The sequence below is a fragment of the Polypterus senegalus genome, chromosome 10, assembly GCF_016835505.1.
Source record: "Polypterus senegalus isolate Bchr_013 chromosome 10, ASM1683550v1, whole genome shotgun sequence".
Classification (NCBI taxonomy): Eukaryota; Metazoa; Chordata; class Cladistia; order Polypteriformes; family Polypteridae; genus Polypterus; species Polypterus senegalus.
In genome coordinates this window covers 162,616,409-162,744,931 of record NC_053163.1, presented here as the reverse complement: position 1 = coordinate 162,744,931, position 128,523 = coordinate 162,616,409, and the positions used below count along the sequence as shown (strand labels likewise).

General features: G+C 47.3%; 1 protein-coding gene across 1 annotated transcript; it reads left to right on the top strand.

Annotated features, from left to right (window-relative positions):
- Positions 1–14,296: 14,296 nt before the first annotated feature.
- LOC120538293 (zinc finger protein 208-like) lies at positions 14,297–115,349 on the top strand. Its single transcript, XM_039767755.1, has 9 exons — positions 14,297–14,363; positions 29,103–30,027; positions 30,986–32,204; positions 55,962–56,359; positions 60,686–61,905; positions 69,622–69,763; positions 77,554–77,931; positions 88,381–89,474; positions 111,669–115,349. Exons 2-9 carry the CDS (start codon positions 29,694–29,696, stop codon positions 112,812–112,814), a joined length of 5,931 nt encoding a protein of 1,976 aa, XP_039623689.1. The 5' UTR covers positions 14,297–14,363; positions 29,103–29,693; the 3' UTR covers positions 112,815–115,349.
- Positions 115,350–128,523: the final 13,174 nt, after the last annotated feature.

Genomic DNA, 128,523 nt, shown 5'->3' with positions numbered 1-128,523 from the left:
TCGATTCTTTAGTGGTTTATTTTTGTAGTTCATGGAGACCACTTGGCTGAGATCAGTTTTCACTTTTTCTGTTGATCCGTCTCAAAAAAGTCAAATGAAATGTGCGGTGTCTCGATGTTGTGTTGCAATAAAAATGTGAAGACTTCCAAGGGGAGGAAGACGTCTTTGATCGCATCTTACTGCCACCAACAAGCCTCTTTGTGATGAGATTGTCACTGTGCTGCGTATGTGACAATGAAACTCTGGTGCCACAGTTGTTGGGCAGGGATGTGTATACGGGCAATAAGACAATACGATGAAGAGGTGCCAATGAATAAAACAGAGAAGAGGAACAGAAGGGGCCATTCAGAGCGCAAGACAGACCATAATAAACAGTAGTGGGGGAAAAAAAGGAGATGGCCGTCCACATACAACAGAATTAGAGATAAACCAGCAGGTGGGCACAGGACAGGGCAGGTCAGTTCAGGTCACTGAGTCCCTTCTGGCCTGCAGAGGACGCTGTCCCTGAAGCAGGTGGCACGAGGGGATGAGCTGGCTGTCTGTCACCAGAGGTGACATCTGCTGGAGTAGACGGTGTGAAGCTGTGGAAGATCAGGAGCAGCACAGACAGACCACCGCAGCTCTCATATTGTCCATGCCAGAGGGTCTTTTGTGAGTCTGGAGGTTTGCCCTTTGGGTTTTTATTTCGTTTTCTTTATCTTGAGCGTCTGAGACTCTAAGCATTTCACTACGACTTGCACTGTGCTTGTAACTGTAAGTGATGACAAATAAAAGGTGATTTAATTAAAGTGAACGCAGGATAAACGTGGAATATCCACAACTACCATGTGCTGGAGCTGAGCCTACTCACACCACAAACAGAAAAGGGAATCCCCCCGACGCTGTGAAGAAGAGCAGAGCCCACCCTGTCAGGTTTCAAATCAAGGTGGATTTCATGCGTTTGTGAGATAACTGGATAAAGACGACTAACCAGCACAGAGATAAGTAACCAAAAACAAACTTCATTATTTATGTGACACGATTGTGTTGTTACGTGTTTACTGTCACATTTTATTATTCACGTTCAGAATTTTGTCCAAAATATCCCACCATTAAGTAAAAGGAAGAGAAACCAATTAAAGGAACTGCAATACCACACAAGTCCACCAGATGGCAGGTGAACGTCACTAACACGCCCGCCGGGTTGATGCCACGGGGTGCGCTCAGCGTGTAGGCTGCAGTTCAATGAGCCCACCAGGGGGATTCGGGTGAGTCGTGCTGGCAGCCATGCCATGTAAGCGCCAGCCCTGAGCTGAGCCATGCCAGGCAGGCAGATGAGTTTGGACAAAGTTAGTGGGCACATCTAAGGTTTTGGAAATCTCGTTTCAATTAATCTTACAGGTTCATTACGAAATGGTAAAACATCGAGCTAAGTGATTGACTGAATGTGGACCCCCTGACTTAGAGGATGTCATTCATGTAGTCAGTGACAGGATGATTTTGGCAGATCTAACGTTGCTGCATTCTTGGCTTATCGTAAATGAATGTGATGTTCATTACAAAGTGGAAAAACATTAAAAGCTCTTTACTGAAAACCAAGCAGAATGAATAATTAAAGCCATTTCAGTGATGACGCCACTCAACCCCATCGCCCTTTAGAGTCCAAAGGCAAAGATACAAAGTTTCAAAAGTCGTATTCCACATTCAGGTCATCAGCTGTAAAAGAGGAGCAACTCAAAGTCAGAAAAGCTCTCAGTGTAACGGAGTTCAGAAATGAAACGTACACTTGAAGACCACCGGGGCCACTCCTGGTGGGCTTCTGTCATCGCGTGCCTTTAAAGCAGCAGCCCACTAAATGGGATTGTGAAGAGAGCAGACCGCCATGTTTGATATGATCTTTGTAAGATAATAAAGAGCAAATTCATTGCTAGACTCACTCCTCCCCGTGTTTCTAGAATTGTCCACATTGTGTTTTGCTGCAGAAGTAAAACATTAAAGACACTAAACCTCCTGTAACTGAGAACAAGCCAGTAGAAGAGAAACGCTGAAAACTCGCCAGGTCCGCTCTGGTCCTCGTCATGCTGATCGTCACGCCGATGTCTGAGCAGGGCTGTGGAGTCGGTAGATAAATCCTCCGACTCCCCGACTCCTCTGTATTTAATCTGCTAATGTGTTTTCAGTGAATTCTCAATTCTGTTCTTGTATGTCATGTCATGTTGCTACTACATAGATACTTTATGAATTCACATAATCCAGCAGCAGCATACTGATAAAGAACAATATTAAATTAAAGAGTGATAACAAAGCAGGTATAACAGACAAGAACTTTAAATAATGTTAACGTGTGGGGTCTCCTCAGTCTGTCAGTGGAGCAGGATGGTGACAGCAGTCTGTCTGTCTCTGAAGCTGCTCCACTGTCTGGAGATGATCTGTTCAGTGGATTCTCCATGATTGGCAGGAGTCTGTCTGCTCAGCGCCCGTCGCTCTGCCACGGATGTCAGACTGTCCAGCTCCGTGCCCACAATAGAGCCTGCCTTCCTCACCAGTTTGTCCCTCTTCTTTATGCTGCCTCCCCAGCACACCACCGCGTAGAAGAGGGCGCTCATCACAACCGTCTGATAGAACATCTGCAGCATCTTATTGCAGATGTTGAAGGACGCCAGCCTTCTAATGAAGTCTAGTCATCTCTGTCCTCTCTGGCACAGAGCTTCAGTATTGACAGTCCAGTCCAGTTTATCATCCATACTGAATACTTGTGTCCTGTAATCCACCACGAATCACCACAGTTTCAGTTGTTTACTCGGTTGGCTGATTTCGCACCTTCCTCTGTGCTGTTTGACCTCCGACTGACGTTACTGATGATCTGTTCTCAGGGTCCGCCAAAGCCCACTTTGAGTGAACGACAAGTGTAGCGGCTTTAGAATGGTTGCTGATGCTTTAAGGGAAGAGAGACACACTGATATTCGGACTCTGCCATTTATTCTACGAAACAAGCAGTAAGGGGCACAGTCAGCACACGTCGTGTCAGGCGCTCTATCTCTCAGTCTCCTAAAGCAAGCCAAACAATATACTAATGAGGCTGGATCTCCGTTAAACCAAACACTTTTAAAATCCATTTCTACTGACCAAAAATGATGCAGAACCTCAAAATACATTAATAACTACATGTCGTGATGTTTCAATGCAGTTTCAGACAGAAAACGCTATTTCAAAACTTGTCGGCTTACACGAGAGACGGAGAGCATTGAGACGCGCCTTACCTGCAAAAGCGTCGTCAAACGTTTGCCAGGAGTCTGCTGTACACTGCATGTGCGTCCTATGGGTGTAACATTAATTAAAGCCCCCCCTGCTACAACAGGCAAACAGGAACTATATACAAAAGATACAATGATAGCATTCACAATTAACAAAATTCACAATACAGTAGAGTCTCGCTTATCCGCCATAAACGGGCCGGCAGAACGTCAGATAAGCGAAAATGTCGGATAATGGGAGGTGTTAAGAAAAAGCCTATTAAAGGTCAAACTATGTTATAATTTTACACATTACCTTGGAACCTCGGTTCATGAACGTCTCTGAATACGGCAAACTTCACGACCACACACTAGGTATACGAACGAGCCAGTTTCCCTTTTGGTTTGTGCGCACCAATGGTTTGCGCACGGGTTCAGTCTCTCCCTGTGCATTCCCTGTGCAGCAAGAGAGAAAGAGCGCGAGAGACAGACACAGACAGACAGACAGACAGACACACACGCACGCGTGTCGCATCAGGTAATACAGAATGTTGGATAAGAAAGACTCCACTGTATATAAAACAGAAGAATTTCAGTATAAAAAAATCATTTTGAGAATGTTCACAAAAATATAAAACATAATAAACTAACTCAGCCACATACTCCCCTGAACTTCTCCAAACACTGAGGGTCGTGTAATGGCAGAGTTCTGAATAACAGTAGCATAGCATGTCATTATTTTCTCACGGTACATCACAGAACTCTTATGTTCTCTCAACCAAAGGGACAGTGTCAAAAGGAAGCTGGCCAGACTTCTAATGAAGGTGCCTTATACACAATCTCATTCTATTGAATACTCAACATTGAACTTACTTAAAAGGATCACACATACTATACACCTCGCTAATTAACTATTCCAATAGCATAACTGACGGTTGTTTACAGAAATAAAGTCTTGGCTCACCCACTGACACCTCCATTAGCTTGTTTGTTTCTCTGCGTCATGTTCTGAATCAATCTGTTAACTGGTTTTGCTATCCTTCCTACTCTTGTTCAGATGTGCCCCACTGTGTTACTTGGTGCTCTATCGTGTCGTGAAGTGATCTCAGACATTGTTCCTCTAGCTACTTGGTCCTCAGGATGACTGTGGTTCAGTTCTGGCACTTCTGCACCATGCATACTATCTGTTTCACTGTTGTTGGTCATGTATGTCTCGACCCCAACACTGTGAATCTCAGCATATGGTCCATCATGACTGCTTACATCACTACTGTCTGCTTGCAGGTTGTTAGCCACTGGCACAGTATTGGCAGGGGATACTTCAGAAGGTTCAGATGATGCAAATCCTCTTTCTGGAGGAACCACTGAAGGGGTTGTCTGTGCTACCCAACTGGCGGTACGCTCTGTAGGGTCAAACTCTGATCCAGTCACAGAGGCAGTTCTATCCACATCACACTGGTCCCAGCTTGGTTCAGAGTCACTGTCAAAGGAAGGCTCCACTTTTTGTTCAATTACCACTGGCAAGAAGCTAGTTTGCAAGATCAAGTTCCTATGAACAATCTTCTCCTGTCCATTGATGGTGTTTTTGATGTGGTATGTATGGCACTTTGAATCTTTAGAGACCACAGTGTACAGCGTAGATTCCCATCTGTCAGCCGACTTCCTGTGACTACGTTCACCTCTGTTTGCCAAGAGAACTCGATCTCCTTCCTCAATGTCTGCACCTTTTGTCCTCATGTTGTACAAGTCTGCCTGGCGCCGCTGGCTGGAATCAGCATTGACTTGGGCCAAGATGAGAGCTTCCTTGAGGTCATCCCTCATTCTCCTGACATAGCTATCATAGTCAGTGATATCACTGTTCCTCTCCACATTGTGGAACATAACATCTACCGGCAGTCTAGGCACCCGCCCATACATCAGGTAGAAGGGAGCGTACCCAGTTGACTCATGAGCTGTACAGTTATATGCAAAAGTCAGTGTCTGCAGCCTCTGCGGCCATTTAATCTTATCCCTGGGCAGTAAAGCTCTGAGCATGTTCCCTAAGGTTCTGTTGAACCTCTCAGTGTGGCCATTCCCCATTGGGTGATAAGGTGTTGTTCTTGACTTCTTCACACCTGCACCTGCAATGACACTGGTTACCTGTGTCATTCAGAATTGACTTTAAAATTCTGCTTATGGTTTATAAAGCCTTGAATAATCTCGCCCCATCTTATATATCGGAATGTCTGACACCTTATATTCCAAATCGTAACCTGAGATCCTCAAATGAGTGTCTTCTTAGAATTCCAAGAACAAAACTTAAAAGAAGTGGTGAGGCGGCCTTCTGCTGTTATGCACCTAAAATCTGGAATAGCCTGCCAATAGGAATTCGCCAGGCTGATACAGTAGAGCACTTTAAAACACTGCTGAAAACACATTACTTTAACATGGCCTTTTTATAACTTCATTTTAATCGTAATTTAACTTAATCCTGATACTCTGTATGTTCAATTCATCATAACAACTATTCATGGTGGCTCTAAAATCGGTACTGACCCCTACTCTCTTTTCTGTTTCTTTTTCCGGTTTCTTTGTGGTGGTGGCCTGCGCCACCTCCACCTACTCAAAGCTTCATGATGCTCCAACAATGATGGACGGATTAAAAGGAAGAAGTCTACGTGACCATCATCATCATCAAGCCCTTCCGTGAGAACCCTAAATCCAAAGAGGACTGTTTCATTTATGTTAGGTAGAATGCCCAGAGGGGACTGGGCGGTCTCATGGTCTGGAATCCCTACAGATTTTATTTTTTCTCCAGCCGTCTGGAGTTTTTTGTTTTTCTGTCCCCTGGCCATTGAACCTTACTCTTATTCGATGTTAATGTTGATTTATTTTTTTATAATTATGTCTTTCATTTTTCTATTCTTTAATATGTAAAGCACTTTGAGCTACTGTTTGTATGAAAATGTGCTATATAAATAAAAATGTTGCTGCAATCTGTAACAGCTCCTGGATCAGCTGGCTCTCGAAACTTGCCCCTTGGTCTGATTGTATCCTCTGGGGGAATCCATAGACACAAAAATATCTACCCCAGAGTTGGCGCACAACTTGTTTTGCTGACTGGTCTGAGCAGCAGAAAGCATGGGCCACCTTGGTGAAGTGGTCTGTCACCACCAATACATCCACACTCCTTCCTCTGGAGTCCTCTGCAGATCAAAAGTCCAGACAAACCAGCTCAAGGGGGTACGTGGTCTTGATACTTTCGAGTGGGGCTCTTCCCTCTGGCTCCAGTGTCTTGCTGACTACACAGCGCTTGCAACATTTGACATACTCTTGGACGTCGTGCTCCATGGTAATCTCTGCCTTGCCAGGTACAGTGTTCTACTCTGGCCCTGATGACTGGCATCATCATGGACACCACGAAGAACATGTGACTAGGGAGGAAGGTGTCATGTACTGGTGGCGCTTCTTCCCAGTCAGTGAGTCTTTACATACTCTGTACAGGATACCATCAAGCATTTTCAGTTTCTCCCATTGTTTCAGGGTCTTAAGAATCTTCAGTGACAGTACAGCTCTTTCCCTACTTGATGGCCACCTCCCTCTGGTAACAAATGGGATGACCTGGGACAATGTAGCATCTCTCGTTTGCTCATCCTGGAGCTCTTGGAGTGAGAAGACAGGCAAGGCACCTTGGCCAGGTGAGACTAGCTGTTCCAGGTCTTGAGCCAATTGGTTGGATCCTTGGTCCCACTCCATATGACCTGCCAGGACCGGAGACACCTCACCGCTTGTCATAGAGGAGTGCCTAAGGCTCTCCTGGACCATGCTCTCTCTAACCTGCTCTGACTCCTCTAACAGTGCTTTGTACGGCTCTTTAATGAGTCTCTGGCAAACACGCAGGGTGTGCTTAGGGCGTCTGCAACAATGTTCTTACTGCCAGAGATGTACTTGATGCTGAAGTTGTATGGGGACAGTTTGGCTACCCATCTCTGCTCGCCTGCGTCGAGTTTGGGCTTTGTGAGAATGTAGGTTAGCAGATTGTTGTCTGTCCAGACGGCGAAGTTGTGTCCCTTTAGCCAATGGCTAAATTTGTCACAAATAGACCATTTCAGTGCCAGAAACTCTAGACGGTATGCTGGATAGTTGCCCTGAGCACGGGTGAGAGCTTTGCTGGCAAAGGCAATAGGGCGTGCCTTACTCTCACCCTCTTGGACCTGAGATAGCACAGCACCTAATCCATCCTGTGAGGCATCTGTGGACAAGATGAATGGTCGACTGAAATCAGGGTGTGCGAGGACAACAGAGTCTAAGAGAGCAGATTTGAACTGTTCAAACGAGTCACGCTGCTCCTGTCCCCAGTCACTTGGATGTAGTTTCCTGAATGAAGCAGCACCTCGTGCATTCCCTTTCCTCCCCTTAGGTGCACAGTCAGGGCGAACAAGGGCTTAGCTATACTGGAACAATCTTGGATGAACTGCTGAAAGTACATGACCATGTCCAAGAATGACCTGATCTTCTTCTGTGATGGTGTTAAGCCATCGTCCATCATAAGGTCAGTCTCTGTCATAGCAGCGATAGCTTTGACCTGGTCAGGGTCAGTTGAGACACCATTTTCATCCACAACATGCCTCAAGAACCTCACAGTTCTTCTGAGTAGTTGGCATTTTTTGGGGGCCAGTTTCAGTCCATGAGCATGCAGCCTGCTGAAGACAATGTCCAGCCTTTTGAGGGCTTCAGCTTTATTGGGTGCATACACCAGCACATAATGCAAGTAACAGAGCAGCGTCAGGAAGTTCTGGTCACCAAAAATACCCATCATGAGGCGCATGAAGCTTGCAGGGCTATTACAGAGGCCCATAGGCGTGGTGAAAGCAGTGCGTTTTTTGTGTTCCTCTGCCATAGCGATGTTATAAAAGCCAGAGGTAAGGTCCATGGTACTAAAGATGGCACTCCCTCCCAGAGCTGCAAGACAGTCAGACTGGTGTGGCAAGGGATGTGCGTCTTTGACTGTGCGCGTGTTCAACCAGCGATAATCCACACATATCCTGAGATCACCATTCTTGTTCCAAACAAGCACTAGTGGGGAGGCCCACTCACTGTTAGACTTGCGGATGATCTCAAGCTCTTCCATCTCTGTGAGCACTTGACGAAACTTATGATTTTGCCCTGGTGGGACACGTCGATATGGAAGTCTGAAGGGTCGATCATCAGACAGATGGATGTGGTGAACAAAGTCTTTAGCCATCCCACAGTCGAGCTTATTCTTTGAGAAGACATCCTCATACTTCTGCACCAGCTGCAGCAACTGAGATTTCCAGGTGTCTCACCTCTCCACCTGCTAATGCCAGACAGCATATTAAGAAACTGCACTATTTCAGGAGCTTTAGTGGACTCAGGTTTGCTTACAACATGCCACAACTGGGAAGACTGCTTGAACTGCTTTAGAAGGTGCTTTATAACATTTGTGCCCAGGGACCACCAAGGCAGGCACAATGAATGCACATCCATACCCCTCCATCCTTAAATTGTAAATGCTTTTGTGCCTAACCTGAACTCCACCACAGCCAATGAGCACAACATCAGTCTGGATATTGTCAGTCTCCAGAGCCAGTCCAGCACTCTTTAGCACCTGCTCAGCTTCTTCATTAATGGTGCAAGCCATAGAGCCGGTGTGAAGCAACGCTTGTAGTGAGACTTTATCACCCACCTGTGCACTGGTATAAAACAGACTGTCCGCTTTGTCAAGTCTAATCATGTTCTGAAACAGTACAGTACTCCCAGGTGGGGCAGATTTCAGGCACTTCGTATACACAAACTGCACATCTTCATCAAGGTTGAGGGCTTCAACATTGTTACTCGCACTGTCCCCTCCTGAGTGTGAGCAAATTAGTTTCCCTGATCAGATGAGCTGACATTCTGTGCAATAACGGCTTCGGGGCAGTCTCTCTGCTGATGCCCTATTTCTAGACAGGTTAGACATCTCCTCTCCCGCATACAATGTGTTCGTGTTGAGTGAGAGGCGTCTGCACAGACTTGGCATGGAGGGAAACGTGCTGGGGTTGAAGCCTGTGGTCTAGCTGTATCATGAACAGGCTGGCTGGTGCGCTCTAACACTCTCTCCAGCATACTCAGCACACGCTCCTGAGCATTTGGCTCTGAAATGACTGCCTCACCTGACTTGGTTGGATTAGGCGGGCTGCGCCTGGCTGTGTTCACATGAGCACATGTAACTCTGGCACACTGCTACTTGTTACAGCAGTGGCCATTTGTATAAGATGTGCCTTGATCATGTCTGCACTTGATCTTTTAGCTCGGCATTCTCGCTGATGCTCATCAATAGCCTCTTGCACCTCTGTGATTGACCACTTGCTTGTAGGCTTACATTTGAACACACATGCGAGACTACGGTCAGGACAGTTTCGGATAAACATCATGGCTATTTCGGCATCCATATTCTCTAATTTACTACCCTGACATCCCAAGTGCCTATTGGCCACTTTGTAACGGCCGCCCCTTACCCAGCTGGCAGCTACACCTCCAAGACCTGCGGCCTGGATTAATTGCTGAGGTTAAATCTTAATCAAGCCGTACCTTTAACAAATTAAACCTTTCCCCCACAATCGACGGTGTAAAAAAGCACAAACGAAAAGCAGATATGTAAACTTAAACTGATAAATTGTATTAAATGAAACAGATAAGCTAAACAAATTATAAATATCCCTCCACCAAAGCAACACCGTGACAAATCCCTAGATGAATACGACTACCCCTCTCTTGCCCTTGTAACGTATAACAAACAACACAAATACCAAAAAAGAATGAATGAAATACGGAAATGAACGGTCGTGAACTTGAGTCCGAGTAACAATTGTCCTGAATGCAGATGACTGGTTAACCGATATATGGAGTGTTTGTAATTCCCGGAAACAAAAATGGAACAGCCTCACCGTGTATCCTCGGCGGTGGTGGAAAATGATCCGACCCTGGGGTCTCTCGATGATGAGGGTGTTAAAGTGAGTCCGGCGGAATGAAAAACAAACTGGATGGAAATGCGCGATGTGCAATACAGCAGGTACAGGTGGTTCGTGGTCGTATATCGAAAATCTCCTTCTCTCCTTCCTCTTCCTCTTCTCTTGATTGTTTTTATAATCCTGTGGCGAATGTAATTGATTAATTGAAAACCGGTGTTTTCTAGGTTTGGGGCTGCAATCTCCTTTCATCATCGGGGACGGCATTCACTGACACACACAAACAGTAAACGGGACGATGGAAACAAGACGCACGTGGTACAAACACAAACACTATTACTACTATGTAGCCCCGCTACAACTTCAGCAGCTGTGTTCAACCTGACCCAGTAATCTATTGGCGTTTCTGTTGCTGTTGGTTGGGTGGCATAGAAATCGGCCAGTGGCAGGCATGAAGCAGGGCTCTCGCTAAAGCAGCATCTCAATATTGCATAGATTGTCGCGAGGCTAACAGTAACACCAGGTGAGGGTAGGCCGGATTGGATAATTAATTTTGTCACTGGGCAGACAATTGAGCAATGTATGGGCTGGGTAAAGCGTTCAAAAGAGGTGACAGCCGAGGTGGTAGTGGCCTTTTTAGGCCTAAACCACATTGTCCGAGGCTCCACCTCTGAGTTTGATAAAATCGTTTACCAGCTTATTTCCAACATGGAGCATTGTTTCCCGGTGGCAGATCATTATCTTTCCCTGCTTCCGCCAGTATATGATGGGCACGTGGGAGAAAAGATAGAACAATTTAATTTGGCCATTCAAAAACATCGCAAATTAGTTGATGGCATTTTCCCATGTGCCCATCTAAATTTAAAAAGAACATCTTTGGCCAAGGCTGTATTAACTAAGGAATCGGCGGTGAGGTTGGTTGACTCCTGGGGGTCTCGGGTGTAGGTGGGCCTACCCTCCCCCAGGACTAATCTTAAAGTCAGTGGGGGGGGGTGCTAGTCTACATCCCGATACCTAATCTTAAGATCGTGGACCGGGCCTACCCTACTGCAAATTCTAAACTTAAAGTCAGTGGGGGGGTCCATTTTGTAGCTAGAGCCCTAATGTTAAGACAGTGGGGAGGGCAGTAAGATTAGATTTTAAAATGTCCTCTCCGCTGTTGGCCTAGTTATTTTATCTAGATCTGTGTATTTCTTTTAGCCCTGATGAATTCCTGGTTTTAAATTTGTTCCTTTAACCCGAGTTTTATCTAAATTTATAACCCTTTGTATTATTTTAGAGACAGTTTTTAGTATTGATTTTTAACCCTCTTAGATGTTTTTAGGGACTGTTTTTATAAATTATTTTTAGACTAGTAATGAGGTTGTTTTAAAATTTATAAAAATTAATTTATACACTTCCTAATGGTCTTTTTATAGTTTTAGAGAATGGTCTATTTTAACTATTTATGGGGGGTATTTAAATACTATATGGCTTTTATAGGGATAAGTGAAGTGCCGGGGAAATATGATGGAGATATTATACGTCAGAAGTGTACCAGTGCTTTTGGTGTACCCCAGATTTGGGGTACATTAAATCTCCATTAACCCTAACCAGGTGAGGGGTTGCTTTTCAGTCCCACTTTGACTAGACTCTTTGCCTTGCCTAGGGTGCCTAGGGCCTGACTTGGAAGGCCCTTTGTATGCAGGTACACCTCCATCAGCTCGATCCACTCCTGAATGGAGTATCTGTCTGCACCATCGCCACGATACATCGGGGGCTCTTTGATATGCGGCCTCACTACTAAGCTTGTAGCGGGGCCACATAGTTAGTGTTCAAATGTCAGTTCTGTGTGTGTCTCGTTTCATTGTCCCATTGGCTGTTTGTATGTGTATCAGTTAATGCCGTCCCCGTAAAGGAGGATGGATGATGGAAGGAGACCGCAGCCACAAACCTGGAAAACACCTGTGCTTAATCAATCAATTACTGCCGTCATAGACTATTTAAGAGGAAGGAGAGAGAAGAGAGGGAGAACCGTGTTTTGTGTCAACTACTTCAACTTGCTTGCTGTCTCATCTCATTGTGCTTTGTTCCAGTTTGTTTTTCATTAATCCGGACTATCTTTCAACCTGCATCTGCTGAGACCCCGGGGTCGATTCATCATCCACCATACGCAGAGGAATCACGGTGAGGTTGCTCCAAACGCCGGGAAAATCAAACATCACAATTGCCGCTAGTTCAGTCATCCGTATTCAGGACATTTTTACTTTCGGACTCAAGTTCACAACCATTCTGTTTATTAGTCATTTTGTTGCTTGTAAGGTGTGTGTTATATGTTACAGGGACAAGGGAGGGGTTTTTGTATGTATATTTTTTGGTGCTGTCTTGAGGTTGCTGGGGTGGAGGAATATTTATATGTGCATTTGTTTTGTGGCATGTCTTGTTTCATTGAATACATTTACTCCGTTAAATTTTACATTCTGTTTTTGTGGACTTGCATTTATACCGTCGATTGTGGGGAAAAGTTTACTTGTGTAGAAGTACGGCTTGATAGTTAGATTTCTCAGCAAATTATCCAGGCCACAGGTCTTGGAGGTGTAGCTGCCGGCTGGGTAAAGGGGTCGGCCGTTACATGCTCACTTTGGACAAGTTTAGGGTTGTGTCAGGTGGTTCAACCCTAGCTGACTCAGCTGGTGGCGGCTGACATGGCGTCATTGGACGCTGACTAGCAAGCAAACAGCTGGCCATGGATTCACCTATCTGGCTCCCCAACTCACCAATTGCCACACGTAACTGTTGAACAGAGTTGTCATTTGTAACAGGAGTGGAGAATTGAGGTTCAAGAACAGGTATATCATTTAGGATTTCTGATTCAAATGGTTCATTTAAACCATGGGTTAGCACTGGGGTCCCACCAACTGCTCCATCTATATTAAACAAACTTTAAAGGTATGTTGACCACTGCCTGCCATATCTCACACAGGAACAAAACAGTTGCAGTAACAGTGAGCAAGAAATATTAAGCAGTTTACATGAAATATTACAACTTATGTGACTGTAACTCTTAACATGAACTTCTATGAAACACATTTGCGCTGATGCAAAACACCAAAAACCACTTCAGCATCTACAAAAGATCCACACTTCCACCAACTTGATATCCCACGATGTCACAAGCACACAGCTTGACCTCGGCGATCGGCGGTGGCTGATCAGTGGGTCCGGGTCACGGCACCAGTTTTATGTAGCGGCTTTAGAATGGCCGCTGATGCTACAAAACAAGCAGTAAAGGGCAGAGTCAGCACACGCAGCGTCAGGCCCTCTCTGAGTCTCCTGCAAAAGTGCCATCGAACTTTCACCAGGAGTCTGCTGTGCACTGCATGCCCGTCCTGTGGGTGTTACATTAATTAAAGCCCCCCCCCGCTACAACAGGCAAACAGGAACTATATACAAAAGATACAATGATAGCATTCACATTAAACAAAATTCACAATATATAAAACAGATAAAAATAGTTTTGAGAATGTTCACAAAAATAAAAAACATAATCAACCAACTCAGCCACACAAGCACCTGCCATTTGTGGACTTGACAGTCTCGAAAGGAACAAAGTGGCTAATAAAGCGAGACGCACTCAGTTAAGTCTCATAAATGCACTTCGCTGGATACCCGCAGGTGTTGCCCACACGGTGCCCCAAACCCTCAACGACTGAGCGCTGCTCCTACTCCACGAGTGGCTACCAGCATCCATGGCTTTATGTCCTTCTCACAATTATAAAAGTGACTCGACCGTTAACACAATAGTGCCGTGCTGACAAAGTACTGTAGGTTTTTGCATTTGACCCCCTTTTCTGTTAGATATTTTTGTATAGCTTGTGTACTTCACGTGAATATATACAAATACACACAGGTACTTTGATAAAACCTGATGGTGAGAAGATTCAGGACTTCAACAAAAGCTAAACTGTTTGAGTTTTGTACACCAAAGCCTGCTATTTTATTAAAGGTCGCACTATTTGGGGTGTCCCCTTTTAAAAAGAAACTTGCAACTGAGGAAACAATTACAGGCTTCAGTTTAAAGGGCTTTTATTTTGACACAATCTCGACGATGTCGCGAGCGGAAGTACTTGTGTTCAGGTCAGAAAAACAACGACGTCACCGGATGTTTGGCGCGCTGCACCGGTTAAATGGAGTGGCGGGCTGATGACGCCTAGAAAACAAAACGGTACGTAATCATAAAGTATGTGGGCGAGAAACATCGAAAAATAATAAAAGAATCACAACGGCCAACAGTCCGCTGATTGAGGTGACACGGAGCGCTGTAATCGAGCCCTGCGTGAAGACCTTCTCATCCCTGCTGTTTCCTGTGCTCTGATAGTTCAAGGGAAGGTGGCCGCTCTGCCGGTAAAGGATGCAGTGAGGACGCGAGTTGAGTGCTGTTTATGTGAGAGTCACGTTACATGACAGCCGTATTCGGTGACTGAGGGCTGACTCCATGTCTCCCTAGTCCTTCTACCGAGTGCCGGTGTGGACCCGCATGTCTTGTCCGTTGCTCGGTTCTCTTCACGTTTATTGCTTTTTTTTTTAATCTCCCAGGTATACAACCGGCGAAGCCGCCTCTTCTTGTTCGTTCACCCCTTTGGCACACGTCGGTTTTTGAATGAATTTCCGCGGCCCGAGTGTTCGCGCACGTGTGCACGCCGCTGCTCTTTTTCATTTCACGCATACTCGATAAAACGTGCACGCGCCGCCGCTCGCTTCAGGGCTACGCAGTCGTCCAGTTATAGGAGGTTGGGGGTCTTTTTTGTTTTAGGGGGTGCTTTGTCCATTAAAGGTGACAGCGAACTTTGTCTAAAGAAGTTCAAAAAGGTGCCTTGTGGGAAATCGTCACCATAACCGTGCTGTCCCGCAGTTAGCCATCCGGGTGCTTATGTTTAGTAATTAAGGCCGCCCTGGCGAGTCGGCATCTGCGAGTTTTAATGTGGTCTGACAATGCCGGGGTCCCCCACAATGTCTCCTCACCTGCTGAGGGCCCCGAGGCTGTGACGCTGGGCATGTTCCTTGGTATCTGCTAACAGCTGGCATACAGCACGACAGTAGCAGACCGAATATTCAATGTAAATGCAGACATCAGATGACAATTTGATCAGAAGGCACCTAAAGATCCAGCTGGGGATCTCAGCCTTGTTTCTTGGAGTTTCGTCTCCTGGAATTGAAATGTTTTGTGAGATTTACTTTTTCAGTCATAATTTGTTATGTTTTAAACTCTTACTAGTCTTGACGTTTCTTTAATTTCTCCTCAAAACTGCATTTACGAATTTTAACTAAAGGGACCATTGAGAGTTTTTGGTGCACGTCTATGCTTTTTAATTCTCTATAGAAACGCCAAAATATTTTTTTAACAAAGAATTTTTAGTGTAAACACAGCAGTGTTTTTTTGGCATGGCATAGAAGAGACTTTCAGTGCTTTACATTTATAAAAAGTATCCAATTACATAGAATGGCAGGTCAAAATAACATACAAGTTACGTTTAAAAGCTCACAAATGTTGATGTGATGGCCGAGCCTCTTCCTGGATTTATTTTTAAAGGGAGGACGAGGAGGCTCACCGAAAATTGGCAGCTCTGTCTCAATCAAGAGCTTTCTGCCCATGCATTTTATTATTAACTAGCCACCGCATAATCAGTACGATTTTTAAATGATTTTTAAGCACAGGGAGAAAATTAACATTTGAAAAATCGGTAATGTAATAAATCAGCAAGAAAAGCAACATTGTAACAATGCACGGAACGAACCAACACAGAATCGTCTGTGACTGAAAACTGGCGGAGCCCCATTGCGCCTTCTCCTGCCAGACGGAGGGATGCGAGTGCACTGCGTGAGTAAGTGAATGGAAAGATGGAACTCTGGAGAGCGCAAAATACAAGACAATAGTGAAGCCGCGGCATAACAAACGCCACATAATTATGTATTGATGGTTGAACACTTCTGGAAAGACACAGCTGTGTAAAAAGGGAGGGTTTGAGGATACAACAGAAAGTGAATGAAAAGATGGAACTCTGGAGAGAGCAAGTCCGTGAGTGAAGAAGACGCATGTTTGTCGCGGATGCGAATTGCTGTATGTAGGATGTAAGAGAAACAGACCTCTTTGAACTGTCAACGTGGCTCGGAGGTGCCAGGAGTTGGTGGGCGTGGCTCCTTCCTGTGTGCGCCATTGGTGTCTTACTTGTCGGCGGCTCAGTGAGTCCACGCCTCTTCGGCGTGCTTTCCATGGTTGTCTTGCCTTAGTGAATTATAGATATAGATCATTATTAGCAGCTCCTTCTTTTTCTTTACTGGGGGCTTCGACTCACCCACCCCCAGGTTTGGTTAAACAGACATATAATTTAAAGAGATTATTTTCATGGGAATTGTTACATACTCTTTCGACTCTTTGTTGCATCGCCTCTCCGTGATCATAAATATAAACCTGACCGAATTGTGGTTTCTTTGAATTTAAACTTGTCGTAGCTTTAATTGTTGAGGACCACAGAGTCTCTTAGCGTGTGGTCAATTATTGTGTAAATCTACGATTTGAGCATTGAATGATGTAAACGTCATCAGATTATTGTAGACTAGCAAAATACCTGCACTTCACAGTGGAGAAGTAGTGTGTTAAAGAAGTAATGAAAAAGAAAAGGAAACATTTTGAAAATAACGTAACATGACTGTCAACGGAATTGTTTTGTCACAGTTATGAGTGTTGCTGTTGTGTGTGTGTGTGTGTATATATATATATATATATATACATATATACACAGTGGTGTGAAAAACTATTTGCCCCCTTCCTGACTTCTTATTCTTTTGCGTGTTTGTCACACAAAATGTTTCTGATCATCAAACACATTTAACCATTAGTCAAATATAACACAAGTAAACACAAAATGCAGTTTTTAAATGATGGTTTTATTATTTAGGGAGAAAAAAATCCAAACCTGTGTGAAAAGTAATTGCCCCTTGTTCAAAAATCACCTAACTGTGGTGTATCACACCTGAGTTCAATTTCCTGATTACTGCCACACCTGTTTCAATCAAGAAATCACTTCAATAGGAGCTGCCTGACACAGAGAAGTAGACCAAAAGCACATCAAAAGCTAGACATCATGCCAAGATCCAAAGAAATTCAGGAACAAATGAGAACAGAAGTCATTGAGATCTATCAGTCTGGTAAAGGTTATAAAGCCATTTCTAAAGCCTTGGGACTCCAGCGAACCACAGTGAGAGCCATTATCCACAAATGGCAAAAACATGGAACAGTGGTGAACCTTCCCATCAGTGGCCGGCCGACCAAAATGACCCCAAGAGCGCAGAGACGACTCATCCGAGAGGTCACAAAGACCCCAGGACAACGTCTAAAGAACTGCAGGCCTCACTTGCCTCAATTAAGGTCAGTGTTCACGACTCCACCATAAGAAAGAGACTGGGCAAAAACGGCTTGCATGGCAGATTTCCAAGACGCAAACCACTGTTAAGCAAAAAGAACATTAGGGCTCGTCTCAATTTTGCTAAGAAACATCTCAATGATTGCCAAGACTTTTGGGAAAATACCTTGTGGACTTATGAGACAAAAGTTGAACTTTTGGAAGGCAAATGTCCGTTACATCTGGCGTAAAAGGAACACAGCATTTCAGAAAAAGAACATCATACCAACAGTAAAATATGGTGGTGGTAGTGTGATGGTCTGGGGTTGTTTTGCTGCTTCAGGACCTGGAAGGCTTGCTGTGATAGATGGAACCATGAATTCTACTGTCTACCAAAAAATCCTGAAGGAGAATGTCCGGCCATCTGTTGGTCAACTCAAGCTGAAGCGATCTTGGGTGCTGCAACAGGACAATGACCCAAAACACACCAGCAAATCCACCTCTGAATGGCTGAAGAAAAACAAAATGAAGACTTTGGAGTGGCCTAGTCAAAGTCCTGACCTGAATCCAATTGAGATGCTATGGCATGACCTTAAAAAGGCGCTTCATGCTAGAAAACCCTCAAATAAAGCTGAATTACAACAATTCTGCAAAGATGAGTGGGCCAAAATTCCTCCAGAGCCTGTAAAAGACTCATTGCAAGTTATCGCAAACGCTTGATTGCAGTTATTGCTGCTAAGGGTGGCCCAACCAGTTATTAGGTTCAGGGGGCAATTACTTTTTCACACAGGGCCATGTAGGTTTGGATTTTTTTTCTCCCTAAATAATAAAACCATCATTTAAAAACTGCATTTTGTGTTTACTTGTGTTATATTTGACTAATGGTTCAATGTGTTTGATGATCAGAAACATTTTGTGTGACAAACATGCAAAAGAATAAGAAATCAGGAAGGGGGCAAATAGTTTTTCACACCACTGTGTATATATATACACACACACAGTGCAACCGGAGAGTATTCACAGTGCATCACTTTGTCCACATTTTGTTATGTCACAGTCTTATTCCAAAATGGATTCAATTCATTTTTTTCCTCAGAATTCTACACACAACACCCCATAATGACGTGAAAAAAGTTTAGTTGAGGTTTTTGCAGATTTATTAAAAATAAAAAAACTGAGACATCACATGTAACAACAACAACAACAACATTTATTTATATAGCACATTTTCATACAAACAGTAGCTCAAAGTGCTTTACATATTAAAGAATAGAAAAATGAAAGACATAATTATAAAAAATAAATCAACATTAACATCGAATAAGAGTAAGGTTCAATGGCCAGGGGACAGAAAAACAAAAACTCCAGACGGCTGGAGAAAAATAAAATCTGTAGGGATTCCAGACCATGAGACCGCCCAGTCCCCTCTGGGCATTCTACCTAACATAAATGAAACAGTCCTCTTTGGATTTAGGATTCTCACGGAAGGGCTTGATGATGATGATGGTCACGTAGACTTCTTCCTTTTAATCCGTCCATCATTGTTGGAGCATCATGAAGCTTTGAGTAGGTGGAGGTGGCGCAGGCACCGGAAAAAGAAACAGAAAAGAGAGTAGGGGTCAGTACTGATTTTAGAGCCACCATGAGTAGTTATTATGAGGAAATTGAACATAGAGTATCAGGATTAAGTTAAATTACGATTTAAATGAAGTTATAAAAAGGCCATGTTAAAGTAATGTGTTTTCAGCAGTGTTTTAAAGTGCTCTACTGTATCAGCCTGGTGAATTCCTATTGGCAGGCTATTCCAGATTTTAGGTGCATAACAGCAGAAGGCCCTGCCTCACCACTTCTTTTAAGTTTTGTTCTTGGAATTCTAAGGAGACACTCATTTGAGGATCTGAGGTTACGATTTGGAATATAAGGTGTCAGACATTCCGATATATAAGATGGGGCGAGATTATTTAAGGCTTTATAAACCATAAGCAGAATTTTAAAGTCAATCCTGAATGACACAGGTAACCAGTGTAGTGACATCAAAACTGGAGAGATGTGTTCTGATTTTCTTTTCCTAGTTAGGATTCTAGCAGCTGCATTCTGCACTAGTTGCAAACGATTTATATCTTTTTTGGGTAGTCCTGAGAGGAGTGCGTTACAGTAATCTAGTCGACTGAAAACAAACGCGTGAATTAATTTCTCAGCATCTTTCAGTGATATAAGAGGTCTAACTTTACTTATGTTTCTTAAGTGAAAAATGCTGTCCTAATGATCTGATTAATATGTGATTTAAAATTCAGATTACAGTCAACAATCACCCCTAAGCTTTTTACCTCCGTCTTGACTTTTAATCCTAATGTATCCAGTTTATTTCTAATAGCCTCATTGTATCCATTATTGCTGATCACTAAAATTTCAGTTTTCTCTTTATTTAACTTGAGAAAATTACTATTCATCCATTCTGAGATACTAGTCAGACATTGTGTTAGTGAATCAATAGAATCGGGGTCATCAGGTGCTATTGATAAGTACAGCTGTGTGTCATCAGCATAGCTGTGGTAGCTCATGTTGTGCCCTGAGATAATCTGACCTAACGGAAGCATATAGATTGAGAATAACAGCGGACCCAGGATAGAGCCTTGTGGAACACCATATTGGATATCATGTGTCTTGAGTTGTAATTCCCACAACTAACAAAATATTTTCTCCCTGTCAGGTAGGATTCAAACCAATTTAAGACACTGCCAGAGAGGCCCACCCATTGACTAAGGCGATTTCTAAGAATATTGTGATCAATGGTGTCAAATGCAGCACTCAGATCTAAGAGGATGAGAACAGATAAATGGCCTCTGTCTGCATTTACCCGCAAGTCATTTACTACTTTAACGAGTGCAGTTTCTGTGCTGTGATTTGTTCTAAAACCTGACTGAAATTTATCAAGAATAGCATGTTTATTTAGGTGGTCATTTAACTGCATAATGACTGCCTTCTCTAGAACTTTACTTAAGAAGGGCAGGTTAGAGATGGGTCTAAAATTTTCAAGAGCTGAGGGTCAAGATTATGTTTCTTAAGTAGGGGTTTAACTACAGCAGTCTTAAGACAGTCTGGGAAGACCCCAGTATCTAGTGACGAATTTACTATGTCAAGAACATTATCAATTAGCACGCCTGATACTTCTTTGAAAAACCTTGTTGGTATCGGGTCAAGGACGCAGGTGGAGGGTTTTAATTGAGATATTATTTTTTGTAAATCAGGTAAATCTATCCTAGTGAAAGAGTTTAATTTGTTTATAACAGGATGTTGGGGTTTAGGGGGATCCTTAGTGTTGGGGAGATATACTATGTTATTTCTAATATCATTAATTTTTTGATTGAAGAATACAGCGACAGCCTCACAGGTTTCACTGGAAGCACTTAGGAGGCATTCCTTTGAGCTACCTGGGTTTAGTAGGCGATCAATTGTTGAAAACAATGTCCATAAGTATTCACAGCCTGTGCTCAATACTTTGTCGATGCACCTTTGGCAGCAATTCCAGCCTCAAGTCTTTCTGAATATGATGCCACAAGCTTGGCACACCTATCCTTGGCCAGTTTCGCCCATTCCTCTTTGCAGCACCTCTCAAGCTCCATCATGTTGGATGGGAAGCGTCGGTGCACAGCCATTTTAAGATCTCTCCAGAGACGTTCAATCAGATTCAAGTCTGGGCCACTCAAGGACATTCACAGAGTTGTCCTGAAGCCACTCCTTTGACATCTTGGCTGTGTCCTTAGGGTCATCATCCTGCTGCAAGATGAACCGTCGCCCCAGTCTGAGGTCAAGAGCGCTCTGGAGCAGGTTTTCATCCAGGATGTCTCTGTACATTGCTGCAGTCATCTTTCCCTTTACCCTGACTAGTCTCCCAGTTCCTGATGCTGCCACCACCATGCTTCACTGTAGAGATGGTCTTGGCCTGGTGATGAGCGGTGCCTGGTTTCTTCCAAATGTGACGCCTGGCATTCACACCAAAGAGTTCAATCTTTGTCTCATCAGACCAGAGGATTTTGTTTCTCATGGTCTGAGAGTCCTTCAGGTGCCTTTTGGTAAACTCCAGGTTTGCTGCCATTTGCCTTTTACTAAGGAGTGACTTCCGTCTGGCCACTCTACCATACAGGCCTGATTGGTGGATTGCTGCAGAGATGGTTGTCCTTCTGGAAGGTTCTCCTCTCTCCACAGAGGACCTCTGGATCTCTGACAGAGTGACCAACAGGTTCTTGGTCACCTCCCTGACTAAGGCCCTTCTCCCCAGATCACTCAGTTTAGATGGCCGGCCAGCTCTAGGAAGAGTCCTGGTGGTTTTGAACTTCTTCCACTTATGGATGATGGAAGCTACTGAGCTCATTGGGACCTTCAAAGCAGCAGAAATTTTTCTGTAACCTTCCCCGGATTTGTGCCTCGAGACAATTCTGTCTCGGAGGTCTACAGACAATTCCTTTGACTTCATGCTTGGTTTGTGCTCTGACATGAACTGTCAACTGTGGGACCTTCTATAGACAGGTGTGTGCCTTTCCAAATCATGTCCAGTCAACTGAATTGACCACAGGTGGACTCCAGTTAAACATCTCAAGGATGATCAGGGGACACAGGATGGACCTGAGCTCAATTTGGAGCTTCATGGCAAAGGCTGGGAATACTTATGGACATTGGATTTCTCAATTTTATTATTTTTAACAAATTTGCAAAAACCTCAAGTAAACTTTTTTCACGTTGTCATTATGGGTTGTTGTGTGTAGAATTCTGAGAAAAAAATTAATTTATTCCATTTTGGAATAAGGCTGTAACATTTGTTGTGAAGGACCGGATGCGGGTCTGTGCCTACCCTGGGTCACGTGGGGGCTGCCACCCTGGTTGCTTTGGGGGCCATGGGCTGAGGGCATGGAAGCCCCACCCTGCAGGGGCCCGCGGTCACCGCCAGGAGGCGCCCCAATGCCTTGGGGACCTGCTACCTCAGCACTTCACCACACCCGGAAGTGCTGGGGGGAAGATTAAAGAGGACACCCGGTGAGCTGCCAGGATAACAGCGGGCATTTCTGCCACGCTGGGGCGTGGCCAACGGGGGAGTGTCAGAAACACCTGGAGCTCATCCGGGACATGTATAAAAGGGGCCGTCTCCCTTCATTCAGGGCTGGAGTCGGGTGGAAGAAGGACGAGGCACGAGAGGAGTGTGGAGGCGGCCCGAAGAAAAGGCATTTGTGTGGCGAGGACTGTGTGTTGGGGTTTGTGGTGCACGGGACTGAGTCTAAGTAACAATTAACATTATAAATAGTGTGAAAAATAAACGTATGGTGGTGATTAAGAACATGTCCGCCTGTCTGTGTCCGGGCCCCGTCCACTATATATATATATATATATATATATATATATATATATATCTATATATATAGTGGAACCTTGGTTTACAAGTGTTTTGCAAGACGAGCAACATTTTTGATAAACGAGCGATGTCTTGCAATACGAGTAGTATGGATACACTTTGTCTGCTGAGCGTCATGTGATCACAACTGAGCTGATGGTTCTTTTCTCTCTCTTCTGTTGAGGGCAGTCGTCTCCTATTCTCTGTCTGAGTCTGTGTGCCTCACTCATTTAGTCAACATCCGTACAAGTGTATACTGTGTACTACAGCATTGTGACTGTGCTGTGAAGTGCGAGTCCCTGTCTTGCGCCCCAAAACACGAAGCTGAGTCTCAGTACTTTAACAACACCAGCTTTATTCAGCTTGAAACAGCAACAGCGCTGTTATTTATTGTAGCAGGATCTTTATAATGTTCCTTGTATGACCCACTGACGGCAGATGCTTGTAGCATGTCTGCGATCTTTTTGGATGTGCTTAAACGGCGAACTGCTACAGCACTGGGAGACTGCGGTCGCTTTTGGACGCTCTTCCACGTGTCGTCCCGTTGGGTGGAATCCCACATGAGTTTAGAAACTCACTCACACCAGCCATGATTCTTTTTTAAAGGTAAAGTGCAGGTTAATTTGCATTATGTATTTTACTTTATATTTTGTATTAATCATTTTTATATGAATAGTTTTGGGTTGTGGAACGAATCATCCGAGTTTCCATTATTTCTTATGGGGAAATTCGCTTTGATATACGAGTGCTTTGGATTGTGAGCACGTTTCCAGAATGAATTATGCTCGCAAACCGAGGGTCCACTGTATGTATTGTGGTAGAGCGGGGGCGCTCTCGTTCCCTTGAACCCCTGTCCACGACTCCAGACACCAGATAAAAGTTCAAATGTCGACTTTATTTAATCTCCACTGTGCACAAAGCACACTCTCCACCACTACAGGGAGTGCAGAATTATTAGGCAAGTTGTATTTTTGAGGATTAATTTTAATATGGAACAAACACAGTGCTATCAGTCAATCCAAAATGTTAATAAACCTGAAACCTGAATGTTTCACAACAGAAATGTGAGTGTGAACATCATCAGGGGAATACATATGTGCGCACAATTATTAGGCAGCTATTAGTGTGCAGATTTATTATGCAACTAAAGGAAAAATGAAAATGTTCCCATCTCACTTGTTTATTTTCATCTGTTATAGTGAGAATAATAAACAAACACCTCAAAATTTACAAATAAACATCTCTGACATTTCAAAACAAATCAATCAATCAATCAATGACCAATATAGCCCCCCTTCTTTCCAATAACAGTCATAAGCCTTTCCATTCATGGAGTCTGTCAGTTTCTTGATCTGTTGACGATCAGCTTTTTGTGGAGCAGTGACTACAGCCTCCCAGACACTCTTCAGAGAGGTGGATTGTTTTTCTCCCCCGTAAATCTAGCGTTTAAGAAGTGCCCACAAGTTCTCGATAGGGTTTAGGTCAGATGAGGAAGGGGGCCATGTCATTATTCCTTCATCTTTAAGGCCTTTACTGGCTGGCCACGCAGTGGAGAACTTCGATGCAAGTGATGGAGCATTGGCCTGCATAAAAATCATGGTCTTTTCCTGTATCACTGTTTGAAGAAAGTGTCTTGAAAAACTGGCAGTAGGCTTGGGAGTTGATTTTGAGTTCATCTTCAATGCAAAAGGTCCAACTAGCTCATCTTTAAAATACCAGCTCATACCAGTACCCCACCTCCACGTTGGAGTGGAGCTCTGTGCCCATTACTGATCCACAGGTCCATCCATCTGGTCCACTCTCAAGAGTCACTCTCATCTCATCGGTCCATAAAACCTTTGAAAAAAATCTGTCTTCAGATATTTCTTGGCCCAGTTTTGACGTTTCAACTTATGTTTCTTGTTCAGTGGTGGTTGGGTTTCAGCCCTCCTTACCTTGGCCATGTCTTTGAGCACTGAACACCTTGTACTTCTGGGCACTCCAGGTAGGTTGCAGCTCTGGAATATGAAAGTACTGGAGGATAATGGGTTCCTGGTAGCTTCACGTTTGATTCTTCTCAAATCTTTGGCAGCTAATTTGCGTCTTTTGTTCTCAACACGCTTCTTGCGACCCTGTTGACTATTTGCAACAAAATGTTTGATGGTTCTGTGATCACACACCAATATCTTAGCAATTCCAAAAGTGCTGCATCCCTCTGAAAGACTTTTTACAATTTTTGACTTTTCAGAGTCAGTTAAATCTCTTTTTTGGCCCATTTTGCCCGAGGAAAACTAGCTGCCTAATAATTGTGCACACCTTGATATAGGGTGTTAATCTCCTTAGGCCACACCCTCCCTCATTACACAAATACACATCACCTGACGTGCTGAAATCCAATAAGCATTCAAGTTAATACAGCTTGGAGTTGGAATATACGCATTAAAAATGATGATATGGTCAAAATACTCACTTGCCTAATAATTGTGCACACAGTGTATACTCCTAAATCACAATAATCACTAACAATAAAAATCCTCCACTCCCAGACGCGTTGCCACCCAGCTCAGCTCGCCGTCTGGGAGCTCTCATAGTCCTTTTATATTCCCTGACCCGGAAGTGATCCCAATCCCCAGTCCATGTGATCCTCAATCACTTCCGGGTCAGGTAAAAGTTCTTTTCTTCAACCCGGAAGCCCGTCGCTCTTCCTATGCCGAACTTCCGGGTCATAGGGCACAAATGAGTCTTCGGTCCTCTCTGCAGCTCCCTCTTGTGGCCCCTGAGGTATCCAGCAGGGCTGAGGATAAAAACTACATCGTCCATGATTCCCTGCTGGTCTTCGGGGCATCTCCATACTGCAGGGAGGGCTCCATCTGGCTGGCCTGGGGGTATACATAACATAACATATGTAACATATATATATTTGCCTACGAGTATTTGGCGGCAGCGTCACAAAGTTGTTTTCGTCTCGCTGCATCAGAAAATGTACCTCGACGTCTGACGCGCCTCCTTTTTACTGTTTTCTCACAGCCTGGATTGCTGCTATCATAATCGGTTTGAGTTTCATGGTTTGTTTAGGCTACAGTTATCAGTACAATAAAACAGCGGAGAAGCCGTGGATTAAATAAAAAGGCTGCAATTATCAGCAAGGAGACATGAATACCGCGGCGAAGCAAAGAAGGGAATGAAGAGACCTGAGTGACGGACAACCTTATATCGGCAGGCGGCCAACTATGTGGGAGACATGGGGATGGGGGACGCAACTCCGCCTCATATAGCGACTGAGCTGCAGGTTATGGCCGTATATATGTACGTAAGTAGGATTCAGTTATGACCGTTACACGTAGAATTTCAAAATGAAACCTGCTTAACTTTTGTAAGTAAGCTGTAAGGAATGAGCTGCCAAATGTCAGCCTTCTACCTACACGGGAAGTTGGAGAATCAGTGACGAGTCAGTCAGTCAGTGAGTCTGTCCGTCGGTCAGTCAGTGAGTTATGGCTTTGCCTTTTATTAGTAGAGATTTGGATATTTTGCCTGAAGTGTTTGTGGATTTCACTTTCACCAAACAACAAATCTTTTAATTCTCATGAATTCACCTCTTCATTGGCAGGCAATGCTACTTTTCTCTGATGACAACACCAGTTAAATGATCTACGAGTCTCCGACTTCAAGTTTAAAGCCAAGCAGTATCTACATACTTGTGACATATCGCCTATGTCCTTATATTCAATCTCTTTTTGCTGTTCCATTATTTCACAAGATAATAATTTCTGTTTGTAATAATGCGATCTTTACTTTGTTTTTTTTTTGATACTTTCAAATTTTACTACTTTCATATTCTTTAACCTACACTGCATGCGTATTGTGCCATCGTTTTTGAACGTCTTTATAAAGTCTTTTATTTCTGACCCCGATTGGACCTTTTGAGGTTTTCAGTTCCACTTGGTCCGGGCTGATTGTTACTTTCTGTATTTTCAGAATTTGCACAAAGATGATTATTGTTCTTTTTTTGCCTTCTTTTACCTCCGGTGCTTTCATGTCACTTTTCAATGCGCTGCTCTTTCTTCTTCGTTTAGTCGCTGACGTGCCATCAACAACTTGGGACATTTTTAAGAGCTGAGAGCACATGAAGTGTGTCTGCCAAAAGCAGTCCAACGTCTGCGAGGTCACATGTGCGTGATCTTGTATTAAGTTGCTTGTTCTTGTGGGACGTCAAAGTGTCTTTCTGAGATGATCACGTCTCAATTTTTTTTTTATATAAAATAGAGGGATGTATTCTTCTGCATTATTCTGGAAATTTCTAAAATGATTCTTAAACAGTTGATACAATACACGAGGTCAGCAGAAGTAAACTCCTTATAACTTTGCTGGTCCGGAGTGGAGAGCGTGAGAGGCAGAGAGACGCTGGGCTGCTTGTGTCAGGATGAGTAAAGCAGCCCTGGCATCTTATGACGCACTCATTCACAAGAATCAGTTTGCCTTGGCACAGAGCTGATAAGCCTGGCATTGATTAGTTCTGAGAGCCCCACAGACATGAGTTGGGGTGGGCACTGGATGTGAAATGGAAGACGAGGTCGGGTGAGTGAGACGGCGGGTGACTCGGTAGAACTGAAATGCAGACTGGCACGGCGACTCGCTTTCTCCACTGTGCCCCCTTTCCTCTCCTCTGCTCCTCCTTTTTGTTTCCTCGCACACCAGCTGCCTGTGGACTTCGGCTCTCATCTCTGAATACAAATACTCGATGCAGGACGACTTTCATTCAACAAGTGCAGATCTTGTTCAGTTATGTTCGTTTCAAAGCTGCGTAAAGTCATTTAAAGACACTTTTTAGACCATCAGCCTCGTGACGAGTGCCGCGGCCCTCAGTTTGAACAGCACTGCTCTAACGTATGCTGCAGCTTCTTCTTCTGTTCTTGTGAAGGACATTGTGGTGTGGCGGGCACACTGTGCAGTGCCATTCATGTCCTACCTCGACATCTTCATAAGTCACAGCAACATCAACATTTCTTTCTGTCGCGCAGGATTTGCTTTACGTGATGAAAAGAGAAGGCAAACAAACAAGTTAAGAGTAATAAAGTGTTGTGCACAATCGCCTGAGGACGAGCTCAGCTCCTCTCCATCCCATCCACGGGTGTCACACAGTGGCATATCAGCCTGACCCCGAGCTCGGTGCCCACCAGGCTGCTTGAATGCACCGATCAAGAGTGACGTCCGTTCAAGCGCCGGTCACGAGATGATCAGAGTTGTCTTGAAGTGATTCGGTGGACGTTGTGTTGTGTGTTGAGTTCAGGTCAGAATCTTTAGATAGATAAATCTTTATTGTCATTGTCACTTTCACAACAGAATTGAAGGTGCTGTCGACTCCGCTTGAGGCGTAAAAGAGTTGAAAGACAAGAAAAGGAATAGCAATAAAAGTACACTACAGATATACACAAATTACACTTGTCGTGTACAAATTGCACGGGTTGACTTAATGTCTCCTGCGCATTTAGAAAATGACATGGCGCCGTTTTATTTGAGTTCAGGGCCGTGACTGCTTTTGAACACGAAGGTCTCGTCTGCACAGAGGCCTGTAAAGTGTAACGTGAGCCTGCCTGGTAAAACGCCAGTGCTGATGATGCGGGTACCGATGGCGTATTCTTCAGTGTGTTATGTGACAAATGTGACCGCTGTGTCACTCGGCCTCGCCCAGGACAGTGGGCCTCATTTACAGTGCCATCGCTTATTGGGGTGTATCAGTAGTAATAATAAGGGCCGTATTTGTCAGTCGGGCAGTGTGGCAGAATCATGAAGGCTTTGGGTTTCAATCACTGGGAGTGTGGCTTCAAATCTGTGAGACCTGAACAAGTGACTTCACCAGTCGGTGCTTCAACTGGGGACAAAATAAAAGAAATGCCACCAATTGTGTCTATCAAGTATTGCAAGTCGCTTTGGATAAAGACGTCGGTCACAGAGTAAGTAATAATATTACGAGGTCACTCGATGGCGGACGTGCCGTTTACAGCTGCACACGTCTTCCTGCTTTTTCTAGCGACTTTTCTTGACGGTCATCACAAAACACAATTCTACAGGACTGTGTGTTCGTTTGAATGAAAATTGTATTCTTATTCCTACTTCTGATGACAAAGTTTCTTAGTATGAACTCAAATCTTGGAAGACATCTTGTTTGCTAACTGGGGTTTTATTCTGCTGTTTCTGCCTACAGAGAAGAAGAGAAGCTGCCATTTCCAGTGAGCTGTGTAAAATGGAGGAGAAGTGTCTGGGTGTCCACGAGGCCCCAACTGATGGCCTAGAATGTCAGGAAGTGACCTCAGAAGAGAGGAGTGATGACATGTGCTGTGGGCGCTCAGCTTGTGATGCACAGCAAGAACCAACACGAGAGCAGCAGCTTTCAAAGATTGGACCAACCAGCAAACCAAGTAGACAGCTAGTAAACAACTCTATTAGCCAATGAAGATAAAGAAAGCACGCTGGCTCACTTCTAGATGACTGGAGAGATGGCATGGACCCTTAAGTGACCCACTGGGGCAAAATCCTCCAGCATTCTGATGGGCAAAGTCAACAACTTAAAGCCAAGCGGTCAGACTCGCCATCACTTGCCATGCGGCTCCTTGTGTTGGTGACCGCTGGATGTATTGGCTGCTGTCAGTAAAGCCCCCTACTTGCTTGGTATCCTTTGGCTGACATCCTTATTGTGGGGGACCTGGGCAGGTTGTCTGCTAAGGACATTTGAACATTCAGGTGTAAACAGCCACTAAACAGTTCAACAAGCAAGGACAGAAACTCTGCGTCTACCATGGAGAACATTAAAGAAGAAGACGACTATGAGTGGCAGTCTGGGCAACGTCAGACAAAACAGGAGGATTGTGGATGGGGACAAGTTGTCATTAAAGAGGAGTCTGAGCCACCGGCCGATAGCAGTGACTTAAAAAAACCTGAAATGTTAAATCGCATCAAGGCAGAAGACGTTAAATCAGAGACAGTCTGTGAGCTGGTGTGTCCAAATGACGAGGTGACTGGAGCGGACCTTACAGGGAGTGGACCTCAGTGTGTCCAGGTGAAGGCCGAGGCTCTGGACTGTGACGTGAAGATGCCAGAGAAAGCGTCATGTTCAAGGCATTGTGATGAAGGTAAGAGCTGAAGTGAGGCGTCTGAGTGAAGCTCCATGTGATTGAGTGAGGAATGTGCTCTATCATTGTCACACTCGCACAATCTGAAAATGAATTGTTATCCTGCATATTTATGCTGCTCTGCTGCCACCTTTACTCTTTAGTGCTGGATAAACATTACGTTTGACGGGGATGAGAACAGCGGTGGTCTTCTGTCCTAGTCTGTGGAGTCCTTCGTTCAGCTGTTGTGTTTCCCCATTCTGTGTGTTTAAAGCTGCAAAGCTTAACTGAGATTTGACAAAGTTTGGTCCAGGATTTGAAGGGACACAGTGAATGTTAGAGGATTTGCCATACAGAGCAAAACATGGAGGACACGGAGAGCAAAACCATTTCGGATAAGACAATCAGCAGTTTGTTTGCTTTTTCTGTTATGGCTGCTAAAACTGCTGCCCCTTCAGACAGCGGAGCGTTCAGCTTTGGAAGTCACGTCAGAGAAAAGCCGAAGGGGGTTTGATATTCCCTGTCCTGGGTAATGAACTCCTTAGAATAAGCTGCTGCTTCTGCACTTGGATATTCATTTTGAGCCGGTACTCTGTGATTTATTGTGTCCCAGGCCAGCTAGTTTGTATAATAATAATAATAAGTTTTATTTATGTAGCGCCTTTCATACACTCGGACACTTTACAATTCAATAAACACGTAAGACATTCAGCAGTTCATTTGCTCCTTCTGTACCACGTGGCAGATCTTTGTCTCCACATTTCAGGTTCAGTTTTTTATGACATTTAAGATGTTAATTAGTCAACTCGTTTGTTTTTACTCCTTTCAATTATAAAGTTTCACCATTTCAATGACAACACCTGGTGCCTCACATTGTGAGTTGTCTGGAATTGAGTAATAAGCCTTCTGTACTTCTTGTCATTCCTCTTCCTGAATGTCTTGTGTTTACATGAATGTATGCATTTCTGTCTTACTGCAGATCAACCAGAAAGTGGAACATCCTCTCCATCTTTACTTCCTCAGACTTCTATTCAACATCGAGCACAGCAGAATGAACTTGTGAAAGAACTGTCTTCTGGATCAGCCTCGTGGCCGCACAGTTCACAGCCTCCTGTGAAATCAACAGCAGTACACGCAGTCAACACTCAACAACAGGTTTGTGATTCAACTTCAGCAAGTGAGCAGGTCTACCAAGACTGGGAGAAAACCTTGAAACAAACATCTAAAAGCAAACATAAGTTGAGTCATACAAGACAAAAGCCATGTTCTTGTTCTGAATGTGGCAAAGCGTTCACTGACATGAGCAGTCTTGCCAATCATATGAGAACTCACACTGGGGAGAAGCCGTATTGTTGTTCAGAATGTGGTAAACGGTTTTCACAAATGAGCAATCTTCAGAACCACAAAGTAGTTCACACTGGAGAGAAGCCATACTGCTGTACCCAGTGTGGGAAACAATTTTCACGAATGTGTAGCCTACATAAACACTCAAGAATCCACACTGGAGAGAAGCCCTATCGTTGTTCTGAATGTGGCAAACGATATGCCAGCAGGACCAATCTTCAGATCCACACACAATTTCACACTGGTAAAATGCCATATTCCTGTTCTGAATGTGGGAAACGATTCTCCAGTAGCAACAATCTTAAGATCCACAGCAGAGTTCACACTGGGGAAAAGCCTTATTTCTGTCCTGAATGTGGGAAACAATTCTCCAGGCGTAGCAGTTTTCACACACATAAAAGAATTCACACTGGTGAGAAACCTTACTGTTGTTCTGAATGTGGCAAAAGATTTTGTTTGAGGAGTGGCCTAAAACTTCATGTGAGAAATCACACGGGAGAGAAACCTCATTGCTGCTCAGAATGTGATAAACGATTTTTGCATAGGAGCTGCCTACGTAAACACTCGAGAGTCCATACTGGAGAAAAACCATACGGCTGTTTGAAATGTGGCAAAAGATTTTCACAAACAAGTAGTTTACAGAAACACTCCACCATCCACACTGGAGAGAAGCCTTACTGCTGTTCAGAATGTGGCAAACGATTTTCACAAACAAGTAATCTAAATCAGCACCTAAGAATTCACACTGGAGAAAAGCCGTTTTCCTGTTCTGAATGTGAGAAGCAATTCTCCAACAGCAGTAACCTTCGGGTCCACTCAAAAATTCACACTAGAGAGGAAAAATGTGAAAGCAGGTAGTTGTTGATTCTGCCTGACAGAGCAGGAAAGAGTAACTCATTAAGCAGTCGGTGACACGGTGTTGAAGACCAAAGGTTCCTACATGCAGACATAAAGTTGTCAGAGCACTTGACTGACAAATCAGCAAAAAAATACAATTTGCCAACTCTCAGAAGACACAGGGACCTCACTATTGATAGAATAACAAGAAACCAGGAGATGTGAGTCATTTGGGACGTCATAATATACGACCAGAGAGAGAAAAAGACCCTAAGCAAAAACCGTTATTGAAGAGAAACATCTAACAAAGCTTAGGATAGTTGGTGTTTTAATCCTAAGTGATTACTCAGTTTTAAAAATGAAGAGGCGAATAGAATATTATACATAAACACCATCTGAGACAAGAGAGATGTGGAATAAAACACCTGAAAGTGTACGCTGATCAGCAGGCCTAACCCAAACTTTCAGGACCTTCTTATCTCCACCAAGTGTTCCAGGAAGTGAAGCAAAATCTCCTGGACGTCCTAAAGACAGACACCATTTAGAACTTTGAAATAAGGCAAAGCAGACTACCTACAAAAAAAAGAGGATATCCCATAATGTGCAACTCCTCTCTCAGCCCTAGGACTACAACCATTAGAGGAAACTGAGCCCACGTAAATCTCTGTGAGGTGAGCTGATGGGTGAAGGTGTCCGGCAGATCTACAGAAGTAATGTCATACGTGGGGAGAAGGACAACACGATGGATTTGTGCAAACAACTGCAGTGTGACCAGGGCACTGGGAGCAGATGGCAGAAAGTAGAATGGAGAATGAATTCACAGAATGGAGGAACTGGACATCAGGCTGATGGAAGTCACAGTCCCAAGTGACTAATCAGTCCACTGACTAAAACAAAAAGAAAATTGTAAAGTCGCACGCGATGCTGCCCACAACGCCAACCTGTGCCATTAATGACGTGTCCCCTTTGTGTTTGGTCCTTTTGAGTTTATAATCAAAATGTTTCCACCATCTCGCTGTCTTTGCTGGGAACAACGCCGAGCCCGTGCTGTGTGACCGTAGGGGATGAGAGCCACTTGTGACATGCAGAGCACAGACTCGGCCATATGGAGGCAGCGCCGGCGTTTTAAACGTCGTTTGAGTTCACGTGGCAGGATTCTCACAGTGCAGGCGTCCTGTTACTCCTAAGTGAACTCGGGCACTGGTGGTCTTAAGATGCACATAAGAATCCACTGCAGTTCTCAGCGCAGCAAACGCCGTTTTGGGAGACACCTGAGAGCTGATGTTGTGTGGAGACCTAAAACATAAACGGTTTAGATGATGAGACAAGAAAGGGGAAACAGTCTTTGCCTTATGAATAAAACAAGAAGTCTTCAAGAATAAACAGATTTACTGGACCAAGTCATTTGACTAAACGTGTTGTTGGTGGCAGGTTTCTGGGGTGCGACCCTCAGGCCGATGCGTTACCTGGTGACCCTCACCTTACGTGTTACCCAACTATCGGAGTCAAATCTCAGTTTCTCATCCAGAAATCTCGAGCAGTTCTCACAGCGGTCAGCCGATTGTAAGAGTTGAATTTGAACCCTGGTCCTGTCTGAGTCTCGTATTCTTAAAAGCTGATGCTGTTATTTTATTATTCACTATGATAAATGTATTTTTTGTTTTATTTTTATATTACCCATAAGAGAAATGTTATTTTATGGCATAATCATTTTTCTATATTCTTCTAAGTACTAAGTTTCCTGTTTTGATAATGTGATATGAAAGAATGTAAAGTAAAACAATGGCGGACGCCTGAGAGTTCGTACGAGAGTGGTAACAGGACTGTCCATACTGAGGTGTATGATGTGTGAACGCTGAGGGTCATCAGGTGGAGACGTGTGACTGGCCTGACAGCCAAGATCAGTGCTGGATATGCGCCGTGTGCTCCGGTGACAGTGACTCGGTGGCCATTGGAGGAGACACGACTGATCACGGGCTTCGGGACCACTGCAGTATACCAGGACAATGAATTGCTGCCAGTGGGCAGAACTCTGTCGTTTGGGGTTACTGCTGAGGTCTTCAAATGGACTGTGCCTGTCCTCCCCATTCACAATTTGCTTTATTCCTCAGCCCTCCCTGCCTTAATGTTCTTTTTTACAATACAAAATGATTTATTTGTGTGTAGCCCAAAATCACGCAAGTGGTGCCGCAGTGGGCTTTAACAGCCCTGCCTCTTGACAGCCCCCCAGCCGCGACTCTCTAAGAAGACGAGGAAAAACTCCCCAAAAAAACGGAAGAAACCCCAGGAAAGGGAATTCAAAGAGAGACCCCTTACTGGGTAGGCCGGGCGCGCAGTGGGTGTCAAAAAGAGGAAGGGGGGTCAATACACAGAACAGAACAAATCCTCAATACAATACAATACACGTACGGAGCCGAATTGAACAGCAGATGACATCCCCTCCATTAAACCTCTAATGAAAAATAAAAACTGTGGACGACGTTTTCCCTTGCCGGGCGGGTCACGGGGCCCCCTCTGGAGCCAGGCCTGGAGGTGGGGCTCGATGGCGCCCTGGTGGCGGGCCTGCACCCATGGGGCTCGGCGGGCACAGCCAGAAGAGGTAGCGTGGGTCCTCCTCCCCATGGGCTCACCACCTATGGGAGGGGTCAAGGAGGTTGGGTGCAGTGTGAGTTGGGTGGTGGCTGAAGGCGGGGACCTTGGCGGTCTGATCCTCGGCTACAGAAACTGGCTCTTGGGGCGTGGAATGTCACCTCTCTGAAGGGAAGGAGCCTGAGCTGTGCGCGAGGTCGAGAGGTTCGGCTAGATATAGTCGGACTCACCTCGGCCACAGCTTGGATTCTGGAACCAATCTCCTTGAGAGGGGCTGGACTCTCTACCACTCTGGAGTTGCCCCCGGTGAGAGGCGCCGAGCAGGTGTGGGCATACTTATTGCCCCCCGACTTGGAGCCTGTGCATTGGGGTTTACCCCGGTGGGCGAGAGGGTGGCCTCCCTCCGCCTTCGGTCCTGACTGTTGTTTGTGCGTATGCCGAACAGCAGTTTGGAGTATCCACCCTTTTGGAGTCTCTGGAGGGTTGCTAGAGGGCATACCTTCTGGGGATTCCCTCGTTTTGCTGGGAGACTTCAATGCTCCGTGGGCAATGACAGTGAGACCTGGAAGGGCGTGATTGGGAGGAATGGCCCCGATCTGAACCCGGCGGTGTTTTGTTATTGGACTTCTGTGCTCGTCATGGATTGTCCATACGAACACCATGTTCAAGCATAAGGGTGTTCATATGTGCACTTGGCACCAGGACACCCTAGGCCTCAGGTCGATGATCGACTTTGTGGTGTGTCGTGGACTTGCGGCCATATGTCTTGGACACTTTCGGGTGAAGAGAGGGGCGAGCTGTCAACTGATCACCACCTGGTGGTGAGTTGGCCGATGGTGGGGAAGATGCGGTCAGACCTGGTAGGCCCAAGCGTGTTGTGAGGGTCTGCTGGGAGCGGCTGGCAGAGTCCCCTGTCAGAAGTAGCTTCAACTCCCACCTCCGGCAGAACTTCAACCCGTCCGAGGGAGGTGGGGACATTGAGTCGAATGGGCCATGTTCCGTGCCTCTATTGTTGAGGCGGCTGACGGAGCTGTGGCAAAGGTGGTGGTGCCTGTCGTGGCGGCAATCCCGAACCCGTTGGTGGACACGGCGGTGAGGGATGCCGTCAAGCTGAAGAAGAGTCCTATAGGACTTTTTGTCCTGTGGGTCTCTGGAGGCAGCTGATAGGTACCGGCAGGCCAAGCGGAGCGGCCGGTTGTTGCTGAGGCAAAACTTCGGGCATGGGAGGAGTTTGGAGGCCATGGAGAGCGACTTTGGACGGCCGAGGAGATTCTGGTCCACCGTCCGGCGTCTCAGGAGGGAAGCAGTGCAGTGTCAACACCGTATATGGTGGGGATGGTGCGCTGCTGACCTCGACTTCGGGCGTTGTGGGTGGTGGGAGGAGTACTTGAAGACCTCCTCAATCCCACTAACATGCCTTCCAATGAGGAAGCAGAGCCTGGGGACTCTGAGGTGGGCTCTCCCATCTCTGGGACTGAAGTCACCGAGGTGGTCAAAAACTCCTTGGTGGCAGGGCCCGGGGTGGATGAGATCGCCGGAGTTCCTTAAGGCTCTGGATGTTGTAGGACTGTCTTGGTTGACACGTCTCTGCAACATCGCATGGACATCGAGGGACAGTGCCTCTGGATTGGCAGACCGGGGTGGTGGTCCCCTCTTTAAAAGGGGACGGAGGGTGTGTTCCAACTATAGAGGGATCACACTCCTCAGCCTCCCTGGAAAAGTCTATTGGGGTTCTGGAGAGGAGGGTCCGTCGGATAGTGAACCTCGGATTCAGGAGGAACAGTGTGGTTTTATCCTGGTCGTGGAACAGTGGACCAGCTCTTCACCCTTAGCAGAGTCCTGGAGGGTGCATGGGAGTTTGCCCGACCGGTCTACATGTGTTTTGTGGACTTGGAAAGGCATTCGACCGTGTCCCTCGGGGAATCCTGTGGGGGTGCTCGGGAGTATGGGGTACGGACCCCTGATAAGAGCTGTTGGTCTCTGTACAACGGTGTCAGAGCTTGGTCCGCATTGCGGCAGTAAGTCGAGCCCGTTTCCAGTGAGAGTTGGACTCCGCCAGGGCTGCCCTTTGTCACCGATTCTGTTCATAACTTTTATGGACAGAATTTCTAGGCGCAGCCAGGGTGTTGAAGGGGTCGGTTTGGTGGACTCAGGATTGGGTCACTGCTTTTGCAGATGATGTTGTCCTGTTTGCTTCATCAGGCCGTGATCTTCAGCTCTCTCTGGATCGGTTCGCAGCTGAGTGTGAAGCGGCTGGGATGAGAATCAGCACCTCCAAATCCGAGACATGGTCCTCAGCCGGAAAAGGGTGGAGTGCCCTCTCGAGATCCTGCGCCAAGTGGAGGAGTGTAAGTATCTCGGGGTCTTGTTCACGAGTGAGGGAAGAATGGGCGTGAGATCGACAGGAAGATGGTGCGGTGTCCAGTGATGAGCTCTGCATCGGTCTGTCGTGGTGAAAAGGAGCTGAGCCGTAAGGCAAAGCTCTCAATTTACCAGTCGATCTACGCTCCTACCCTCACCTATGGTCATGAGCTATGGGTAGTGACGAAAGAGCGAGATCGCTAATACAAGCGGCTGAAATGAGTTTCCTCCGCAGGGTGTCTGGGCTTTCCCTTAAAGATAGGGTGAGGAGCTCAGAGTAGAGCCGCTGCTCCTCCGCATCAAGAGGAGTCAGATGAGGTGGCTCAGGCATCTGATCAGGATGCCTCCTGGATGCCTCCCTGGTGAGGTGTTCGGGCACGTCCAACGGGAGGAGGCCCCGGGGAAGACCCAGGACACGCTGGAGGGACTATGTCTCCCGGCTGGCCTGGGAGCATGGGATTCTCCCAGAAGAGCTGGAAGAAGTGGCGGGGAGAAGGAAGTCTGGGCCTCTCTGCTTAAGCTGCTTTCCCCGCGACCCGACCTCGGATAAGCGGAAGAGGATGGATGGATGGATGGATGACATCCCATAATAGGATTTGGATTTTTAGACTTGTCGGCGATTGTTTTAGCTGCAATGTAAAAACTGCTGAGTTAAAAAACTGAAATGGTTTGAGAAAACTGATGGCTTTAAACCGTTTCAGTTTAATGCGTCGCTCATTTGAGCCGCACTAATTCTCTGACCTGTGGATGAACAACTCGAACGTTTAAAGTCATTTGAACTTCAACTTGAATTTCTTGAAAGTATGGACTTCTTCAACTTAAGTTATTGTGATGAATGATGTTGGAATCCCTTAAATGTACTGTTTTTACACAAATCCAACAATTTAAGTTGAACTAACTCGCTTCTTTCTATTCAGGTTAGACAAATGTTGTAATGAAATATTGAATAGTTGCTACTCACTTCAAATAAGGAAACTGATTGCCTTAAGCCATTTAAATTGTATTCCCTCAATATAAACTACTCAAAGTCAAGTGAACTTTATTGTCGTCTCAACCACATACAAGTATACAGACAGACGAAACGGTCAAGCTGAGGGTCACAGAGTAACAACACGACGTGCAAATTAAAATTAAAATGAAAACACAAACAAGACAAGACAAAGAAGTAGCAGCAGTACTGACGTGTAGTAAGCAATATGAACGTTGATGCAATGTGTGGTGTGTGTAATCTAGATACATACATATAATATAATATAATATATAGATATGTAATATAATAAATAAATCATACATCTAGAGAAGTGATCAGCGTACGATCAGAGTTGTTTAAGACACTGACAGGTCAGAGAAGCATATCGAGTGTCAAATCCTTACAGGTCACTATGAGATCTTCAGTTCTTCTCTCCCTGCACACTCGTCTTCACAGGACAGCGACTCGCACGTATAAAAGTTGTGTTTAATGAGGTGGTTGAGGCCTTGAGGAAGATCTCAGGGGCAGCCTGGCGTTACCGAGTCTGAAAGCTTGGGGGTAAAAACTCTCCTGCAGCCTGGCAGGTCCGGCTCTGATGCTGCAGTGTCTTCTGTTGGATGGCAGAAGTGTGAAAAGTCCACGTGAAGTTTGTAAGGGGGTCCCGCTCAATGCTGCAGGCCTTGCGGACACTGCATTGGTAAAATATGTCCTGTAGTGAAGGGAGCGGCACCCCAGTAATGTTCTCTGCTGTCCTCACTATCCTTTGCAGGCACTTGCGGTCGGACATGTTGCAGTTGCCATACCAGAGCGTGATGCAGCTGGTCAGGACGGGGAAGACTTGCTCGCCTCAGGAAGTGTCGTCTCCACTGGGCGTTCTTGATTAGTGACGAGGTGTTATGCGAGCACACCAAGTAACTTGGTACTCCTAAGAGTCTCCACGTCTAAAGCGTTGATGCTGAGTGGGATGTGGGCAGGATGTCCACGATGGTCTCTTTTGTCGAGATTGAGAGAGAGTTTGTTGTCTTCACACCATGCGGACAGCCGTTCCACCACATCTCACCTCATACTCCACAGGAGAACCAGATTGATGCAAACAATTCATTAAAACGCCAGTTACATTTTGTACCCAATGACACGCTGAATCAATAAGAATCGCGTAGCTCTCGATTTTTCTCAAAGCAAGCTGATTTATATGACAGCATGTTAAATTTACTTACAGCACCGACGTTTTGCTACATTTCTTGAAAATGAGCTGATGCGACTCAAAGCAAGTCAAACTATGATAGAAATTATTATGCAGAATGCAGAACACAAAATGAAATGTTAATAAATATTTTGGCTCCTTGTTGAAATGGTTTAACCAGAAAACCAAAAAACTAAAGGCTGACAATGTTCAGAGCAAAATGGACATGCGTTTGTGGCAAGACACCTACTAAGGACTTTAGTTGAGCTCGTTTCCCAAGGCCTGTAAGTTTGGTTTGAGTTTCAGGAGGGCATGTTGGCGCAGTGGGTAGCGCTGCTGCCTCGCAGTTAGGAGACCCTTAAGGGTTCGCTTCCCGGGTCCTCCCTGCTGGCGTGGAGTTTGCATGTTCTCCCCGTGTCTCCGGTTTCCTCCCACAGTCCAAAGACATGCTGGTGAGGTGCATTGGTGAGCCTAAATTGTCCCGTGTGTGCCCTGTGGTGTGCTGGCACCCTGCCCGGATTTGTTCCTGCCTTGCGCCCCGTGTTGCCTGTGACCCTCTATTAGGATATAGCGGGTTGGATGATGTATGGATGGATGGATGTTTCCTTCCATCATCAAGATTTAAGAGGATGATCTCCAAGGAGCCACTCGGCCTCTCTGGGCAGCTCAGATGAAGAGCACATGTTAAGTGAAATAAAATCGGCAGCGCATCTGCCCAAGAGCTGAGATGAATGAGTGCCACACAGAGTGGCTGAAGAGGATCGAGGGCAGGCAGACATGTTGTCTTCATCGTCCACGGCCGCCTTCTGAAATTCAAGTAAGGAGACACACTGGTTATTTCTTCTGCTTGTACAAGTTACAGTCTGCTAGGTAGCTGGTCTGCTGCAGCATCTTGTTTGTTATCCCAGCTAGTCGTAGACGTTGTGGTCTCGTATACAGCGAGCATTACGTATTGTGATGGCAAACACCTCTGTAACGTACCGACGTGCACAGGCGCATTAAGGCTGCTCTTTGGGTGGGCGCCCTGTTATAGACAATAAAATGATTTAATGCCACGTGTAATAGTGGGCCGGGAATTGTACAGAGCCGAAATTCACCGACTCGGGCGCAGTAGCAGACGCAAACATCGCAGAAAGACCCTGAGAGCCTTTACTGTAAATGGCGACTCCGTGGGTGAAAGGCAATAATGGTGGATCTGCAGGTTAATAAGCGACGGCCACGCTGTATTACTGAGGCCAAATCTCACATCTAATAAAATAAAAATACGATACAGTAACACGGGGTGCCCAGTACGTCGGAAAGGTAGTGCAGGTGGATCGCGTTGCATTCAAAAAACTGTTTTTTAAACGTTAGTCTATCATACCCTTGCCGTGGCATTTGCCACTTGATTGGCATACAGGGCGGCCAGTCTGTGATCTCTTCTAACGCACTGCAGGCCTCCAGACAGAAACAAAACTTGGGAGCCGTTGGCTCCTAAACCCAAAATATTTTGGAGCCAAATGCTTTTTTTGGGAGCTGTGATCTCTACCGCATGCCAAATGTGAAATAAACAGATGATCTATTTCCTTGTACTGTTCGTGTGTTTCTTCGGTTTACCTCACACTGCCTTGCCTTTGTCCTCTCTGAGCTCTTTGACCGGCCTACTAGTGTCCTCTGCAAAGTCTTATAGATGAAAATAACAGAAGAGTAAATGACACGTAAATGGGAATCCTCTACACAACGTGTGTAATGAACAGTACAAATACAAACTCTGAAAACGTCTTCCACAGAATAACACAAGAATTAGCACAATAGCAAACATTCGAAACAATCGTTTCACGATGAGGGTACGAATATAAAGACTTACTCTTCAGGTTCACGGTCACTAACCGTTACAATGTCCGCCTCATTAGGCCGGCCAGTATACTTTGGTCTGCTCTCCTTTATTTGCTGGCGGACCACCAGCGCTTTACACTGAGCTCTCGGTCTAAACGTTCGAGTGCAGGACCCTCTGTGCTGACCTTACCAAGTCTTCCAGTGTTTCTACACTTTTGATTTTATTCTGTTTTGTGCTGAAAATCTTCACTCGCACTGAGCTGCAGATATCAGAAGCACCAGCACTATTTCGATTTTTAAAATCTGTACAGAACGGCTGGCTCGTTGCTCAGCATCACTGTCCATAGTTCACCGTAAGTCTTCTCCATGAACTGACCCTTCACTAATATTGTCAGCATTAGCCATTCCTTCTGCACAGCTCTGACATCCCAGCCGTTGTTTGAGACGCGCTCCCTGTACCATTTAACAGGTGGGTATCTCACACTTGCCATAGCTATCAATGTCCTCTGGCCGTGCATCGTGACAAACACTGAAAACGACTCGATGATTTCTGATCCCTTTGAATGTCCCTGCTGTGTGACACTTGGCATCATTTTTACAAACCTGATCTCCAATTCTTTAACAGTAATGTCAACTGATTTTTCAATCGTGGCCTTTAGATCACTTCTGAATGTGGCCTGATTTCGGGGGCCTTCAATGTAACATTTTGGAAGGTTGTGACTGTGTGGTCACTTGCAGCCCCCTCACTCCTGCTCGTTGACGGCCCTTCCTGTTGCACTGAACCTCCAGGCTGAGAACCTGCAGTCTGTGCTCTAAGAATTCCTGCAGCTTCCCTTCTCTCAAAGCATTTCCCTTCAATCCTTTAATTGTTACCACACAGCCCACGACTGCAGCAACTGCCCGAGGACGTACATGAGAATTTGTTTGAAGTGTGAGGCTCAGCTCTGAGACCTGAAAAAGTGACAAAAGGCAGCGAAAGACAGGCTTCCCACTTGCTGACCAATGTGTGTGGCTCTTCCCTTTATGTCTGTGTTTGTGGACATGACTGCAAGGTGCTGCATATGGTGATGATGACCAGCCGTGTGCTGCCCTGACCTGCTGCAGAGTTTGAATGGAGTGCCCGATAAATGTGTGCCAACCAGCGCGGAGTTTTTACTGCTGGTGGGTTTCTTACTGTGCATCCTAACTCTGCTCCTCTAGCCTTCAGCTCCCGCTTGCTTTTGGGACTGAAATGATAACGTTTTTCACACTAGTTGTAGAAGGTCATAAACTTTTTCAATCATTGGCACTGACCTTTGTGTGTTTATGTAGCGGCTTTAGAATGGCTACTGGTGATTTGGAAGACGACAGACACAGCAATACCCGAATTCTGCCGTTTATTCTACAAAAGCGTCATCCAGCTTTTTTCTACAAGACAAGCAGTAAAGGGCACAGTCAGCACATGCAACGTCAGGCGCTCTCGGTCTCCTGTAGCAAGCCAAACAATATACCAATGAGGTTGAATCTCCGCTAAACCAAACACTTTTAAAACCCATTTCTGCCGACCAAAAGGTACAACAGAACCTTAAAGCACATCGACAACCACATGGCGTGATGGTTCCATTCAGTTTCATACAGAAAACACTTATTTAAAACTTGTCAACTTATACAAGAGACGGAGAGCGTTGAGAAGCGCCTTACTTGCAAAAGTGTCATCCAGCTTTTGCCAGGAGTCTGCTGTACGCTACATGCGCGTCCCATGGGTGTTGCATCAATTAAAGTGACCCCCCCGCTACAACAGACAAATAGGAACTATATACAACAGATACAATGATTACATTCAAAAATAAACAAAATTTACAATATATATAAAACAAAAGAAGTTCAGTATATATAAAAAAAAGTTTTGAGAATGTTCACAATAAAACAAACTAACTCAGCCACATTTAGCATTGCCAGTTCCAGCCGATGGGGTAGACAGTGGAAAGGCAGAGCATGTCCACCTCTCTCTTTTCTGAGAAGTGCCCGTATTCCCCCTGTTGCACCCGTGTTCACGCTTGTACCATCTGCTCCAAAAGCACTCATTTTATGTACCCACCAATTGGGGTCGTCATTCTGAAGCAGTGATTTAATGGGGTTTTGAATCCCTTCTGCATGACCAGAATCAATCTGAGCCAAACCTACTAGATGAGTCTTAGGTGGTCCATCAGAGACAACATGCCTGCAGTATGTGATGACCTTGTCTTCACTGAGACGTCTGTTCCACAATCAGTTATAACTGAGATGTAGTTTACCTTTAAAGCACATTACTTTTTAATTCATCTGCAATGCAGCCTACCAACTCTGCACATGCTGTATCATTAGCATGTTTTTGACACATCCATGCCATTCTTCTCCATCAGCACAATTTGAGATTACACTTTGTGAACGGTATTTCTTCCAGCACAATCATATGCTGCATTGAGTTTTATTTGTAATTCTTTCATCTCATTTTCTGTCACTTTCTCACAAGTACGTCGCACTGCCTTTGCTATGGGGGTGTCACGAGGAGCAGACCTGGCGATCACACAGTCGCTGGCATTCTTGTGTTTCCTACTCTCACCATGCTTGTTCACAGCTTCCTTTTTAAAATGGCTCGTACCACAAACGAATTCTCTTTTAACAGCAATTTCTTGTCCGGCTGGTGCACAAAGGCTGCGGTGAATCTTTCCTTTGTCATACCAAGCGAACTCCTGTAACCAAGCCGCTTTAAACCGTCTTGCAGGCGTCGGAGCCGCGGGCGCAGGAGACGTTGCTAACGGGACGCAGTTGTCATCCTTTAATAACTGTACATTTCTGGACGCCGGTGGCTGCACCTCAGATAACCCACTGACTGAATTATCTTCGGTTCGTTCAGAAGTAGACAAGGCAGGATTTGGACGAGTGGGCATTGAGAAAAAGTCGGAAAGTTAGGACGGAATTCGAGGATCAGTCGTGGCCCGATTCTCTTCTATTTCAGATGACGTTTCGCGAGATGACGTGTGAAGCCGAGTGGGCGTGTCAGATGATGGCTCGCTTCGGTTTGGCTTTAATCACGTGATAGTGGAATACGAAAGGCAGACGCGGCCTGAGAGTGTCCGCACATAAAAGACGTTTCTGCTGCTTTTCTTAGATTGAGAGAGAGAGTCGCCACCAGTGACTGGAATGAAAAAACTAGTTTAAAAATAGAAAACCAAGTCGCATTGGCGACCATTTTAGTTCAGTCATCCCGCACACACGATCAAACGCGTGAGCTACTGCAAAACTCCGGCTATGTAAGTGATCTAGTTAGCCTTCTAATTTATATCGACTAAAGAAGGGATTTAAAAAAAAAATGTTGTTTATGGGCTTTATGTGGAATTGGAAGAGGATTTTTTTTCTCAAACAAATGTGGAAAGGAACCTTCAAACTGTTCATAAAAACTACGAAACTGACTTCCTTACGAAAAAGCAACTTGAGAAAGGGAAAGGAGAGGGAACTAAAATCACAGTTAATCGGACAGCCGTCATTTTCCACTCGGCTGAATTCAAAAGCAAAGGCAGACACACCGAAGCATCGTTCAGGGCGAGTCACTCGATCGTTAAGCATAAGAAGTCCTTACCAGGTGGAGAGATGATAAAAGAGGCGTTCGCTGAGGGAGAAATTCCTGCTGAGATTTCAAGACCCCTGGCCGGAGATAAAGGAGAGTCTCCTCGTCATTAAACATGCAGAATACAAGCAACTTAATGACGATCAATGGCCGCTACACTTGCCATTTTTTTTCCGATCTGACCAACATGTTGAATGAGCTTAATTTACGAAAACCAATGTGGTGAATATGATTAGCTCAGTTAATGCTTTCAAACTTCTGTCCTCAAAGCTGCAGCGCCTCGATTTGGGGAACATCGAAAACCTCGCGTCAGAGCTGGAGACGCAATGGAAGACGTGGGCACAACTTGACGGCATCAACTACACGGAGAAGATTGAAAATTGACTGTCAGACTTTATCTAATGGAAAAAAGTAAGGAGTCGAGTGTCGCCCAATGTAGCGGAGTAAGAGCAGAGTTTCTTCTTCACAGATGTACTCAAGTAAAAGTACAAAGTATGGTGCAGTAAAACTACTCTTAGAAGTACAATGTTTTACAAAGTTACTCAAGTAAATGTGACTCGTTACTACCTACAGTACCTCTGATACGCGGTGTGTGTATTTATCTCTCATGTTTAATGTAGGTAGATCATTTGACCTGGTCATTTTAAAAGTAGCTCGCAAGCCGATAAAGTGTGGGCACCCCTGGCACAGAGTGTCCTGGCTTCACCCCGGGCAGTAAGGGTTCGGTTCGGGTCATCCGCTAACTTTTGCAGTGACTGGCATAGTTCTGATGCAGTGCGTTTATTGCCAGTGCGTGTGCCGACCATCTTGTGTCTGTAAAGCCCTTCAAAGCCTCTACCCTGTGGATCAGCATTTTGAAATCTCCCGTCAAGCAGTTCTTGGTTACACCGACCGTCCTTTCAGTCGTTGTGCTCCGCTGTCATGATTTCTTTTGGCCATTTTGCTGATTTGCTGTGCAGTTGCCCAGAATAACACAGCAGGTGGTACTTTAAGCGGGTCCCATCTGCCCAGTGAGCTGTTTAAATTTAAAATGTGTCTTATTGCCAGCGGGCGTCAGGGAGGCGGTTTTGCCGACGTCTCGACGTTTCTCTCTGTAAACATCACTTGAACTCAGTCTGCTCTAAAGTCACATTAAAATAAGTCACACACGGTTCATAGTCATGTTTAGGACGAGGACTAATAGACGACATGCTGTGAACTTGTCACAGTCGTCCCAACAGCTTGTCCTCCTGATATCAGGGTAGGCGACACCTCTGCTTACCTGATGTTCTTATGTGCACAGACATAAAGATTTGGACACAGACACCTTTTTTCACATTTCGGTTCTGTACCTTACCACAATTGATTTGAAATGAAACAACTCCGATGACGTTGAAGTGCAGACTTTCAGCTTTAATTCAGTGGGTTGAACAAAACGATTACATAAAAATGTGAGGCCACTAAAGCATTTTATTAACACAATCCCTTCATTTCAGGGGCTCACAAGTAATTGGACAAAAAACCTAAACATCATACGTATTTGAAACTTAGAAATGTTACTTCAGAATATAAATCGTCCATCCATTATCCAACCCGCTATATCCTAACACAGGGTCACGGGGGTCTTCTGGGGCCAATCCCAGCCAACACAGGGCGCAAGGCAGGAAACAAACCCTGGGCCCACTGCAGGGCACACACACCCGGGACAATTATTTAGAATCGCCAATGCACCTGACTGGCATGTCTTTGGACCCACGCCGACACGGGGAGAACATGCAAACTCCACGCAGGGAGGACTCGAGAAGTGAACCCAGACGGGTCTCCTAACTGCAAGGCAGCAGCGCCACCCACTGCGCCACCGTGCCTCCCAATTTAAATCACAAAGCTCTTAATTCAAAACGGTTACTGAACTGGCAACATTCACGGCACTGCCACATGGTTTTTGTTAAATGCGTCTGTGATTTTTCCACTTACTTGGGATTCACAAAGCAGGGCTGGCCATCTGTCTTTCTGCTCTGCCATGGCAGGAGTGCCACTCACAATTTCTTCATGTTGGAGGGTGAAGGTGCGTTGCATGTGCTGACAGATAAGCGTCATGTCTCTCTCTGCAGCGGCCTTCTTGAATTCTTCCTCCACCATTTCTAGCCTTAGGGTGTCTAATGTGTCCTTAGTGTCACCTGAAGGTTCTGTAGTTGCCCATCTTGAAGTTCTTCCAGCCATCATGTCCTGTTTTGATGCCCCTCTCTTATAAGCACAGGTGTTTCCTCACATGCTCTCCCCATCCTTGCCTATTTCTTTGCTACTTGCGTATTCTTTGTGTTTGTAAATTTCAGCTGGCAGGACGTTGTGTTTTTGATTCCTGGTCAACCACAAATGAAATGCACAGCTGGCAGCACTTAAAGTAAACTCCACGTCTTAGGAGACTTGTGGCCACCGATTGAGAGGCTCAGGTCAATCTGTGTTATCCGACAGCATCGCCGTGTCATCGGCGCTATTTGAGCTGAGATCAGGGCCAACTGGTCAAACTATCGTTATCGTGGCCTTTGATGGAAGAACCTCAAAATTCACTAAATTATCGAAATCAGGATCTTCAAACTGCAGTCCGAAGTCTTAGGTCAGCTTCAGCTCACTTTTCAGCTCTAATCGAAGGCCAGTAACAGTCTCGGGACAATAAGGCGAGATGAGCTTTACGGCATTTTCTTCATCAAGTCACGTCAAGTTGTGGAGCAGGCACTGTTACAGCGCATCGCCACACATGCCACACGACGAAACATCTTGGGATCCCGGTTGGCAACCCACCAGGCAGACACACGACCCAATCCCACCCTCCGGAAATGACCCTCCATCTGCCTCAGCCAGGTGTTATGTGGGCATCCCCCCTTGGCCTGGACCAACCACTCAGGTCCCCAACAATGAGGGTCTTATGAGCTGATCACCCTCGGGTAATGGCGCCACATGGCTGTAGTGCCGTAACTTACGCTTCCTCACAGTGCAGATCTTGTACCTCATTTGGGACTCCATGAGCAACACAAAGTCAAACCAGTGGGACTCAAGGACCCTCTGAAGAGACGCACACGAAGGAGTCCAGTCTTCATCTCAGGTCACTTGATGGCGTTCATGTCTCACTAACAGGAGGCACCAGGACTCTAAAGACTTGGACCTTCGTTGTTCTGCTGAGATATCAGGAGTGCCACCCACCCCTTTGTGGTGACCTCATGACCTCCCATGCACTCCCAATCCATCTACTGACTTCACAGGAAGAGTCACCAGAGTCACATGAATGTCACTGCCGGGGTCAGTAAACCTCTCGATGACGAGGTCGACACTCTCTCCGCAGACAGACACACTGCTGATGGTCGTGCCCAAGAGGTCATTAAAGGCCTAATCTTGGTTTTTATCAGGACACTCGCAAGCCCAGACCCTCAGACCCCTCACTCAGACTCTCGAGACCCCCAATCAGAGCCTCCATTGACTTTCTTCATCAAGAATAACACTTAAGTTGAGGGGCACTGCCATTGTAACTTTATTACAGAAACTTATAAGAAACTCCGAACATCCAAATTCAGGCGTCTGCCACTAAAAGCATAACTGTCCATACCCCCCCCCGACACTATGTGACTCTTCAATGCCACCCTTGGGTGGTAAACGTTAACATTACACAAAGTTATTGTCTGTTATACCTGCATTGTTATCACTCTTTAATTTAATATTGTTCTTTATCAGTAGAGTATGGGAATTTATAAAGTATCTATCTATCTATTATATAGTGCCCTTCACTCTATCTATCTATTATATAGTGCCTTTCATATCTATATCTATTATATAGTGCCCTTCACTCTATCTATCTATCTATCTATCTATTATATAGTGCCTTTCATATCTATATCTATTATATAGTGCCCTTCACTCTATCTATCTATTTTCTTTGAAGTCCCAAGAGGGTTCACAATTTCAAACTGGTACTTACAGAGAATGGCAGATAACTTCAGGCCTTCATCTGATAGAAGGGAAGCCATCTGGACGTGATGACCACTGGCCAGGCCGCTGGTTGGGGATTTCTTGGATTCTCTCAAATACGTCTTCTTTTTTATTAAAGCTTGCAGAGATGAGTGAATGGCACCTACATGACGGTACACTGTGGGGACTCAATAAGGTGCTCAACAGGTTTAACATTTGGAAATTTGTCCTGATAATGTGATTCTCTTCTCTTAGCTGTGACAATGGGCTTCAGAAGTGATGGATTTGTGCTAAACGCGCTTGTACAATTTCACTTACACACAATCAGTGAGTGAGAATTTCAATAAGAGCGTCTTTGGCAGTTGACTCTGACAGTGAAAATCACTGATCAATACGCTCAATGATCTCGTGTGTCGCCCTCTCAGTTTCATAAAGAAGGCCTCAAGATTACAGTAACCCTTCAGTGCTGACACCTGACACTTGGGGGGCTTCATCTTGGTCGGACATGTCTACAGGGTCTTGGTCAGCGTAGATATCCTGGGGGACATCTGACACGACTTGCACTACGAGCGATACGTCAAAATCCGAACCATTAGGGTGTTCCCTGAATTTCTGAGAATTAAATGTGGAGCAGACATTGGTCTGAAACATGCAGTGCATAAACGGACGAGGCACAGATTGCTTGAGCCATAACTGCCCCCTTAAATGAAGGAACATGTCCCTCTCAACAAGTGGCACTTAAATTCACTGAGTGGGCAATGAAAAGCCAAGCTGCTCGCCGTACGGTGGCTGTTACTGCCGACCGCCCTTCGCACAGCACGTACAGCAGGCAGGCAGGCAGGGGTATCGGTGAGTGAATTAAATGTGCTAACGGCGCACATCCACTTGTGATTCAAGTACGAAAAAGGAAACGTCGCAGATTGGCGGCCATGATGGAGTCTGTGACGTCTTAGTAACTGTACTCTGATGGAAGTAGAAAACGAACACAACGTCCACTGCCACACGATGCTACTGACATCAGCCAACAAGTCAAGTGCAAAGAAGCACACAATGAAGCAGTAAAAGCTTCTCAAAGTGAACGCGATACGATAAAATACTTAGTTCTGAATGAATGTCAACTAACATGACAAAGTGGCTAATAAAGCGAGACGCACTCAGTTAAGTCTCATAAATGCACTTCGCTGGATACCCGCAGGTGTTGCCCACACGGTGCCCCAAATCAGACGACTGAGCGCTGCTCCTACTCCTCGAGTGCCTGGGGCTACCAGCATCCATGGCTTTATGTCCTTCTCACAATTATAAAAGTGACTCGACCGTTAACACAATAGTGCCGTGCTGACAAAGTACTGTAGGTTTTTGCATTTGACCCCCTTTTCTGTTAGATATTTTTGTATAGCTTGTGTACTTCACGTGAATATATACAAATACACACAGGTACTTTGATAAAACATGATGGTGAGAAGATTCAGGACTTCAACAAAAGCTAAACGGTTTGAGTTTTGTACACCAAAGCCTGCTATTTTATTAAAGGTCGCACTATTTGGGGTGTCCCCTTTTAAAAAGAAACTTGCAACTGAGGAAACAATTACAGGCTTCAGTTTAAAGGGCTTTTATTTTGATACAATCTCGAAGATGTCGCGAGCGGAAGTACTTGTGTTCAGGTCAGAAAAACAACGACGTCACCGGATGTTTGGCGCGCTGCACCGGTTAAATGGAGTGGCGGGCTGATGACGCCTAGAAAACAAAGCGAAACGGTACGTAATCATAAAGTATGTGGGCGAGAAACATCGAAAAATAATAAAAGAATCACAACGGCCAACAGCCGCTGATGGAGGTGACACGGAGCGCTGTAATCGAGCCCTGCGTGAAGACCTTCTCATCCCTGCTGTTTCCTGTGCTCTGATAGTTCAAGGGAAGGTGGCCGCTCTGCCGGTAAAAGATGCAGTGAGGACGCGAGTTGAGTGCTGTTTATGTGAGAGTCACGTTACATGACAGCCGTATTCGGTGACTGAGGACGGACTCCATGTCTCCCTAGTCCTTCCACTGAGTGACCCGCATGTCTTGTCCGTTGCTCGGTTCTCTTCACGTTTATTGCTTTTTCTAATCGCCCAGGTATATAACCGCTGATGCCGCCTCTTGTTCTTTCAGCCTAGCTTGTCGTGTTCGCGCACGTGTGCACGCCGCTGCTCTTTTTCATTTCACGCATGCTCGATAAAACGTGCACGCGCCGCCGCTCGATTCAGGGCTACGCAGTCGTCCAGTTATCGGAGGTTGGGGTCTTTTTTTGTTTTACGGGATGCTTTGTCCATGAATGGTGACCGCTAACTTTGTCTAAAGAAATCAAAAGGTGCCTTGTGGGAAATCGTCACCATAACCGTGCTGTCCTGCAGTTAGCCATCCGGGTGCTTATGTTTAGTAATTAAGGCCGCCCTCGCGTCTGCGAGTTTTAATGTGGTCTGACAATGCCGGGGTCCCCCACAATGTCTCCTAACCTGCTGAGGGCCCCGATGCTGTGACTCTGGGCATGACCTTGGTATCTGCTAACAGCTGGCACACAGCACGACAGTAGCAGACCGAATATTCAATGTAAATGCAGACATCAGAAGGCACCTAAAGCTCTAGCTGGGGATCTCAGCCTTGTTTCTTGGAGTTTCGTCTCCTGGAATTGAAATGTTTTGTGACATTTACTTTTTCAGTCTTATGTTTTAAACTCTTACTAGTCTTGACGTTTCTTTAATTTCTCCTCAAAACTGCATTTACGAATTTTAACTAAAGGGACCATTGAGAGTTTTTGGTGCGGGTCTATGCTTTTTAATTTTCTATAGAAATGCCAAATGATTTTTTAACAAAGAATTTTTAGTGTAAACACAGCAGTGTACTTTGGCATGGCATAGAAGAGACTTTCAGTGCTTTACATTTATAAAAAGTATCCAATTACATAGAATGGCAGGTCAAAATAACATACAAGTTACGTTTAAAAGCTCACAAATGTCGATGTCCTCCTTTTTGTTTCCTCGCACACCTCATGCCAGCTGCCTGTGGACTTCGGCTCTCATCTCTGAATACAAATACTCGATGCAGGACGACTTTCATTCAACAAGTGCAGATCTTGTTCAGTTATGTTCATTTCAAAGCTGCGTAAAGTCATTTAAAGACACTTTTTAGACCATCAGCCTCGTGACGAGTGCCGCGGCCCTCAGTTTGAACAGCTGCTCTAACGTATGCTGCAGCTTCTTCTTCTGTTCTTGTGAAGGACATTGTGGTGTGGCGGGCACACTGTGCAGTGCCATTCATGTCCTACCTCGACATCTTCATAAGTCACAGCAACATCAACATTTCTTTCTGTCGCGCAGGATTTGCTTTACATGATGACAAGAGAAGGCAAACAAACAAGTTAAGAGTAATAAAGTGTTGTGCACAATCGCCTGAGGATGAGCTCAGCACCTCTCCATCCCATCCACGGGTGTCACACAGTGGCATATCAGCCTGACCCCGAGCTCGGTGCCCACCAGGCTGCTTGAATGCACCGATCAAGAGTGACGTCCGTTCAAGCGCCGGTCACGAGATGATCAGAGTTGTCTTGAAGTGATTCGGTGGACGTTGTGTTGTGTGTTGAGTTCAGGTCAGAATCTTTGGATAGATAAATCTTTATTGTCATTGTCACTTTCACAACAGAATTGAAGGTGCTGTCGACTCCGCTTGAGGCGTAAGAGTTGAAAGACAAGAAAAGGAATAGCAATAAAAGTACACTACAGATATACACAAATTACACTTGTCGTGTACAAATTGCACGGGTTGACTTAATGTCTCCTGCACATTTAGAGAATGACATGGCGCCATTTTATTTGAGTTCAGGGCCGTGACTGCTTTTGAACACGAAGGTCTCGTCTGCACAGAGGCCTGTAAAGTGTCACGTGAGCCTGCCTGGTAAAACGCCAGTGCTGATGATGCGGGTACCGATGGCGTATTCTTCAGTGTGTTATGTGACAAATGTGTTAAAATGTGATAAAAGCGTCTTTACCTTAAAACACTTCCTACATTGAGTGAGTGAAGCACCATTGGCTTGGTGGGAAATCGACGATGACTTGGACTTATGGGGCACAAAGCAGGGAATACGAAGACGTGCTGCAGGATTTGATGTCTATTGCACACCAGGCCTGTGTGTGTTCATCTATTGGTGTCCATGTCCAGGTTTTTATAGTTTGCCGCCCAATAATAAAACTGAAAGTCGGGCAGAGCCATGCCACCTTCTGCCTTTGGTCTTTGTAGGGTCGCTCTTTAGATACGTGGAGGTCTTGAATTTCAAATAAATGAGGTTACGGTCAGATCTGTTTTCTTAAAGATGATTGATTGATGTATATTGGGAATCAAAAGAGAAGCTTAGGAAGGATATTCATCTTCACAACATTCATTCTTCCAGCGAGAGTGAGATGGACGGTTGACCGTCTCTGCAAGTCTGCCTTCATTTTTTCCATACAGTTGTTGATCGAGAGCTTTATGTCTACTTGTGACGTCGAGCCCTCGGTGTTTAAACTGATCTGCGATGATCGGAGTGAGGAGTCCAGTCTGACACTGAGTGCTGGGGAGCTCACTGGGCAGAGCGCACGTTTAGTCAAATTCATTCTGAGACCAGAGATCTTTAGAAATCCTGTTAGACAGATAGATACTTTAGAAATTCACACACTCCAGCAGCAGCCTACTGATAAAGAACAATATTAAATGAAAGAGTCGTGACAATGCAGGTATAACAGACAATAACTTTGTATGATGTTAACGTTTCCCCCCATTTTGTGGTCTGATATCATCGGCACAGAGCGAGATTTGCTGTTCAAGTCCTTCTCTGATAATCCGCTTATCTCAGAAACATTTCGACAGCGAACTGCTGGTGGTGACGAGGGGCATCTCTGTGTGGCACCCCATTCTAGTTTGAAGTGTTCTCAGTTAACGTTGTTAATACAAACTGAGGCTTTGCGTCTGGTCTGGTCTGCTGTGCAGCAGTTTGATCCAAACCCAAATGTCTCCAATGTAGTGAACAGGTAGTGCCGTTCAATCGTATCAAAAGCTTTTTGTGGATCGACGATCTCATCATCATCATCATCATCATCGTCTCCAGGGTGTTTGACTTTTGACATTAAACAGGCGTTGAAGATTGGCAGGTAAGTGTCGGCCTTTAATAAATGCAGTTTGGTCTTGTGATATCACCGAAGGCAGCACTTTCTCCATCCTTCTAGCTAGGACTTTAGAAAGTATCTTAATAAGAATAATTTTGTGCATTTATATAGCACTTTTGTCACCTTCTCATTGTTATTCAGAAGTGAGATTGGTCTGTACGATGCAGTCCTTATTTTGTTTAACAAAGACAGTAATTAATGCTTGGCGACAAGTTTGAGGTAGAATTTGATTGTCTCTGGCTTCTGTGAATGTTGCTAATAGAAGGGGAGCTTTTCTTATAAAATTCGGCAGGGTCGCCATCAGGGCCTGCTGTTTTCCCAGTCTGAAGTGAGTTTACAGCATCTAGTAATTCTGATAGCGCCCGAGGTTTGTCCAATTCCATCTAGTTGTGGTATCTGTAACGCGTCCAGAAATGCGTTAGATTGTGTCTTGTCTTCTTTAAACTCCGTAGAATAGAAGGACTTGTAGTCGTCTCTAAATGTGTGCTTTATGTTTTTATGGTCAACGATTTTGTGTTGGTAATTACTGGGATTGCATTGCAGACTTTGGATGTGTTGAGCTAAGATCGTATTAGCTTTCTCTCTGTGTCTTGATTTAAAAATGACTTGTCAAGAGGGTGAGCTCTGAACGCAGAGCCTGCCTTTTCCTATGAAGTGCCTCATCTGGACACCTGGCATGTTCTTCACCTATAATTTCACTGGTTAGCTCTGATACCTTCTTGGTTTCCAATTTATTTTTGTAGGTAAGATCTGAGATAATCTGTCCTCCTAAGAAAGCCTTCAGAGTTTCCCAGAGTATTCCTGCAGAAACCTCAGAGGATGTATTTGTCTCTAAAACAAATCGATTTGCTTGGATGTAAATCCTGTACAGGTCTTGTCTGCTAGTAAAAGTGAGTTAAGATGCCATCTGCGAGATGAGTGTGTGGGGCATAATGATTTAAACTCCATGATGAGAGGGGCATGGTCGGAAATAACAAATAGTGTCGTACTTACAAGAATTAATCATAGGCAAGAAATTATCTTTAAAGAAATAATCAGTTCTTGAGTAGAAGGAATTTGCTCTTGAGTTTGGGTTTAGAAATCTCCAGGGTGTCTGACAAGTCGTGGTCAGTTACAAACTGTGTGTGATTGTCTTTGCAGTGTTAGACGTCATCACCCCTGTGACAGGAGACCCAACTAAGTCTGGATTTAAAACACAATTAAAGTCCCCAGTCATTATAATTTTATGAGAGTTCACATTGGGAATGGGTGCAGATATATTTTGGATGTGTAGATATTTATCAGAATCACTTTACAGTTAAATCAATTACCAATGACGACCACATATCTCCCTTCAGGATCAGATACTACATCCGTCAGTACAAATGCTATTGTTCTACGTACGGTGGTACCTTAGTATATGTCCGCTTTGGAATAAGTCAAAGGATCTGGAACGGATTAAGGACGTATCCTGAGGTACCACTGCATAAGAATTCCTACACCACACAAAACACAATTCTACAGGACCGTGTGTTCGTTTGAATTAAAATTGTATTCTTACTCCTACCTCTGATGACAAAGTTTCTTAGTATGAACTCAAATCTTGGAAGACATCTCGTTTGCTAACTGGGGTTTTATTCTGCTGTTTCTGCCTACAGAGAAGAAGAGAAGCTGCCATTTCCAGTGAGCTGTGTAAAATGGAGGAGAAGTGTCTGGGTGTCCACGAGGCTCAACTGATGGCCTAGAATGTCAGGAAGTGACCTCAGAAGAGAGGAGTGATGACATGTGCTGTGGGCGCTCAGCTTGTGATGCACAGCAAGAACCAACACGAGAGCAGCAGCTTTCAAAGATTGGACCAACCAGCAAGCCAAGTAGACAGCTAGTAAACAACTCTATTGGCCAATGAAGATAAAGAAAGCACGCTGGCTCACTTCTAGATGACTGGAGAGATGGCATGGACCCTTAAGTGACCCACTGGGGCAAAATCCTCCAGCATTCTGATGGGCAAAGTCAACAACTTAAAGCCAAATGGTCAGACTCGCCATCACTTGCCATGCGGCTCCTTGTGTTGGTGACCGCTGGATGTATTGGCTGCTGTCAGTAAAGCCCCCTACTTGCTTGGTAACCTTTGGCTGACATCCTTATTGTGGGGGACCTGGGCAGGTTGTCTGCTAAGGACATTTGAACATTCAGGTGTAAACAGCCACTAAACAGTTCAACAAGCAAGGACAGAAACTCTGCATCTACCATGGAGAACATTAAAGAAGAAGACGACTGTGAGTGGCAGTCTGGGCAACTTCAGACAAAACAGGAGGATTGTGGATGGGGACAAGTTGTCATTAAACAAGAGTCTGAGCCACCGGCCGATAGCAGTGACTTAAAAAAACCTGAAATGTTAAATCGCATCAAGGCAGAAGACGTTAAATCAGAGACAGTCTGTGAGCTGGTGTGTCCAAATGATGAGGTGACTGGAGCGGACCTTACAGGGAGTGGACCTCAGTGTGTCCAGGTGAAGGCCGAGGCTCTGGAGTGTGACGTGAAGATGCCAGAGAAAGCGTCATGTTCAAGGCATTGTGATGAAGGTAAGAGCTGAAGTGAGATGTCTGAGTGAAGCTCCATGTGATTGAGTGAGGAGTGTGACCATTCCAGTAAGTTTACGATTTGTCTCTGGCTGTTCTTACTTTCTCATCCTTACAGTCGCACAGTAACAGGACCTGCCTTGCTTTACTCGTTCATCTTGTACTCTGAAATGGCTCAACTAGTATGTGTGCATCTAGCATTACCAAAAGAAAGGTAAAGTAAAATGAATAGATAGATAGAAAGATACTTTATTAATCCCACATTCACATAATCCAGCAGCAGCATACTGATAAAGAACAAATATTAAACTAAAGAGTGATAACAATGACTGTATAACAGACAATAACTTTGAATAATGTTAACGTTTAACCCCCCGGGTCACATAGTGTGGGGTCTCCTCAGTCTGGCAGTCTGTCTCTGAAGCTGCTCCTCTGTCTGGAGATGATCCTGTTCAGTGGATTCTCCATGATTGATAGGAGTCTGCTTAGCGCCCGTCGCTCTGCCACGGATGTCAAACTGTCCAGCTCCGTGCCCACAGTAGAGCCTGCCTTGCTCACCAGTTTGTCCAGTCGTGAGGCATCCCAGCACACTACTGCGTAGAAGAGGGCGCGCGCCACAACCGTCTGATAGAACATCTGCAGCATCTTATTGCAGATGTTGAAGGACGCCAGTCTTCTAATGAAGTATAGTCGGCTCTGTCCTCTCTTACACAGATCATCAGTATTGGCAGTCCAGTCCAGTTTATCATCCAGCTGCACTCCCAGGTATTTATAGGTCTGTACCCTCAGCACAGTCACCTCTGATGATCACGGGGTCCATGAGGGGCCTGGTCCTCCTAAAATCCACCACCAGCTCCTTGGTCTTGCTGGTGTTCAGTAGTAACAAAGTCCTTGATTAGCTTCCTATACTCCTCCTCCTGCCCACTCCTGATGCAGCCCACCATAACAGTGTCGTCCGTGAACTTTTGCACGTGGCAGGACTCCGAGTTGTATTGGAAGTCCAATGTATGTTGGCTGAACAGGACCAGAGAAAGTCCAGTCCCCTGTGGCGCTCCTGTGCTGCTGACCACAATGTCAGACCTGCAGTTCCAGAGACGCACATACTGAGGTCTGTCTGTAAGGTAGTCCACGGTCCATGGCACCAGGTATGAATCTACTCCCATCTCTGTCAGCTTGTCTCTAAGGAGCAGAGGTTGGATGGTGTTGAAGGTGCTAGAGAAGTCCAGAAACATAATTCTTAGAGCACCACTGCCTCTGTCCAAGTGGGAGAGGGATCGGTGTGGCATGTAGATGATGGCATCCTCTGCTCCCACCTTCTCCTTGTATGCGAACTGAAGAAGGTCGAGGGCGTGGTGGACCTGTGGCCTCAAGTGGTGAAGCAGCAGCCGCTGCATGGTCTTCATCACATGTGACGTCTGAGAGACAGGCCAGAAGTCATTCAGCTCACTAGGACGTGATACGTTACCTTTGGGACTGAGGTGATACAAGATGTTTGCCAGAGCCTCAGGACTCTCCCCTGTTCCAGGCTCAGGTTGAAGGTGCGCAGTAGAGGACTCCCCAGTTCCAACGCACAGGCCTTCAGCAGTCATGGCGATACTCCATCTGGACCCGCTGCTTTGCTGGCACGAAGTCTCCTCAGCTCCCTGCTCACCTGCGCTGCTGTAATTGTGGGTGTTGATGTCTCACCTATGCTGGTATCAACAGAATGATGGGTGGAGGGTGCAGTACTCCGAGGTGAGAGTGGGTTAGGGTGGTCAAACCTGTTAAAGAAGTTGTTCATTTGGTTTGCTCTCTCCACGTCTCTCTCGATGGTGGCACCCCACTTCAAGCTGCAGCCAGTGATGATCTTCATCCCACCCCACACTTCCTTCATGCTGTTATTCTGCAACTTCTGCTCCAGCTTTCTCCTGTTCTGCTCCTTCACCGCCCTGAGCTGGACTCGGAGTTCCTTCTGCACACACTTGAGCTCACGCTGATCACCGCCTTTAAAAGCCCTTTTCTTCCTTGATGTCACTTGTAATCCATGGCTTGTTGTTAGCATAACAGCGCACTGGTCTTACTGGAACTCCAATGTCTATCCAGTAGTTGACGTAGTCAGTAGTGCAGTCAACAGCCTCCTCAATGTTCTCACTATGTGACCCCTCAGGATATCCCAGTCTCTCAGAGCCTCAGAGGACCACTTCCTGAATGACGTGTGGTTGTCGGTCACTCCGTCACTCTTGGTTTGTAGTGAGGCTGAAGCAGAACCAGGTTATGATCGGCGGGTGGCGCTGTGTGCGTCTTTAACGTTGGCATACAGTAGGTCGATAGTCCCCGGGTGTTCCAGTCCACATACTGGGAGAAGGCAGGTAATGTTTTGTCCAGCGTCACTTGATTAAAGTCTCCTGCGATTAGCACAAGCGCCTCGGGGTGCTGCGTTTGTAACTTAGCAACAGCAGAATTGATGACGTCACCCGCTATCTCCGCGTTCGCCCGAGGAGGGATGTAAACAATAACAACAAAGACGTCCAAACTCTCTGGGCAAGTCGTAGGGACGCAGACGTACGGCCAACAGTCCGATGTCCCTGCAGCGAGTTACACCATCTTGTGTTCACACAGAGAGCGAGTCCTCCTCCTTTCTTCTTAGCGCTGGTATTTGCGTCTCTGTCCGCTCTAACTGTGCTAAACCACGTTGGCATCTGACATGTTAGTCGTTAGCCACGTTTCACTAAAACACAGCACACTGCGTTCTCTGGAGGTCCTGACATTTTTCACCAGCACGGCCAGTTCGTTGATCTTATTTGGTGGTGAGTTCACATTTCCCAGGATCACAGAAGGCACCGACGGTTTGTAGCGCCACTTTCTCGCTAGACGCTTGGCTTTTGTCTTAGCGCCGGCTCTGCTGCCCCGATACGACCTTCTTACCTCATCAGGTAAATAGGGAACCACACTGGCGTGGACATTTGTTCTCAGCGCTTGAAGTTGACTACTTGAATAGACGAGTCTCGGCGTTTAAAATTACATGTCAAGTAGTAAAAAGTGTCCAGGGAACGAGTCCACGTAAAAAAGTGATAGGAGTGATCAGTGAAATAAGAAGGTGGTAGAAAAAGTAAAGTCGTACACGGAGCTGCTGGAAAGTCATATGATGATAAACCCAGATGTTCATAAAATACGCTTTAGTTCAGATTGTGCTAATCATGCTGTCCCAAGTGTCTCTTCTAAAACATACCACAGGTGAGAGCCGACCTTCAGTTCTAATGAGATGAAATGTTCCTGAGATGAGACACAGCTAACGGCCTCGGGTGCAGCTGCTGCGGCTCCTCTTCACTGATACCATCATCTCCATTCATCCTCTAATTTACAGTTTTAGCTGCCACACCAAAGAGATGGCAACTGGCTTGTTGTCCACACCTCTGTTTTAATCAAAGGACAAAATAAAAAGGTCTGTCATTATCAAGGTGGCTTCTCTTTTAATTTCAACAGAAGCCACACGTCTCTCTGTGTTCTTTCCAAGTCTGTTGCAAGCCCCCTTTCCTCCATTCTTAAACGGGGCTCAGAAATTCCTGAGAGGATCAATAACTGGAGCCTTCTTCCCTGTCAGTGTCTGTGCTGGTTTGTCTTATTTAGGATTTTTCCTTTGTGCCAGTATGTCAGAATTTGTTTTGAGGTCTTTTAGGGTTCGGTGGTCTTGATTTGAGTGTGTTGTCAGAAAAGGGACGTCTGTACAGACAGGGAATGTGCATTTTTGGATTAAATTCCACTTTCTGGGATGGTAAAGCCAATAGCCCGGGCATCTCTCTCTCTCTGGTAAACTCTGCCCAGCTCCTCTCTTTTTACAGGTCAACTTCCAGCCATGGCACTCGTGTTCAGCTCCTCAAGTCTTTTCCTAGATGAGTTGTATAACTTGGTCACCATAATGTTTAGAAAAGTAGAGAGGCTTCTGAGATTGGACATTTCAAAGTTGAATTGTGAGAATTGATCAATTATCAATTAATCGATTGGAGCCTCAAATAAAGAAAGATCTAAAGAACGTGCAAACGCCACACGAATGAAGTTATTGAAACAAAGTAACGCAGATGGGATGAGACGATGGCTCACAACTGAAAATGCTTTTTCTTCTTTCTGCCTGTTAGTATTTCAGGTTCAGTTTTTTATGACACTTCAGATGTTAGTCGACTCGTTTGTTTTTACTCCTTTCAATTATAAAGTTTCACCATTTCAATGACAACACCTGGTGCCTCACATTGTGAGTTGTCTGGAATTGAGTAATAAGCCTTCTGTACTTCTTGTCATTCCTCTTCCTGAATGTCTTGTGTTTACATGAATGTATGCATTTCTGTCTTACTGCAGATCTACCAGAAAGTGGAACATCCTCTCCATCTTTACTTCCTCAGACTTCTATTCAACATCGAGCACAGCAGAATGAACTTGTGAAAGAACTGTCTTCTGGATCAGCCTCGTGGCCGCACAGTTTGCAGCCTACTGTGAAATCAACAGCAGTACACGCAGTCAACACTCAACAACAGGTTTGTGATTCAACTTCAGCAAGTGAGCAGGTCTACCAAGACTGGGAGAAAACCTTGAAACAAACATCTAAAAGCAAACATAAGTTGAGTCATACAAGACGAAAGCCATGTTTTTGTTCTGAATGTGGCAAAGCGTTCACTGACATGAGCAGTCTTGCCAATCATATGAGAACTCACACTGGGGAGAAGCCGTATTGTTGTTCGGAATGTGGTAAACGGTTTTCACAAATGAGCAATCTTCAGACCCACAAAAGGGTTCACACTGGAGAGAAGCCATACTGCTGTCCTCAGTGTGGGAAACAATTTTCACGAATGTGTAGCCTACATAAACACTCAAGAATCCACACTGGAGAGAAGCCCTATCGTTGTTCTGAATGTGGCAAACAATATGCCAGCAGGACCAATCTTCAGATCCACACACAATTTCACACTGGTAAAAGACCTTATTTCTGTCCTGAATGTGGGAAACGATTCTCCAGGCGAAGCAGTTTTCACACACATAAAAGAATTCACACTGGTGAGAAACCTTACTGTTGTTCTGAATGCGGCAAAAGATTTTGTTTGAGGAGCAGCCTAAAAATTCATGTGAGAAATCACACGGGAGAGAAACCTTATTGCTGCTCTGAATGTGGTAAACAATTTTCGCATAGGAGCAGCTTACGTAAACACTCGAGAGTCCATACTGGAGAAAAACCATACGGCTGTTTGAAATGTGGCAAAAGATTTTCACAAACAAGTAGTTTACAGAAACACTCCACCATCCACACTGGAGAGAAACCTTACTGCTGTTCAGAATGTGGCAAACGATTTTCACGAAAGAACAGTTTATATAAACACTCAAGAATTCATACCGGAGAGAAGCCTTACTGTTGTTCAGAATGTGGGAAACAATTTTCACAAACAAGTAATCTAAATAAACACCTGAGAATTCACACGGGAGAAAAGCCGTATTCCTGTTCTGAATGTGGGAAACAATTCTCCAACAGCAGTAACCTTCAGGTCCACACAAAGATTCACACTAGAGAGAAGAAATCTGACAGCAGGTAGGTGTCGATTCTGCCTGACAGAGCAGGAAAAAGTAACTCATTAGACAGTCGGTTACAAGGTGCTGAAGACCAAAGGTTCATACATGCAGTACGTCACTGGGAAATCAGCAAAAACACAACTTGCCGTCACTACAAAGAGACTGGGACCTCACTACTGATAGAATAGCAGCAAACTAGGAGATGTTAGTCATTTGGGACGCAAAATTCTACCAGAGGAAAAAACAGACCTAAGAAAGCAAAGTTGTTGAAGAGAAACATCTAACAAAGCTTAGGATAGTTGGTGTTTCAATCCTAAGTGATTACTAGAAATGAAGAGGCGGATCAAACAATATACATAAACACCATCTGAGACGAGATGTGGAGCAAAACACCTGAAAGTGTACGCTGATCAGCTGGTCTAACCCAAAGGAACTTCCCCTACCAATCACATGACTCCTCAGACCTCATTAGGAACTGCCCACGTCGGAGCCCTTGCTGCAATTGTATGAGTGGCACATGAGCCCAAGGTACAGCAGAGCAGTAGACGTGTCACGTTCACAGATCTTCTAATAATTGGCAAAGAAATCAACCCCCTGCAAAGTGCGCCATTCCTGTTGTGAATTTCCAGAGGTGCTGGCGCTCAGACCTGAATGTGCACAACGTCCTGAATGTTGTAGAGCTGTCTGGATAGCCACGTGACAAGGCGCCCTGAAGAGGGGTCCGTACTGTTGCTGCTGAACAATTCTGCACTATTCGCAGTTTCCAGACCCACTGAAGAGTTTGAGAATAAATCCACAACTAAGCAAAGCAGGCAAACCTGACTGATGGCGGCTAAGAATGCAGTGAACACAAAAAGTGGAACTCATCCATCCATTATCCAACCTGCTATATCCCAACTACCGGGTCACGGGGGTCTGCTGGAGCCAATCCCAGCCAACACAGGCCACATGGCAGGAAACAAACCCTGGGCAGAGCGCCAGCCCACCGCAGAAAAGTGAAAGTAAAACTCTTAAGACAATGAATTACTGGAAATAAAGAGAAGTGGCCTGAGGAATTGAAGATACTGAAAAATAGCAGTGAAATTGTGGCCAGATATCCTAAGAGGAGAATTTATGTAAAATACAACTAGAAATAGAAAAGAGCAGAAAGACAGTCACACCCACAAAATGACAAAAGAAATAAAAACTAAGAAGACACGTGCCAAGGCAGAGCACAAAACAAACGAGATGAAGCAAAATCTCCTGGACGTCCTAAAGACAGACGAGTAGACAGACACCATTAAGAACTTTGAAATAAGGCAAAGCAGACAACCTACAGAAAAAGAGGATATCCCATAATGTGCAACTCCTCTCTCATCCCTGGGACTACAACCATTAGAGGAAACTGAGCCCACGTAAATCTCTGTGAGGTGAGCTGATGGGTGAAGGTGTCCGGCAGATCTACAGAAGTAACATCATACGTGGCGAGAAGGACAACACGATGGAAAAGTGCAAACAACTGCAGTGTGACCAGGGCACTGGGAGCAGATGGCAGAAAGTAGAATGGAGAATGAATTCACAGAATGGAGGAACTGGACATCAGGCTGATGGAAGTCACAGTCCCAAGTGACTAATCAGTCCACTGACTAAAACAAAAAGAAAATTGTAAAGTCGTACGCGATGCTGCCCACAACGCCAACCTGTGCCATAAATGACGTGTCCCCTTTGTGTTTGGTCCTTTTGAGTTTATAATCAAAATGTTTCCACCAACTTGTATCTTTGCTGGGAACAACGCCGAGCCCGTGCTGTGTGACCGTAGGGGATGAGAGCCACTCGTGACTTGCAGAGCACAGACTCGGCCATATGGAGGCAGCGCCGGCGTTTTAAACGTCGTTTGAGTTCACACGGCAGGATTCTCACAGTGCAGGCGTCCTGTTACTCCTAACTGAACTCGGGCACTGGTGGTCTTAAGATGCACATAAGAATCCACTGCAGTTCTCAGCGCAGCAAATGCCGTTTTGGGAGACACTTGAGAGCTGATGTTGTGTGGAGACCTAAAACAAAGGTTTCTGGGGTGGGACCCTCAGGCCGATGCGTTACCTGGTGACCCTCACCTTACGTGTTACCCGACTATCGGAGTCAAATCTCGGGTTCTCATCCAGGAATCTCGAGCAGTTCTCACAGCGGTCAGCAGACCTCCTAGTCTGGGGCCTGTCAAATGGTGGGATCTGAAGAGAACGTGGCACCTGAAACCCGTTTATGAATTCAAAAGGTGACATTCTTGTGCTTGTCATTCAAAAAAGAAATATTCAAGAAATTCTGCCAAAGGTAAGAAGTCCTTGTTGTCCAAATGAGTTTAATTGTCCGTACGCCTCAAATGTGCCCAATTCCACTTGTCCAGATGAGAAGTTTATAAGATACCCACCTTCCTAAAAAAAAGTGTTTTCAAAAATCTGGAAGGAAATTGAGGAGTTCAAAGTGAAGTTAAAATTCCTGGACACCCGTGGAAACTTTTAAGAATGTTGTGATGACTTCATGCACTGAGTGTGATTCCCTAATGAGACTAAATGTGCTCGTGTGTTGTCCCTGAGGCACCTGCTCTCAATCTCAATGACGGTCCACCTGGGGGTGTAGGTTGTAGAAGATCAGCAGAACATCCTAAGGGAGATGTTGACCAGCTCTAAATCTGACGAGCTTCCTCTGAGCCTTTCCTGTCCTAAATTCATCGTCCTATTCCTTCTGACTCTGAGATGTCCCAGGATTCCCTGCTCCCCAAACAGGACTGTCTGCTGTACGGATTCCAGTGTTTATGATGACCATGAAGAACCTTGGGTGGGTTTGGTCGAATTTTCAGCAGCCTTTTCAATTTCTCAAGTAAATCGGCCGGAGCTCTTCAAGTTGGATCGGTCGCGTGGGATAATGAAGTCCGAGTCAGGGGTCTGTTCTGTCTCTTAAATATGTCAGGACTGCCACCTTCTGACTCGTCTTTACAGTCTCATAAGAAGTGAATGAAAACGACTGAAGAGGAGACCCCATCTGGCCCGCCAGTCATGGAGCTGGTTGTCGGTTTTAGGACATGTTGGATTCATACGGTCAGTAGAAATTAAAATGGACGTTCTAATCTCTCAGGCAGGCGCCTCACGATTTCCTACGTCATACTTGGCTTGGTGGCCCAGGGTGGCGCTTACCTGCCTTCCGAGACCGCGAGAGCATCGGGCCTACGCCAGTCCTGCAGGTGTCGTCTTTAACTGTGTGGTTTAACGGAGCTGAACAAGATGCGTCTTTAAAGGGTCTGAGATATGCCACTTGGGTCTCTGGGAGGAGGTCTTGGTTAGCGTCACGTTTAGGGGGATCGTCGCCCTAAAAGTCTTTATAAACAATCTGAAGACGGTGACAAATACAGCCAAGCGCTGTACTTGTTTGTGGAACCCATAACTGCTTTGACTTTCGTTTCCATTCTCAGTCCTACGTTTTTAATCGAGTTCTCCAGAATAACACCGAGGGTCTCTGGAATTCCCTGGGCTGTGATTTAGCAAACAGTCGGTTTTCCTGTTCGGTAATCCTGGACGGTTGATCTCGCTAGGAAGGACCTGAATGTTGGAGGAGGATGTCACCCCTGTGCTTGGGTGTCTGCGTCTGCGCTGAACGCCATTCTCCACATCTCGCCCTCCTGACGCCGTTACTGTCCTGTGATGGACCTGAGGTGGCCCACGTGATCTGAATTGAAATCGATGGCGTGACTTCTAGCGGGTGCTTACGTCTAATAAATCTGTAAGAAGTGGGGCCACTGAGTGGTCTGACGAGCCCCCTTCTCCAACGCTGCCTTTATGTATTCATCTGTAGTTTTTGTTTCTGGCTGAGTTAAAGAGAGAAAGCCCCCCAAAACTCCTGCCATTGGGTACTGGGATTCTGGGTAACAATTTTATAGCTGCCATGAGGAGAAGATGGCGCAGCCCTTGTTTATTACAAAACATCTTGAAAATCACGCCGTTTGAATGTTAAGGAGCCTCTGAACTGGTCGGAGTGCAAATGGACTTTAAAGAATCAGTAAAGCAAGAAGAAGAACTCCATGGCTTCAGTCCTCCACTTGCTGAGACCCAAATAACCTTCTCTTCCTTTCGGAGGGATGCTCTTCATAGTGTGGCGTACACCCGGGCCATAGAGTGGAAGGACTGGGGGAGGGCATTACCTCCTCCAGAATGCTAGAGGGCAGCCCTGCCGGGTACTGTGGGCACTGCCAGGGGGCATTGCAGGAATAGCTGAGCCCTTTGGTGCAGCACTTCAACCACACCTGCTGCTAGAAGATCATCACCGGAGACCTTCAGGGTGCCCTACAGAAGGAGCCGGCGGGCACTACTCTGGGAGCCGGTTGGGGGGTGGAAGACCAAGCTTGCAGGTGGAATGAGAGGAAGAGAAAGACAGGGAGATGAAGAAAAGAAAGTTTTGTGCTGTGTGTGTAGTGCTTTGTGGGAAACAGGGAAGGTGTTTCCCACGACGAGAAAGAAGAAAAAGAAATAAAATTGTGTGAGCAGAACTTGAGTCCTGCGTCTCTCTGTGTTGGGTTTGGGCGGCCGAAGCGCCCTCTGCTGGCCACAGTAGCTCGAGGTCGATCCCTCGTTTGTGTCATTAGCGGAAAGTCTAATTCAATACGCCACTGCCGATGGGACCGCCATCAGTATGAGGAATTTTCATTTTACTCTTCAGCCGCACACCCTGAACATTTCACTGTTGTAAAGGCAGCCCCCGAAGTGACGAGGGTCGACTTATTCATTGAATTATTGACTAAGATGGACTCTGATAGCTCCGAACCGTTTCACCAAAATGACCCTTAAATGCTTAAAAATCAGCTTCCACGTCCAAAGAGTCGTCAGATCTTCAATGAATTCCTGTGCGGGACCAAAGATGGCGCTGCTGTGCTCCGCGACATTTGTGTTTCTTTTCTTTTTTCTTGACTTTTGTTTTCATGTTTGTTTGTTTTTTCTTATTCAAAGAAGTTAAATTGATGTAAAGCCCTCACCTATTCTGTTTCTGTTCTCGGTACCCAAATGTGCCACTTGGTGCCACGGCCCACCTGCCAAGTTGTTTGCCTGCCTGTGGTAAAGTCATCCCTGATGGAGGATCACAGGAATCATGGGAAAGAGGGGTCCTTTCATCGGATTGGCTGGCCGAGCAACGTTTCAGCCGTGGAATGGCCAAATGGGGAGGCAGCTTGATGGATGAGGTCTCCAGGACTCTAAAAATATCCAAATCTTATTATGGGATATCATCTACAGTTAAATTCTGCTCCGTACTTGTAAAATATTTATTATTATGCTGTATTGAGGATTTGTTCTGTTCTGTGTATTCTATTGTATTGTATTGACCCCCTTCTTCTGACACCCACTGCACGCCCACCCTACCTGGAAAGGGGTCTCTCTTTGAAGTGCCTTTCCCGACGTTTCTTCCATTTTTCCCTACAAGGTTTTTTTTGGGAGTTTTTTCTTTGTCTTCTCAGAGAGTCAAGGCTGGGGGGCTGTCAAGAGGTGGGGTCTGTTAAAGCCCATTGCGGCACTTCCTGTGTGATTTTGGGCTACACAACAATAAACTGGATTGTATTGTAAAGCCTTGAAACTCCACAAGGACTGAGACCACCGAGGTTTGGTGTAAATCTGTGAAGTAACAAGGGGGCCTTCGCCAAACGAGTGTCTGTCACGTCACTCAGCAGGACAGCTTTGGGGTTTGTTTAGCCAGAAGTGCTGGCTTTGTGCTCGGCCATTCATTCACAATTAAACCGCATGGCTCACCGCATGCAGTAAGACCCCCAGGACCACTTGGCGAGTCGGCATGGGCTGTGCTGTTGCCTGAAATATCTGGAGGACGGGTGGAGATCGGGAAGGATTTGACCTCCGAGCCCAAATCTCCAGCCTTGTAGTGACAAACATCTGACTCACTTTTCACGCTTGTTGCTTACCGGTCTGCTACTTTTTAAACGAAATGAACCGAGACCCTCTGTTTGATGAGGGGGCTCCTCGTAATTCAGGTTTTGTTCTTCTGTCTCACTCGGTTATTAAGGAGTCCATCCATTTGAAGTTGGTTGGTTGAGTTGAGAGCCTGCACTGTGTGATGGAGAGCCGGGACTCTTACCTGGCCGGGACGCCTTCGTAACTCAAGGGCCGGGGAAGGAGCTTGTATGGGACGATGGAGGGCAGCCCCCCGCCGGCCCCGATAGGGGGGCGCACTGAGAACAGTTGAGTCCTCCTCTGCAGGGTCACATCTGGGTGTTCAATGAAAGGGGGGGCTGGGGGTATGTTGGGTTTGGGGAGCCGTACGCCCCCTGGTGTGTCGCAGCACCCCCCACACGACAGGATTGGGACCCGAGTGCAGCCGCGCAGCGCGCTCTTTCCAAACGTAACGTGTCGTACTCTTGACGTCGCTGCCCGGGGGCCTCTTAGTTTTTCTCTTTCTCTGATCATTTCTTTTTATTATTCCAGTTAAATGGACTTTTCTAGAAGTTTTGGCTCTCAAAGGATTCCACATTTATTGCTGTTCTGTCTCTGGGGTTTTGGTGATTTTTTTTTATTTTAATATTCAAAACCAGAACATTCTAAAGTCGTGCGAGTCAATCAGACCTCTGATTATAACGTCACAGGCACAAGACGACAGAGAAATACAAAGGAAAAGCAACAAAGCACGACTCGACCCCACCAAAGCCCACCTCCCGTCCATAAAGAGCGTGCAGCTCAGACCGGCGCTGTGGGATCTGCGCACTCGACCGGGACGGGGGGCTGAGACGTTACTGGAATATTAAAAAGCAGGCACGGTGGCTGAGCGCAGCCCCTCAGTTTAAACGCTTTGAGAGTGGGGCCGAGTCACTGCAAGGGGCACCCAAATGGGCATTCAGCTTGGTCACCAGGACTTGGGGGGCCCTCGGTCGCTTTTGGTTTCTCAGTTCATTTTCCTTCCTTCCATGTGGGACCCAATTAGCAGTAATGCCCCCCTGTGAGTCCTTGAAGGGGGACGGGGGGCCACTGGAGATTGGCATGCAGGGAGTGAGCCATTCAGCTGGTATTGGAGGATTAGGGTGGGGCACGCTCGGTAACCAAGGCAACTGAAGGTCGTCTCTCAGCGGGGGTGGTGAAGTTCGGTGGAGATGGCGGGTTGAGCGTTCGTGCAATTCACCGTCGATGAGGGGCGTTTACGGCACGTCTGATGTCGCTGAATCCTCCTTTCAGTGAATCGATTCAAGATGGTAATGCCTGTGGTGGGCGGGCACCCTGCCCAGGGTTTGTTTCCCGCCTTGCGCCCCGTGTTGGCCCTGTAGTTAGGGTATAGCGGGTTGGACGATGCTAAAGCAGTACAGTTATGACATTTAAAATGCGCCTTTCCCTACAAACGTTTCTGAACCAAGGAGAGGATTGCCGCAGTGCACAATCGTTTCGATTAATTAGGACGTGCATTTAAAACACTTAAAGCTAAAGGGCGTACAGAAAGTGTGAAGAATGAACGAGAGACGAAAAGAAAACGATAAAGCAATTCAAACATAAAAAAGGTGAGCGCCATGATGTTCAAACGACTGACGTTCAGCAAACCTCAGACACCAAAGCAGCACAAGAAAGAGACCTCTAGGATCAGCCGTGCCCCTTGTGTGCCCCTTGTGTGCCACACAGAGCTTTTAAAGCAGCAGCGCATATAAAGAAGGCCCCCGTCATTTGGGATGGCGTCTTGTATGACTGATTCCTTAATGATGAGCTGCCCTCAACCTCTTCATGATTTTTTAGGATGCGGTAGATATATACAGAGACCTGCAGAGGGCGCTCCTGATGCCCAAACCCGACGCAGACGCTTTGATTTCCTGTCTTGTTCACCACACACCCTTCTATTTCTTCCTCTTTCCTTCTCTGTCCGCCTCCACTCCTCCTGGTAAGTTCGGTCCTCTTATGGGACACCCAGAAGTGCTGCAATCAGGGGGCTCCGCAATCATCCAGGCGCCCCCCAGTGGTGGCCATGAGCCCCAGCCGGGTTGAGCTTCCATGAAGTTGGTCTCTGGCGTTCTGGGGGAGATAATGTCCTGGATGAGCTCACTTCTCCAGTCCTTCCAGTACAGGCGGGGGTCCCAGCTGTACTCCTCAGTATCTCTCTATCATAATAAAAAGAGTCCTGGGACGAGACGTGACTTCCTGACAGACACTTTCATGTCCTGCGAGACGAGACTTTGTGCCAAGAGATTTAACTGTGGAACTAAAAGACAAAGAGCAGAAGACAAAGAAGAACATTGTGAAGACTTCAAAAACGCTGGCGCGTTAAACACATGCAGAGCAGGTTAGAGATTATGAAGTTACGAAAATGCAAAAGTCTCAAAACCTGATAGTAAAGATCACATTAGTGCTAACAAAAGGAAATTATTACTCGATGAAATATACGGACAGAGGATGAGGATGATGTTTGGCTGTAAAGTTTAGTCGGAGAGACTCGTAGCTCGTCTGATTCATGTTGTAGTGTAGCCTGCCAATGAAGAGGCGTATCCTGAGAAGTTAAAGGAGTTGTTTGGTGAAAATGAAATCCGTGAAGAAGCCGGCGTGTGGCGCAGGCCTTTTGCCGAAGCCCCCTAGTATATACTGTATATCTGGAAATATTAAACACACAGCATGTCTTGAAGGTGAGGATACGAGTTATGCGTCAGCCTGGGTAACAACGACGACATTTACGTCTGAGGCCCATTTTCTTTTCATTGCTCAAAGTTCAAAGCCTTCTTTTATGTCGCTTGTGTCCTTCGTTGGCCGTTTATCTCCTTTACGGCTCCTTTGCTTGATTGTCTGATGTGTTGTCTTTGCCTGCGTTTAGGGTCCCCACAAGGACTTGCCCTCTAAAACTGGAGGGTCTCCCACAGTCCCTTGCGGTTCATTTGGAATGTGCTTTGGAGTTCTTGTTTTTCTGGATCAGGACTTTGTTTGCTTTGGATGGCCGTGGCTGGCAGCTCCTTGATGCTTTTGTGCTCTTCCTGGTGTCACAGAACATTTTGTGAAAGTAAACTTTGGATTTTTTTTGCCCGTATATCTAGCTGAGGTTTGATGGTTAATCCCATCTAGGGGGCAATTTTGGGACTCCAGTATGCCAGTAAAATTTATAAAAAGCTGGCCTGCCACTCGTCCTGCTGATCTTCACGCCAGGCTCTCTGCTTAAATTCAATGCCTATAAAGTCTGTTAGCTTTCAGCAGCCTGTGGGACCCTCCCTTAAAAATCCGCTGAATGAGGGGCTCGGAGGTCTTTTGAAGGACAGCGCAGACCCCTTGGCATTTGCAGATGATGTCAGAATGGCAAACACCAACTTTAGATGCACTGTAATTAGTAGAAGCCAAGCAAAGGAACATGCCGGACCACCAAGCAGAGCGCGTGGCGTCAATGTGACTTGATTTTCTCTATAAGATGTCACAGCATTGGCACAGGTAGGCCCCGCAAATATCAACAGATGGCACTCGGGTGCAAATAAACGGCGTCACCAAGCAGACCGGAGGCTGACCAATAGCAGCTGCACTTGTAAATGACCTGACCGGTCAGACATTCTGATGAGGTCACATCGAGTCAGCAGGAGTGACACTGTAGTGACACTGGGGCCTCCCGCTGGTGACAGAGGCTGTGGCTTTCTCACACACAAAAGTCTTCATAGAAGTGAATGCCCAACACACTTCACGTTGCTACTGAAGACTTACTGGTTTCAAATGTTCCAGTCTCCAGTGAAACTGGTAAATGCTCCGATCGGAATGACGCCATTAACGTTTAATTGTGCTCCAGACTGCCACGCAGCCCCCTTGCTTCCCACAGACGAGGGGCTCATTCTTCGTGTTCGGCCGCTGACACCATCACCAGCGTGTCTGCTGCGTGTCCCTTGATGTCAGCAGAGTTAAATGACACGGCGCGCAGCTCGCCCATAATACGCCAACCGCCCCGATATCTCCGGCCCTGACTGAAGATCTCGACGGTTGCTCCTCAACTCTCATGGCGCGCTTGACCGACTCAGGGGGAGCTCGAAGTCAATGGGCGGGCGATGCCCACGTGGTGACAGGAGTGGCTGGGGGTGTCTGTTGTCACAGCCCCTTGCTCTGAAGGTGTCACAGTTGTAAAAGTGACTTTACTGGGCGCGTGTGTTTGCTGACCAAGTGATGGACATTTTGGGATTTGTCACCCTGCTGTGTTTGATGTCTTTGTGTTTTAATTCATTCATTCATCTGAAGCTGATGTGGACTTAGTGTGATGGGGTTGATCCACGGTGTCACCATCCAGATTGTCCACCTTGGTCAATTGTGTGTCAGTGTTGGGGGTCGAAGGGGATACGTGTCACACAGCGACGTCGGTCACCATGGCGACCTGTGAGCCACTTGTGAAGAAGAAGAAGGAAAGCGCTGGATTCTATTGCATGTCTAGAAGATGATATTAGAGAAGCGCAGACCAATAAAGAGCTTGTGGTGGCCACAGGTTTTGACTTTGAAACGCATTCGATACGTCACACGAGGAAGGACTTTCAGTTAAAGGAAGAAATTCAGGAGCAGCTGGAAGAATGGCTGACTTTGTGCGAGTTCTCTGTTTGAGAGGTTCAAAGTCAGGGCGTGTGTGAGGCCCGCTCGTATTTCATATAAAGATATTGTTTCTAAAACTGGGACTGGCGCAGGAAATTCATCATACGCCCATGATGGTGCATTGTGGTCAAAGGTAACAAATTCAGTAATTACTGCGCATAAAATGCAAGGAAGACGTTTGGGTGAATAAATGGGGTCTCAAGTGGTGTGTTTTACAAACTTAACTTGACGTGACACGGCCTGCTTCATTTCTGGGCACGTTGGTGGCTTCCATGGAGATCTCAAATGGGTACGATGGCTGATAAATGTAACGGGGTCTTCAATATCCTCAGATGTCTGCTCCTTCAAGATTAAAATGCTGAGAGGTGACACAAGTCCAGGGGGCGCTGTCCCCAGTTTCAGCCCCATTAGTTACTGTTAGAGATGGTGATGATGGTGGAGCAACTGAAGAGGGCATGGAAATAATCAACCTGGTAATACAGCGATGGGCAACTGTGTGGAACGTCGTAACAAAAAGCAGAATCAGCTTTGGATGGATGGATGGATGGTGGCTTCATATCACGCAGGTCCTCCAAGTCCGCTGAACTACCAGAGATGTCCAACGGTCACTTTAGGTGGAAATCTGCAGAATTTAATAAAAGGAAGTCAATCGGTCAGAATTGCTAGAAGTCGTATGGAATGATTCCCGTTCTCACAGAAGGCTCTGAAGAAACTACAACTGGAGTAGCGGCCAGAATCCCAGGGTGAAATAATTCAAAGAATCTCCGGCCATTGATGAGTCTGCAGTCATTCGGAGTCGCTGTGAGCTCAGAGTCACAGTCAGGGCGACTTGTTACTGGAAGTGAATCCCATTGGATTTCGCTGTACGTGGCGTTCTTATGGCTTTCTGCACTGAAGAGAATGAAAGGGCGGACGGCGCGGCTAAAGAAGCTGAAAAACGGTCTGCGGGGGATCTCAGTGAGCAAAGCTAAAGGATTTCAAAATCAAAACCTATGGAACAACGGAGTAAGAGGGTCAAACAGGAGAACATCCATCCGGATTGTGTCGGCACCGAGATCGGCAAGAAGCTTTACAACACGTAAAAATTCAACATGAAGCCCACAAAGAGGACAGGAAACAACTTCAGGCAGCAATTCTAGCGATGGGGGCTCCTAGTTTTACTTTGAAATATTTCATTAGTTATGGAAGTGACCGCGGCTCGTGTCGTTGGGCGAGTTCTCCGCTTTTCAAATCTGTAAGGCTTTACGGGGTCGTTTAGTTTAGGACTTCTAAACTGAGTAAATGCGCAGCAGCACACTCCAGTCCAGTAGGTGGCAGTAAAGCACCATAAGCGGGTCTGCCAACAGCCCTAAAAGACAAAAGAAGAAGACGAATGACGTCACCGGAAGTGGGGCGCGCTGAACCGGTTGAATGGAGTGGCGGGCTGTTGGCGTCAGGAAAATCAAGAGAAACGGTACGTGCTACTGAAATAAAGTATGAGGGCGACAAGAAGCACACAAAGAACGAGGCGCAATGGCCGGGAGTCCGCTGAAGGCAGAGGCGCCGACCTCTCAAATGGAGCGCTATGCCTTAGGCCTCCTTTGCCTTGCTGAGCCCCGTGCTCGGCGTGCCGATCGTCCCAGAGAAGGCGGCAGGGGGGGCTTTCGCTTCACTCGGCTGGTGTTCTTCGCTCAGTGACTCCCGTTGTCTGTTGTCGACTGAGAGTCCCATCTGGGTCGTATGTCTCATCCGCTCGTTCCCCGGCTTGCTTCGCGTTTCTTTCTCTTTTTTTTTTCTTTTAATCTCCCGACACGCCGCCGTCGCCGCCTCTCCTTGTTGTTCGCTCGTCGGTTTTGCATAAAATTCTGCGGCCCTTTCGAGGTAAGCGCAGGCGCAGTAAGCCAGCTGCCCGTTGCTTTTAACAGCCTAAAATCTCCTTCGGGAAGGCCAGCCGTGAGTGGCCGTAGCGTCACGTCATTTGTGTCGGTGTGTGTAAGACTCGACTCGGTGATGTCGCGGAATGGCGAAATGCCGCGTGTTGTTGGGCAGCTGGAGCCAATGGGCACCTAAACAGGACTCCAGGTCAACCAACGTGCACACTCACGTGGACACCGGGAAGATGGCAGCGAACTTTGTGAAGGGGAGGTCAGGAAATGCCATGTTGTGAGATAGCATATGAATAACCTTCAGTCTGTTAAAAGTAAAACATTAGACAGACAGGTTTCATTTTGGCCATCTTTGAGCCCAGAATGATGCCAGTCTGGCTTTACAAAGTGTCCTGTTGATGGTGACAAATGACCTTGTGCTTGCCGCTGACTCTGATTGTGTTATTTGAATCGTGTTGGCCTTCAGTGCCGCCTTTGACTCCTTGAGCGTGACGTGAGTATGGCGGTGCCAGCTAATTTTGGTCATGCAGGTCGCCGTCCCCTGCTGATGTCCCTTTAATGAGACCTTTGACACGTTTAGTCCTCGCTGTTCTCTCCTATGGAGTCCTTCAAGGTTCCACTCTCTGCTTTTTTCCATCTCTGTTCTTCCACTTGGACAGAACTTGAATTTCATTTTCTTGCTGGGGGGCTGCAGTGGAGGGGCTTCCCTTCGGTGTATCAACCAATTAAGGGGACAGTATTGGTTAGGGAGGATTTCACAAAGACAAATCTGATTGTCATGGACGGCCTGATTCATCTTCACGTGTGCTTCTGCTAAATTTAGTGCCAGGGTGGCCAATGACTGAAAAATAAACTAAAGTGAGACACACGCTGGTTTGCTGTGGGAGGACAGGGAATTGGAACCCAAGACTGCGAGGTTCTCGTTGGGGGGGCTGACTGCTGTGCCCCCCCTGAGTGCAGATTGAGGGGCTTCATTTTTCACGGCTGTACTGTGATTCCTTACCGTTGTCTTTCCTTCGAGCTCAGCTTCTGTTTTTTTCCCCAAATTGTCTTGGGTGACCCACTGGGTGCTATGGGGATCAATAAGGGGGTCCTCTGTTTTTTTCCCCCCCATTTAATCCAGTTCAGGGTGACTGTGGCCATAACCTGTCCCAGCAGCATTTGATGCAAGGCACTTATCATCCCTGGACGTCCGCTGCCGTCGCTGTTCTTCGTGACTGAAGAGTTCTTTACATTTGAATGTGAACTTCAGTGGATTAGCGGACCCCCGAGACCACAGCATTCCTGCTGTTGGGCTGATGTGTGGCAGATGAGGTTAAAGTCTGACACGTTCCATATGACACAGTAGCTGTGGAGGTCACATCGTAAGAACAGCATAGGGTCCTGGGGGTCTCGCTGCCGTCCGTAAACGCGCGGTGGACAGAAACATTTCACAGACTCGCAGGATGTTTGTGGTGTGTGGCGGCCAATCAGAGGCGCTACATTTACAACTTTACACGCCGTGTACAGTTTGGCCTCCATGTTGTTAGAAGTACAGTGGTACCTCGGTATACGTCTGCTTTGGAATACGTCCAACTTGGTATACGTCCTTTGTTTGGAATACGACTCGTGTGCTAGAACACCATGTGTGGTATACCGGGCACGCGCCTTCAAAAAAAGGGCCAGGTTTTAACCTGTACAGTAATCCCTCGCTATATCGCGCTTTGACTTTCGCAGCTTCACTCTATCGTGGATTTTATATGAAAGCATAACTAAATATATAACACAGATATTTCGCTGCTTCGCGGGTTCTGCGGACAATGTGTCGTCTTACTTCCTGTACATGCTTCCTCAGTTGGGTTGCCCAGTTGATTTCATACAAGGGACGCTATTGGCAGATGACTGAGAAGCTAACCAATCAGAGCACGCAGTTAAGTTCTCCTGACTGCTGATTGTTAACCAGGAAGTCTCGTCTCGCTCGTTCAGCATCAACGTGTTTCGCTGTGTAACAAGTTGTGCTCCTTTGTGTTTATCTTTGTGTGTAGTCAAGCCCTTCATCATGGCTCCAAAATGATCTGCTACTGCTTCAGGGGCCGTGCTCAAGCGCAAGAAGAAGATGTTAACGATTACTGAAAAGGTAAACGTTTTGGATTTGTTGAAGGCTACGATTCTTTTTATTTAAAAAGTAGGAAAGGAATATAAGATCTACGGCCGTAGTGTCCTTTTAACGAGTTGTAAGTGGATGTAATAAGGCAGTAGACTGGATGGAATCTGCTTTAGGGATTTGGATTGAAGAAGAACAACAATGGCGGTGCTACACAATCGTCTGAAGTGGCTCCTTTAAGGGCTGTAACGCTCTCCTTTGTTGTGCAGTAAAATGAAACTCATTGTTATCAGACAAGTCATCGTGTCATTTATTTCATCTGATTGCTTTTGTATTTATGTATTTTAGTATTCTGCAGTGTTTTAATTATTTTATACAACCCCATCAATGTATAATATACCAATGACAAAAGAATTTTTTTTTTCATGGGAACGGATTAATCATTTTCCCATTATTTCTTATGGGAAAAATTTGTTTGGTATAAGTCCAAGTATCTGGAACGGATTAAGGACGTATACCAAGGTACCACTGTACGTGTAAGTTAATTGAACAGTCGAGACGGCCACCGACTCTTTACTGCTTTTCTGATTCTGCTCTGCTCTGCTCTGCTCTGTCCACAGACAAAAAGAGGAGCCGCAGTCTCCGATGAAGACAATGGAGAAGTGGTGTCGGGATGTCCAGGAGCCTCCACTGATGGCATCTAAACAGGAGGAGACCAGCAGTGACACATGACGCGTGAGGGGCTGTGCAGACCGCCATTGTCCCTTTGGAAGTCTACTCTGGTGGGGTCTTTGAACTTGATGACACAGTAGAAACCAGCAAAGGAGCAACGGCCTTCAGAGACGGGGCCAGTCAGCCGCTCGTCACACATCTGGTGTGAAGCCCTTCTCTTCGTGGACCTCCATGTTGTGTTTTGTATAGCAGAGCGTCAGAGCCCCTCAAACTGATGCTCACCCAGAGATGACTCAATAGACTGCATGGACCTGTAAGTGACCGGCCAGGGGGCTAACACCCTCCATTAACCTGAGGGGCAAAGTCGACACCTTCAAAAGCCAGAGGGGCCAGGCCTGCCACTGCTTTTCCTTGGTTTCCTTCTGTTGCTGACCACTGGATGTGCTGGCTTGAGGCCCTCCACTCACTCGGCATCCTTACTGAGGGAAGCTGACGTGAGACCCTGTGTCTAGACCCCTTGAACATTAAGGAGTAGGCAGTCACTGCTCAATACAACAAGCAAGGACCAAAACTCCAGCCACACGGGAGTCTCCACATACACCATGGAGAAGATTAAAGAAGAAGCCGACTATGAGTGGGAGTCTGGGCGACGTCCGCTGCAAGAGGAGGATTGTGATTGGAGACTGGTGGTCATTAAAGAGGAGTACGAGCCAGCAGAGGACACCAGTGACTTGGACCACAATGAAGCAATAAACAGCATCAAGGCAGAAGATGACAAGGGGACTGGAGGAGACCTGGCCGAGAGAGGACCTCTGTGTGTCAGCGTGAAGACTGAAGCTCTGGACTGTGACGGGACGAGGGCTGAGAAAGCGTCGGGTTCAAGGACTTGTGGCATAGGTAAGGTGATTGACCTGAAGGTCTTGCTCGCTCGCTCCTCGTCTTCCTCGATGAATTTGTAAATGCTGGCTTGTTTTGGTTATGAAGTGTGGGCTGAAATGTTCAAAAGTTCGCCTTCTGAATTCTCATCTACCTGTAGCCGTCCTGACGATTTTACAGCTGGTGGGGTGACAATGGCTGCCAGTGTCCTGCCCTGTGCAGTGGAGTCCTTTGTTCCACTGTTGTTTGATTTTAAAGTGGGTGCTGAAAAGAAATTTGGGGGTCCTACAAAAGAAGCCACATCAAAGCTCAGTGCCGTTAAAGTTGGGGTCCGGAACCTCGATATGAGGGGGATGTTTCTGTTCGAGGATCCACCAATCGCGTCTCATCAGTCGTGTGGTGGTACCCTGTGGAGCACCAGGCGTGTGATAACAGACCACCGTGTAAACGGCAGGGGGCGCTAGCTCCCTTGTTGGAATAAGTTCTTTTGTAATTGCGCCATGTGACATAACCCAAAACTATCTAAATATAAAAAGGCGATACGGCGGTAAGAAATCGCATAGGAGAAATAACTTAATGGCGGTTTACACGGCATAACAGACGAGGAAGCCATGACAAGACATTTCAACCGAAGTGGGGCCCGATGTGTAGAGTCCCCCATTTTCATTGCTGCGTTGGAAGGAGTTTCAGGATCGGGTGACGTTATCTCCCATCCGTCCGTCGGCTTCAAAGGTGTGCCAGGCAATGTGCCAAGGCTGTGTACTCTTTTTCCATGTGCGGACCCCCACTTAGGTGAACAATTCAATTCCAAACAAGGAAAGAAGATCCAGTGTCATGCTGACCGCACGTTCCCCCGACTGTCTTGTCCTGTGCTTTGCCTTTGTGTCCGCTGTACATGTGAGAAGAAAAGAAAAGCAGATTTGAAATATTTGAGAGCGCACAGTGACATTAAACTTGTATTCTGATGACAAACTGCCGCTGTGTTCGCAGTTTCCGATTTCATAAGCAGATTTACTGAAGATTCAGTTATGGATTACTGACGCCCTTGTTGTGCTCACTTTCTCCTAAGAAGCTCATACGTCCTCTTCCACTCCTTCAGCTCTTTCTTTTCTGTGTCAAGTTAAACATTTGTGTGAAATTCGCCCGTCATGTCCTTGTGGAAGAATTCATTGTAAAGGAACATTGGGGAGCCACCATCCTGATCCCCTTCAGAATTTGAATCGGTTTTGCTCTAAACATTCAGCTTGTTCACGACCTCCATGATCTTTCTCTAGTGCCGCTTTGTCTTTTTACTGCACACGGTGCTTGACGTGAGGCTTCACTAGTGACTTGCTTATCTTAAGGACGTCCTCCATTGACGTGTATAACCCAAGATCCTCTGAGCTTTCTTTATCACTTCTGTCCGCTCTCGGGATGTGAATGGTGACGAGTCCACTGTGACTCCCAGGTCCCCTTATGAGGGATCCCTTCAAGTCTCTCACTGTGCATTCAAGTTGACCGTTTCTACTTCCTTCATGTAATATTTTACATGTACTGCCATTGTAGGTCATGTGCCACAAATCCAATTTCCTCTCCAGGCCCGTCTGTACTGGTGTGGCTCATCCGGATACTATCCGTTAAACTGCCGTGCTTTATTGTGGGAGGCCTCCTGGGGTGGCTGTGTTTTATGTGGTCCTGAACAGAGGGTCCCAAATCCCAACTGTAGCCCTTCTGCGTTTACACTCGGCCGCCTGTAGCTCTGCCTGTGACCCCCCTTTTATGTGTTTGACCCCCTGGAGACCAGAAACTGCAACTTTAAGACCCCAAACTTGTCCTCTCCGGACATTCCTGCAGACCATCATCAGAATGTCAGATACTCCAAATGCACAGCAGCAAAGGGAAACGACCGCATTTGAACGTCCAGCAGACGGGTGTGTAGAGATGGCCAGTCCTGAGCAGATCGTGACTTCACTGCTCAGCTCATTTGGGGTCCCACACAACACCATCCAGCTCATCCCATTTCCACTTCGGCCTTCTGGGAAGCCTCGCCGCTCGCTCCACCTGCTTCAGGTGAGCTTCTTCCTGGCCATAAGGTCACAGAGTACCCAGTAACCTGATGCCACCTACCCTGCACTGGGTACTTATGTCGAATTGTACCGTGTGTTGCTGTTTTCTAACTGGTGTGCGCTTCTTTATCTTCTGCTACTCTTATTTATTATATTTATCTGTTCACAACTACAACCGTGGCACACAAGACTCGCTGTATGTGACATCAAAGGTCTCTGATCGAGTCGAATCAAACCCTCGTCCATCTTACTCTGCTTGTTCTTTGTGTCCTTAGAGAGCTCTGGCCTCGACACTGACCTCTGCTGGACCCCTAAATCTGATCAGGGTCTTCTCTCCATCACCATTTGAACACACACAGCATCCTGAATTCCCACCAGTTTAGTTTGATCACTCACCTCTCATCAAATGCCATCCGAAAATCAAAGTATCTGGGATCGTCTGCTCTTGTTGCGTCTTCATTGAATTGCAGCCCACTGGTGACACACGATGGCCCTTCGCTATTTCACATTTACTTGACATGTCTTGCTCGATCTATTTGTCACACTTACTGGCCTGTAGTTCCTTGGATTAGCTTAACTCTCCATCAGTGAACTTTAGTGAAGTAGAGAGGCTCAGCTCAGTTGTCACTCTGCAGTAAAGTCAGATCTCACGTCATGTGACAATAAGAGCAAATAGAACAATAAGTTTGGACCCGGTAGGAAGTTATTTGAAAGCTAAACCGTGCAGTCAAACCGAGTCCTCCTATAGGTGGTCCTCCTTGTCAAGTTTTTCTTTCTTTCACGTGGGGTCTCCTCCACTCTCATCTGTTGTACTCTTCCTCACCTGATACCTCAGACCATCTACTTTTTCTTATGTCGTCCTCTTCTTCTTCTCCTCCCCACGTTGTGTACCTCATTTCATGCCCACACCACTTTCCTCTGCTTTCTCAGGCATTTCTTCAGCTTTAGCTGTAGTTCCCATTCTGTAATTCCTGATCTTATCAAGCTTTGTTACTCCACACATCCATCTCAATACCCTTACTTCTGTTCTTTCACCTGCCCAGCTGTCTGCTCCACACGCCAATGCTGGTCTGTCCACTGCTTTACACACTTTACCTGCTGCACACTCCACTCCTGATTCCTTTTTCCAGTTTCTCCAGCCTGATTGCTCTCCGCTGATCCTTGATGTTTGAACTTTTTCACCCTTTTACACCTTCCCTCTGGAGTTTAACTTCTCCATCTTGTTCTTGTCCCTTAGGCCGGGTTTATACTTCACGTGACGCGTGCTGCAGCGGACACTCCTGCTACGCAAGCGTTGTACGGGTTATACTCGCGTGTACTTTACGTAAATCTGGAGGAATCCTCCAGGTGGCAGTGCGAGATATCATCACGGTGAGAACAGGTTCGGCTTCGCTGTGTTGTGAATTGCCGGGAGCAGCCATTAAACTCCGAGGACACCTTACCGCAATGTCTCCAAAAAGGGTGTTAAATGAGGAAGTCCATCAGTCCAGGGATTTGTCCATTTCAGCAAGCATTGGGTACGAGGCAGAAACAACCTCTGGACGGGCATCAGCTCATCGCAAGGTGAATACAAGCACACACTGGCGTCATTTTAGAGTCCCCAAATCTGCATATCTTTGGAAGGAAACCCAGGCAGGAAATACCAGTGACGTGACTCCCTGAGAGACAGCAGTGCCAACGCTCCGCCACTGTGTCACCCCCATGTGTGTATTCATCATTTAAATGAAATTACCGATTTATCTGTAAAATGTAGCATACATACTTTAATGCATTTCATCATGAAGGTGATGTCGAGTATAAATCTAAGGATTCTAAATGTGAGGAGAGTTGGAATATCAGACGTTTAATGTGCTCTCTGTGGCGATCTGTTGCTGTTTGCCGCTGCTGTCAGGACTGGATGGAAGCCACAGAAAAAAAGAGGACACAGAAGACGGTATGTGAGACTTTTAAAACGTGTCGTGTCATCGGGAATACGCGACACTTGAATATCAAAGCACCACCAATGCATCTGTATGTCGGCATATTGAACCGTTCATCAAACATCGCAGTGCGCACGTTGATCTCGTAGGACCTGCAGAGCGGCTTTGTGTCACATGTAGATCGTAACCAGAGACTCTGATGTCACATTCCAACTTTTAGCACACTGCGCCCCCCGACTTTTTGCTGGTACTGCAACTCGCGTACACGTCACGTTAACTTCTGAGGACCTGCTCGGCGGACGCGTGAAATGGGAATGCTGGGAACGCCATGATGCGGGCGCGTACGCGTTCTGAGCGTGAAGTATAAACGAGTCCTAAGTTTTGATTTTCCCTATTTTCTGTTAATCTTAAGGCCTCTATCCTCCAGTGTTCTCTGCTCCTCCAGTTTCCATTTCTTGATATTCTTGGACATGCCACGTTGCACAATGTAGTCTTCGAATAGCACAATGGGGTCTGATCTGTTGTTCCCTTAGCAGTGGCATCCCTAATAAGTGTCAAAATAAAAATAGGGGCTTCATGATGATCCTTGATGTAACCCTAACCCTTACGTGCCAGCATCTCTCTTATTCGTATACCACCTCTGGTCCAGGTGGTGCAGTAATGAGACCTGAGTTTAAGTCCTGGGGTCCTCTCTGTGTGGGTTTCCACCCACAGTCCAAAGGTGTGCATGTTAATTGAGCTGGTGACGCTGAATTGTCCCTAGTGGGTGTCTGCGTGTTTGTCCAGGGGATTGTTCAGCCTTGTGCCCTGTGCTTGTTTGTCCCCTGCAGCCTTCGAAAATGCTGTGCTGTGGTGTGCTGTGGTACATCTGAACCTCCCACATATCCTTCCTATTCTCACCTTCTTCTCTGGTACTCCCTTCTTTCTACATTTCTTGCTACAGAACTTTATCTCATGTGTTCCTAAGCCAACTGCTAGAGCAACAGAACAATTTCAACTAGAACAGGCAACTCAGCTTAGCAAAGCTTGACATTCCTATCCACTTAACCTCTCTATTATGTAAAATAATCCTGGGACGAGGTGTGACTTTTTCAGACAGATACTACAGACAGAAATAAAAGACAAAGATTAGAACGTTGTAAAGAATTCAAAAACGTTGCCGTGATACACATGAGAGCAGGGTTAGAGATAATGGAATTACTAAAATTCCAAAGAATGAGATTTAAGATCGCATTAGTGCAAACAAACAGAAATTATTACTCGGTGAAATAACGGAACAGCAAAAAGAGATCAAACATATCGTTTGGATTTCAACTTTAAGTCAGAGACTTGTAGATCGTCTAATTCGTGTTGCCATCAGGGAAAAGTCGTGTTTCTCCCAATGAAGAGGCGTATCCACGAGAATTAAAAGATTGTTGTTTGGTGAAAGTGAAATCCACACACGTCTGCAAGTGGCAGACACGGCCAGGGGGTTGGCGAGCAAAGCCCTGTACTTCTTAAAAACATAAAACAAAAAAATAGTTTTGAAAGTCCCGTAAATCCTACTGTCCACCATACTATGGGGCAGCTTGTTCTAAGTACCCGTAGTTCTCTGTGTAAAGAAAAACTTCCTAATATTTCTGTGAAGTTTTCATGTGTCTCCTCTTAATTTTCTTTTGCTTAAACTAAAATGGCTCAGCTCTTTTAATCTTTCCTAATAACTCATCCCCTGTAGTCCTGAATCGGCCTCGTCGCTCTTCTCTGGACCTTCTCTCGTGCTGTTATGTCTTCATGGAGACCCAAACTGAGGCCTCACCAGTGTGTTGTAAACCTTGAGCAGAACCTCTGTGATTTGTACGGCACCTTATCAAATGCTTTCTGAATGTCCAGATCAATAATCTCCTCTACTCCACTCTGCTTGTATCCTTTTGTTGCCTCCTCATAGAATTCCAGCCTGTTAGTAAAACACGACCTCCTCATCTGAACCCACACTGACTGTTCAGTAAAACTCCATGTGTTGCTCAATCTTATCCTTAATAATTCCTTCCATTAATTTTCCTCTGATACACATTAAGCTTACTGACTTATAGTTGCTTGGATCTGCTCAGTCACCCTTTTATATAATAGGATAATATTTTCCATTTTCCAGTCCTTCAGAATCTCTCCAGTGTGCAATGCATTCCTAAAAATGTGTCACGGGTTTCTATTTCTACTCGCTAACCTCCTTAAGAACCCTGTGGTAAATCTTATCTGGTCCTGTTGATCTGTTTGATGTCAGCCTATTTAATCTGAGCTGCTCTTCTCCCTCTAAAGTTTCTAAATCCCTCAGTACCTCCTTAGTAGTCCCTGTTACTGCTGGGAGGTTATCTCCATCCTCAGAAAGATGCAAGTTTTCTTTGAATCCCCCTTTACTATTTCTGGTGCACTTCACCTCCTCCTTGTCTCTTCTTTTACTTCTAAAGAATCTCTTGTGGTCGTCTTTCTCCTTATCTGCTCTATTCCTCTCCAACTGTCTTTTAGTCTCCCTAATATCCTTCTTACTGGCTGCCCTCCTGTTCAGATACGCTTTACAGTTCACTTTGGAGTTATTAGCCTAGCCTTATGTCGTATTTGTCTGTTTTTTCCTTTGCAGCTTCTTTTTTAACTCTTTATTAATCAACTGTGGAGTTTTTTTTTTTTTTTAATTTCCTATTAATTCCAATTTTCAGTCTGTATCTGTCCTGCATTACATGTCAAACATTCTTAAACTTGTTCCACTGCTCCTTGACTGTCTCCACACTTAAAAGCTTATCCCAGTCTTTCCTCCTTAGAATTTGCTTTACCAAAGTTCAGCCTGACAATTTTAGTCTTTGTGTCTGCACGCTTTCAAAACTCTGACAACTGTATTATATTCTGGTCACCTGACCCTAGTGGTCCAGTCACGTCTACATCCTCAGTTCTATCCTGATTATTACAGAATACTAAATCCAGAGAGGCTTCACCCTGAACTGGTATTTTAAAATACTGTGTTAATAAACAGTCACTGAATACATCTGAAACCTCCTGCTCTTGTGCTGCTCTATTTTCATCCCAGTTAATATTAAAGTAGTCCAAACTCCCCATCACTGTAATAATCTCCAGTAAACTTGCCTTTTTAATTTTACTTAAAGAGTATGTGTTCAAATTATTGTCCCCATTGGGCGGTCTGTAACACACTCCTACAATAAGGCCTCTTTACCTAATGGTTTCCAGATGAAGCCACACGTCCTCGTCGTCCAGCTGAAGAGGACTTGTGTTTAAATTCTATTTGACATAAACTGCAACCCCACCTCCCTTGTCTGTTCTGTTTATCCTTCCTAATAAGTGTGTACCCCTCTGTTATACACCTCGCCATCTTTGTTGTTATAATATAATTGTACTCCGCTGCATACAACTCCAGCTCACTTATTTTATTTTTGATACTTCTAGCATTAAGACAAGCTACTTTTAATGTTTTACTCATTTTACTTTTAAACTTTAGTTAGAATTTACATTACTATGTGTTTTTATTTTTACACATTTCTTTGTTCCTGCATGTACAGTTCTAAACTGGGCCTGTCCTAAACTCCCTGAACCCCCATTCCCAGTTTAAGTAATCCTTGACTAACCTACTCCTGTGTCTCCCAAACACATTGGTACCCCTCCAGTTCAGATGTCATCCATGCTCCATGAGCCGGCATGATTATAACATGCCCTGCTGTCTTAGAGAAAAGAAGAAAAAGAAAGAAATGATCCCGGGCGCGAGCGACCAACACTGCAAGTACAGAAGCACCCCAGTGAAAGTCAAGTTGAGTTACAGGAGTGTTGTTATGCTGCAAAAGGAGGCATTGGACAGAACAAACAAACCCCGTGTGTACATAATACGGCAATGCAACCCGACACACACACGAATCACGAAACAAAACGATTAACAGCACACACCACCAATGCACAAATGTGAAAAGCAAATGAGTGAAATGAGAGTCCTTTAGAATTCACCGTTAAACAGGATTATTTACAGTTTGTGATGGCAAAGAATGCGCTGAGTCGTACCTCGTGTTCTGGAAAATGTAATGCCACCCAGTCCCTTATGCTGGTCCGTCACGTCCTCTCCTGAATGACTTCACCTCATCCATAAGAAAAGAAATAACATTCTCACTGAAATGAACCCGGGTCAACCTGACCTCCCCATCGAGTTGAGTAGCTTTCCCTCTTCCTGCTTCTTCTTTGGGTCTGGCGCTCTCTTTTCCTATTCACCTTTTTCCTGCTACCGATTTACATATGGTCGGCTCCTCCCCTTACAGTCTGTTTGGCCCTCCGAGCCAGGTGCTCCCTTCCCCATGAATCATTGGCCGACCTTGCACATTCACCATTCCATCATTGACAGGTCTAGGGAAAGGTGCAAACTGCAAGTGACACTCGCACATATCCATGACAACTGTTACACCGTATGTGTGTGTGTATGTGTAGATATATATATATATAATATATATATGTATGTCATTTGTTCCAACATGGACAATGAAAAATGAATCCCCCAACCACGCTCTGGCCAAGAGCCTCTCAACCTTTCCAGGGAGGTTTCCCATCTGTGTCCCCGGAAGTGTGAGATTCTCTGCCTCTGGAGCAAACCTACACTCCAGCCCCTCTAATGAACTATCGCTGCCTCTCTCTTTCTGGGAAGTGGTTTTCAGGTGGTCCGTTGGGGCTCCTCATCCCTGCCTGTCACCTCAGAATCTTCAGAGACACCATCCAGCTCTGCAAGGACCTGAGAATGGTTCGTCACTTCCAAATCTAGGGTTGATGCCCCCAAACAATGTGCACCCTTTATGTTGCTCCTTATGATTGTGATCCACCTTGGTCTACATGTTTAATCTGAAATCTTCTCCCACACCACCTTAGGAGTGCACACCATCTCTCTGGAGGACACCTGGGCCAGGTGGTCTGCCAATTCTCCACTACAACGCAGGTCTGCCCACTCCTTCTTCAGCTCAAGGATCAGCTGGTATCTCCTGCAGATTGTAGCTCTCGCAGAAGACTGGCTCCTTCAAGCCGTCATCTGAACATCCAACAGGATTTGTATTGCAGTGGCCTCACTGTTAAAGTTTGAGTTAGGATTACTAAAACTACCTTAACATTTTTTTACTTAAAATTGAATGATTTAACTTAATTGTAAAAATTAAAAAATAAGCCAAAGAAATGAGATTAAAGAACTTCTCCAGTTTTTGTACACCTTGTTACCCCCTTAAGCTCCTGTAATCTTCTCCCCCTCGACTGCCTGCTGTTTGTTCTTCTATGAAGTTCATTTTACTTTTCTCTGTCCATTCTAACTTTGCGCTCCTCTTATTCGTTACTTAAAAGCTCTCCACTCACACCATTTGTACTCCTTCGTATTAATGAACTGTTACACTGTTGCCCTCTTAACTGCTGTACTTTCCTGACCACTAAGAACTGTTCAGTCGTGAGCAGTCCTTTCTGCTTCTCTGTTTTTTCCATAATCTGTCTCAATGTGACAATCACATCTGTTGCACCTTTTCCTTGCATAAATCCACACTTTTATTCCTCTGCCGTCGTCTTCTCAGCCTTTTATTACTGATTATCCTTTCCCATATTTTCATTGTCTGTGACATCAGCTTTAAGTCCCTAGAATTTCACAGTCCTGGATGTCTCCCTTCTCCTTTCATATAGGCACTATCACATTGTTTCTCCAATTATTTGGCCTTTCCTCTACACGTTAGAGTTTTGACGTCAGCTCCCTTAACAAATCTATTCCTTCCACCCTCAGAAGTACAAATAGCATCAGATCTCCACCCTGTGCCAGGTAAGAAACAATTCTGCTGTGCCCAGAGATTCCCAACAAAATCAACAACTAGAGACTTTGTGTCTGTCAGCCTCTTCAGTGGATTACGTTACTCAGGATTCTTTCCACTGGGCCATTATGTTGACAGTTGTTGGTTTTGGGTCTCTTGAAGTTCAGATTGGTGGCCATGTTGATTTGAGTGTGTAGTTTCTCAGCGACTTCGTCCATTTTGTGAAAGATGAAAGGCATTACCTTGGCTCTCACTTTCTTGTAAACTCTGCCTGGCTCTCCTCCTCCGTCTCTCTTGTTACAGACTGACTTCCGGAAGCAGGACGCTGCACTATCCCACGTCCTGCTATAGTTTGCCTAACCAAGCAGTGTGTCGTCTTATGGACTGAAAATCAGCCAATAACATTTACTGTCTAATTGATTGGCGCATTGCTAAAGTCCAGGGATGAAGAACGAGCACACCCTGCAGAAATCGAAGCAAACTAATGGGGACGGGATTGACGGATCACAACTGAAATCGTTTTTTCTTTTCTCTTTATTTTTCAGTGTGTTTTTAAGGGTGCTTAGGATTTTAGGCAAGCCAGTTTTTCTTTTTCTTTTCACCTTTAAAAATAAAATACCAGGTTTGCTGATAATTGTAAGCTGCTGTTTGCTAATTGGTTACCTGTTGTTGTTCCTCTTTTATATTTACATGAAATTATGCATTTATGTCTTGCTACAGATCTGCAAGAAAGTGGGACCTTCTCCCCGTCTTCATTTCCTCAGACCTCTCTTCAGCGTAGACCACAGCAAACTGAGATTGTGAAAGAATTGAGATCTGGATCAGAGACTTTACCTGCCTCGGCGCCATATGGTTTTCAACCTCCTGTGACATTGACAAAGGTAGACACAATCAACACTCAGCAATGGCTATGTGATGGAGATTCAGCAGGTATGGAGGTCGTCTGCCATGAATGGGAAAAAACCTTGAAACAAAAATCTAAAACCACAAATACCAGACGTAAGCCATATTGCTGTTCTGAATGTGGTAAGGCATTCACTGACATGAGCAGTCTTACCAATCACATGAGAACTCACACTGGAGAGAAGCCATATTGTTGTTCGGAATGTGGTAAACGATTTTCACAAATGAGCAATCTTCAGACCCACAGAAAACTTCACACTGGCAATAGGCCATATTCCTGTTCGGAGTGTGGAAAACAATTCTTCAGTAGCCACAATCTTCAGAGCCACAGAAAAATTCACACTGGAGAAAAGCCTTATTTCTGTCCCGAATGTGGGAAACGATTCTCCAGGCGTAGCAGTTTTCACAGCCATAAAAGAATTCACACTGGAGAGAAACCTTATTGTTGTTCTGAGTGCGGCAAAGGATTTTGTTTGAGGAGCAGCCTAAAAATTCATGTGAGGAATCACACTGGAGAGAAACCTTATTGCTGCTCTGAATGTGGCAAACAGTTTTCACACAGAAGTAGTCTCCGTAAGCACTCCAGAGTCCATGCTGGAGGGAAGCCTTATTCCTGCCCTGAATGTGGCAAACAGTTTTTGCAAATGAGCAGTCTGCAGAAACACGCCGCGGCCCACACTGAAGAGAAGACTTACAGCTGTTCTGAGTGTGGCAAACATTTCTCACGGAAGAACAGTCTGTATAAACACTCGAGAATTCACACTGGAGAGAAGCCGTATTGCTGTTTAGAGTGCGGTAAGCAGTTTTCACAAACGAGCAATCTAAACAAACACATAAGAATTCACACTGGAGAGAAGCCGTATTCCTGTACTGAATGTGGGAAACAATTCTCCAACAGTAGCAACCTTCAGGTCCACACAAAGATTCACACCAGAGAGAAGAAGAGGACAAAACAGACAGACGGCAGTTCTGCCTGACAGAGCTGGAAAGAGTAACTCAGTTGTGAGCTGCTGATGGCCAAACGTTTATACGCACTGAGATATGAGAAAGCGGCCAGAGTACTTCACGGGAGTAACTGTAAATAAATACAAGACGCCAGCAGCACACTTCTGACAGAAGAACACTTTCAAGAGGTGTTACCAATTCCAACAAGTGACTCCTCTGCTTTAGGAATGAATGGGCAAAAAAATCAAATACTCAAGAAACGCTTCCATGCCAGATACGTCATTCCACGTGAACTGCAAAAGAGGGCATTAGGAGCAGCACAGCAATCCCAATGAACCCTCACTGCAGATTAGTGGAAATGTAGTAATATGACAGAAATATCAAGACTAAGGGGGGCGTTCACTTCTGCTTTGGGACCCCTAGTGAGAAGCCATATTTCTTTCATGCATGTGGGAAACGTTTCTCCGGAGGAGTGATTTTCAAATGTCTACATGAATTTACACTAAACAGCACTTTGTGGCTCTTCTGGCTAAACGGTTACGTTGATACCCTTGGGACAAGTCACTCTAGAAAGAAGCCCCTAGTGGCGTTGTCGACATGTTGAACGATTCTGCTGTCAGACCCACTGAACGGTTTGTGCTTGAGAAATTAAAATCACAACTGAGGAGACAAACTTGACGCAGTGAAAACAAAATGGACAAAGTGCTGGTAATGAAGAGGGAAGGCGGGAAGGGATGATTGAGAATGACAACACAGTCATGAAGTTGGTGCCCACGATGCCCAGACATCTCGAGAAGACTTTGTGTGATATACTGAACAGCTGGAAAGAGGAAAAGACACCTAAAGACCACCCATGCAAAGGCTGAAGCAAAACGCGAAATCTCCTGCGCGTCCTTAAGAGCGCCAAGTAAAGAGGAGCGTTGGGAGACGACATTCAACACTGAAAAGAGCTTTGTGTTGAAGGAAGGCACCCGACATACAAGTGAGAGAATATCCCGTGTTGTGCTTTGGAGAGAAAAGATCAATAAACAAACCTGACCCCGCATAGCATCTGAGAGGCGGCCGTGGATGAAGGTGTCAGGCAAATATAATTACACAGAAAGACAACCCAGTGGTGCCAATAACTTCAAAAAGAGAATACAAGTCAAGACATCCCTCACAAAGTGGAATATCGACACTAAAACAATGGAATATGGACCTGGGGGCGCTGAGAATCAGTCGAGCTAATGGAGGTCCTGTTCCCGGGTGCCCGCTGGGTGCCATGGAAGAAGACTTTCAGCCCCTTTGTTTTTGGTTCCTTCACATTTGTAAATAAAAACTTTTCATCATCTTAATGTTCTGTCTGTTAGCACAGCTGTCAGGTGCATAAGGAGATGTTGCTGGGGACAGTGCAGACCCACCCCAGTGTCAATTAAGGTAAGAAATGCCAAGGCTTATGGGTGACCTTCAGTCCTGGCATAGCCAAGCAGAGACCCAAGCATACTGCGAAGTGGGCACTGCTGGCGTAGAGGTGGGTGAGGATCACACAGTGCAGACACCATGTTACCCTTCTGAAGGTAGACCATGGTAGTAGTGGTCTAAGGGCGCCATGTTGAGAGACGAGAAAGGGGCAGTGGCACCAAGATGAAGTCAAATCAAGAGAGGACGCATTGTTTGTAGACCACCGAGCCCCCCACCAGCGTATGTGCTGTTCTGGCAGGTTGTGAGAGGCTGATTAGGACACGAGACTTTGTCAAAACTAGAATATCGAAAACAGAGGCAACCAAAAGTGAGACGTGAGACGAACATCAAAAAGTGAAGAGAGAGTCAAAGGTTTTATTAGGACAGCAACGTGCGTACGCAGCTAGGAGGTGGAGACGCTGAAAAGGCCGCCCTAACCTGTCACAATCTACATAGCCACGCCCCCAGTTACCGAGACCGTATCCAAGACGACGAGTGTGCAGAATGACAACGCCGTCAGTAGACAAAATGGTGGCCGAAACGGCTCACAAAAAAAATACAAAACGCAGACAAGACGCCTTTACGTATTTTAGTAAGAATGAAGGAGTTTAACTTGATAGAAATTTGAATAAACGGATGAGCAAAACTGAGTTAACCTGCTCCAGTACCTCATAAAATGTGCTGAGCTGCGCTTTACGCAGTCGTTTAAAATCAGAGGCTAATCTCGGGGTCCCCTGCCAGTCACCTTCAGTTTCCTTTCAGGCATTGAATTGGTGGAATTTGTAGAAAGTCCAGGGGGTCTCGAGCATGATGCCAAACATGAAGGCTTCAGAGTGAGGAGGAGAGGGAAGGGCCAGCCAGGACCAGATGGGATGAAGGGCGATGGCCCAGTGGTACTCCTCTGTATCGGGCAGAAACTCCCACCCTATTAAATCTTTGAATGAATACAACATGTTTGAGTTGGGGTCTTCTGCCATTCCAGAAACATTTGGAATGTTTGATTCCTCTTGATGTGTAGTTATGCTAGACCTTCAGTTTTTTGGGATTCCCTCTCATGTTTGGGCCCTTCAGGCCCTAAAAAACCCTCATTTTTAGGTGACCATACTTGGTGCAGAAAATGACATCCTTGTGACAAAGAGGAGACCATAAGGCGTCTTCAGCAGAAATGATCAGAAGGACATGGAAGTTGTGCAGACCCCCGGGGTTCACCCCAGTGGAATACAAGGGGTCATGAGACTTCAAAAAAATGGGGTAAGCAAGGCATGTGGCGTGTCGTTTGCTGCTATTTGAAGGCTGCTCATCACACGTTCCTATGTTTGATATCTGATTCTTCACCGGTGGTCCTCGCCTGGAGGGCTGGCATGTGAAGTGACCCTCTACGACGACTCCTCCAGGACCACCAGAAGGTCAAACCTAAGCATGTGGGGTGTCGTGTATCTCGAGGTGCGTGATTTCAATTGTGATGTGATTTTTGAGGTCTGGTCCTTTGCTAGCCCTCTATGAACTTCCTGCAGAGGGTGACAAATGACAATTTTCTATTACAACTGTGAATTATTAGACTTTAAAAATGTAATATATCTGATTTAGCTATTTTTGTTTTTATGTACTTCATGCAGTAAATCATGTATATTTCTTATGAAGACCTCGTGTTATTGTACCTCACTCTAATTCAGACTTTTTATGTTTTCATAAAGTAACTGCCAGAGTTTGAGTGTCACCGTTCCAAAGTGTCTGGCAGCTCAATTCTAGTAGGGCGTTTCTTTTTAAATTGATTTCTTTAGTGTCGTGCAAATATCACTATTCATTTTTACATTTCCAACACATTTTGTGCCTTGACGTTTCTATTTTTATTTTTCTGTTTGCACCAACATGTCAGAGGAAGCGAGGCCCGTCATCCGTGTCTGCCGCAATCTGCTTTTCTTCCTTTTGACAGCAGCAGACCAGGCGTCAGGGCTTTTATTTTGACACGTGTCGTTGCTCTAACGACCGGAAGTTCTTCTTTTCTGTGCGCTGCTGCTGCTGGCGGCGCCGCCTCTGCACTTGCACGTGTCGTCCTGGACGCGCACCCGACCGGTTGAACTGAGCGGCGGGCTGATGGCATCTGGCTGTCTGGAATGCGAAACGGCGCAGGTACGCACCACCGATGTGTAACGTGTGAGCGCGAGAAAGGCGAAGAAATTAACGGCAGGGTGCCCGGTGACCACTGACGCCAAGGCCCCACGCTAAGGTCCTCCTCGCCTCCGGTGTGCCGGCGATCGGTTGGTCCCGGAGGAGGAGTCTTGGAGGGTCGCTTCACATACCAGCCCATGTCTTTTGTCCGGCTTGGTATCTTTATGGGCTCCGCTCCGCAGTTTAATGGGGGGTGTTTCATGTTTCAAAGCTGACGGTGAAGTTTGTTCATAAAAAGTCCGAAAATGCCCCCCAAAAAAGTGCGCAGGTTTCTCATGAGCTGCTTTGACGTTCATGCTCCGTTCTAACAGAAACGCGTTTTTAACAAAATCAAATCGGCGCAAAAACGTCTAAAATACGACTCGATAATAAAAATAATAAAGCGCGTGTGGCTACCCAGGTACTCTGAACACAAAGTCAGACCCGATGGACTCGCCCACTTTCACATTGCAGGTGGTCTCTTAAACGTTTTACTTTGTGACTCTCGAGGATTGTCTGTGTGTCTGTCTGGCTGTGTGTCCGTTTACTTCCACGTCTTTAACACGAATGGGCGCTCAGGCGCCGCTATGTTAGGAAATTCCGTTTATTTCATGCACGGTTCATGTGGCCAATTAAAACGAATGAGGGTCACAGCTGGCAGTCATTGTGTCACTAAATTAAAACACACACACACACAAACGGGGTAGCGGCGAGTCCCAGGACACAGACCTCCGTGTCACGAGTGGTCGTTTTCACAGAATTGATATTAAAAGGGTACGACTTCTGAGGTTGGAGCTGCACACACATCTCTGTTACGCTCTGAATGTTTTTAAATGGCATTTTAAAATCTAATGCTCTCAAGGTTAGTTTAGAAAGGTGCGACGTGCCGTCTCCGCTGTGCAGTTTAAATGCTTTGCTAGTCCCGGTCAGGTTCAGGCTAATTACGCTGCTGTTACGAGACCCTGCAGGGGGCACCGCTCACCTCGCCGGTGGTCCTCCAGGTCCGTGCTGAGGGGCCCAGCTGATCACCACCTGTAAGTTCGGCCAACTGGTTTGGTCCCATTTCTGTAGCCCGGGAGTTCTTAGTCGCTGCTGGTGCTCAGTTTTGTCACCTTGGCCTGAAGTCCTCCTTCCTAAAGTCTGAGGTTTACTCAGTTATGAAAGTCACTTTGGATGAAAACGTCTGTAAGTGTGGCTTGATTTGTGCTTCAGTTAAGCACCCTGAGTATAAAATGGCCGTCTCTGAACACTGGCGGCAGGGCTGCCAATACGTGAACTTTAGACAAGGTGAGAAGTGCTGGCCTCTCCACTGAATTCATTCTGCTATCGATGACAGCAAACCAAAGTGTTTCGTTTTGTGTGAAAAGATGCATTTAAAATGGTGTCTGAAGAGTCTTTTTACAAGTTTTAGACGTTGCTTTAATTTATTATGAACTGGCTGTCCACTGTGGCTCTGCCCACACAGTAGTGAAACGGGAGAAACTTTGAAAATCAAAAATAATAAACAAGTGAATTGTATTGAGAAAGCACATGGCCGTGAAATCTGAGCAGCGACCCTCAAACACACGTAGCTCTGATGGCTCTCAGAAACGTCAGTCAGTCGATGGCCAGCGCTAACGTCTGCTAAACAAACCAAGTAGGGGCGAGGTGCGCTCCAACACGTGGCGACAGGTAGACGTCTGGGCGAGGAGGGACCGCCCCACTCCGGAGGCCCCTCCCCTCAGCCCGTGGCCCCTCCCCTCCGATTCGCACAAATCCTACAGTAGAATGCGTAGCGCGAGGAGAGAAGTTTTAAAATCAACTGGAATGTTAAAAGAAATCCTAGAAAAAAGGACAGACGGACGGACAGACGGCGGGTTTTCTGTGCAGAGGTTTCATGTTTGTGTTTAATTACTCGATGATCTCCTTCACTCTTCGTCGACGTTTCTAAGATAAGGAGTTAAAATGTCCGTTTTATTGCACGTTTACCACAGATTGGCTGCTCGGCTTGGCGTTTGTGATGCGGGTGCTGCAGCGGGTTTGCCAGTTTATTGCCGACCTCCCACTCGGCCCCCTCAGCCCACTCTAGTGGTCTCTAACTTGGTTTCCAGCTGCACAAAGTGGCTCATCCCACGGTAGTCGTGAGCCCGAGTTGCGTCGTGTGAATTTCTTGCAGTGCTGCCCGTGACTTCATATGCCGTGTGTCCCCCCCAGGGTGGTCCTTGTCACCTCTGTGTAAAGCGGGCTCATCAACACGCGGCTGATGTTTTGCTCTCACGCCTCACCGTTTCTAAGTCCACTTAATCCTGAGAGCTGGAGCCTTACCCAGTGGGCATCGGGCACAAGGCAGGAGCAAACCCTGGGCAGGATGCCAGTGCAAATTGGTGTGTGATTTGAATACAAATAGAAAGAGCTTACTGAGGACTAAGCTACAAGGTGGTGTGTGTTTGGTCACCAGTGTGAGTTCAGGTGGCCGAGTCTCCTTTTAGGGACATCAGATAGTGACGTCCAGCCGTAAACGTGAAGGTCACTTCAGTGATGACAGAAAAGAATCAGCAGGGAGTCGAAACTAAATGAGAGCGAGAGTGGAGCTCATTTACAGAACACAGCAACGGGAATGAAAATGGGACCAGTACACGTGAAGTCAAAACCAGTGTAAGTAGTAAGCACGAAAACGGGGTGCAGTGGGTTCACTGGTGGGGGCTTGGAGTGAGAAACCACAGCTGATCATCGGACCACCAGCTGGCTTCACTAACGGAGTGACAAAGCGACTGTCACGACGGAGGTCATCGACTGTCCCATACGCCTCTCAGTGACGGACCACTGGGTGACATCAGAGCTCCGCCTGGGGTGTCGTCCGCCTGGTCCGGTGACATTTCCAGTCCAGGGTTGGGGTCCGCCATCTCTGACGACGAGTAAACGTAATCTGGGGACTCGACTGCTGCCCACAAGTTGGTTCTTTCTGCTGCGAGCGTCATTTAAATAGAGGCGGGGCCTGTGGAGTGGGCGGGTCTCTTTGGTGACGGCGCCCCCTCTTGCCCCGGGGTGGAAGTGCTTACCTCCGCAGAGCAGGGTGACAGCAAGTGCCAGCAAGTGCCAGCTGAAACTGTTTGTCAAAGAGAAGTGAAGGCACAGCCACTCCTGCGTGGCTCAGTAGCTGCCAGCTTGCGTTCCCGAGTGTTTAGTCGGTGGCTGGCGAGGTGTTGGGATTCGTCATTCATTTGTTATTCGTCTTTTCTTATATTTGATGTTCTCATGTCGCTGTTCTTGGTCACAGAATCCATTTTTGATTTTGCAGATCGTTCTAAATATTTTGCCTCTTTTCCTGATGCCATCTTGTATGTTATGGGCAGCGCCACCTTGAGGTGCACTTGTGTCGTCACTGCAGTGACATAAAAGGCCTTTGAGGAGGTCGGCGCGGTTGTGCTTTGTGTTGCGGTTTGCTGTTCGCTTGAAGGCCTCGGAGTCTGGTGAGCATTTTGAGTTGACGAGAGGTGGCACGGACCCTCGGGGGTCGCTTTCTTGACGTTCCTTCGATAGATCTGCTCCAATGATTCCAGAAGTTTCTATTTAAAAACTGGTGCCTGCATAAGTGACATGTGACTTATGTGACGTGTGACGACTTTTACTTTTATCTATGGATGGTTTTCACATCGCTGCTTGTTGGTCACAATTGGCTTCTTTGTGTCAAACATCCTCTGCATGAAAACTTAAGAAAGTGACAGACAGACAGACAGATGAAAGGCGCTATATCTCACCGGAGGGTGGAGGATTCCTGTGTTATGTCGTTTTATCCACTGGGTGGCATAATGAACTTCTGGAGCGTCAAAGCACCCACCTAACACCCCCTTATCAAAGCCCTCAGATTTTGTGCCATCTGAACACGTTAGACGGGACCCCCGAGAGTCTTCTGGGCCACCCCACGTGTCAGTGAGTGGTCTCCATTACCCTGATGGGGGTCTGTCATTTGTCACAGACGTCCCGTGACTCGGATTTCTGCCCACATAACAACCTGCCTGTCCTTCGGTCTTCAGTCATCCCTGGCTGTCACTTACATCCTTTGTCTCCATCTCGCCTCTAATTGTCATCTGTTTAGTCTGTGCCACCACGTGTGTCGTATCTCCTATGTGTGTGTGTACACGGGCACATACTGGGCACACGCAGTCTTGACGTGTTATTACGCATTGGTCATAATGGCCATCATTGTGCTGAGCAAACACTGCAAGCCAATCAGTAACAAGTGCGTCTGCCACGTCGTGTGCTCCTTTAATGGCGAGACTTTGGCATCTGACCTCAGGCCATCCCACCGCAAGGACCCTCTTGCTGAGACCCCACAAAACGCCTACAATGGATGTCAGTGGGTGACAACTGCACAGTTCCTGTCCTGAAATGTATGGGGCTTTTGATGAGGGCACCCCTGTCCCGACGGCCCACTCTCGTCTTCTGAAAAGCAGAGCACAAACCCCCCCACACGGCCCACCAGCAGCACATCTGTGAAATGTTTAGAGGAGGAGACCCCCTTAGTGCTTCACGTGTAAAAGATGAGGTGGCGGAGCCCCCAGTGCCTGCCTTGGGATGTAAGGAGGGCGCGTCGACAGTTTGGGCACCGCAGCATAGCATCTTGGTAACGCTGAGTCGGCGTGATGGGCACGAGAGCTCGAGTAGTGGCACGTATTAATGACTCGCTCAGTCGCGTGAATATCGGGTGGTCCTCACACTCCAACTGGAGATGTCGCTCTTCTGCCTCATTGCCTCGCTTCTCTCATCCTCCATGCCAGTAGTGCCAGAACCAGAACCCCACTGGCATCCCAGTAAAAGCCCAAGACTAAGCACCCGCCTGCTTGAATGCGTGTTGTCTGCCAGTCAGCAGATGACCCCGTTAGTTCAGTTCCGTGAAGGAGGCCGAACAACTTGGGGGGCTCCATCAACGTTCAGATTGTGTTCTTTCTGCCGAACGTGAAGTGACGCGCAGAAAATGGCGCAGGTGACCACGAGGAGGAACGTCAAGAAGAGGGAAACACGACAAAGTGCTAAAGATATTATATAGCGCCTTTCACTTTATCTATCTATCTGTCTATCTGTCTATCTATCTAATAGTTACAGTATATAGTGCCTTTTAGTATCTATCTATCTATCTAGCTATCTATTATATAGCGCCTTTCACTCTATCTCTCTCTCTATCTGTCTATCTTAGTTTCACTTTGATCAAAAGTCGCATTGTGGTTTTTTCTCAGCTATTGGAGACAAGAAGAGCTTTAGAGATGCCACTGTGTTGGTTTCAAGGCTGGCCATTCGATCAATAAGGACGGCCAATTATCTCTTATCCTTTATGACAAAAGACTTCATCAGGCTAAGAGAAAATCGGGGAACTCGACCTTAGTACATCCAAAGATGGAGGAGGATGAGGTGGGCTGCTTTTCTGATCTGGAGGTGGAACCCAAATTGGACAGGACTGGTGTGAGCGAGGACTCGATTTTAAGGCTTGACAGACAGGAAAAAAATGTTTTCAATCTTTAAATAAGAAAGACGTGTATGTGTACTGCGTCAAAGTTTTCCATTTTTTAAATCTAAAAAACACCATCATGACGCCCTGGACTGAAAAATTAAATGTAAAGGCGGAGGTCAGGCCAGCATGGAGAGAATTTTATAAACCCCTAAAAAGAAGAGAGCAGGCGATTTACAGTGGAGACTCGTACACGGGGTCATCGCGACTGATGTGTTTCTAAGTACAATTCAGAGCGATGTGAGCGATAAATGGGGAGACAGACAGACAGAGAGACAGACAGACAGAGAGACCGTATTTCACTTATTCTTGTATTGTACGAGACTGCAAACTCTGTTTGTGTAATTTCAGAAAATTCTCTTAATGATCAGAGATTTATTTGGGGCATGAAATATAACAAAAGATCAAAATCAAAACTTCAACTTGGAAATGATTGACTTGGGCAGGCGAAGTTAGCCGTTTTAAAAAGCCGTAATAATAAACCGAATGCTACGTTACCAGATGATGTGCTGTTTATGTTCAAATTTTATGTAATTTCAAGATTTAAGCTGGAATTGAATTATTATGAAACAATGTGTAATATTGAAGAATTAAAAAAGTGTGGGGAGTGAAGGGGGGGGGCGACGAGAAATCAATTTGGAGTAACGAAGAAGAGCGGGAGTGCGATTGTGATGGTAAGCGTTAGGAGGATTAGACAGACGTGTGTGGGGACCGGGAGTACAGGAGGAGTACTGGCGTCTTTTATTGTGCAAAATAAAGTTTATATTAAAATCTATCTGTTATATAGCGCCTTCTGTCTGTCTGTCTGTCTGTCTGTCTGTTACTTTCTTCAAGTTTTCATGCAGAGGACTTTTGACACAACAGAAGCCAATTGTGACCAACAGCAAGTGACCTGAAAACCATCCATGGATAAAGTAAAAGACTCTCGCTATTTGTCACACGTCACATGTCAGTTATGCAGTCACCAGTTTTTGTTTTTGCTAATGTCTTGCTAAATAGAATCTTCTAGAATCATCAGAGCAGATGATAAACTGAGGAGACGTTTCTTTGAGTTTCGTGATTAGCGGACTCTTGAGCCACGAGTGACCGGGAGAGACGACACCTCAGGGAGTCCAGCGCCAGGCTGCAGTGTCCAGTGTGTGTGTTTGGGTCTCTTTTAGTTTATTGTTTTATTTTATTTTCTATTGTACAGCAGTAAGGGGCTCATTAATTATTCACAGCCTGCCTTAGACCTTCAGTGTAAATTTTATTTTTACTAAAAGTAAGTTCAACCTTCTCCTTTTAAATGTTCTTTTCGTGTCTTTTCTTGTTATTCCTGGGCTGTTTACGTTGATTTTATTGTGTTTACGATTTCTTTTGAGAAGCACAATAAAATATAATAAATAATCGTCTTTAATAAAACCCTTGTGTGCGTCCAGGTGTCCAGGTGTCCGTGTGTGTGTCTTCTGGTGAAGTGCGCGTGTGGGGCCTCATGGCACGTGTCCAGTCTCTACCTGCGCATTCCCTGTGTGTGCAGACAGACAGACAGACAGACAGACACAACAAGAGAGAGAGGCGCGTGTGACAAACACGACAGACAGACAGACAGACACAATGAGCTGCGCTGGGAGGTAGAGGAGCAAAGCGTCTGGGCGAGGAGGAGTGTTTATCGTGTTTATTAATAATAATTTAATAACGTATGAGGAGTGTGGAAGGCGCTTGGTGCACTTTGAGTCCAAATAAAGAGTCTTGGACTTTTACCGGGTGTTTGGAGTCATCCCTGAGGGTTCAAGGGACCACTAGCGCCCCCTACTGCCACAATATATATACTTCCATACAGTTCATCCGGTCTGGAGCAGATTGATTATATTTACATACAATCCTATTGGACAAATGACTTGGATTCACAACCAAATCGGTTTACGACCAAATCGGCTTCTGAAACGCATTACGCTCGTGAGCCGAGATTCCACTGTATTACTGAATTTCAGGCATTTTACCGAAATACAAACCAGTATAACTGAGAGACAAAATGAAAGGCACACAATAGAGTGAGACATTTTACAGCCACATACGAGGTCCCTTGTCATTTAATATCGACTGTTCTAGCGGCCGTTATTGTAACGAGCTTCGTGTCAAGTATTAATAATAATTAAACTGTGTTCTGTTTACAGGGAGACAGAGTGGCCACCATTGTGAATGGAGGAGTCGTGTCCGGCCATCCAGCTGCCTCTACAGGTGACACATAAATGTGACTAAGGGACCACAGCAGAGGGACAAGTGACGACACCAGGACTGTGAGGGCCAATCAGCAGGCAGTGCTGGCCACGTGGTGGAGATACAGGTGATGTGATTGGCCGCTGTGTTTGGTATAAAGCAGACTGGCGCCACTCTGGACGCTGAGCAGACTGCATGGGCAGTGAGACCCGCCATTAATCTGAGGGGGCAGAGTTGACAGCTTTGAGAGTCGTAGGGCCAGGCCTGCCCCCGCTTGCCATGGATTTCCTTCTTTTCCTGGCCTCTCACCATATTGGCGGTCATCAGTAAAGCCCCTCAAACCCAATACCCAGTATCCCAGACTGGTGTCTTTACTGTGGGGAATTTGAGGAGGGCTGGTGGGTGAAGGCCGTCTGCCGGGGGTACACTGCACAGTATGACAAGCTGGGGACGGATCTCGGACTCGGCAGGAGTCCCCATGGATAGCATGGAGAACATTAAAGAAGAGGACTGTGAGTGGGAGTCTGGGCGGCGTCAGATCAAACAGGAGGATTGTGAATGGGGACCCGTGGCCATTAAAGAGGAGTCGGCGCCAACATCTGATACCAGCGCCCTGCACCCTAAAGAAATTCTAAAGGGCGTCAAGACAGAGCTCCTTAAATCCGAGTCGGCCTGTCACCTTGTGTGTCCAGGTGAGGAAGGAACTGGAGCCGCTGTGACGGAGAGGGGACCTCCGTGTGTCCAGGTGAAGGCCGAAGCTCTGGACTGTGACATCAGACCACCGGAGAAAGCATTGAGTTCAAGGAATTGTGGTGAAGGTAAGCGCTAAAGTGAAACCTCACCGTAAAGCTTCATCTGCTCTCACACTCTCATTCCATTTCCAAACCCTAGATTTATGAAGTATGAGCAGAAGGTTCAAATTGTCGTATGTAACTCAAACAATCTGGACAAGAACAGGCCATTCAGCCCAACAAAGACCACCCGTCCTACCCACTTACTTCTTCTAAGAACATCAAGTCCTCCACACTACTTGGCCACTTAGTCCGGTTGTTGTCTGAGGTTCTCTGTGTGTTTGTGAGAAGTTCCTAGCTGTGTCCCCATGTTCTTGTGACGGCGGACCCCCTTACCCAGGCCGGCCACTGCACTACCAAGACTATTCCTTGGATCATCTGAGGCTTTTTGCTCGAATAACAAGCCGTCCTTACAAGTTGGACTTTTTTCACCACACGACGAAATAACAGACAACAGTAGACAGGAATGTAAAATCAAACTCCGATAAATGGAAAGGAGATCAAACATTCAATGACGTAGATCTGTGCCCTGAAGCCCACCATCCCAGTGCCACCAGTGACTAGAAAACACAAATATTTACATTGAGCCCTCCCTTTGCCCCAAAACACAGATTAGTTAAACACGGCGCTGGCAATGAGTCCACCATAAAGGCCGGCGGTGCTGGTACTGACTGTGGTGCCAACTAAGCGACCTCACCGTGAAAGGCCTGGCATGAATCCGAACCCTGGGGTTACTCGGCTCTGCCTGTCCTGGTGATGAAGAAGCAATAAATGGCAGTGATGAGTTGCTAAACAGATCGTCAAATTTTGACCCCTTTGTTGTCTTGCGCGCAGTCGTCCCGTTAAACGTATCGGATGAGGTTACAAACTTGGAGAGTTCATCTTTCTTCTGAACAATATCACGCACTGTTTGATCTCCTTTGTTAAATTCCGATGAAAGCTTAGCAATTGATTCCCCCTTTTCAGCAGTTTGCAGTTTTGTTGCACTTGACAAAACAACTCTTTTCCTTTGTGCTCCCGCACTGCACCCCGACATTTCGACACGAACTTCTGCAAAACCGCCTTCTAACCTCGAGGTGCGGACGCCAACTGAATGAACCGGAAGAAGACGGCGCCCCATCCAGAACTTAGTGACGAATGGCAGAAAGGGGAGGGAGAGAGTTTGGAACGAGTCCTCTGCATCGGCTTAAGTCGAGCGGTTCTTCATAGCAGGGGATCGGCTGGCTGGTGCACAGATGCTAGCTAAGCTCTACTGTCAGTCCTTTAGAAGGATTCTCAGAAAGCCATCGACAAAGAAAACGTAAGCTGTGACACACGCAGTGTCCGTTCCTGTAGTCGGAAATCTTGGCAGTCTTGTGATGTCTCGCACTTTTATTTTAGGCGATCCCGGATAACGGAATGCACAGTTAATTGAAGAGCAGATCATCGAGGTCCCCTCCGTGTCCCACTCCTCCCCATCTTTGTTGTTTAGCCCGGTCTCCGTTACTGCTGTAATATCATAACTCTGCTCCTCGACATACGACTCCAACTCGCTCACCGCGTTACGTCAGGTTACTTTTAATGTGTTACTCCTTCTACATTGAAATGTTACATTACGACTCCTTTTTATTTCTGTCCCTCCCTGTTCACTGCCCCCCAATCCTCGACTAGCCTACACATACGCCTCCCCAGCACATTGGTGCCCCTCCAGTTCAGATGTAACCCATCATGGTGGCACAGGTCCCATCTGTTCCAATGGACTCCCAATGTCCCTAATCCTGCCGCGCGTTAACAACAACATTTATTTCTGTCGCACATTTTCATACAGATAATGGAGCTCAAAGTGCTCTACATGATGAAAAAAGAGAAATAGAAGACCAAGTCAAAATTAAAATAAGACAACACTAATTAACTTGGAATAAGAGTAAGGTGGTCCGATGGCCAGCGAGAAAAAATCAAATCTGCAGGGCTTCAGACCACGAGACCCCCCAGTCCCCTCTGGGCATTCAACCTGACATAAATGAAGCGGCCCTCTTTGGATTTAGGGTTCTCATGGAAGGACTTGATGATGATGGTGGTGGTCATCCATCAACGTAGGACATCACGGTGCTTTGATCTGGTGGTGGGGGCGCAAAGAAACCGGCAAAAGAAACAGAAGAGAGAGTCGGGGTCAGTACGGATTTTAGAGCCACCATGAGTAGTGATGATGATGATGAATTGAACACGCAGAGCATCAGGATTAAATTAAAAGCCATGTTACAGTAAAGTGTTTTCAGCCGTGTGCTCCACCGTATCAGCCTGGCTATTCCACATTTCAGGTCCCTACCAGCAGAAAGACGCCCGCCTGCCCGCCTCGCCACTTCTTTTAAGTTTAGCTCTTGGAATTCTGAGCTGACACTCATTTGAGGATCTGAGGTGACAGTTTGATGTCAGACACTCCGATGTATGAGACGCAGCAGATTATTGAAGGCTTTGTGAACCATCAGCAGGGTTTTAAAGTCCATTCTGAATGACACTGGTCACCAGTGTAGTGACACTCAGACTGGGGTGATGTGCTCGGATTTCCTTTTTCTAGTTCATATTCTAGCAGCTCTATTGTGTCTTTTTTGGGTGGTCCTGAGAGGAGTGCGTTACAGTAATCTAGTCGACTGAACTCGTTTCTCAGCACCTTTCAGTGATATCAGACGTTTAACTTCTGTTTTGTTTCTTAAGTTAAAAAATGCTGTCCTAGTGATCTGATGAATATGTGATTTAAAATTCAGATTACAGTCAACAATCACCCCTAAGCTTTTTACCTCCGTCTTGACTTTTAATCCTAATGTATCCAGTTTATTTCTAATAGTCTCATTGTATCCATTATTGCCAATCACTAAGATTTCAGTTCTCTCTTTATTTAACTTGAGAAACTTACTATTCATCCATTCTGAGATACAAGTCAGACATTGTGTTAGTGAATCAAGAGAGTCGGGGTCATCAGGTGCTATTGATAAGTACAGCTGTGTGTCATCAGCATAGCTGTGGTAGCTCACGTTGTAACCTGAGATAATCTGACCTAATGGCAGCATGTAGATTGAGAAGAGCAGCGGACCAGGATAGAGCCTTGTGGACCACCATATCGGATATCAGGGTTCTTTGAGATGTGATTACCACAACTCACAAAGAATTTTCTCCCTGCCAGGTAGGATTCAAACCAATTTAAGACACTGCCAGAGAGGCCCACCCATTGACTAAGGCGATTTCTAAGAATATTATGATCAATGGTGTCAAATGCAGCACTCAGATCTAAGAGGATGAGAACAGATAGACGGCCTCTGTCTGCATTGACCCACAAGTCATTGACGACTTTAACGAGTGCAGTTTCTGTGCTCTGATTTGTTCTGAAACCCGACTGAAGTTATCAGGAATGGCAGGTTCATTGATTGTTTGATTGAAGAATACAGCGATAGCCTCACACGTTTCACTGGAGGTCTTCTGGAGGCATTTCTTTGAGTTCTTTGGTTTAGCAGACGTAGAGAATAAGACTCTGGGATTCCTAGCATTGTTATTTATAATCTTGGAGAAATGGCAGCGCCCCTCAAGACGGACTGTGTTATTGGGTTCTGTTGTTTGAACCTTCAGCATCTCCTAGTGGTTGGTTAGTGAAGCCTTCTAATCCCCTCAGTCTTACCTGAACTGGCGCGTGGCACAGGCAGAACTTCAGAGAAGACCACCTTGTCACCTAACTCTTTGAATTTGGATCGCAGAACTGACAGACCACCTTATGTATGTCATTTGTTCTAACGTGGACAATGACAACTCTGGCCAAGACCCTATCCACTTTCCAGGGAGGTCCCCCACCTGTGGACCCAGAAGGCGACACACCGTGCGAGACTCTCTCTCTCTCTCTGGAGCACACCTGCGCTTCAATCCCCCTAATGATCGAGTCCCCAACTGTTACTTCCTCTCTCTTTCTGGTTTTATGGTGGCCCGCTGGGTCTCCTCATCCCTGCCTAGCACCTCAGAATCATCAGAGTCACCGTCCAGCTCCGCCAGGACATGATAACGGTTTGACACTTTTAATTCTGGGGTTGATGCCCGCGGACAGTGCGCACCCTTAACCTTACACCTTGTGACCGTGACCCACCTATCTCTACCTGTTTGGTCTGGAATCTCCTCCTGTGCCACCTTGGGGGTGCCCACTACCTCTCTAAAGGCCACCTGGGTGAGGTCCGCCAGTTCTCTACTACAACGCAGGCCAGTTCAGTGACCCTGAGCTCGAGGTGCCAGATCAGCTGGCATCTCCTGCAGATGTGACCCTCATAGATGACCACAGGCTCCTCCAAATCTTCATCTAAAGAGTCCAGCATCCATCAGGACTGGCACTGCACTGCCCTGCTGAGTTTGGGTTAGTGAAGCTGGCTCAGCATTTTGTGTTTTGAATTCTAAACTAAATGATTTAACTTGACTGGTAAAACTCAAAGAGGGAGCTGATAGGACAGCTCTGCTTGTTTGACACCTTGGGCCCCCCTGAGCTCCTGTGCTGTCCTCCCTTCTAGGAGGTGAACGTCGCTTTTCTGTCTCTTCTCCTGACTTTGTGCCCCTCTTATTCTTTACTTAAAGCTCGCCACTCGCACTCGTTACATTAATGAGCCCGCCCGCTGTCACCCTCTTAACTGCTCTGCCTTCGGACCACTAAGAACTGTTCAGTTAAAATGAAGAATTCAAACCTGCTTAGTGAGCCTCTGCTGTTCCTGCAGCCCCTTGTGCCTGATCGGGGGTCTTAACGCTGGCCCCTCTTCATAGTTTATAAGTCGGCCACTTCTTCCTGTTGCCCAGTTCTATACTTGGAGATGCCAATGCCAGTTACTGCTGCGTTATCTGCCGTGACTCTTCAAGGCTCGTCACAAGTTACTTTGCCAGTCGCACCCCCAAACACCCAGCTACATTTTCTGCTGTGCGGGTGCAAAAAAAAAAAAAAAAGGCAAAGACCCATCTAAACGTGGAGAAAAAAAACTTTAAAATGACCACCCGGTTCGTTAGCGGCCGCCAAGAACACAAGTTTATCGGAGTAATTAACTCTCACGCCACAGAAAACCCCTCCGCTTGTGTGCCGTTTGTTACACCAACATCGTGAGCTGGCAGCCGTCTCCTCCGTCAGCCCGCGTCTCTGCCCTTCCACTTCTCAGCTGACACTTATTACTGTAAGCGTGGCACACACTGGTGCCGACTCTTTGTTGTCTTGTGTTCAGTATTTCAGGTCGTGGCACTGATGCCCGTTCCTGTGTGGTTGATTTACTGGCAGTTACGTGTTGTCCTGCTTTTCTGCTGTTCAGAGGTGACGTCAGAGCAGGTGACATCAGGGCAGGTGACATCAGGGCGGGTCCTCCATTTGTACTGAGACTTGTGTGTGTTTACTGAAAGTGAATGACAAACAAGATACGAGGACCTCCTTCGATGCCAGCGTGAATCCTCGGGTCACTTTTAGCACTCTGTCCTGTCAGAGTTTGGGTTTAGAGGCCGTGGTGACGATGACGATGATGTGGCTTACAAACACTGAGTGACATTAAACTGAAGAAGACTAAACTTACAAAATGAAACAAGAAGCCAACATCTAGAACGGCGCCTTTCAGCCTGTCACCTCATGGCACACGTCGACTGATTACTAATTTCTGTGCCACACCAATTCATTTATTTTTTGCCGATCAGACAACAAACGGGTTTCATTTTGACTGATTTACATAATAATACCAGGGATTCCCTCCCGTTTTTGCTCCAAAGCGACTTTTTGAACTCTTTATTAAAATTATCAGGCGCTTGACTTGCGGTGGCTGAGGTCCACTTTGAGGACAGTAAGCTGCTCTTCTTCTTCTTCTTCTTCTGATCAGAAATGTCACGTGTGTTACGTGTGAGCAAACTGAGCGGCGGCAGCACGGTGGAGTAAGTAGGCCCAGTGGATGAGCTCGTCCACCAGACGCGTTCATCATCATCATCATCATCATCACAGTGTGTGTTACTGCAGTGGGTGTGTTTGGGGTGTCGTGAGCACTCGACTCGTCTCGGACCCCCTGGACACGCCGTGACGTGACTCTTCCTTCTTGGTAATGGCGTACCGCTGTTTGTCACCGCAGACCTGCTACGTCAGAATCTTTGTCATCTCCAATCTTCATGAAAACACGCCGTTGTACGTTTTTGAGAAACATTTGAAATATTTGGGTGGCGTGTCCTCTTTGATTTATGGACTTCATTGTTAACTCCACCTGCTTGTAGGCTACAGCCGATCTCCTAATGCAACTCGAGTCGATTATTAATATTGAAGGACGACTTGTGATGTAAGCTTTGACTTGACTAGAAGGTACTGGGATGTTTGAGATGCCATTGACTTGGCTTTGACTTCCACTGCCTTGTGCTTCACGAGTAATATTTAAGGTGCAGCCTCCGAGTCTGATTAGCTTAACGTGTCGTGTGCCAAACAATAAGCAGAATAGTCGCCAGCCTGTAGGCCAAGTGCCCAGCATGTGCCCTGACAGAAGTCGGATGCTTTAACACAGCAGGGGTCCTCCGTCACGGTCCGGGAGGGCTGCAGGTTAATTGCTTAATAAGAAGCTCACTTTGGTGGTCTCGCTCGTTAAGATTTGGAACCCTTCCTGCTTCTTTGAGTCTCGAGAGGGCAGCTGTTCTCCATTTCGCTTCTCACCATTGACACCCCTGTGTATTCATCACAGACTGCTGTCAGTCCGTCATCACCCAACCTGCTATGCCCTAACTGCTGGAGCCAACACAGGGCACAAGGCAGGGCACACACCAAGCACAATGTAGGATCGCCAACACACCTCACCTGCATGTCTGTGGACTGTGGGAGGAAAGCCATGAAGACACGGGGAGAACCCGGGAAGCGAACTCGGGTCACCATACTGCGCCACCGTGCCACCCCAATTGGGTTTAAGTAAATACTTGGAAGGAAAGTGAAGGACTGAGAATTCCTCCTCCATTTTAGCCTTCAGATCATCTGGATGAGATCCTTGGAAAGTGGAAGAAAATCCAGGACTTGAGAACAACCTGACATGGCAGAGCTAAAGCACCAACAGGCCATGCAGCCAGTGCGGCCCTCCAGGACTGCGACTGCGGACCCCTGGTTTACAGTAATGGGCCATTTATTTGTTGGCCTGGTCAGACCGAGAAGAAAGCCTCTGCTTATGCTGAACCGTCTCCTGAGAAAACCCTTTTTGAGATCTAAATGAGTGTCACGTGAGCCGAGAGCACCTGACGTAGGGTGTGAGGGTCGGGGGAGACGCCATGCAGGGGGCCTTGTCTCCCCCGGACCCCTCGATGTCGGCCCCCTTCTTTGACTCCGCCCTGTTGAGTCCTGTGGGTGCTGCCTGCCGTGACTCCGGTAATCCGAGTGGAGAGGAAGGAGGCCGAAAGAGAAGACGACAGAGTGTTGCTGGATTGTGCCCGGTGCTGTGGGAAACGCGGACTCCATTTACTCCGATGAATCAAATTAGACCTGCCTGGGCCGAGTGTTTGGGGAGAAGGAGCGCCGCCTGTTTCTGTAACATCCGATTATGTGGTGCATTGGCACTGGATGGCATCAGTGGATGAGTGGTAAATGTGATTGATGTGTTGTCACAGGGGGCCGCGTGTGCTGTCTGTTGTTCAGAATTATTACAGACCATAATATGTGCTGTATGTTCATGAAAATATGAAGTGCAGAATACGCAAACGACGTGTGCCATTGAGAGACGCGGACTTTGGCACTCAAACAGCCAAGGCAGCAGATCTGCCTGACGACGCCAGTGAAGCCTTCTGACTGCACATCTAAATGAATACCTGAAGAAGTTTATCACTGGCGTCTGATTGGACGTTCAAACACGGCGTGACGAGACGGCGATTACCCACAATGCTCACCTGACAAATGACAGGAGGATCTCGCAGCAGACGGAGGCAAATGTGTGGAGCCTGGCAGCTCGCGTCGTCTGTCTGCCCGCCTGTCTGCCCGCCCGGTCACAGGGCTCATTACGACGTGCAGATTCCCTTTAATCTTCAGTTGCTTTGTGCCGTGAGCTGCTGACTGGATGACCGCCGTTTTAGCTTCTTCTTTTCTCTGTTTTGTTGAGCGTCTTTTACTTTCTCTCTGAATCGTCCCCGTCGGTGCTTTAAAATGCACGGACTGGAGACATTGGGGCCGACGTGTTTTAGGAAGAAGCCCTGTGGGTGGCGCCCTCGCAGCGCAGGATTTTGCCACCGTTCACTGCACGCTTTTTAACGGGTTGTTGCCACACGTGTCTGAAGATGGCACGGCTGTGTTCCTCGTCGGGTGAAACCTGTTTGCACGCCCTTTGCTGTCTAAAGCACGTTACTGCTGATTCAGTGCTTAGAATGGACATAAAGATCATCTCCGTCCACGTTTGCTGCAACGTCCTCCTCCTCTGACATCCAAAAAATACAAGAAGCTAAACCAAGTCCACCCTAATAAACGGACAAATGCCTGCTGTGTCTCTGTGATGTGCCGTTTGCTGCGGGACTCTTAAAAGCAAGTTTGTGATGCGCCATCTGTTGGAGTGAAATATGCAGGGTGGTGCGCTGCAAACATCAAACAGAGAGCCGGTGCTGGAGTGACAGAAACCCGCTTGTTAGATGTGAACCCGTCTAATCGAGGTAGCACGGCTCGTTCTCGTGTTTATTAAAGTACAAACATCCGATAACGAGAGGCCGCCCGCACGAGGACGACTCCAGCTCCAGCGGTAAGTGCTGCCGCCTGTCACACGGTTAAAGCAGAAGGCGTTCAGCTTTTGTTTCTTCCTCACCGATCATCGATCCCGTGCAGTTGATTCGTGTTCCGGTACTTTCTGATTAACATAACCGGTCGTGGAGGAGCTTCATGTCCCGTGCCATCCACTACAGTTCTTACAAATGAATGGAGCTGCCTGCCGTGGGGTTTGTTAGCTTCGAGTTCTATCGGCTTATTGTTGTCACCACCATCAAATAATCCAATCCCTTACAGTCTTTCTGTCTTCAAACTAATAAAACATGTCCGCCGACACGTCACCTGCACAGGCCGCTAAGAAAGCCGCTGGATTAGACGACGCAGGTCATTGGTGGAGCTTCATGGACATTCTGATGTGGTTGGCTGCTCTTTCCGTGACGTCTCATTGATTCTGATTATCCGGGAATAACAACAAGAAAGGCTAAGTGACGGATGGATGAAGTTCTCCTGTTCCGTGGCAGGCCCCCCATTAAGGTCAGCTGGACCCCCTAATTAATCATTGCTCGGCACTTTCTTGAATGTGACAGCCAGCACATCGGCTTGTCTCCCCCATTCACTGGCCAGCTCCTCGGACCCCCCGTGACGGTCACAGGTGGTCCTTTTGCTGTCAGTCAGTGAGAACGTGGACGCTGCCCACCGGCAAGTTACTCGTTACTGAGGCTACTCGTTGGTCTGTCTAATGGGGGACAGAAGGGCCGCTCGCTCGTCTAACACTCGCCCCCTCTTTGTACTTGTGGCCGTCACCGCGTTACTTCTTTAGATGTTAGTCAAAGCAGCGATTATTCACCCCTTTCACAAACCGGCAGGTTGGCCCCCCATTGTGCTTTGCCTTCATTTCAGTGACATTTCTTCTTGTCGGTCCTCTTTCTCAACTTGAACTTTCTGTATTTCCGCAGATCTACAGGACAGCGTCGTCGTCTCCCCGTCTTCACTTCCTCAGAGAGATGAAGTTGTGAGCCAACTGGCCCCCGGCTCGGAGAATTTGTCACCAGCGTCATCGCCACACAGTTTCCAGCCTCCGGTGAAATTCACTAAAGCAGACGCAGTCGGCACTCGACAGCAGGCGTGTGACACAAATGTCGAAGATTTGGAGGGAAGTCCAGAGTGGCAGAAAGAAACCTCTAAGAGCAGACGTAACTGGTGTGATGCCAGACGAGGGCCGTACTGCTGCTCTCAGTGTGGCAAACGCTTTTCCCGAATGAGCAGTCTGCATTATCACCTAAGAGTCCACACTGGAGAGAAGCCATTTTGCTGTTGTGAATGTGGGAAAACCTTCACTGGCAAGAGCAGCCTTAGCAGCCACATGAAAAGTCACACCGGCGAGAAGCCATATTGTTGTTCCGAGTGTGGAAAACGATTTTCACGAATGAGACAACTTGAGAGCCATGCTAGAGTTCACACGGGCGAGAGACCGTACCGCTGCTCTCAATGTGGCAAACGATTCTCACAAACGAGCAGTCTGCACAAACACCTAAGAATTCACACTCGGGAGAAGCCGTACTGCTGTGCCGAATGTGGCAAGCGATACGCCAGCAGAGCCAGCCTTCAGATCCACACACGATGTCACACGGGTGAGAGGCCTTATTCTTGCTCTGAATGTGGGAAGCATTTTTCCAGCGGTGGCAGTCTTCAGACCCACACGAGAATTCACACTGGAGAAAAGCCGTACATCTGTTGTGAATGTGGGAAACGATTCTCGAGCGGCAGCAGCCTTCACATCCACAGGAGAATTCACACCGGAGAGAAACCTTACTGTTGTTCTGAATGTGGGAAGCGATTTTCACAAACAAGCAGTCTTCAAAGTCACATGAGAAACCACACGGGGGAGAAGCCATACTGCTGCTCGGAGTGTGGCAAACGATTTTCTCAAATAAGCAGCCTCCATAAACACTCGAGAGTCCACACGGGAGAGAAGCCGTACTGTTGTGCTGAATGTGGGAAGCGATTTTCACGGACAAACAGCCTACATAAACACACAAGAATTCATACTGGAGAGAAACCATACTGCTGTTTGGAATGCGGAAAGCGATTTTCACAAATTAACAGTCTAAATATCCACGTGAGAATTCATACTGGGGAGAAGCCATATGCCTGTTCTGAGTGTGGCCGGCGATACACCGCCAGGTCCAGTCTTAAGAATCACGCGAGAATTCATACTGGAGAGAAGCCATATTCGTGTACTGAGTGTGGGAAACGATTCTCCAGCAGGAGTAACCTTCAGGTCCACACACGAGTGCATACTGGAGAGAAGCCATATTGCTGTCCAGAGTGTGGCAAGAAGTTCTCTAACAGGAGCGGCTTTCTGAGTCACGCGAGAACTCACACCGGAGAGAAGCCGTATTCCTGTTCTGAATGTGGGAAACCATTCACCACCAGTAGCCAACTCAAGGTCCACAGAAGAATTCACACTGGAGAGAAACCATACGTCTGTTCAGATTGTGGGAAACGATTTGCACGAATGAACCAGCTTCAGAGCCACGCAAGGATCCACCAAAGTCACCTGGGACGTGGCAGTGCCAAAAAATAGAAAGAAGGATGCTGGGAACCCTGGTGGTGCCAACTAACGAAACACCCAGATAGCTGAAGTTTCAAATGGCACCTTGATGCCTCGACTGGAGAGGAGACTAAAATAATAAAATGAAATCTGAAATGTGGAACAAAACAACTGAAAGTGAGCTGGTGGCTCGGGGGGTCTACAGGCCCACCCTGACATCCCCTGTGTGAGTGCCAAAGTGTCAAGCTCTAGTGGGACCAGTAACGTCGGGCCACAGCTCAACGGTGACGTCACTAAGCCAACAATGCAGCTCTTGGGAAGTAAGTGGGAGAGACGCCTGATGGCAGGGGCATCTCGCCAGTTGTCCCCATTCCTGCTGTCAGTGTGGGAGGCAGCCATCCTGCCCAACCCCTTCAAGAAGTCACACTTGGGGGGGAACCCTGGCTGATCTAAATGTGCCACCAGAGTGGCCTCGACACCCACGTGACACGTTGACTGCCCAACCTGGTGAAGTGTGCCGCGTCACTGAACTCACTCGAGAAATGATTAGGGTCTCAAAGGGAGAAGAATACAAGATGGGAGCCTCTGGCAATGAGGAAGAGTTAACAAGGGACGTGACCGCAGAATCCCAACCAATGACAGCCCGAGAGAAGATCTCCTCTGATATCTGAATATCAAATTGGGATATGGGCAAGATAAAGGGGTCTGGAAAGTGAAGGACCTCATTCAGGCAGATGGGTAGACAACCTGGAAAGAGGGGGTCTGCACAGCTCATCTTGAATCCTTTGGACCACAGAGGTTGGAGTAAAGAAGAAGCAGGAACACTGATGGGGCGGTGAAGACCAGTCGCGGGCTGTCATGCTGGATGATGTCCACTCAGAATGCTGTACTCGTAAAGAGAAGGACGTGAGGATGAAGCCAAACTACTCGAGAAGAATCTGAACCAACGAAAACCGGAGATTAGGACCACATGGACAAAGAGACAAATACATCAAGGAGGACGTCATGAGCCAGACCAAGGTGACCACAGAAGATGCTTCGCCACAGTTGTCACCTGAACTGACAAAGCGCTGAAGTGACTACCAGAACGTGGCTGGTCGGCCATTTTAAAAATAAACCGCAGCCCATTGCACGTGAAATGAATTCGATGGAAGTCCTTCCTGTCTTCTCGTGTCAGGGGCCCAAATGAACCTCACTGGTTGAAGACCACCCTGAACGTCCCGACTAGTAACGGTGAGTGGCGGGGAAGGGATTGGAGTTTAAAAAGGAAATTAAACAAGAACTCCGGCCCTCCTGTACCTCAGAGGGGTTTGTCTTCGTGCCACTCTTGGTGTGGTGGTCCCTTCCTCCGCACGCGGTGTTCTTGTTGGTGTGACCAGCGGGTGCCCCAGTCCAGGAGGGCACTGCCACCAGCCTTGTTCTCATTGTGCTCTTCTCGGACCCCTCAAGCATTGTCGTATTTATTGCAGCCCCCTAATTGATGAGTGCAACTCCTGGAAAGAAGGATGGAATCCCACCTCTCGCCAGAGTTTCACTCGGCTGTTTGACAGAAAAACAAATCAGCAGAACAGCCTGAGACAACGAAATGAAACGAAACGTCGTAATTAATGGCACAAAAAATGATGGCATGGAATCCTGAAGTCCGAAAACGACGAGCGCCTCCTGGGCTCTGATGACGGCTTGAATTGCGTGAGGCGTGGACTTCGCTCCTCTTCCTCGGTCGTGTGGCAGGATGGCGCCTCCTACGTGGACCTTGGGTCTCATTGACGTGACTTGCCTGTCCTGTGCCGCTGCTCTGTGACAAGATGGCTGAATTCGTCTTCACCAAACCTGCTTCTGACTGGTGGAATGAGACAAGTGTCCCACATGTGGCGGTCACGACTGCCATCTCCTCGGTCCTTTGCCTGACATGCAGTCCGCTGTGGCCATTTGCTCGTTTTCTTCAGGCTCTCGTCTTTGTGGGGTTCATTTGTTTTAATGACACCCCCTAGAAGGCCAGCGCAGATCTGGGGTTCATCACGGACTGCCACTGTCACTGTCACTCGGTCACCCACAGCCCATGACTGCTCTTCGTTAGCCCGCCGTTGTGGTGTCCATGGTGGCTTACGTGTGGCTTTCCTTGTGTTGACTGGTGACGCCGTGACGTCCCCCCCACATTACGTGTCCCTTTTCCGACTTTCCCATTTTGTTTGTATTTGCTCACTCATTGACTTTTGTCACTCTGTGCTGAGTTTTATTGTCCTTGTCACTGTTGGAGCTCTTGGTGGGCCGTGTGTCACGTCACTCGACCTCCTCGGCCCATCTGTAGACCTCCACTTGCTCTGAACGAACGCCGCGCTGCCAGTCCCAGCCATTTGAGCTCAGGTCGTTTTCAGAGGCTCGTCTCACGATGGCAGGATGTTCAGCGTTTTGGGTCTCGTGTCTGAGATTCGTGAACGTCTGCCAGGACTTGTTGTCACCCCCGTTTTAAACGGTGCCACAAGTGAGTCGGCCTTGGCAAGTGAGCAGCGATGGCCACAGCTGGCGATTTGCGTTTCTTGTCCATTAAATTTTGTTCTTTTCAGTTTCCTTTTCTTGTTTCATTTCCTTTTGAGCGCTGAGGCCTAAAGAAACACAAATCCACGTGTGCCAAAGGAGCCTTCGCCACGTTGCTGAGCGGGCAGCTTTGGGGTCCTCTGAGCCGGAAGTGGTGGCCTTGCAGTTAGAGGCTGTGGTGACGCTGCCCACCACCTACTGGCAAGCTGATCAAGGGGGGCTCCATTGTCCTTTAAACCCCCATAAATATTTGGAGGACAGGGCCAGGGTCAACTTTGTCATTCAAAGCCACACCCAGCAGGACAAAATCGTGTCCCCCGGCCTGAGTGAGTCCAAGAAGTGACAACAAAAATGAACAACCGTCAGAGAATCGCTGGCACGTCACGCTGGACTGGCAGACCCGTCAGTGTTTTAGTCAGAACTTGTGCGGAATCTGCACATTCTGCAGTGCCTACTTTGGTGCCACTTGGCATGCGGGGGGCTCCCATAATGTTGGTGGTCCGGTCCCCATGGCACCCTCTCTAGTGCCCCAGTTGAGGTCTTGTGACTCGAGAGGACGTGTCTTGGGGTCCCACAGAGGCCTTGTGTTGCCTCCACTCCCTGTGCCCCCTGACTGATCCTTAGAGGTGTCATTAATAGAGAGGGGACAGTAGGTGACGTGCTTCTTATTGAAGTCCTTTGTTTTATCGACATTTGGGGTCCGGTTACTCGCTGTGAACTCAATGAGAGGTCCACGCTGTGTGCTGCTCAACACTGGGGGTCTTCAGGGTGAAGAGGAGACTCGAGACACAACCGTGGGGACATCAGGGCTCAGAGGGAGTCTCACGTATTGTTTGCAACTGGTACTGACCGGGGGTCTGTCTGTCTGTCTGTCAGGAAGGCTGCTATTCAGTGGCACTGGGGGATTCCCAGTCCAAGTGGAGGGGCTTGTGCCACACGCAGATCTGCAGTCTGATAATAAAAGTCAGCTTCACATTCAGGGACGCTCTGTCGTCACGACAACCCCCAAGCTGTGGCTATGGTGTCGTCATCGTGGGGTGGGAGCAAACTGGGCAGGGCCCAGTATGGAGGAGTGTGGGTCTCGTGTGGCTGTGACCGGCCCCTCCAAGCACTTTGTCATGATGGTGGTGACTGCTGTGTGGCAGTTGTCATGGAGGTAAGTGACAGTTGACTTCATCAGTGCTGGTGTGACACGGGGGACTTCACAGCCTGGTTTAGAGACGCGCGTGTGCTGAGTGGTCAGCACATTGCCCGAGCACACGGCCCGCTTTGTCATTCGTCCTCCAAACCTCCGCTGGATTGAGATTCTTGGCAGGTGTGGCATTAGATGTGGCAGACCTTCAGAAAGGGCAGCTGTGGAGTTTGTTGTTGAGGAGGAGGAGGAGGAGGCTTAGGGTCTGTCAGAGTTTGAATTCCCTGCCACAGGCCACTGGTGTCTTTGGGCTCTTGAAAGTGACACACTTTACTACCCCGATGGCCCGGTGCAGGCTGGCACTAACTGATCTAAGGGCCATCCTGTCACCAGAATGAAAGGTGATCTTATGTACTCTGACCTCGGTGGTCAGCTAGGGTTTCTGGGGGGCTCTGTGATGGTAACCCCCTCAGTGTACTTACTTCTATATTGTGCTCACCAGGGGGTGCTGTAGCCCCCCCACATGACGCACGCAGGCTTAGACACAAAGCCAAGGCCTTTCATTGGAGTGAGCGATAGGCACGGTGACGGTGACAACAGATGGCCACCCTGTAACTCTGTCATCGTCTTCCTTCTCCGACTCTCGCTCCTGGAGTGAAGGCAGGCGGCTCTTTTTATCTAAAAGCTGCGAGTACCCCGGCGTCTCGAAGGTGTGGTCTGGGTGAGGCTCGCTTGTCTTTACTGTGCCCCCTGGCAGCACCCGTAGAACCCAACAAGGACTACAACTCCCTCTAGTGCTCTATGGTGGCACCGTAACCCTGAGCAAGCTGCCGTCCCCCACGATGTCCAGTTCAGACCCGTCCCACTCCTCCTCGTCAATGTGTTGGTCAGCACTTGTGGCCGTCCCAGTCTGTGCCCCCAAAGCAGTCCTGGAGGGTGAGGGGGCTTCTCTGGTGGCCTTGTCTCTGTCACCAGGGGCCTTAATGCAGGAACTGGCTGAACACCAAGATGGTCCGAGTTGTGGGCAGGGGGGCTTCTTTAAATGCATTGCTGTAGGAATGTGGAAGGACGGTCTTCATGCTGGCCCGGTTAGCAACCTCCGATAGAGTGCTGGCACTAGAGGGACTTTAAACTGCAGTGATGATGACGGTGCCACCACCCTGCGATTTGCCACGGAGCGCCTGGTTTCTGTCCACCCGGGAGGTTGTTAAAGGCGCCATCTGAGTGTCATCGTCCCCGTTGGTGTCATCCAGCCACACGTCTCTGTGACGCTCACCTCCTGCTTGACTCTGAGGTCCAGTCTTAGGGGCACCTTTGTGGGCAGGACTGGGGGAGGGGTGCTTGAACTCCACTCTGATCCCCTCTCGAGTGCACCCTTTACGTGGCGTGGATCTGCGGGCATTCAGAGGCTGGCGAGCCCCCCTTGTGGGGGTCTCAGTACATCACGTGGTGTGCTGCTCAGTGGTCTGCTGATCACATGATATGAGCAGAGAAACGGTGCGTTTCCAACAGTTGGCACATAACGTTTGAGAGCCGGGAGGTCCGCTGCCAACTGTGGCGCCACCATTTATCCTCCGAGCCGATTCCTCCACCACGCGTCACCCATCGCTCAGATAGATAGATGGATACTTTATTAATCCCAAGGGAAATTCACAAAATAATTATAATAATTTGTCACTCGCTCTTCTTCTACTGCCATTTTCCAATCTGACGCTCATCCTGGTCGAGTTTCACAAGTTACTAACTACACGGGCGTCAACGTCCTTAATATAAATGAGTACAAGTTAGAGGGTCGCTCCCTGGACGGACCCCCAGATGACCTCTTATTATCTTTATGGCATTTCTAAAAACAGCAACCCAAGGACGAGCTGCCAGCGTTTGCTTGATCTTCATGTCTAACCCCCCGTAAGTTGTCTGCACTTGCGTGGGTCCTCACATTGTCCTCGGGTCAGTGTGTGTGTGTGTGTGTGCAGTCTGATTGGTCAGTTAGGGAGACGCCATCAAAAGAAGAAATGGGAATGGCTGGAGAAACGGCGCAGGAGGACCCCCGGTGCAGAGACCCTCGGGCACAGGAGGCCACAAATCTTTTGAAATGTCGGACGAGCAGCCTCATCAGACTCCTTTGAGTGGTCCAGGCTGCTGCCCGTCACTGATTTGCATAGGGGGCGTGGCCTCTGTACACCTGTCTCACTCTCTTACCTGAAAAATGAAACGAAAAGCTTGGAGAGAAAACCAGTGAGCGGTGGGCTTTGACGTGAAATATGTGAGCCCCCCGCCCAATTCTCGTTGTGCCTAAGATGGCCAAGGCAGCAGGTAAGACCCCACCTGGCGGCGCTTCATTATTATGCGTCCATTTTGGAAGGCTCGCCATTTACTAGGCGGTCGCGAAGCTCGCGTTGTAGTTCGTGAATTTCTTTCGCGTGCCGACGGGCATCAGGCGGGCAGCTGAGAAGGTGGGTGGAGGAACTCGCAGCTTTAAGGTCTCGTCTTTGACTCGCAACGAGCGGAGGCCTCCCGCTAAATACCATGAAATGATCGGGCGCGTTTCCCGACTTTACGAACGGCTTCCCCTGAACACTCAAATCAGCTTTTGAAAGAAAAATGAAAGTAAAGTGAAGCGCAAAAAGGCGACCTGGCGGCGGCGCGCGCTGTGCACGTGCAGACAGTGCTGGTACGCGGGCACGGAAGGAGAGGGCAGCCTGGCATTCGACACCGCGTGTGCGCCAATTTACAGGCTGGCAGCGCAGGAACTGGTGGCCATTGAGGGGCGTCTCGCAAACCTGGCGGGCTGCAAGTTGACAGAGGGGCACTCGGCTGTGGACCCCCCGCGGCGAAGCGTCTGAGGTACGAGCGTTTAGTCAGTGGAGTGTGCCAGCCGGTAGGCAGCCGGGGTTGTGCTCTGATCTGATTGGCGTGCCGTGTCCAGTCACTGACGTGTTAGCAGAAGTCATGGAAGTGCCTGGCATTTCACATGAACGCCTTTCGGGGGTCTTTGAGTGCTGCAGTCCGCCGCGGTGTGACGTGCTGCTGACCTCTCATCTTAAATGAGTTTATAAAATTCAAAACGGTGAGCCATTGTAGCGGAAATGACGCTTGGAGGTGGCACCGGCAGTGCTTTGATTATCTGCGGCAAATCGGGAATCCCATCTGCTGCGGCAGTCAGAGCCCCCCATGGACAGAGACGTGACGTCATAAAGGGGCTCCCCATTCACGTCGACAGGAAACCGCTGTTACTTGGAGGAAAATCACAGCACGGACTTTGGGGGATTCGGTGCCCTCCGGTCAGAGCCCAGCAGCACCACCGCGTCTCCGCTGCTTCACGTCGGCCATCTGGTAGCCCCGAATACGCCGTCGGGGTCCTCGGATCTCGGTCTGCGTGCCCCTCGTGACGGCGCTTTGATCCCGGCGACTGTTTGCCCTTCAGCCCGCGGTGCGTTGCGCCCACACGGCCAGCTTGACTTTACGGCTTTCGTATTAAACACTCGGGGCCACCACGTCAGTGAATTGTGTGACAAATGGCGAGAATGCGATGTGCCTGCACCGTTTGTTTGTTTGTTTGTTTGTTTGTTTGTTTGTCTCTCCATCCTAACTGGAGTTTTTTTTTTTTATTATTTTCACCTTACTGTGCTGTTAGTTATTGTTTGTCACTTCGTCGTGCTGCCTGCACAACCCGCTGAGTGAAAGTTGTTGGGTGTTTCTGGAGGTCAGAAGATCAGAAGGTCAGACACCTCGGACATGAAGGCCGTAGTTTTGTGTCCTTCTACTTACTGTCGCCTGCTCCTCTGTCCTTTAGGATGGCAAAGGCGCTATATAATGTATTATGGTTATGATGTTAGAATTGGCCCTTTGGCACCTTTTCTGCCAGTTCAGCTGTCACGTGACCTCGGTGATGCTTTTTGTTCCTTGCTTGTCACTTGAGCAGAACTACAAGGTGCCACCCTGAGACTCCACTTTGAAAGCACGCCAGCGCCTGAAGCAAGCTGAAGGACCGGAAGCTGGTAGGCGGAGGACGAGATCAAGTGGCGTGCCCGTTGTGAGCCGAGCCCCGGGCACAGACAGACGCACAACGTTTTGTCACCCAACACACACATTTATTGACGATATTTACTGTTGTTCGCAGTGCACAACCCAGTGCTTCCAGCACCGATCCCCCAAGTCCTCAGGCCGCCTCCACTCCTCTCTCACAAGACTCCAGTCATTGTCTGAAGGGAGGCGGCCCGGATGGGCCCCAGCTGCTCGCCGACACTCCTCCGCGGACACTCCCGGGTGCGCAGCCGGCACTTCCGCCACACAGAGAAGCCCTCTGGGTGTCCCCAGTCTTCTTCCCCCCAGCACTTCCTGGTGTGGCGGAAGTGCTGAGATCCTGGGCTCTCCAGGCACCGGGGCGCCCCCTGGCAGTGACCACAGGCCCTTACAGGGTTCAGCTTCCAAGCTCTGCACCCATGGTCCCCAGTGCAACCAGGGCGGTCACCCCTCATGGTCTGGAGGAGGTCCTCCTGGGTGACCCGGCTGGGTGCCACAGTACCCCACCACAAGCTGAGACCCCTAGGGGCCATCCGAGCCCCCAGCCAGGCTGTGGAGGACTCCATCTCCCAAGGTTGGGGAATCACCGTCAGCCAGGGAGGCTGCCACCAAGCGTCCCGGGGTAGGTATTGGACTGCCCACGGCGGCTCCCCTGGAATATAAGCAGCAGGGGCGTCCCTGCCAGGCATGGGACCCGGCTCTCCTTCACACCGTGAAGAGCCAGCATGGCCTCGGGGCTCACTGACGTGCTGCAGTTCTAGGAGGAGGATCAGACGGGCGCCCCCAGTCAGTCAGGAGACTTGTGAGGTGGTCCGACACGATTAAAGTGAAAGGAGTGGGCATTCGGGGCACGGTTCACAAAATGGGCTCAAGCACAGGAAGCAAAGGGTTAATGTGTTAGAACCTGGCGTCTAGCAGGGGGTCTCACCACCACCACCCCCAGGATGGACCCCTGCTTTCATCAAATAAAGTGGCCGGTGAGCGTGTTTTGTCTAAATAGCTGAAGCCGTTCATTGTGACAAATACACAAAAACAAAGGGAATCGCGGGAACGGGCACAGACGGACGCCAGCGTCCCAAACGCACGCCGTGTGTCTCTTCGATTACGAGAAGTGGTTCTGCCAACTCACACGCCGCTCCTCCGTTATTGTGCCCCAGATGTGCCCCAGGTGCTTGGTGATGGTCTTCTGGCTGTCCTGCGGGGCTCAGGAACCATCCAGGCAGCCCCTTGGTTGGGCCACAGACCCCCACAGGGGTGAGCTTCCAAGCTCCGCATCCATGGTCCTCGATGGCAATCGGAGGGGCTGCCCTCTTGTGTCCAGGGAAGATATCGCCCCCTTCCCGGTCCTTCCCAGATCCAGGCGTCCCGGTGGGCAAAGACCCTGGTCGTCTGCCACCACAGCAATCCAAAAAGGTGGAGAGAACCAACAGTCATCCAAAATGTCACTGGAGGGCACACACGGGCACAGAGAACTCTGGTACAGGGCACATGAGCGATACCCGAGGGGCACCACAGCAGTGAAGAAAATCCGCCACTCCAGTCTGAATGAAGCAAACCGAAGCCCCCCCGCTCTGCTTGTGACTTCACGTCCCTGTCACCCTTCTGTGGGGTCCGTCTGACACGGACACAAAGCAGAAACGGGGGGCCGAATACGGTGATTGAGAAAGGGGACTTCAGCCTGGGGACTCACCGGTGCCTGAATGATCGAACCATCGCTGTCTTCCTCAGGGGGTCATCGTTCAAATGACTCCGACGGCGCTGGCTCTTCACATCGTAGCGTTGCTCGCTGGACATCATGCCCACCCGCGTGAAGGCGTCCTCTTCATCTGCCCGGGCGGTAAAGCTGCCAATGACGCGGTCGACGCTCTCCCCACAGTCAGACCCCCTGCTGATGGCCGAGCCCAAGAGGTCACGGAAGGCCTGGCTCTTTGGTTTTTATCAGGACCCTCCGACTCTCGAGACCCCCATCAGAGCCTCCATTGAAGATCACAGCATCGTCAGCAAAGTCAAGATCCGTGAATCTCTCTTAACCAACAGATGCCCCCCAGCCACTGGACCCCCGACCCTGCCCAACACATCGAGCCCATGCCAGCATTGAACAGAGTAGGAGCAGAACAGACCCCTGACGGACCCCTGAATCGACTGGGGACAACACAGAGGGTCCGCCTCCACTCTGCACCGCACTCACAGTCCCAGTGGACAGGCCGGCTGGGATATCAGAAACCTCGAGGGGTCCCGTGAAGTCTCAGGATGTCCCACAGGGCAACTCGATCAACCGAGTCAAACGATTTACGAAAATCGACAAAGGCAGCAAAGAAACTCGGCTGATATTCACGTTTGGGGTCTATGAGACCCCTCAGTGCCAGGATGTGGTCAATGGTGGACTTCTTAGGCGTAAAACCAGACTGGAAGGTGAGCAGATGGTCACGGACCCTACTGAGGACCTCACCAGCATTGTGGGTAATAGCGAGGAAGGCGGGGTTTGTGCGTTGGAGGCGACTTGTCACCTAAAGGACTTGCCTTACCGTTGGAGTGACGATGTGTCTTTCTACTCCTGCCTGACCGATGTGACCTCCGCGCTTTAACTGTAGAAGTCAGTCAGTCGGTCATCGTCCAGACCGCTCGGGTCACGGGGGTCTGCTGGAGCCAATCCCAGACAGTACAGGACGCAAGGCAGGACGCCAGCCCACCGCAGACCGTAGAGGTAAAGACTCGACAAAGAGAATCACAACCAGAGGCCGTGAAGTGAGAGAGCAGCACCGACGGCTCCTGTCTCTCATTTCTAACGCGCTAATCCAGCCTGGAGTCGCGGGGGGGCAGCTGGACGTAACAACAAAGGAGAGCAGACAATGGCCGCAGCCGCGAGATCTCATCACTTTCAATGTACGCCCGTTACGATAGAAGAGAGAGGCCGAAGGGCAGATCTACGGCGTCCGGAGAGCCCCTCGTATGCACAGATAGTTTGAGACCCTCGGAGACGCCTGAAGAGAGAATTTGTGGGGTGAGCTAATTACGAGTTACAGGAGGCCACAGCCCCGAATGCCACCACTTTCCTCGGGCACTGCCAGTTTAGTCTGTCAAAAGCCTTCTTGGCGAGCGATGAGAACCGCCTCGTGAGGATGATGAAGATTATCTGCAGCAAAGCGAGAGCGAATGGAGGCCGTCAGGTCAGAGTGAACGCAGAAGATGAGTGGACGTGACTTGTGACTTGAACTTGTGCTTTAACATCAGCGTTCATCAGAGACAGCGGCCCGTAGCTGGAACAGTCCGCCGAATCCCTGCCAGGCTTAAGAGGCGAGGAGGTGAGGGCACAACTTACATCAGGATGAGGACGGGACTCCGCCGGAGTGGATGAACAAACACCAAAGATGTGACGGCGGTGTGGCGACTTGTCACCAAAATGTCAAAGTCAATTCAGGCTCCAGCGCTGCTTACTGTCCTGCTGTGAGCTTTGGACGTACAAGATGAGCGTCACTTTGAGCGGAGACTTCCACAAGTTGCACGGGGACGAGGAAAGCATTTATTACTTGAGGCGTGGGGAAGAAAGTAAATTGGAAATTTATTAAAGAAAGAAATCTTGTCCTCAGCTTGGACCTCCTTGAGTCAGGAATCGGGCAGAGGGAAGCTTACTGGAAGAGGGAGGCCGTCTACTAAGGGACAGTGCCCTGGGCAGAGGTGACAGGACAGAGAGGGAGTCATTTGTGTGGACACCTGACGTGCGTAGCCGTGCTGAATTCTTGGCTTACACCCCCAAATTAAAGGCTCATTTCTGCCATGTCCGTGTCCTTCAGTGTCTCTCAAGTTCCTCAAGTTTTCGTGGGTACGTGAAAGAAGAGGACGCCAGCCGGTTTCTCTTTGTTCACTTGACCATTTCAGTGGTCTCGTCCAAGACAAACGTCGGGCGTTTCTCGTTACTGCCCGCTGCCCACCAAAATGCTTCATGCGCCACAACTCTGTCAGCCCCTGATGCTCCCTTTAGTGGTGGGCAGCCAGCCCTTCGTTGGGAGACAAACTCAGTAACCCGTGGAGACCGTGACGAAGGGGTGACAAAGGGGGTGTTAGGGGTGTGCTTAGGGTTAGGGGGGCACTTGTGCGACTCAGCTGTGCGTCTGATCGATTCTATTCAGTCAGGACGGTGGATTGTCCTCACCTGAGAATTGTGAGAATCCTGCTGGGGGGCCGACATTAAGGGGCTGGCTGTCGAGTGACATTCAAGGACAGATATTACTTTATGAGCCCGATAAAGTGACAGAAAAGTCCTTTAATAGCCAGCCACGTGAAGTTAACAAATGTGTGTTTCACGGAGCGCCGTTCAATGAATCGTGCATTTCGGCAGGGAGACGCTTGTGCCTGGAGGTCGGGTGAAGATTTAATGGAGCAAATCGGTGATCAGTGAAAGTACGGATGTGTTAAGACAATAGGAAGCCATCAGTTTGGAGATAAAGACAATCAGCTCAGGAGGAAGGTTGGTGATGTGCCAAAGTGAAAGGAAATTCATTCACAAGACGGGCCGAGCACTGGATACGAATAATTATGACGGCTCATTTCAGATTTGCACTTTCTCTCTAAACTTCTTGACATAACAGTTTGCATGCAGCTTTACTCTCACCTTACACATCACAATCTATTCATGAAATTCTTTATTGGCTTCCACAATGACCACAGTACAAAAACGGCGCTGACGCCTGCTGTGACCGACATTATGATGTCCCTGATGAGCGAAAGTCCACAGTAATTATGGTGTTAGGTTTAAGTGCAGCGTTGGACGCCATTGACCACTCGATTTCATTACACAGCCTGGACATTGACACTGGCCTATCACACACCGGCCTATCAGACGCCTGGCCTTTGAGACACTGGCCTATCAGACACCGGCCTGGCCTTTGAGACACTGGCCTATCAGAGACTGGCCTATCAGACACCGGCCTGGCCTTTGAAAGACTGGCCTATCAGACACCGGCCTGGCCTTTGAGACACTGGCCTATCAGACACCTGGCCTTTGAGACACTGGCCTATCAGAGACTGGCCTATCAGAGACTGGCCTATCAGACACTGGCCTGGCCTTTGAGACACTGGCCTATCAGACATCGGCCTATCAGTTCTTATTTGTCAAATTGATTCCAGCTGACAGGACTCCCCCATTATACTCAGACCAGTCAAATATGGTGTCCCGCAGGGCTAAGCACGCAGATCTTTACGGTTTTCACTTTCTGTGCTTTCTTTAGTAAACGTCTCACTCATTTCAGAAAACGGCCAAAGTCCTTCAAATGCTGTTCTGCTCGGTTCTTACTGTCTGCGTTTAGCGAGGCTTGAAGGACGGTGGTCTGCTTGTTTTGTTCTGTAATTATTAGCGGCCATGGTGCAGCCACATTTGGACTTGACGGTCTTCTTTGCTCGCTCAGGTGGGCTAGCAGTCACTGATTCAGGTGGGTCTTCTTCTCGGAGACCTCATTACAAGCAGTGGGGTGACACCTTGTCTGAGAGTGAGGGCCGAGGCCGGGAGAGCAGCTGAAGGACGTCCATCACGCGTCACGTGGACTCCTCAACGGAGTCTCGAGCACAAGTTCAGGGTGGGCCAGCAGTACCATTTTGATGTCTCCCTGAAGACAAGGCGCATGTCTCACACACAGTGAGTGTCCTAACTTCTGTCACCTGACTGGTCACAGACACCTGTGACATAAACCGGTGTTATTGGCCTCGGAGGAGCCTGATCAGCTGACGTAGACTTCTCCATGAATGACCCGATTCTGTGGTCTTGTCAGCCCTCACCGTTACTGTTCAGGACTCTCGGCAAGTCTTGTCAGCCTGCATGTGGATTTGTGTCACACACTCTCTCAAATTCTCACGGGCAGATGTTGTGGTGATCACTCAATTTATGTTGATGAGCTGAACGTCCAGCACTAACCTGAGCCGCACCATCTCGAGGGCAGTAGGGAGACACGTTAAAGTCCGATGAGTGACCCAAACCTGCCTTCTTGTTCATCCAGCAGTGCTTAGTGTGAGGCGAGGAGGTCCCATCCAGGTATGGTGGTCCTTAGCAGGGCACAGACGCACAGCTGAGCAGATAAGGGGGCGCGGTGTGCAATGCAGTGACAGAAGCGTCAGTCTGACTAAGCCCATGTGCGGTGGCCAATGGTGACGTTTAACTCTTTCCTGCCCAGTGTAGTGGCGTCGGAGCATTCTGACAAAGCAGAGCTCCAGAAGATTCCTTGCAGATCATTAAGAATCCTGGTTGGTGCCCTCAGCTTGTTCGTCACCTGTGGCTGTGGTGAAGGTGGGCTTGACCTCTGAACCTGTGAAAGTCCTAGCAGGCCTAGCATGGCAAATGAAACAGGAGACCCGTGGACCGATGCCGTGTCAGACTCTCCGGGTCGAGTGCCGGTGGTCCTGCATGGCCGCGCTCCTCGATAGTCCCGATTGTGTTCTGTGTGTCCCGGAAAATTCAATTTGATTTTACATTTTTTTTCCCCTAAGAGGTAAATATCCTTGTGCCATTCCTTAATTAGACAGGAAATCCAAACAGACGGAATAAAGATGGGAGTCTCCATTAAAGTCGCTCTTAGGTGGTACACTCAGTGTGGACCCCTGGACCGAGCGGGGTAGCCAGACTCTAGGGGGACGTGGCTGGTGTCCATCTTAGATACAATCTGAAGAGTCTTCATGTACTTCCAGTACTTCCAGTCTCTAGTCAGGTGTACCCAGTACAATGACAAGCCTTTCCTCAGAGCAGTGACAGTGACACAATGACAACAAACGGACAGACACCTCACAAAAATGTCAAACATCACACAGGCAGTGAGACCCTCAAGCCCAGGAGGAGCCAGGAAACACGTGACGTCCATGCTAGCTCGCTGCTCACTGTCACTCGATGCCAATCGTGACCGTGGCGTGACATCATGAGACATCATGAGCTTTCAGCGGTCCGTGTCTAGCATGGCGCCATGGCCACAGCCAGATATGTTTTTAGTCCAGTGAGCGTCACTGGACCTAGCTAGCCAGGTGAGAATGAGGGGGGCACAGACAAGAGTGTGACAGGGTCGCAACTGTCACATCACTCCCGCCGTGCCCCACCAAGCCCACCTCTTTAAGAAGCCCAAGGTCCAGAAGTTGGTGTTTGTTTCAGGATCTCCTGCTGAACGCCCTCCTGAGAAGAAGCCAGTGTCTTATTGGCTGAAAAGACCCCTGCAGGGGTCCCAACTGGGCTGCCACATGAGGACCAGTGCCACCTGCCGTATGGGGCATGGAATTGCTGCCAACTCCCGACTTCTGCTGGTCAAAGCCACACAATCGTCCGGCCGGTCGACTCGTCTGTCCTTCTGCTCCTTCTTGGCCGGGACGCCTGCTCTCCTCAAATACTGAAAATGACAGAAGTGCCTTGTCAGGCTAAAGCCCCCCATTCCGAGCTACTAGAAAGCGTAATGTCCACTGACCTGTGACCCGTCACTAGTGGGCACCTCACGCTAAAAGGCGGCGGCCGAGATGCTGGAAAGCAACCTGCCCGTCACTTTGAACTGGCAGCAGGCGACCGAGTGAGGCAGAGCTGTCGGTGTTTTATCAGGCCGTCGTCTGTCTGTCCATTCAAAGAGCTGAGCCTCCTCTTCATCACTGAACGGTCACTGAACGGCCATCTGAGCTCATCGATGAGGTGCAAATCGGGACCCCCTGTCAGGCCAATGCGGGTTTGTCGTAGAAGAGCGTGGGGTACGGCGCTGAAATGCGACCTGAACTTCGAGGACAGAGGAGAGTCAGTTATGGACTTCATGGACCTCAATGGGGGGTCAGATGAGCAGGGAGCAGGATGGAGGTTTGGGGGGTCTTGGACGCTTTAAGGCCACACTTTTAGGTTTCGTCCCATTCCTGCTGCTCTCTCCCCACAGTAGGTGCCATTTCTTGGACAGACCTTGCCAGGTGGCTCCTGGGTAGTGGCACTACGTTGATCTGGCGCATTTCTCGCTGCTATTGAGTGTGAAATCGTCATTTTAGGGCCGTGAGCGCCATATTGTAAAGCCAGCTGCAGTCGGCCTCGTCCACGGGACATTCGCGCTTACTCCG

Bases quoted from the DNA above. Each gene is read 5' to 3' on its own strand.
- LOC120538293 (XM_039767755.1), top strand. From the start codon at position 29,694: ATGGAGAACATTAAAGAAGAAGACGACTATGAGTGGCAGTCTGGGCAA. The intron at 61,906-69,621 runs TAGGTGTCGATT...ATGATTTTTTAG, and splicing joins AGAAGAAATCTGACAGCAGG to GATGCGGTAGATATATACAG. The intron at 89,475-111,668 runs GTCCACACAAAG...AGACAACTTGAG, and splicing joins CCAACAGTAGCAACCTTCAG to AGCCATGCTAGAGTTCACAC.